General features: G+C 40.8%; 3 protein-coding genes across 3 annotated transcripts; 1 reads left to right on the top strand and 2 right to left on the bottom strand.

Moving 5' to 3' along the window:
* Nucleotides 1-50339: 50339 nt before the first annotated feature.
* zic2a (zic family member 2 (odd-paired homolog, Drosophila), a) lies at nt 50340-54384 on the bottom strand. The gene is made up of 3 exons (XM_031734610.2): nt 52885-54384; nt 51538-51701; nt 50340-51339 (listed from the first exon to the last, which is right to left on the bottom strand). The coding sequence occupies exons 1-3, from the start codon at nt 53855-53857 to the stop codon at nt 51145-51147; spliced, it is 1332 nt and encodes a 443-aa protein (XP_031590470.1). The 5' UTR covers nt 53858-54384; the 3' UTR covers nt 50340-51144.
* A 4327-nt stretch (nt 54385-58711) lies between these two features.
* On the top strand, nt 58712-62926 carry zic5 (zic family member 5 (odd-paired homolog, Drosophila)). The gene is made up of 2 exons (XM_031734613.2): nt 58712-59881; nt 61213-62926. The coding sequence occupies exons 1-2, from the start codon at nt 58840-58842 to the stop codon at nt 61650-61652; spliced, it is 1482 nt and encodes a 493-aa protein (XP_031590473.1). The 5' UTR covers nt 58712-58839; the 3' UTR covers nt 61653-62926.
* A 12762-nt stretch (nt 62927-75688) lies between these two features.
* clybl (citrate lyase beta like) lies at nt 75689-139630 on the bottom strand. The gene is made up of 8 exons (XM_031734453.2): nt 139552-139630; nt 103613-103826; nt 89709-89897; nt 85000-85101; nt 83513-83606; nt 82700-82867; nt 78786-78910; nt 75689-77638 (listed from the first exon to the last, which is right to left on the bottom strand). The coding sequence occupies exons 1-8, from the start codon at nt 139593-139595 to the stop codon at nt 77543-77545; spliced, it is 1032 nt and encodes a 343-aa protein (XP_031590313.2). The 5' UTR covers nt 139596-139630; the 3' UTR covers nt 75689-77542.
* Nucleotides 139631-144179: the final 4549 nt, after the last annotated feature.

The raw sequence follows: 144179 nt of genomic DNA, 5'->3' as shown, positions 1-144179 counted from the left end.
TCTAATTAGCATAACAAGTTAGAAAAACATTATGGCCTTAAAGTGCTTTCAGAGAAAACAACCATCAGTAGTGCACAGGATGCAGGACTGGGGTTTAAGGGGGGGCTATATAATTGAATAAAATGTTTGGAGAGGTGGGAAGATGGGCAAGCACAACTAAGGGTCTGAGTTCCACAACAACGACTCTATGTCAGAGGTATTAACACACATGCACGCAAAAAACAGCCACCAGTGAACAGAGCGGATCACCAAGATTGGAGTATTTGAGAGCAACTTAAACACCGAAAAACGTAACTTAATTTGAATAACTTGGACAACTTAGCTATATAAATATGGCAATATTTGTAAATCCAAAGTGCAGAAAATTCAGTGCGGTTACGGCACTGTCGGCTCACCATCCATCGACTCGTGCCAAAACCCACACTGCAGAGTCTGAGGGCAAAAAACAGTCATTTTCTAGCCAACCTGTTTAGCATGAGTCCCACCCAGTCGTCTGCTTTCACTAACCTGTCCTGACAAGTACCCAGATTAACGTAATCTTATATCAGTGCAGAGGAGCAGAAGAGAGCAGATGGACCCCCTGTGCCCCCCACCCCCAGCCCTCCACCCCCTTCACCCAGCACACACACACACACACACACTAGCAGGCGCACAAGCAAATGCAAACTCTCTCACTCATAAACACACATATTAGACTTAGCTGCAGAGTGCTTAGCATGCAAAACCTGGGCCCCAGCCACAGTAATTAATGTTCTCCCAGCAAATTGCCACAGCTTTGGATGATGCTGTTTGGGGAATGTTACCCTGTACATTCATATGCTGTGTCTCAGCGAACACTGCGGTCCTGCTGGTGTGTATGCGTGTGCCAGTTTGGTCATTTTAGCATAAGAAAAAAAAGAGCAAAAAAAAAAAAAGGAAGGATCTTTTCATTCATTTTTCATATAAATAAATAAATAAATGATCATACAAGTAATTGAATAAGACAGTCAACAAGAGGCTGCAGGCTGGGGAATTGAATTTGGGATTTTTAACACTTGTCATCTGCTGTGTTGAAGTGAGCTTGTCTTTTTACAGTTTCCGTGGTAAATCTCAACAACTTTGCTAAACTGAACAGATGGGCTTGCTAATTAGCGGCGCTCAGGCTGTAAGTTTGTTTATAAAGAGAGAAAGGGTTCCAGACATCTTGACACATTTTATTAACATATCATACCTTAAAGCTATGCTTCTTGGTACCCACCAAGCTCTTTAGCTAAATGCGCACACACACACATGCAGAACCACACTTTCACACATGCACGTGCACTTTTATATAAACATGCCCATGTGCTTCAGTGCGCACACATACACTGTACCCACCAGGGAAACAATAAAAGTCAGCCTTGCGAAACGGAACACCCTGTATGTATGCTCATGAATATGCACAATTAACTCCATGTGTGTATGTGAGTGTGTCCGTGCATGAGCGCATGTCTCTGCGGAAGTGTAATAGCACATTTTGCACATGAGTGTGTGTCCACTGTATAAATATGTGTGTATGTGACAGATAGTGTTTGTTTATGAGGGTGTCACTGTGTGTGTCATGCACATGTCCTTGCTGGAGCAATGGCATGCTTCTCTCTCCACCAGGCCCCCCTCCTAAATTCACCCCCTGTGGTTTTGTCAGCTTTCAGTATTGTGTGTCAGGACACTGACACTAGATGATGTCCCAAGCAGACAGGGTCGGTGAGCTCCCAGAGGGGCCCAGAGTATTCAGCAGCGGGATAGGATGGACCGAGGCTCTATCGGTGCCATTTAAACCTCCTGCCGGGCCCCACTTAGGACACGGGCGACATCGTGGCACCCACCCACCAGTATGAGGATGCAGTGAAATGTGAAAAACTTGCTTGAGAAGTACAATGACAGATAGACAGAGAAAATTTCATTTGCCAGTACCTTATGATATGGCTGATATCACTGTTACACACACACACACACATACCCCCAGACATACCGCAGCCTGGTGTTTCAGCAGGCACATATTGCCATGGTGATCTTGGTTAAGAGGCTTACATTCGGCCCATGCGGATGGTTGCTGGGGGACACTCCCATTGCCATGGTGATGGCTACTGGGAGGACACTCACATTGCCATGGTGATGATGGCAGGAGCCAGGCATGCCAACCAATGAGATGATGGATAGATGCCATGCAGGAGGCAAAGGGAAAACGTGACTAGAATGCCCGCTTGTTATGTCTACTGCCAAGGAGACTTTTCATAAATCGCATCTTCCTACGTGGTTGCATCCAATGGCGACCAGCAGCTTTTTTGATGTATGAAATAACAATTACATTTTTAAGAAACACAAAAAGTAATGTTTTAATCTATAAAGACACATGACAAATATAGGGGCTACCCTAAAAATATATATATATATACATATAAAACACTACATTACAAATTTAAGATTGGGGATAACATGAATTATGGATAGGAAAAATGCAAACAAGGGGTTTTAAATTCAAAGCATGAAGAAATGCAAAATACTTCAGAGAAAACATAAATTTAGTCCCGATGGATAAGTGTTGGAGACTATTTGTACTAGCATTTGTATGTGAAATATGCATACCAGCTAATTCTATATTCCACCAGTAATAACAACAATAAAGAAGCGGCAAAGGAAAATGGATGGCAATCTGGTAATTTAGCTCTGGATAATAGCTAAAGCCATTTCGCCTGGCTCCCAGCAGAGGGAGGCTGGGACTGGGTTTAGGGCCAGCGGGACAGAGCTGGGAATCAAGGGACTGGGGCTGCCTGAAGGCATGGCCCGGGTCCAAATCAGGCCTAGTGTAAGTGAGTACCAAGAATTATTGTACGTGTGTTTACATGAGTATGAGCAACAGAGGAGGCAGGATAAAGCAGGGGCCTCATGAGACTAAATCCATCCAGAACATAAAGTACACACATTTCTCAATTTCACCTGTCTCCTCTTTACTACTGAGATGTTTTTCTCTAGGATGGAGCGCCCTGCATGTCTTAAAATGCCTTCCCCAAGCGTACAGCAACCAGCCAGCACCTAAAAGGTCATTCACAACAGCCCATAGAAACATCTCATCCAGCTTTGCCACTAATGCCTTAAACCCGATCAAATGCTTGCACACACTTCCAAACGCACACCAGAATGCACAGATCGCTACATGTTGCTTGTCTTCTCTTTGTCACTACGGCTTCTCAGCCAATAAGAATCAGTGGCGAGAGTTATCGCCGACCCTCAGGCAATGGGGCTTCAAAATCGCTCACTGACTGGACAAATCGTGTGTGTGCATTTCTGAGTGTACGCTCATGCACGAGCAACCGGAACGCACAGCTCAAAAAGGGGAGCTGTACTTTTGACTGCCTTAAATATTGCCTGAGTTGACGGGTGAGCTAAGATAAAAGATTTGCTTTTTTTCCTTATAGAGTGACACACAATTCACCAAAGAAAGAAAGTGTTTATAATGCATTCAGAGTGTGTCATGTCAACAAATTTGTCTCTGCATGGGCAGGAGCACCTGCCGGATACTATCTTATGGTGCACACGAGGTGGAGAATAATAGTGTTCACACTCATCCTGACACAGTAACACAATCACACAAGTACATAGCGTACTGTTTTCTGTATGTTATGCAATACAAACCATAAGCTCTCTGTGGCTGAATATTATCATAAAGCTGAATCAGTTGCTAAAACATATTGCCTGTTACTCAAGCATGATCTATTCAATGATCCATACTCTGCAGACATAGTATAACACGTTGTAAATATATATGGGACACAGCGTGATAAAAATCATGTCAGCTTGGGTTCAATAAAACCATTCAGCAAGACAGGAATGTTTTCTTAATATTTCACCCAGATGGGAATTAACTCAAACGCTGCAGCCGGCAGCGAGGGATCTCATACAAAAGCTAATAGAAAAATGAGCTGTCAATATAATATGAATGAAAGACACAGATGATGTCTCAGAATTAAATAATAGACCCCTTGAGGTTTAATCTACAGCTCGTCATGATAATTGTGTGTAAGCAGGAGCGGACTAGCAATAACACGCAGCCCAGGAATTTGCTGTCAAGTCTCCCCACTTTGATTTAGCACAGTCAAACTGACACAACATGTTTGCTGATCAAAAAGAAAAACGATGGAAAGAAAGAGGAAAACATGTTAAAGTGTATTGTTTCATTAGCCAATATTTCAAGTGATGCAAAGACATTTTCCAAAGTCCCATCCCGCTATATGTTTATTTGCGCAGAAAGCAAAAACTCAAAGCAAAAATAATTAAATCATGTTATTGTGTGACAATAAATGAGAATTTTATTATAAATAGTGCCAGCCTGAAGTATGGAATCCACATGTTGTGTCTTCAAGGAAAATGCTTGTTTATTGCTGAGCTTGGAATCACTAATATGAAAATATTAAAATTGCAGTGTTATTTTTTTAAATGTAAATACTTTTTAAATTTGTGGAAAACCAAGACGGAAATCTTTTTTGTTTTAAAAAAAGGTAAGTTAGCATATGCTAGCTAGCTTGGTTCAGAAGCCACATCTGTAATTCACTGTGATATTAAATGAAATGCTAACATTTGCTAGGCTTAAAACAAAACGAGCTTAACCGAAAAACTGAATAGTAAAATCTTTAGCGTGTCTTTTAGGATAACAAATTACACCATTCAAACAGATGAGTTTTATTCCAATATGTAAACACTCCACGTCTCCATTGGTTATTTAGTTAATTTAAATTTTTAGCAATACATAGCATGCAAGCATAACATACCTGTTCTTCAGTGATCTTACCTCTTTGTTACTGTCTTCATAATCACCAGCAGACTCTTTACATTTGTTTATCTCCGTTCGATAGCAGCGTCAGCTAGCAAAACATGGTTCCCGATTACTTCTTGCATCATTGATACCTTCATCCTTCATATCTCAAGTTCTAATGGTGACTTACACCTGCTCTTACAGGTTGGAATAGAAATGAGTTATGTCATTCCTGGATCCAAAAAAAAGATCCAAACATCTTGATGTCCATTTCATGCATATGCAAAGTAAGCAACATCGTTAGGCCACAAGTGGCATATGATACAAAAACCACTAGCCAATTGGAACTGTACTATAATATGGGCAACAGTAATTGTGGGCACTACAACAGGTACACTATACACTGGAATGTTGTGGGAACAAATTTAAATTATAGTAAATTTGATCTTAGCCATGCAGCTAACAAATGACCAGTATTTTTCTATTTAATTTATTTACGGAAACTGTAAAGGGCATATATTTTTTTTTAGATCAGTGGCAAATTGCTGTGCAACAGCAACACAAGGCTTTGAGGAAATAAAACCACTTAGTAATGCCTTCGCTTCCTTATTTGACCTCTTCGAACATAAATAGAAGTAACTATGTGTGGTGCGTTATTGGTGGCATGAAAAGCGACCAACGTGGCCTTAAGGGATGATTCAGCGTTGCCTGACCCAGCATTAACTATAAGCTAAGTAAGCTGTAAGGTGATTTTGAACGTGAAAGAGCAAGATATTGTATCTTCTTTAACTAGAAACCTTTGAAGACTTTTTGATGCCTCACCACCAGCATAAAGACTGCAAATTGTTATTAACATAATGTGCTGTAAATATGGTCCTGGGCCCTTCCGAGTCCAAGCTTGGGGAATTTTTTTACAGTCCTATGATGATTATAATAGGTGGCTGTATAACGTTTTTATTCAGCTTCATAAATATGAAACCACGCCGGACATAATGTAACATTTGCAATTCTTTTGTGATTTTATTTTAGCTTTCCATATACAAAGCCTTAGGGAAGGAAATATGTGTGGATTACACCTTTAAAGACACCCCCAAACTTGCCCAGCCCCTGAGGAGACCAATAGAGAGCTGTGTTACCAAAGTCCCTGCAGAGACAACAAACCATGTGAAGTGTGAAACCCCTCGCCAACATGAATTTAAGTTTTCAGAAACGTACATCAGCAAGAATGGAAATATTCAGGGAGAAAGAAGAGAACGGAGGGAGAGAGAGAAAGAACGGACAGACCGCTGTTTGACAAATATTGTGAGACGCGGTGGAGGGATGGTGGTGTTTTCATTGCTGACATCAACATAAATTTTCCTGGCACGGCTCTCCTTGCCCAGCATGGGCTCAGCACTGGGAAACTGGAGAGGAAATTCTCCGAGCCGCAAGGGAGTGGAATCAAAGAGCCGGGACTCTGAGACCTCTGACACACTGAACTCCTTGCTGACCCCACAGCGCTCTACCTTACTCACACACACGTAACAGACACGTACAAATGAACTCACGTACCCAAAGCATCCAAGATCGACAGGGGGCTCAAGGTCAGATTGGCACAAACAAAACAGCACGTATGCACTGCTTTCAAGACGATTTGGAATCAGTGGTCACCATTTCGCGTCTTTAGTGCCTGATCTAGCTGAAGACAGGGCATCTGTTTCCACCATCTGATAAGCTGCGTTTGTCAACTCTGTGGCTCTTGGGGGTGGCGCACACTGGCCCGCACCGGAGCTGTGAGACGTTCAGTGGTGAACCAAAGGTTCAATGAGCCTTATCTGAGGAGCCTCATTAAAACTTGACAGACACACACTCATACACAGATCGGTGTGTGCCATACTGAGCGCATATGCACACGCACACACAGACACACAAGCAAACACGTGTGGCTTGAGATAATGATGATGTAATTAGCCCTGATATCCTTGAAATGCCGGGTGCCAGGAAGTGGGGATATGCTTCATGTCATCTGCAGCGTCTGAGTCTGAATATGTGCATGTGTGAGCACACTATGCCGTCAGAGTTGTTGGAGACTGTACAATGAACATGATGGCCGCTCTATTCATCGCCACAGTGAGTAGGCTTTCCGAGCCACCTCCTCCGAAAAGAAGCACATGCACAATGGTCAAAATAATGAGAAACTCTTCCACGCCATCGCACAAATACACAATCTGACAATTTGAGCAGGTGTGGTATAGGCAACTGCTTCACCAAAGGCATTTTTTGGAATTGGATTGCTGTCTGTGCCTGTTTGTGTGTGTGTATATACATATATATATATATTTATATATATGTTTGTGTGTGTGTGCATGTACACATACCTAAGACGTCCTTGAGTAGGTTCCATGGCTGCATCCAGGGACCATTCTTGATTGGGCATCAGGTGAAAAAGGGTACAGCTGTCTAGACCCAAATGAATGCTGCTCCCTCTAACCCTGTGTGTGAATGTATGGGGGAGTGTGCGCACATTTGTGTGTGGTTGTATAGCTGAAAAGTCCAGGGCATGGGAGGGCATGATGAGTGGACAAAGCCACTTTGTGAGATGCCACCATAAAAACACAGTCACTTTGAGAGGAAGGGCACAGAGGTGAAGGAAAAAAGGGGGTTTACAACACTGCTCAACCATGGCAAGTTGTTCAAGCCTTCTTTTTGTGTGTGTGTGTGTGTGTGTGTGTGTGTGTGTGTGTGTTTTAGTTTTGCCCTGTTACCCACTCATTATCAATGGGACACAGGCAACATTCTCAGGGAGCAAAGATGGCTTTAGTCCCAATGCACTATTCTGTTACGGGTGTAAATTGATTCCAAGGTTGTTGATAGATGTTGTTAAATGCATGATTTATTTATTTTTTGGCATTCCTTGCCTTATACGTGTCACCTTCTAGAGCAGCAACAAGGTCCCCAAACAGAGCTCAAAACAGACGCCGGGGCCCAACGAGGTCTGTCAAAGTGTGCAGGCTGTTTTAATCCACTCTGCTGGAAGTCGCCTCTGTAGGCGTGTGGGTATGTGTGTGCTGTGTGAATGTCTGGAACACTGGGCATGATAAGCCACAGCAAGATAAAAGGTGGCTTGAACAATGATGTCATGGATTTCCGCAGATTTTCTGTGAGGTTGCCAAAGTCGCACATGAATGAAGCTAAGGCCGCTGAAATGCTTTGGCCCTCCAAAGTCCCTGTGGTTTAATAATGCGACCGCAATAGCTACAAGATTAACCAGCAATAAGACTGAAGATTTCTCTTATCCAAACCATATTAAACACCCTGATATGTTAGCGTCCCCCCTCTGCCTCGGCATATCTTTCTGATCCTTACCTCTATATACTGGTAAACACTTGTTCTCTCCTTCCATCAAGGAGGAAAGAGGAGGGTGACTAGAGGACTCCAAATAATGCAATTAAACACTGACCGCAGGGTTCAGTGCTGCTTATCAATACACCCAGCAGGGGAGCAAAGACCAACTCAAACCAGGGCTTCAGCTGTCTGCTCTATGGAGGCAGGCATTTTTATTAGAGTACTGCTATATGCTGCTTCCTTTAAAACTTGTCTGACACCTCATTGCCTAAAATAAAACTGTAAAGCTACAATAAAAACTGAGATATTAAGAGAAGAAGAACAAGTTATCATTAAACGTCGGCCTAAACATTATCCATAGGTGTGCTGTGGGGCTGTACTCACCACTCAGTGCTAAGGACAGGTGTGCTGTTCAACAAGTATGTCCCCTCTCTGCTGTGTTTCGCCGATGGCACAGCTGACCTCCGCGGGAGGCTTGTCTGAAGCAGAGCCAAACTGAGATATAGCACATCAGACTGGGAGCCCACAGAGCACATGAACCAGGCCTGAACCAGGCCTCTGCCACACAGTCGCTCTCCCAGCCCCACCCGCCCCTTGGTCAGCCGCTGACAAACCCTGAGCCTCTCCCTGGTTTTCTGTTTTCCCCAACCTGGACGCCAGACACCTAGAGGATAAACCCACTCATACATAATAAACACTGGCCCCAGGGCCTGGTGTGTGATCTCATCATGCATGTGTCCTCTGTAGAAAGAAATGTGACAGACTGCAGCGAGGAAGTGTGTATCGGGGAGAGAGGCATGTGCGGATAGCTGCAAGGGTGCCAAACAGAGTGGTACACAACAGCAGCGTGCGTTCTCTGTTGCTCAGTATGCAATGATCTACTGGCCCTCAGTCATCTGCATAATGAAAATGTTCACTTTAAAGGCATGGTTAAACTGACATAAGGCCTAATCAGGAGAAATTACTATCTTTGGACTACAGGGTACCGTTGGTGGAAGAAAAAGCTCTGGGAAGATGGGAGATTCAGTTACAGAGCCAAAAGGGCAAGGCAATGGCAAGAATGCAGAGTTTCACATACTCTCTGAGAAAATATGCCAAAATAAAAAAAAGGGAGGATTGAGAAATTGATAAAAGGGGAGGATTTTTTTTCTCTACAAAGCCTGACTGGAGTGATGAGTGATTCTAGACAAACAGTGCTGGAGAGTTTAGTGAACAGAGCCAAGTACTTGGGGGACATGAAAAGCTGAAAAGCCCTGGCGAGGTGGTCCGGCTTTTTCATCTCTCCGCAGGCTGAGGAATCAATGGGAGCAGGGAGCGAGGGCAGCGCTGGATGACTGAATAACTGACACGCAGTGAGAGAGGTGGTGTGAAAGAAGAAGAGTCATCAAGTAGAAAGGGCTTAAGACTTTATTATTGCGTTGCGTTATCCTCTGCAAATTTTCCACTGCTGCGGTTACCACGATTTTCCTCCTGCCTCCAAATCGTCATTACCATCTCTGCTACGATGCATTGGCCTGGTGCCCCTGTGGAGTTCTGAGCATCCTAGTTAGCTCCAGGCTGTCCCACGCAGACCAGAGTGGGCCTCTCAGAGGGAAAATAAGCATTTCAACAGCAGCTGGACAAATGGACTATTGAGACAGGTGGACAGCATACGGATCATGAACACACACACTAATAGTATGGCAGGATTACCCAAATACACATTTATTAATTAGGTACACATGAGTTATTTTTCCACATGTGGCTGAAAAAGGCTTGCTCTTTCTGATACGATGTCTTAATAGTAATTTATATGCAGTCAGTGCCTTGCTTTTTAAGCCATTTCCAAATCAAATGTCTATTTAAATATAGTTCTGTAAAACTAAACACATATTTGTAAATTTAAAAAAATAGATATATTTTTTTTTAATTACAAATCCCACAGTCGGCCAACTGTAAAGGACACACAGAGCCTACTATACAGTGTATATCAGCCAAAGCAATTAGCCAAACAGGGGCTCACAGAGGTGAGCTTTGATCACAGAACTGTGAAATATTTATGAAGAGATGTGATACATGAAATGAGCTTCGAGAATGAGTATCTGTGGGGGTCCGAAAGAGTTCCCCTCAGAGGGACCTTCAGGGGAGGACAACTGCTTGGACACACAATGCACTTACTGGGTCTAGCTCCCCATTCAAAATGAAGGGCAGGAGAGTCCAGACAGGCCTAAAATGGCGGCCTAGTTTTTGAGGCACAGAGTGGAACAGACAGAGTTAATCCACGGTTTGGAACAGGAGCGGAGGCAGCCACGATGCTGGCAAGTGCCGTACCGGGGGGACGTTGAGCTGTGTTCTCCGCTGACATGCTCAGTTCCACTTGGTTCCACTCAGACAGAACACAAGAGTTTTAACACACTCAAGCATGCACTAATTAAAAATCTACACTCTACATCAGTGCTGCGGAATTCAATATGCTTAATTAACTCATCTATACATCACTTCAGCGTACGGCGGACCCTAATTTTTAGACACAGCCAGAACACATAGCGTTTGACTTGTAACTGTTGCATTCAATGTCAGTGCCAATTACACAAAATATTCATTTTTTTCCCAAGTCAGACTCAGCATCTAAGTCATTGTCAGTTCCTCCCAAATTATCACTGGGATCAAAATCATTACAGCTCATTTCATTTTTCTTCCTTTCAATCTGCAGCTCATCTTGCAGAGGGTTTTGTGTAAATTATACATTTCGCCCGCGATTAATGTTAACCAGGTTTGTAGAGAGCAGCCCATCACATCACACTTACACCTTTACTTAATTAATTCACCCTGAGAGACTTGGACAAGGAAATAGTTTTACCATCCAGCCCTGGTTCTAATCAAACTGCCCCTGGAATATTTTCACACTTCAGCATGGTGAGGAACTTGGGATTCTTAATGTAACCCTGCTTCTTTAGAGCGTGTTAGATCAGATGGGAAAGAAATATTAATCATTCCTGTGATTGTTCCTTCTGACATAAGTAGTCAAAAAGGACCAGCTCATACAGTTTTTGTTAAAAATCCAAAATACTGCAAATACTGCATACAGACATGGATCCATGTATACATGCAGATTTACATGATTTACAAAGAAATGAAAGAAGAAATACTCAAAGTATTTGCGTTTTTCCTTGTTTTCCTTCTTTTTCACTATGAACATACAGATTTTTTTTAATGGAATGAAAATGATTGCCATCCACTGATGAGCCATTGGTTTAGCTTGGTAAAAATAATAGGGAAAAATGGCATTAACACACATTCATAGAGTGATTTAAGCATGATGTAGCTTATCTTGTCTCTTGGTAATAAAGATCAAGTTAACAGAGATTTCAAGTACATATCTCTGTGTACTCTTATACATGTCTGCATACAGTTTTTATACATATTTCTGTACATTGTTACCTGTCATGAACTTCAGTTGATTATGTATATACGACCACTTTGTGTCTTCCTTCTATATTTTATATCCCCCTTGCTATAAGAGCTGTTTAACACCCAAATTTCTCATTCGTGGGATAATAAAGGTTTCTTCTATTCTATTCTATTCTATTCTATTCTATTCTATTCTATTCTATTCTAATTTGTTCTATTCTATTCTATTCTATTCTATTCTATTCTAAGTAATATAAATAGATAAACAACTTTTCAGGGCAAAAGAGTGGAGATTCAAACTGAAACCATCAACTTTTTTTCTCATTTCAGGCAAAAACACCTTTAAAAAAAGGGGGCACACAAAATGTTTGTGGATGCCCAAAAACTGTTTTAAATGTATCTGTTTTAGTGTGGACTTGCCCTCAGATGTCTCTCTCTCGCTCTCACTGTCTCTCTCTCTCTTATCTTTGGCTCAGCTTGGTGCAGAGGGCCCCAGCCCAGGCTTTCTGTGCCTCTGGCCAGGCCAGGTCCCCTTGAAGCAAGCCCACAGCATTTCTCTTCTGTTTGTTGAGAGAAAGTAGAAAGGAGAACCTTGTACATGACCCTCAAAAGGGCTTTTATTCTCCGTTCATGGAGCACAGTTCATGTGAACTCCCTCGCTTTATGTCACACTCTTTATTTAACCCTAACTATTTGCTGAGTTTCTGCTAAAAATCCAATTAGGTTAATTCGAAACAGTCCTGGTGTGAGAACTTTATCCTTTTGGTGCACAGATAACTAACCTAATTAGGACTAGACCTCTATCTCTGTCCTCTTTGAGCCTGCAAATTAAGGAAAGAAAAAGAAAACTTGTCAGAGATTAGGGTTGAGATTAGATTGCTAAAGCAAACACTGGAGGGAGAGGCTGCATCTTTGTATGCCCTTAAATTGTTTAGTACTCTTTCAACTCCAGGTTTTCACACCTTCAATTCCACTAGAGGGATATACGGGGAATGTAAATGTAATATAATTATTCTAAATGATAAAAAAAACACCACATATTTAGCATTTAGAACAGAGGGGTCACAAAGAGAGTGATACACTCGGACCACCTGTGAAAGTAGCCTGTGATTGATTGTGTTTTTATAGAAAGCCTTTAAAGTTGCTGGAACATGTGAGGCAACATAAGGGTGGTTTTATTCAGCTGAGTGAAACACACACACACACACACACACACACACACACACACACACACACACACACACAGAGTAAACACAAACAACAGGCCTGCTGAGTTTAGTTTACTCCTATCAGCTGGCTCTGACCAGCCACACAGACCACCCTGACTCCTCAACTCCTCACTCTCATTGGGACAGGAAGGGGGATGGGGGTGGGGATTTGGATTAAGGGGGGATGGGTGGAGCTCGGTGCATTGGTTGAAGAGGGCCCTCCACCAAATTAAAACCCAATCAATGTGAATCTCACTCGGCCTGGTCAAAGCCCCTTTCAAACTAAAGCTTTTCGTGGTGAGGGGGACCCCCTACTCACCACGTTTTCCAGTCACCCTCAGTGTAGCCCCCCCCCTTCCTGCCCAACCATCAGAGCATACACCCCCCCACACCCTGCTCCGACCCCACACTCAACCAGACTATCATGGAACACTGACTTGATGTACTGACCTTTATTTGTCTACTCCACACCAGGAAAAGCAACCACAGCAGACTTAACTTAGAATTACAACAGGGATTAAATCCTGCACTAAACCAACCTGATTACATTAATTAAAAGGGTGTTATAGTATTTCCTTTGAGAGATGTAAGGAAGCAGTGCAGAAAAAAAGGATTTTTTCTGTCAAGACAATTCACCAATTTAGAAAGCGGTGTGTTTTTTCATATACTTACCAATTTTTTATTAATGCTATTATTTTGTAAATTGTAGCTTAAAGCGATTTCATCTTTAAGAGTACACCTTGAATGAATGGGCACACTTCCCTTTTATAGCTCCGGGGTACCGCATATGAATAAGGGTAAATTCTCCACACTGTGAATTCAAAGTATGTATAAGCAGCTTTGATTTATTTATAACTCGTTGCATTGTTTCATTTATGGTCCGGCGTGCCAGAGCGAGAGCAAAACTGTCCTAATGCAAGTGCAACACATAACTTGCATCGTGGAATTAAGCTTCCACAACATGCTTTCACTCACACACTCACATGCATACTCACATGCACATACACACACCACCTGCTGAAGCAGAGATGGCGAGAGTCCTTACTGGCTGAAGCCTAACAGTGGGGAACAATTAAACCAAATCCCAGCCTTTGATCACTTGGTCATGTGAACATGACAGGTGACCATATGGCTGATAAAATGCAAATGATAATTGGTGCTTAAACTCTCTAGATGTATACTACAACAAGAAAAGGAAACGAAAATAAAGCATAGATGCCTTTTAATGACTCTAGGGTCGATCAATGCCCCAAGTGTTTATGAGGTTATATTTTTTTATATTGTTTTTGCTTTATAATCTGTTTTAATTCATATCTGGCTTTGTCAGTGTGTTCTTTATGTGGACAGATTCCAGAAATCTATATCCAGAATAGAGAGAAAGCACACAAAGACTCCATACAGTGATGCAAAGACAAAAAGCAGCACAAGATCATTAGACTTTTATAGCTGGACGGGCAGACGAGAAGGAAGAGGAACATTCAGCATCACAAACAATTGCTAGCAGATGCTGGGGCCGTTGTTACCGAACAGCACAGGGTTGAGAGAATAGGAGCTGAGGTCATGTATATATTTGTGGAAGGATGCAGCAGAACACATCTACTGTGCAAATGTAAGGGGACGGAGTGCTGGGTAACGCGCTCGCTCTGACTGCCACATGCAAAAACACCAGCAAATAAATACAAACTCACCCCTTGCAGTAACGCTCACGCAAACACACACACACAGAGTGAGAGTGAGAGAAAGAGCAGAGAGTGATAAAGGCCCAGAGGCAGTTTCCATCTAGTAGCAGCAGGGGGAGCAGCTCCACTATTGTTCTGACTGGATCCAGGCCCGGGGCACTGGGTTGGGAAATGTTTGTTCAAAAACTGCATTTGTATACACAAACTTACAAATATATTCAAGGGAAAGGAATGATGGGTGCAGGAATACAAAAAAGAAAAAAAGAAAAAACCAGCAGACTACAAAGTGACTTGGTCACACAGTGGTATTATTTCCCTCCCCGTCTTTCTATTCCTTATCTCTTTTGTCCCTTTGTGTGGCATCTAAAACTTAGTAAAAGGAGCACAAAGAAAAGTACAAATTGAAGTAAAGTGAATTTTGTTTGTTTGGGGTTTTTTTCCTGGCAGAAGACGTGCTTGGTAAATCAACAGACAAAAATATAAATGGAAGCCTCCAGAGGAAAAGAAAACTAACAATAAAGTTATCCGGTAATTTGGTGTTGAGCTTTTGTGCCACAGAACCCCACTGTCATTCAAAAATGATTAAAACACTACATTTCTATATTATAACTAGATAAGCTGCGTGAGGGGTACTGTCTTATTTGTTCGTGTTTTCAGATCTTTACAGCACAGCATGATAACATTTTAGTGAGACTGTTTCTTCAGTACTAGTTGAAAAAAACAAAAAAAACAAACTTTGACATGAAGGTTAAGATTGTTTAAAGTGAAAGTAAGATTTTTTTTTCAAAGTGAGGCCGACTTTTAAGAGTCCCCTTAGTTCTTTATTGTAAAAGTGAGAAATATGTTGTTTTCTAATTGCAGGTAAAACCACATGTTATTAGATTATGATCTGCTCTCTGAAGAACACAGAAACAATGGACATCCTGGCATCGCTTCAATACATGTTGGGCCATTTTATCTCTGTGCGTTGTTATAACTACCATGTTTGATTATCCTAGTTCCTGTTTGAACGTCTCGCTCAACAATTGTTGGTTTGGGTTCTCGTAGTGGCTTTGTCCCTCCTTCACAGTTGTGTGAGGACACTTGTGGTTAATGGCTGTTAACAGCACAAGTGTTAAAGCACCCAAATGTAGACAATTACAGAGGCGTTGTGCCAGGAAAGACGGATGACTGGTGTTGGTACAGAGAAGGGTGAGCCTTTATTCAGCGGCTCACACGTTTCTTTTCTTAAGCAATGTCTTGAGCTGAAAATAGAGTTTAACAGGCCACTTCACCTCAAGGGCCATTGTGCAGCAAATGCTCATGTGGACAAAAAAACCAAATCCTCTTAAAACTAAAGACATTCTTACCACAGTCTGAAAGGGCCTAAGAAGTGTACATCATGTTTTTACAATAGCCTTGATTTAGTATTCTTTTTTACTGTATACCTACTTGCTGAAGGTGATACGCACCAGTGAGAGAAAGTTGGAGCAAACAGTCTGAGTGAAGAATAGATGGCAGTTCAGCAGATGACATCACATAGAGCCTGATTGAAACATGCACATCCCCATCAATCTCCTCCTTCATTTTTGCCATCACTCTCCTCCCTGCTGCACAACAGACCTGAGTCATTTGACACTGGCCTTCTGTGTGTGTTTGTGTGTCCCCTTGCCTCCAACTGGACCTATCACCTTGACCACTACAGCAAACTAAAGCCAGGCTGACCTTGGTTTTTCCATTACCCATTAATTCAGTGTCTTTCTGTCTATCTCCTACTCAAAACCTTCATCTCTCAACCTTGTCTCCCATGGTTTAGGTTGTGGACACACACACACAGGCATGTGTGTGTGTGTTTGTGTGTGGTCTCCCATGGTTAGGGAAGCATGCACGTGTCAGGTCCAGTGAAGGTGACACCTTATGCCTCGTGCCGAGATAATGAAGGCTTTAACTTTACAACTCAAGCATATCAGATTGCTGCACCCCAGTCCCTCAGACATGCGCCCACTACATGAGTGATCTGAATGGGTCGCCACCCTCCATTTCATGTGCACTGAGCAGTGTGCACTGTAAAATCTGCCAAAAGGCCTCATCATCATAACCATCACTTATTTCGGAGTGGGCTTCAGGATCGGGTTTAGTGAGACATATCACAGCACACATGCCTGCAAAGATACACACACCCTTCGAGGAGGGCAGCTGAGGAGTTGCATACTGTTTACCAACTGTTACGGCAGCCTGAGGCAGGGGGAAAAAAAAAAAGCAATCCTGTGTGCATAACCTCAGAACATGTGAGAGTCAAGATGTCAAAAATCGTTCACATACTTCACTACTGGGCTAATGTGGTGAAGAGAGAGAGAAAAAACACCCCATCCCTAAAATTCCCTTACTACTTCTCTCTTCTCTCCTCAACTCACCTTTTCCTCCCCCGTCATTCAGAAAGGGTTCTTTCCATAATAAAAGGAACCTGTGGAACTAATCCTTGCAAATCTCCTGTGCTTTCTGTCCTATACCTCCAGGCAACACAGCACACTGAAATCCTCCATTTGCATGCCTAAACTGCACTAACTGTGAATAAACCCTTTTAGCTGCTAATGTAATAACATCTCCATTTCAGGAAAGGAGCAGGGGGTTAGCGGGCTCTCAGAGATTCAAGCAAACTCGCCCCTCTCCCTCCTCTCGCCTTCCCTCTCTCTTTTCCGCTCTCATCCCTTAGCCCCTGCAGTACAATAGGCCTGGCATACAGATGCAGCTAGCGGCCCGCCTTATCAGCCACATCTAGTTAGGGTCAGCCTTAAGGAAGGGGAGCCCTGATGACAAGCAGATAAGCAAGAGCACACAAGCCTCACTTCACCTTGGAATTGTAAATAAAAGTGTTGTTGAACACGATTTTGGCGGGTTACAGGTGCGTCTTGTTTAAAAGCAGCAGACAGATATCTAAACTGAATGATATTTACCGCTTATTATGGCTTAACGGGCAAAAGTGAACTTTCACTAAATGCAGTGGGTTACCCGGAGGTGTTTATCTGATCATGTTCAGGAGTTAATACACAAATAAATACCCAAACAATAGCAGTGTTGTATCTTTGTGTCACTGATAAAAGAAAAATAGATTAAAAAATACGTCCTACAGCACAGCGATTAATACAGAATAGAGAAATCCACTCAAACAGCGTTTCATGACATTTTACAGGATCTAATTGGCCACTTCCACTCCCCATTTCTCAGCAACAATAACCCACGGAGCCCCATCACTGCTTTTCATCTTTAACTGAATTATATTAACACTGTTAAGTAGCACAGAGGCCACTAAACACACTTGCTTCACCACACACAGACATGTAGAGATACATAGCATTATTTCCACAGTCATATCAAGATGAGGGTGAGAACACATTACAAGCTCCCGTTTTCTTTTTTTTCCCCCCTCAGAGCAGACAGCAGAGAGATGCCAAGATATGATTTTAATTGTCCAATTACATAGAATATAGCTGTTCCAGCCCACCCTGAACTAGGTACTCCTCCCAAAATTCTGTATTTTTTTTCCTTTTTTTTCGAAAGATCAGTTTGGTTGTAGCAATGATTTTTTTTTCTTCTATGAATTAGGGCTTACACAGTGGAGATAACTGAGACATCGCACACATTTCCTCCTCTGAGAGCTGGTGTTCACTACCTCACAGAGTTCACATGAATAATTTTAACATCAAAGAGAATTTCTTGGAAACCATCTGATCAAGCTGTATCATACATCGCAGTGACATGTCTATAACACATCTTGCTCTCTCTCTTTCACTCTCTCCCTTCATCCTCTCATCTCAATCTCCCACGCACGCGCACACACTCGCACACACACACACACACACACAGATGCAGCGACTTGCCTAACATACATTGGTATTCTACGAGTGTAAGGGGGAGATCCAGTTACTTCAAAGAACCCATTTCCACTACTACTACTACTACTACTACTAATACTCCTTACAGACATGGCAAGGCATCAGCCCTAACATGAGTGCTGCTGCCGGTGCCTCACTCAAAGTCTAAGGCATGCAGTACAGGAGAAACTGAGCACTATAACCCATTCATTGATACATCTGTTACACAAATTGTTTGCAGCCAATGCATTCTGCTGACCCATTTTCTTTTCATGCATCCAGCTGAGTGTTTTTTTTTTAAGTCATAAGCAGCCTTGCACTGCATCTACTCGTGATCCACCTGCCTCCTCATATTCCTCAGTATTCAACACTTTACCTATATGCATCCATGTTCACACGGGACAATAGACAAGGACAGAAACACACCTTTGTGATACAGGATGGAGAATGGTGATGCAAAACTGGTTCTTCTTGATGTTTGATGACTAAATAAATGAACACGCATGCATGCACGAGTGGAAGGGGGGGAAAAACCACTGAGGAGGAACAGCTTGTAGCTCTGCTACTCATTCAAACAACCAACCAACCAACCAACCAACCAAATGCCAAGCATGCACCAAAAAAAAAAAAAAAACACACATGAAAAAGATGAACTTATTGAGGTCTCTATTTCCATGGCAACACAGAATAGTTTTGATGATGTTCCTTCCCAGTCGGCAGGCAGGGCTTGGCCGAATCACGGCACAGATTGGTGCTCCGTGGCTTGTTACTAAGGGTGGGTTTAAAACGTACAGAGAGAGAGAGAGAGAGAGAGAGAGAGGCGCAGATGGTTGGAAGAATTGCCACTTTGAAGAAAACCCCAACCCACACTCACAACTGAGTTCTGCAATATTGATTTGAATGGATGGAAGGGAAGAAAACCTAGTGGCCTATGAATAAGTAAGTAATGGATAATATGGGCTAAATCAAAAGCCATTCAAACTGAATTGGATATGCGTTCTCAATGATGCAGAAGTCCAGTGTGTCTTTCTCTCTACATGAGGGCACAGCAAACTACAGTACTGAACTGTACTGTCAAGCCTCCTCATGTCATGTCGCTAATATTCTCCAACTAAAAAGCACAGAATAGAGACAGAACAGAAAAAGGGAAAATCAAAAAAGATGAAAACTCTTAGCTGAATGAGTCTCAGTCTCATTTAGATGAACTAAACCTCTTTGCTCAAATTGTGTAAAATATTAATCAATATTTTACATCAGAAATGCTAGTGATATGTATTAAAAATGAGATTTTGATCGACAGAACCACTAACCAATGTGAATATCACAGTAGTCGCACCACTACTACAACTTATTAGATTCCTGCAATGACTGTTGGCTATTTTGTTTGGCTTTTAAAATCTTAATTACAAATTTCTTCACAGCACTTGAGAGGCTTCAGCTCTTTTTGAATAAACATCACACAATCATCGGGGGTTTTAATTTACCCAGCAGGAGAACTTGTGCTAAATACCGTGTATTTGAAAAATGAAACTCCCCCAAACTTCTTAATCCCCCTCACTCTCTTTCTAGAATTTTGCCCCTCTTCTCTTTTGCCTCTGCAGAGAGGAGTACCACAGACTGCAGGAAACAGCGTAAGAGCGCAGGGCCCTGCCAGGCCCCGGCTAGCTGTGATTCGTGTTCGACATGATGACACTGCTGTTCAGACAGACACAGCTGAAGACGTCGGGTTGATAGCGTGGCACCATTTACACTAGCGCAAGCTCCCGCACGCCATCCCTCTGTCATCTCCCCTTCCCCTCACCTTTTCAGCTAGCCCCCTCTTTCACTTTGACCCCACAACCCTAAATCCCCCTAGCACACGGCAACATGGCAGACAGGCAGCCACGCAGACAGGTGACCGTAAACAATTAATCAACATTGTGACACCTCTACATCTGCCAGGCCCAACACGGGGAGGGGAGCTGTCAGCTAGCAAAACAAAGCAGCCCCCAACACACACACACACACACACACACACACACACACACACACACACACACACACACGAACACAATCATGTTGGTGAGTGACTCACTAGCACATAAAGAATGTCACTCACAAAACGGGGAAGCTTGTAGACATGAAATATTTACCACACACTGAAGAGGGAGTGACATGACATGCAGCGTTTAACAACTGATTTTTTTTTGCCTGCTACGTGTCAGTGGATGCCACTTGCAGCAAAATGTGTCAGAGTTAAATTTTTAACAAAAAATTATATAGATAATATTTTATGTATATACTACTACTGTCTCGTGGCTCGTGTGTAGGTAAAAAAACAGTGTTGAGGTTTTTTAGCTTCCAAATAATGATACTAAAGTCATTTTGAAAGAAAAACAAAATGTTAAAAGTCAACCAGCAGATATGCTTTTCATCCAAACACACCCAAGAAATAAAAATGATTTCCACGTATTTTATAGAAAACAGGTTAAGTGAATCAAGCTCACAAATGATAGCAGTTTTTTCTTATTTTGGTCGTTTTTGTTACCCGTAACCTTATCTGATTGTTTCCTTTTGCTTTTATTTATTTTTCTAATTATAAAATATAAAGGTCCTCAATTACATATTTATCCCTTTGCTCTCTACAAGGCACATTTTTATCCTTAAATGGTTCTTAAAGTAAAAATCGAAATAAAAAAAGTAGCTTGCTAATCAGTGTTAGCTTGAATTTTGAATGAAAAGCAAGCATGAAATGCAAAATTTCCACAAAAAGCTCTCCCTATTCAAACTGATATACTCAAGTTTTTGTTTTCACCTTCCACATGAACACCAATATGAATACAATCTGTTATCTTGCACAAATAATTGTTTGTCTTGCCAGTGTTTTTTCCTGATATGTCTCTATTGTCTTAATTAAACTCCCCCATGCCCTAAAGTTGTCCTGCAGGCTAAGGAATAGAAGTGGGTAGCATATTCATATGGATGAGTGTGGCTAACAGGTGATGAATGTCACAGCCACTGGTGGCCTATTGTCACCCAGGACAAGGACAATATGAGAGGAGATGGAGAGGTCAGAGCTGGGAAAGCTGGGAAAGTTGCTAAAGTTTTAAGCCACTGCTGACTTATGTCATCCATCAATACAAGGTAACAGCTCTGGTGCAATTCTGCATGGGAATATGTGCAAAACTGCTGTTCGGGATGATAATGAATAATTTCAGGAATGACATTTTAAAATGAAAATGTTCTGATATTTTTCCTATTGACATTGCTTTTGGTGTCATTTCACTGCATGTCTACACTGTGTATATGTTGGGTCTTGCTAACACCAAAATGCAGAGGGGTATGCCCCTGCACAAACACTCCTGGGGAATCTAATAACAATACTGTGGTCCTGGGGAGCCACAGAGCTGCTAGAGCTGTCAGGCCTTTTGTTTCAAGGGGCCACTCATTACATTACAATCCCAAAGATAAGAATCCTTTGGGGGGTACATAAGGCCGTGGAGGAAGAGGTATTGTTCTTCACAACATGCACACCTCTGTGCTTTTGCAAACCTACAGGAAATGCACTCTTATAAAAGGATAAATGGTAACAATACGGAGATGTAGGCAAGGGCACTGTGCACCTGGTGTGGGGAGTAAGGGAGGACAAAAAAAAGAGGAGGGGACTGAGGAGGAAAGAGAATGGAAAAAAAGCTAACTTGGATTTAGATTAACCTGCCATTTTCATAAAGGTAGTCATTATGCTGCCAGTAGGAAACTTGTGGGATGAGAGTTGAAAGCAGAGGAGGAGAACACAAAACTCTAATTTGATTTTTTTCTTCTTTTTTGTACAGAGTGGTTATCCATTTTTGCGAGGTAGGTGATGAACAGGTGTACAGTTGCGGAGGAGATGTTTACACTGGTTTTGGGTTTGGGGGACTTGTTTGGCGTTCGGGTTTTGACTGCATCTCACACATCAAATTGAAGCAAAGTGTAACATGTGAATGTTGTGACAAATGAGACACACATGACAGAAAGCAGAAGTAGGTGAGAATTGGGAAGCAAAGGGAAGGTTTCCCTGGGGAATGTGTGTGAGTGTGTGCTTATATATAAATAAAACCGTGTGTTCAGATCCTGCATGTATGTGGAAGTTGCTGGGGTTTTTTATAGCTGCTGAAAATGATAAAAGCAGCATTACATTTTGGGTCATCATTATGGAAGCATTTTTAGCATTTAAAAAGCCACAAAGGCGTGCTCCTGTAATCGTTTTAATGTGATGAAATCCTAAGTGTCCATAACTCTTTCACTATAGTCTGTCTCACATTCTCCATGGAGACAAGGGTGAAGTAAAGCAAAAAGCTTTTCAGGAGCTTTTAGAAGTGAAACACTAATCGCCTGACGATTATAATTACGTAAGGAAAACTACACTTATTCTCTTACTGGTGACTCTGCTGATAGCAACCTGGCTTTTACAAATTGCATTTAATCTATACAGTACTAAAGGAGTTTGGCAGAAATCACACATTTAGGAAGATAATAGTGGATTCAGAGAAAAGCTAATAATATTATGATCACTGCCTCAAGTCACTTCACTTTGATATATTTAAAGTGATGTAAGTCTAAAAACAGGACAGCCAAAGCATTAAAAAATTAGTAAAAAGTGGATATTTAACAAAAAAAACTAAATACCTGCTTGAATGAAGGAATTCAGTCAGAGCTTCGATATTTGAACTTGCACTTGTAGGCTCCATTTTTCCTTGACTAACTGCTACAGGTACCAAGAAAAAACACAATCTATTCATTCATTTACTTTTCATTTGCTTTTATTAATAAGTGGTGATGCTCTGCTACATTTCCATATCTGGCCAACTTGCTGGAAGTCAGTTCCTCAGAAAAACAGTTCAACCTGAAGCGGTTTCTCAATCTAGCACAAGTTTATTTGACACGGTGTGCAAAAACCAAAGATGCACGTTTTCTCTCATTTGGTGGGTGCGTCAAAAATCTTACTCAGTCAGCAGTCACGTGAATACACACCAAACCGTATTAAATGGGCATTACGCACAATGGATCTGCTTCGGTAGGTGCAACACTTGGGTAATATAACATGCACTACAGCTTTGCTAAGTTCATATTTTTGATTTGTTTCGTTGGAGCTGAATACAGCCCTACTGTATTTTTCATTGTGTTTGCCAATCACATTTGACGTGGTCCCCAAGCGGTACCTCACAGCCTCAAATGTAGTAGCGTTACATTTACCTGCAGGCGTATATTTGCTGCAATGTAGCCAAATGGATGTAACTCTTAACGTTGAGGTGAAACCACATTACTTTATCTTGAAAATTGAATTATTACTACATCGCAACTGTATCTCTGCCCTGTGAAATGTTTTTATTTGTTTGAACTAAGCTGAGGCGGCAGCTTAAAAATGTGGCAACCAGCATCCGACAAGATGTCAGTGTTTAAAATACTGTGGTCATTAAGGTCTAGAAGACCAGTCTGTAATGAAAGGGTGTGAAGGAAATAACACAGTGATCCCCCTTGCTCAAAAAAACCTGACGACACTTTCATCACCTCGCTGTCTCTTTCTTCCTGCAGCCCTTTAATGTTCCACAAATGCCACCAAGACCTTCTTTTAAGCAAAGATTAAAAGATGACCATGGATTTTTAGAAATATTTGATAGCTGGATCCATTTGTTTTGCATGTGTTTATAGAGCTCAGTGTGATAGCTTTCTTAGCCGGAATAAAGCAGCTATATAAATATGCAGGATTTAAACTACATTGGCGTGTTCATTACTTTTTTTTCATACAGGTCCTGTGCAGACCCGTTCTTGTTCTTATTCAATATCACTAATATACTGATACACTTTTGCAGTAGATGGGGCCGTTCTTAGTGTAGACACATTTAACTTAAGTTTGCATCTTTTCTTCAGAGGGCCCTGGAAAAGTGAAAGTTGATCTCAGAGCCTCTAGGCAGCTTCTGCTCTAACTAGGAGAAGCCTGAAGTCTCTCGTTCGAAGGATTCTACCTATGCAGAGCACTGTCACTGCCACTGTTAGCTCTTTTTGGAGATTGCATGCAACTATAAAACTCACACAAAGGTGTCTATTGAGGTGAGGGCTACCTTCCAGACTTTAATGTAGAAAATGTGGTGATTCATTGATAAACGTGTCAGCCTGCCACTTTCCTCTCCTGCCTGCCGTGTTCTGCTCAGACCATTTAAGTTGTCTAATTATCCATACAGAAATAATTGGTCCTCCTCTATGTACACTGACCCTTGTGTTTCGTGCATATGCGTGGGCAGGCACACGTGAATGCACGTACGTGTGCAAATCAAGTTTTCACCCTGACAATCACAGCTTTAATTAAATTATAGCAAAGGTGTTAAAGCCGCTGATTGTCACTGTGAACGGGCGAGGAGCACATAATACAATGCATATCAATGCAGCCATGAGTGACTGCAGTCCCCCAGGTGTCAGCCAAATGAGTGTGAATATTCAGCTTTTTCCCCTCCACTTAACTCTCATTTCACTCTGATGACATTTTATTAGCCTTGCCTTGGCAGCGCTGGTGGGTAAGCGTTCCGAAGAAAACTGCTTTTTTGTTCTGTTCAATCCAGCCAAATACAAAAAGATGCAAATAGAAACAAGCAAAACAAATATTTTGTCTGCCTAGCAGCAGAAGCCCGCTTACATGGGTTTTTTTATTTCATTCAAAGTTTCACAGTTTCATTTATTCTAGTTTAACTTTTTAACCAAGGATCTCATTAAACAGCATTTTCAGAAATGACAGCTATTATTAGTATTATTATTTTTATTTTATTGTTTTAAAGCCATTAATTTGAGGAGACACTTCTCCCCACTCCGCCTCCTCCAGGTGTGCATCGTCTGCCCGTGTTCTTCATGTCAAAGCAGATCTGCGCTCGCTCCTGATGGCCACTCCCATTCAAAGTCAACCTCCTCTTTCTTCTGCGCTGCATATCGATTCAAATGAAAACAAGTTGCCAATCCAAATAAACACCATGTCAAGGAGCCATCCAAGCAGACAGAAATATCTGCCCAGCATGATACCATAGGGCAGAAAACCACAGGGGCACTGGTGCTTCTGACCTCACAGGGGGTCCACAGAAGAAAGTGAGGTGTATGTGTGTGCAGACACATGCATACGCTCATATGTGCATGGGTGAACATATGAGTGGCTAATCATGTGTGTGGTTGCGACTCTATACAAGACATTTATCTGGTCAATAAGTGCTATCACTGGTATTACAGGAGCTGCACTGTATTATAAGCAATTCTGAAAGCGCTCTAATATAGATTTGCTCATATAGAAAGATCTGCTAATCGGCTTCTGGTAGTAGCATAATATGGCAAGAGTCTATAATGACTTCTCAATTGTCATTTTATTTATTTTTCTATTTTAATTTTTTGAAAGAAGCTACTTTTCCTGATAAGCACAATGCAATACGATTCACTAAAATGTAATTCAATCAAGACCACTACAGTCTTTGAGAGATTGTATTTTATCTGTGGTCATTTAGATTTGGCAAGCTGGCTCTGTTCTGAACCTTTATGTCTTTGCGAGTGTGTGAGTGGAAAGCCGGAGGCTGGGAATGAAACTACAAGACCCCCCTCACAAAACTGAGCAGGCATCAGTAACAACAGATCTGATACTTATGAAGCAATGGCATATAAACAGGATCTTGGGAGAAGGTGCACTGCAAAATGGCTTGCAGATGTATAGCAACTGTGCAAAGCCTAATGGTGAAATTATGGTTCAGGAATGGTAGTGCTTGAGCAGTCTGTTGGCAATCCGTTAGCAGCTCCAGACTGTCCGTCTATGTGTAAAGAGTGTCTTCTGTCAGAGGAGGGCAGTGTCAAAAATATGCTTGTTTGTGTCGTTGTTGGTCCATCAGCCAGCTGCAGAGAAGAGCGTTTATACAAAGATTTTCTGACTTTGACTGTTTTTTCGTGTCTCTACCATTACTGGTTATATCTGCTGTTGCTCACTTCCCAACCAGTCAGCATCTGACCAACACATTGTTATCCACATTATGCACTGTGCAGTTGGGATTTTGGAGTTGGTTAACAGTGGTTAACCCCTCTCCGCAGGCTCTCTGTAGTCAAATGCATCTGTAGATACAACAGCAGTAGTATAAAATAAGCTTAAAGCAGATTCAGTACTGTAATCTATATTCTATTTATCAAATGGAATTTTTAGAAGACACCCGACAATTTGCCAGAACTGCTTGGAACCCAATCAAAAGTGTTGTTCGATGGTCTCTTTTCCAGCCTGTTGATACATGTCACTTGCCAAGTCCTATAGGACTCCTCTTCTGCCTGACAGTTCCCTTCACAACTGGTCTCATTTTTATACATAGTCTCCCCATTTTCAGATGGTCAAAAACAAATGGACAGATTAACCAAATTTAAATGTAAGGATTGTTTTTAATTCATGGATGGAAAGCTATGCAGTCTAGAACTACAACCTAACTGAAGTCTTTAACCCATGGACATCACCACATGCTGTGTTTCTTCCCTGGAGATATTTTGCTAGGCCTTTAGTGCAGTCACTTTCAGTTGTTGATTATTTGTAGGTCTCTCTTTTGTCTTGAGTAAATATCTAAATGCTCGATTGGGTTGAGATCAGGTCACTGATCTGTCATTGAAGATTATTCTGTTTCTTTGCCTTGAGAAACTCATGGGTTGTTTTTGCTTTGGGTCATTATCCATTTGAACTGTGAAGTGCTGTCTGATTATTTTGGAGCATCTGGTTGAATCTGAGCAGGGAGTTCAGCCCTATACAGACACGATCATAATTCATACCATAACACTGCCTTCACCATGTTTGACAGAGGATGTGTTATGCTTCAGACTGTAACCTGTTCCTTTCCGTACTGATACTTTTCTTTTTCCATCCTTCAGGTACAAGGTCATTGTGGTTTCGTTTGTCCAAAGATATTTTTCCAGAGCTCTGCAAGGTCTTTCAGATGTTTTCTTGTAAAGTCTCACAGGTTTATTTTGTTTTTTCAACGTAATGGTTGCCTCTCTCACTGGCATCAACGTCACTTTGGACCTCATATTGAGAATTCCTTTGAATATTTACCAAATGCAAGTTCAGCACTTGGGACCTACTCCAGATCTTTTATCTTAATTTATCACAAGTGAACAGGCCTCATCTGTTTAGGATCCCCGACCCTTTGTTTTAAATCCAGAGCAATTCGTCTTTGGAAATTGTAGTGCCTAAACTTTGGAACACCCTTATTCAGCCTATTAGGTTGGATAAATCTATTGTTTGTTTTAAACGACGGCAAATTTTCACAGGTCAGCGTTTCCTTAATCTTTCTCACCTTATTTTTTTGCCATAGTTCACATCTGCATAAAAGGACGTGTTTATGATGGAATGAATGTAAGACTGTAGGTTTGATTGTGTGTCTGAATGCTGAAACATGTGACATGTCAGTCAGTTGTACAGTTGCTTTAGAGTCTCTGGAAATGGGCACTACATACAAAAGTGCCTATAATTCCCAAACACTTCAACCAATATTTTTTTTAAAGCTTTTGAATTAAAGCTAAAAGCTTTCACTTCAATGACATCTTGATTTTTGGATTTAAAATCCACAATGGTGGTATACAGAGGGAAAATTTAAAAAATGTATGTACGTAATTGGCCAAAAATTTGGACTTGATTGCATCTGTTATAAGCAGTGGTGGAGGGGCTTTGTAGAAATGGTATGATATGACTGACAAACATATTCTAAAAGTCTTTTTCTTGCACTTGAACAGTGGAAGTATCAATTTGTACACGTTTTTGAAAAGTAAGCAATCTCAGTGACAACAACAACTCTACAGACTTTATTTGTATCAGAAATTGTTAAAGACTTTGTGGCATCCATTTCTTCTGTGATACCCAAAACTCAAACTTTTCTTGTGTAGAAAATGCAATAAGCAATTCATTAAAATGTCTGAAAGTCATAGAAACAGATTTTTCTATTCCATTTTTGTGGTTTTCTGTCCTGATTTGCCCGTAACAGGGAAGTTACCAGTTTGTGTGTTTTTGATGTGTATAGAAGCATTTTCAAAAAAATTGGAAAAACCTGTGGTGGGCTCATTATATTGAGGTTGTGTTTTAAATTTAGCCAGAATAATTTAGACGTGCTTCTGCATATGGTTAGGTTTTAGCAACAAAAGGACATTTTTGTTAAAACTAAGTGAGGACTTTTAATGTGTTCTATCATAGTATTATGGGTACTTGTCATGGCCTCTGACTGCCAAAAAATACCAATAAAGTTTGGTTGTTCTTTAATTCTTGAAGTCAGGGCTGTGCTTCAAAAGCATATATTCAATTGAAAACAGTGAAACAAACGACATTGTTATTGAACATTTACTGCAATACTCATTTAGTTGATCAAAAATGTATTCCAAAGAGCACCTTGTTCATAAAACCTATCCGACATTGTAAATTAGCAGCACTGAGTTGTGACCTTTACAAACTATTTTAGGCTCCTATTAAATATCCTTTCGGTGTTTTTAGCTTGGCTTACTCTATTACACAAGTGCTGCTTCTTTCCTGAAGGCACAGTATACTATGAGCACGAACAGTCATTACAACCAAGTAATTTAAACAACATTTAAAGAAGCTGTGGAACCTTAATTGGCTATGTGGAAACTCAGAATGCCTTAGCATGACTCAAAGTAGAGACATCCTTAAGGGCAACAATTTAAATCCAACAACAGTCTATGCTGCTCATTTGAGTAATGATGATTTGGGGATAGGTGATGAAGAAGTATCCTCGAGGAACCTGGGGGACCTGTGACCCTACTTGTGTCCTAATGTGGTCCCTCAGGGCCCCATGAACTAGAGGGGCCACAGTAATCGACTGGATCCTACTGTGTGTGAGCACAGCTGCACCACAGTCGGGTCAAAAAGAAGGACAGGCAGAACTAGTGGTCTACAGGGCAAAGGAGAATGTGCTGGTGAGTGTCAAGGCTCTCATGGTGTTTTTAGGTCATGCTAATTGCCGTGGATTTACAGCATGAGCTCAGTTAGCTATACTTCTGCTGAGGAAGATGGGGGGTTGAGGAGGTGGTGGTACAGGTGTGGACCTTTAATTAAATACCACTGCAAAGGTTAATGCACAGAACCAAGAACTGCAGTCACTGTTAAGTGGAGGACATTTAAACAGGGCCAAGAATATGCCACACACTCTGTGTGTGTGTGTGTGTGTGTGTGTGTGTGTGTGAAGAGGAGGAGGTGATTTTTTTTTTTATAAAAAGAGTGAAATTTAATCAATTCTCTTTTGGAGGTGCAGGAGTCCGAGTAGATATTGCAGTGTAATGAAAAATGACAGTCATTGCACAGAAATAAGACTAAATCTATTAAAGGGATAGTAGTTGATGAAAAATGCAGTGCAGTAAAAATAATCTCTACACTCTGTACAACGTCATCAACTAATTTCATCCTCTGTTAAGTGCGGCATCTGTACGATTTCACAAAATATATTGCAAAGAAAAAGAAGACGCTAATTTAAGAGATATTATGACCCCATGAATAACCTTAAATAATATGCATGTGTGTGTTTGTGTGTGTGTGTGTGACCCTTGATAATTAGCACCATCTGCCATATCAGAACACCTCTGGAGAGACAGGTGAGCTTCACAAATGCAAAGACAGACAATTTGACATGAATTTCCCTGCGAATGAGACAACAAAGACTGTGCTGGTTAAACACACACGAACTGACAAATTGGCTCAATGAGACAGGAAACTGTCTTAATGAGAGACTAACAGAAGCGCTTGCGAAACATAGGCTTAGATACCATTTGCTCTGTTTCTTACTATTTCTTCTTCTCCACACCTAAAAGACCTTGTGATGCAGTTATGCAGTTGAAATACACAGTCCAGCTGTAGGTGGAATCCTCCAGTGTTCAACAAATAAATATACAATGAATAAATTAAACATGTCTGCCCCTATTACAGTTTTGGCTTGAGATCAGCAGCAGAATTAACACTTACACACATAAATGGCTACATACATGCATAACTTGCTCCTCAGACTCACCATCAGGGAACTGTGGACTGGAAAAAACGAGCTTAGGGATCATTTCAGCATAACAAAGACACTCACAAAGCCAAAGAATACACACAGTCCAAATCCACCAATTCTAATATGTCCTCCTGAGAAAGAGAGAAAACACTCTTTCATCTCCAAACTCAAATTAGTCAAAACACATAAGAGTGAGCTTGTGTAAAAACTAGAAAAAAAAAATCAATGCAAACCGCTCGTCATGGCGTTAAAGCTCTGCATCCGGAGAGTCACTATGTATTATGAACCGGTGAACCCATGGAGAATAGCCAGGCAGTGGTTTGGGTTACTCTAAACCTACCCAAGCATGCTATTAGGTCCTCACTCAAAGCACTAATTGGGTATTCATGTGGCGTTTTGTTTGTTTATCACCGTATTACCACTGCAAGTCTTCGTTCAGCTCATCTCATTTTCATCCACAACATGAAAGCTGGAGACAGTGGAATTTTTGCACTGTATTTCTGCCACAGAGCATAATCTCAGTTAACACAAGACGGTCCCAGTCGTCTTTTGGTCTGAATTACCTCCTGCAGTGGTTTTGTTGTCCCCCTCACACCCCCATCCCTGCATGTTTTGTTAAATAATTCAGTCTGCCTTTTAAAATTCTCCCATTATATATACCTTTTTGCATGCAGAGGGGTGAGGTGGAAGATGGCGAATATGCTTATGGGTCTTATTTAATGAGTAGGTGGCGGTGGTGGGCATGACGCATGGTTACATGGTGCATGGTGAAGAAAATGAATATAATGACCTGAATTATAATCTACATGGTTCCCCTTGTGTTACCACAATTCAAATGCTCAAGTAATACCACACTGGGTGCGCTAAATCAATACATCCATATGCAGTATTTTTTTTTCACGTTTTAACCACGTATCCTTTTCTTGCCACAAACGTGTTCGTGACTTTTTTCCCTTCTCATCCACACTCCAGAAAACTTGCCCATTTTTTGACCATGAACCCCTGTGACCCCAAAACCTATCCTAACATATGACATCCCACTTGCACCTCCCATTTGTCTTATTTCATTCAGTTTATTGGTCCTTCTCTTTCCACTGCTCCCTTTTTTTTTTTTTTTTTTAACCAAAGCCATGTATCTCAACTGTTTCCAGGGTTTTGAGTTTCGGGTATGTCTAAGCTGCTGTCCGGCTGAGAGCTGAATCTTGCCTCATTCAAACTCACAGCTTGTGCTTGCCTCTGTACTCCTCCTCCACCTCCTCCTTTGCCTCCAACTTCTCCTCCTTAGCTTCCATGTCGTGGCTGCTGCAATAGGCTTTTGGGAGAGGACCAATCCCAGCAACCACTGCCGCCATTTTCCCAGCTACCAGCATGTCCATCTTACATTGTGTGCATGTAAAAAAAATCTAAAAATGGACACTTCTTATATTCAGTCTTGACCAGCCGAGCTGCAGCTGTTGCAAATACCAGAATCCATCAGATATTTCATGTAAAAAAAAAGATTTACTCATCAAGTAAGAAGGCGGTTGCCTACAGTCATGGGCTCTTCTTACACAATCAGGATCACATTTGATTTAGGTTGTTTTTCTTCCACTGACAAGAGGCCATCTGATGTACAAAAAGTAGTGAAATTGCTAAACATCCTTTTTCATATCAACACTAAACAGCATTGATTGCTACTCTGTGTATTTTTGAAAAGAGAAACTGTTGTAATTTAACTTGTTTAGTTTTCAGTGCAGATAGTCTCAACTCTCATTGAGTAACCTATTTTTTTAATATTTGAGAATAAATGGTTGCCAAAAACAGGGTTGTCACAATATCATATTTTCACTCCACACTTATCGTGTACAAAACAATTCATGATACCAATATCTATTGAAAAAAGCGGTTATCAGTCACTGGGTGTTAGAAGCTCCTAATGCCTTGAATATAGTTTATAGCATAGCGGTGTACGTGAGTATGCTAGGGTCCATTCAGGCCCAAGATACGCCTGCCTGATTTTTGTTACCCCAGCTGACTCGTTCACAGAGAATTTACATTAAAATGCACCAACTACACATGCGCCCCAAGCAGCAGGCTGTTAACAAGAATGAGTGTGTCCATGTCCACAACAGAGTATAATCAAAGATTAACGCAGGATGTGATTTTTGGGTGTCAAAACCTGTTCCACCAAATCTTGTCAATCAACAGATGAAAAATAAAGTAACTAACAAACATAAAAAATATTTGTTTTTCTCAAAAACATAGTGCTAGGTCTGGGGTTTTATGTTGACGATGAGTGTTGAGGCAAAAATAGAGCAGTCGGTCACGTCAACCAGGTACCTGAGAGTCAAAGCAGAGTGCACAGTGGCACTTTGAAATGGTGCAGCTAGCATCCTCTAATGCTGCTTTACTATTTGCCTTGGATGCCAGATGTTGGAGCTGGGAGTGACATCACTCCTGAGTGGAGCTCCTTTTAGTAAAGTCAGAAAGGCAAAAACAGGAAAAACAGGAATTGCTTTACTCCTTAGAACGGTAGAGGCAGTCATGCAACACTACCAATAAAACTCTATGCCCCTTTGAAACACATGCAGCATGGATAGAGGCTAATGGATGCTCGTTGTATGGCTTATTTAGCCAGTAACAAATAAATAAGAGATTACAAGTTTCACAGTTTTACTAATGTTTACATGCACTTCCACCATTCTGGATTGTGAAGACAGGGTTGATGGGGCTGCTCCACCTTTCTGAGTTGGATGTTCAGATTCTAACTTGAGGCTGTATTTTAGTTGAAAATTCCAGGTAAGAACTCAGGAATTCCAACTTCTGGCTTAAATGGAACGCACTATGAAGCCAGGAGAAAGCTAGCATCCACTCCTCAAACACATGGCTCAACACAGGAGAGCCAACTCACCAGGACAAGACTCAGCTGTACACCTACATTTAAAGGAGAAGGGACACTCTTGCAAGGATGCCAGTGTTCTCATTTTGGACCGAGAAGACGGATGGTTTGACAGACGGGTAATGGAGGCCATCTTTGTCCACTGTGAATGACCATCATTAAACAAAGGCGGTGGCTTACGACACCAGCTATCAACCACCGACAGTCTTGAGAGCCCTTCCCAGGCGCTTGAACCCCCACTCACACTTTGCCTCAGGTGACCTCAGTCGGTCAAATGAAAGGGTGTGGCAAGGTCTCGCAGTGGTTTATCCCCTAACCCCCCCGGTAATGGTAATGACCCGCTCCTTTTTTTCACGCTCATGGCTCATGTAATGACTAACATGCTCAATAGCGGGTCATCAACCTTCAGGACCACCTCCAAACTGGATGGCCCCGACTAGTTAAATACCTGGGACTCTCCACCTTTTATTTTTAGAACTGAAGAAGCTTCTTGGATGAGGAGGTGAAACGGCTTCACAAACCTAAAGAAGGCCCCTTGCCTTTCGCTTTCAAGCTCTCAAGACTGCCATGATCTGGATGACTGACAGCCTACACAGACTTGAGGTCAGAACAATGTAGATTTTGTCATCAGACAGTGAGCACAACTGTCTGTGTGGACATTTGCATGCATCTCTGTTTTTTGTAACTGTGCAGACTTGTCAGCAGAGAGTTTACATTACACTGGACCAACTGCAGCTGGAATGACTACTTGGTCACCAGGTCTCCAGCTCTCTGTGTCCTTGTGTACAAAGCAGAGCACAGTCAAGGCTTTAGGGCACTTTGAAATCGGAGAAAAGAAAAAGAGCAGCAGTAAGTAAACAAATTAGTCACTTAATAATTAAATTCTTAGCAGCTCACCTGCCTCCAGTACTTCCAGTTTTCAGCCCATCTGCACTTGCTTGAGACTAAATCTAACTTGGCAAATTTGTTGTGGGTGGTAAATCTCTTGCAGTGTGTGAGAGAGAACTGCAGCCACGGAAGACTAAATGCAGTTTCCAGTAGTCAGCTTATATTTTAATCAGCCGTGAAGTGTGTACATACGCTGAAGCTCCAGTATAGTAGTCATTAAAATGAATGAACCTGCGATAAACTGGAAAGTGAGTCTGTAGCCTAAGTGACTCAGGTACATTTGCATATTTTTTTACATGATATCAAATTTTCATTTTAAATTGCCATGGTTATTGTCCATGGTTGCCTCTTTTTTTTTGCAGGACCTTGAAGCAGAGTAGAGAACTTGAACGTCCCCTTGGGCCTTATGTAAATAATTTAGCATTTTGACATGCTGATATGCTGTCTTAAAGCACCTCGGTCACTTTTATGTCAAAATCTTAACATCAGTCTCACTAGGCTGGACCTTGTAACATTTCCATGTTGCTTTCAAGTAGAGTTGTACAAGTCTGAGTTTAGTGCTGTCAGAAAAACGCCATGCCTTGCACGCTGTCAGACAATATAATAGTACAGGCAGCTCAATTTGTTCACTAATAACTTTGTATTATGATATTGAGGAGGGGGTGACTATCCCCGGGTCCCGAGACGATCGTTAATTAAGGCTTCGACAGCCAGTTCTAAAACCCATCAGTGATGCAGACCGCGAGAACAGAAGCAGTCCTCTTCTTTGCAGTCATGATAGTTTTTTTTAACTCTCCTTCACTCTCCTCCTGTGTCTCTACTCCCAGCTTTTTCTTGTACACTAAGTGCCAGAAATTACAAATGCATCCAGATTCTGTAAAAACACTCTTACGTCAAAATGAAGCCATAAAGAACATAAATGTCACCTTTTTTTTAAATGACAAAGTTATGTTATTTCACTGCATTTCAAGATTTGTGCCTGCAAGCAGAAAACGAACAACTTTTGATGACAAGCATGAACTCATTCCTTTTCACTCACTTAGCCACCTTGCTTCACATCAAACGTTTGGGTTGCTACTACCTGCTTGCACAAATTAGTGTCATGGCTGATTTCCTATTTTGAGTTTTTCCCCCCTAGAATTTATTTCAGTGTAGTTAAGCACACTTAAGCAACACAGTCTAGCAAGAGAAAAAAAGACTCTGTGATCTCACATATGCCACAAAACACCAGAAAAAAAAAACCTTGTCATTGATAAGTGTGAAAGCAATGTGTTTTACTACATCTAAAAAGAATGAGGGGAGCCTTTTAATGGTCACACGCTCATCTCCTCTCCACACTAATCTCAACTGCTGTTTCCTCCCAATTAACAGAGTTTGTGGTTCCTCTCATCATTTCCTCCCCTGATGGATCAGCTCATTCCTAAAAGAAACTCAGCTGCTTTTTCCACGGATGTCCATGCAAGTATATTTAATGTACCCGAAAGTGTCTGTTGGTCATCGTAGCTCCACCCGGCTGCCAACATTGTTTATACATGCAGATTGAAGAAGCAACATTCAGATGCTGCTCTGCACTGGCACCCTGGGCAGATTGGTATAATTAAATGATTCGACTAAAAGGGATGCAGTGAATATCCCAACACAGGGTCAGGTCAGTGTTGCTCGCAAATTAAAGCCAGGGGCCAAAAAGGGGTAAACACTAATTTATCTGAAGTGGCAAAGCAGAAGAATATGTTATCGGCTTAGCTTATGTTTAATTGTCTGTATTTAAGAAATTCATTTTTGCATTCTGTGGATGAACTTGATTTGATCTCTTTCTGAAACTGTATTTTTTTCAGCAGTATTCAGTAGTATAGATCTGTTTCAGGGGTGGCTCCATATTGCAATAGTTAACACATTTGCCTAACAAGTGAATCCCTGGTTCAAGACCGAGACAACACATAGATCCCAGATCAATTCGTGTTGACTAGCATAAGGCAGGGAGAACGCACCTCCAAGTTATATATGGAAATGGACAGATCATGAAAGTTGGAGGTGGGTTGCAAAGCAGCTTGCACTGGTACATCAATTAAAAGATGCATTTTTTTAGGTCTGGCTAAACTAGGTCAGCATGATAAAATGTTGGAAATAAAATGCAATCAACCAGCTCTCTCCCACAGAGCTCCCTCCTACAGGTCTGGGGAAAGCCCAAGGTAGCGACACCCGAAGATTATGATATGAAAAAGCATGCCTATGTCTACCGTTTACTCTCTGTATACTATCTTCTATTTCATGCACACATTAGGCTCTGCAAACATAAAAATAAACAAGGCAATTACAGTTTACAAAACAAATGACACATGCCTACTCTCCTCACAGCTGTATATGCATGCTAACACAAACAAATTTACCTGCAGCATGCGGTGCTAATTAAGAGACAGTGAACAGCAGGGGGTATAATTCCACGAAACCTATCTCCGACAGCAGCGGCATATAGTATGGAATCTGTACGTGCCATGGGCACTATTGTGCTCCTTTGGTTCTCCTCTGTTCTTCCTCATCCCTGTGTCTCCAGTGCTTCTGTTCTCTCTCCTCATTTCTCATGTACGCCCTCGATTGCTTTTCATGGTTGTGGATTGGCAGAGTCTTTGGACAGCCTTGGAGACTGTTGTCTGTTGCTGTAGCTGCTTCCTGTCACCAGGGGGCAGCTTCACAAACAACAGGTTTTCGGCTGCTTTTGCTTGCACTGTTGTTGGTCCTTCAACCAGGGGTGAAGACGAGTGAAAGTATAAGTAACAAAAAAAGCCAGAGGTAAAATGAGCGCTGAAAACAATTGTTTCCCTCTCTTCCGTGTTGTGGCCAACCTTTTAACCAGTCAGCAATGCACATCTTCAAGCTAAGTTCTGTTGGTGTTTTTGGAGGAGTGCACACAAGCACATCTTCTTAGGTTGCATTCTCAATCAAATATAGTATTATAAAATCTGCATTATACTTAATTTACACTTCATCCGTGCATCTATGTAGAGCCTACGATGTAGTCACTCAAATGATCATTGCTGTTGCTAGCATGCAGGGTGCATCAGCAAGGACATGTACTTCCTTTTTTAGGGAGGTGCGCAACAGAGGTGGCCGTTATGATATACCTGTACCATAGATTTAACACAGAAGTATAAATCCCCCATTAGTCCCTCCCACATGAAATACAAGACACCCAGGGAGAGAGAGAGGAGGCAAGTGGCATTTAACAAAATGAGGCATTGTTCCTTCAGAGCTGTCGTCACAGCTTTATCATCTGTCCATTCTTTCATTAAAGCCTACCGCTGCGTTTACTCATAGCTTCTTTGGTAAGCCTTTGTATTCAAGATGAATTTTAGGGTTTAAAACACCTTTCAAGATGGCCAACTGACATACAAGTCAGGAAGGTTTAGGAGCCTCATGTTTACACCAGCCTTTACATATTTGCTAGTAAGTTCGGGTTCCTGTAAATTTCCTTGTCCGAGGACGCGCATGAGGCCATGTGCAGACTTCTGCATATCCTGCAATTTGTTGCGACTGCACAGAGTTTTTTTTATGATATAATATTCATGTCTGAATATGGTATTTTGAATGGTAACTGTACTTAGATCAGTTCAAGAATTACCATAATTATCACACCACGGTAAACGAGCTCTGTATTGACCCTAGAAATGTCATCCACTGAGCCAGGCTGGAGTTGAAAAGGACAAAGACAGAAACAAGAAGCGAAGCATAATGTGACATGTCACTAAATGCTTGCTTGACTCTTTTGCTATCTGAAGAGTACCTAAATTCAATTCAGTCTAATTAATTCACTTCATTAAATCAAATATGGTCAAGTCAATACGAAGGGGTTTGCATGAAAAATGTGATTAGCTTGCAAATGACACCCTGATTCTTGACACCATGCCAACTGCACACTTCAGCCTTGTAGTGGCTGTAGCTGGGTAAAATGACCCGACACTACATGTTCTGGAGCCTGATTGATAATGACCCCTTCTGTGGGGGAAAACTGGTGCTCCATCTGTAGCTGCAGTTTCTGGAAAGTGGGATTGGGAGCTGGGAACAATAGCAGCGCAGCCAAACGTGGTCTAAAATACTTCCTGCTCCACAAGATAAGTTTGTTCATAACGTGGATGCAAATCAGAAAGGTAAAGTGTGTTTTTGCAAGGTTTGTTTTTTACAATTCAGAAACCATCCACATTACAAATGCTTTGGAGGGCTCAGATCAAGAAGAGTTCAAAGCACGTCTTGATTACGACCTATACTGATCTTCGCCCTGTGCTTGTGTTTAAAAAAAAAATGGAGCAGAAATGCAAATCTTCAATTTGCAAACAACCATACTGTAGTGTCCCACTATTAGCTTCTCTGGGGATGTGCAAAAGTGTTTTTGGTGTATGACATACACGTTTACTTTGAAGGTAGCAAAGCAATCAGAACAGTGAGGCATTTATGCATAAACTTAGAGAGTGGAAGAAAATACTTTGATTTTTTTAAAAAGATAAAAAAGAAAATATAAAAATATAACAAATAAACACATCATCTTTGTCCGAATCAAACTGAATGAGACATGATTTAAGAAAAAAATAATAATGAAACAATTTTTTAGCATGCACAGTTCCTATCAGAAGATTGTTGTTTATAATGTTAAACTGAAGAGGCTGGTAACAACTCTATTGTGCATCAGGCGTGCCTCTTATCGGTGCACAGAGCCTCTGCATGTCAAGCAGAGGTGGGGCACTGTCCCTAGAGTCCACTATCACAGCAGGTTAACCTGGCACTGCTTTTCTAAGGACTGATTGCCAGGCCCCCTGCAGCTCGAGGTAAACCGACAATTTTCCATCAGCAGGGAACGTGGCTTTATTAGCAAAAGTAGGGGGGATGGTGGGAGGTAAGGGAGAAAAGTGAAATCAAGTTCACATAGTAGCTGCGGTTGTTATGGAGGAGGGCAGCAAAATGTGTTGGCAAATCCAAATCTTACATTTGATCATGATATTAGTGTCTAATGTTCTAAGGCTGTTCCACAAACAAACAGCATTTAAACAACCTCCAAATGACAAAACAAAACACGCCCCGGCGATATGGCAACCGCTCCTGAGCTTAAACACAGATTTTATGGAGATTTTTTTGGTGGATTTTTTGCAAATTAGCTCTAGGGTATCTTTCACAGTAGTCAGATAACTGTAAAAGACTGTATCTAAAGACTTAATGTCAAACAGTATTTCATCTTGCAAAGACTTTTTGACAGGTGGGAAAACATTCACCTGACTAAAAAAAACAAAAACTGAAGCCCTTGTTTCTGAGATGAGACAAACTCTGCACAGCAAATCAATAGAATCCCCGGGCTGCATGTGAATTTGGAAGGGCCATCTCTGCAGAAGACTTTATATTTCTAAACCAAAACAGAGGTAAATCTACAAACAAACACAGACCATGAAGCTATCTGGGCAAAAAATAAAAATAATAAAAAAAGGTACAACTTAGAGGGCAAACAAGCAGTGCCTTATGGTTTTCAAGGTCTCTATTTGTTTTTCCATGTTCTACTGTCAGGTGCAGAGAGAGGAGAGAGCAGTGGAGAGAATGGCGAGCCATAGAGGGTTAAAAGGCCATGGCTGGGATTATAGCACAAGTAGGGACCCCATACTGTGGCTTGACATGCCTAGCAGCTTACAGTGCATTTTTCTCTGACAATGCAGGGTCATACACTGTCAGAAAGCATGAAATGTCTTCACACACATGTTGGAAGACAAGTGAGAAGCTCAACGTTGAAGAGTCTCCCCCTCAAAAGGTTATTTGCTTCGCATTATGCTTTTTAATGATAATGTCCCGTTCCAAAGTCAACATCCAATAGTTGAAAGGGCATTTTTAATTGTGACCCTGCAAGGGCAGCTCAACACGCTCCTGCGCACTTAGCGGCTGTGAGCCTCATTTCGTCTTTGCTAGTGCTCTCTCTGGACTGCGAGTGAAACAAGGACTTAGTTTCTCTTAAAATGATCTTCTGTAATAATCACCAAAATGTCAAAATGCCATTGCAAAAATGTTTCTCAGAGCTTATGACACTCTCTTCTGTCTCACGGTGACAGTGGCAGGGAGGAGGTAAAAGTCATCCAGAACAGGGCTTGGAAATAAATGCCATAAAAGCTATGGTGTAATCATATATACAATGATAAAGTGTTGTAGCTGAATAATTATATATAAGAACTCAATTCTGCAAAGTCATGAAACCACAGAGTTATTAGCTCATGAAAAAGCATCTAAAATATATATTTTTTAAAAGCTTGCCATATACTAAACAGCAATAATACACCATTTACTAATGACTCACTGAGTGCCTTTGAAATAATCACGCACATTTTGTTGCTAGGTTCTTCTGATCTGTTGCTGTTATCAAGAGGCCAATGTGAAAAAGGACATAGCGAGGCCTGCTCGGTAGTTAGCTGCTAATCAGCATGGGAGCTAGCTAATCCTGCCACCAATGAACTCATCTGTCTGGCCACTCCACCCTCAGACATGTGCTAACATGCCATAATAGTCATAATTCTACTCCTGCCCTGGGCTCTGCTACCTCAGCTACCTGATTAAGGCCCAAGTCCCAAAGGTATCGGTGTTAAAGCTTTACTAATTCCACCCTTAGCTTCACACCAGCCTGTCTATAGCCTTTCCATTAAATATGGAATATCTGAGTCAGTGAGGAAGACATGTAGACATGTGTATAGGGGAGGGGAGATGGGCTGTTATTTTCTGAGAAGCTTTCTGTGCATCTGACAAAAACAAGAATGCTTCTCAGTGTGTCATCTACATTGCTCCGTGATGCAGCATAGGATTGCCTTTTATCAACAACTAGCGATGACACTTTCCAAATATTTAATTCATGGGGGAATTTCTCACTCAATCCAAGTGTGTTTAAACTGAAAACTGTACTTCCTTCGGAAAAAAAAAGAAAAAATCCCCTCCTCCAAATCATGTTTTTTTTCCTCCAGCCACGAAAATATCATGTCATGAATACCACTCTTTTCATGTAATTCCCCATCCTCCTGCTTCACTGTAAGCACCTGTCAACAGTGTGTCTGATTTATTTCTTAAGTGTTGGCGGGACAGGGACTCCCACATGGCACTCCCGTACCACGCTTCGGGGGGTGGGTGTGAGGGGTGGGGGCCCAGAAGGGCAGGCAGAGCCTCATTTCCTGTGGCTCAGGAGACTCGTGGTGGGAAGTAAACTTAGCCAACGCTCCTGGAACAGGGCGCCACGCACCCATCAACGCCTCCTTAGCGGGTGAACGAGAAAAGCGGGAGGAAACGTCAGTCTGTGTGCGTTGAAAAGACTCTTGTGTGAGGTGGTTTTCGGAGTCATGTTTATATTCATGTTTTGCAAGACTAATATGGATCTCTCAAGAATATATCCATGCACCTGACACTGATAGGAGCGAAAACATACTGACAAATGTGCTGCCCTGACACTTTTGATCGCCTGTCGACAACACATGTAGACAACACAAACTACTATCCATCTGTGTCAAGCCAAACAGTGATGACCCAGCAGATAAAACTTCGGGAAAACAAATCCCAGCTCCTAATACAATTGTAAAATAATCATAATAATAATTTAGAAGGATTGCAGAAATTTAGCCAAATTCAATCATGGAGAGTTGAATTTATAAATGGCCTTGTATTTCTGTGCCCATGGGTTTAGTCAGAAAATGGCCACGGGTGGCCACAGTCATCGCTAACTAAAGGGCCCATTATGACCCCTGTTCTCACCTGTGCAAGCGCCAAAAGCAGTGTCACATCCGCTGGTGCAAGCTGTGCTTTGTGTTATTTTAGCTGGTGATGCACCTCTCAAATTTATTAACCGTGCGAGGTTGGCATTACAGAGGAACATAGCTGGTAAAACAAGCTCCTTTAATACAGCGCAGTGATGTATCCTATCTCTGAGTGACTCTACCCAGGAAGCATTGGGTTGTTTGGAGATTATTTAGGGGCGCGTGAGTAGTGTGGCTGGAAGGTGTACTGGGAGCAGAACTCTTTGGGGTTTAAATGCTGACCAGGGCAAGCATCCAGCAAGGGCTGCTACATTAGGTGTAATATTCCTTTATTTGTTGACTTAGTATTTAAGGAGTATTACCATGGATGCAAACAGTAGGATATATGAATACTTCTTGTATTTTAAAGCATATATTAGATCATGACTTGGGTGGGGAGATCAGTGTGTGGCTTATAAACATTGTATAGACAGCACTAAGAAGTCATTGAAGCAGCAGTACACTGCGTCAGTCCTTTCAATGAGAAAACAATGGCAGTGCTACCTAATGCCTCCTTAGTTGGATTGTGCAGACAGAGAAAAAGCAGGGTAAGCGACACTGCACGATTTTTTGCTGATGAGAAAGCTACATTAACGTTGCTCTGTGTTTGTTGTGCATAGAGAGTTGGAACCTTGGCAAAGCAGCTCTAAACAATGGAGAAACAACCTCTTCCCACTGCATAGCACCTACCACCACCCACATAACAGATATACGTCGGCGGTAAGTCACTGTCATTGTGGCTTTTACCACCATTTCGGTGTTAATATGATGCAGAACTTCAGCTATTCCCAGATTATACATAGGGAGGTGCTTAAACAGCTTGAAAAGATGAGACCTTCTGGAGGAAGGCTTTCTGCCACGTTCCAGGTACGGATGTTGGAACTCAGGAGTCATGTCGCTCCTGAATTAGTGCAATCCAGTAATAATATTGGAAAAGTGAGAAAAAACAGGATTGGTTTGATTCTTAATAACTGCTGATGTCTGTTTTGTTTTTTTGTTTTTACTTAAAAACGCTGTGCAGTTTTAATACTGCTTATATTTCCTGCCGCCATCTTGGATTGTTAACTCAGGGTTGGTGGGGTCGGAAGGTATGCATATACTCATTTATACACCTACATTATATAATTATTATCACTGTAGCAAACTTTTTTTGTTCAAACAATGCAAAATAAATATTTAAAAATGTTGAAACATCAGTGACTGTGCCATCCCAGTGTCCCGATGTAAATAACGACCTCGGCCTGGCGACCTTACCCAAAATAAGTTTATTCCTGGGTACAGATGCTTTGCACTGCGGTTAAATCTGCCATAATCTCCCAGACTGCTGTCAGATAAATCAGTTCTGCCAATGAGAAATATACACAAACACCCAGAATCTTAACAAGACCAAGACTGGACTGGACATTGACATGTCAAGTGCTAACTGACTGCCTGTCAATACACTCACTGACCAGAAAAGTCTTACTGTCAGGGGACTGTGGTGTACAAGGGAGAGAAAAGAAAAGGAGGTGAAAGTCAATGAAATTAGCTCCTTCCAGCTCACTAAACTCAAGAAGTAGAGGTAAGCAAGTGCACCCTCGTCTCAGAGAACAGACAATGTCTGAGTGGTACCCTGCTGAGAAAGCCCAGCACTGGAGAAAACTTGTCATACTTCTTAAAATTTCCAATAAAAGAAGAATATGCAAGAAATATAATCAATACCCTATATCATTCCTGTGACCAAATGGTGAATTTAATGGAAAAACAAAAGTTGAGGATTGCTGATTTGCATGTGACAAAGCCAACACGCGCGTGTTATTTGTTTGTCTCCTCTGGTGAGTGGAACCCTCTGGAGAGAAGCAGACTGTGAAAATGCTGTTAAGATCAGAGTGATAATGACTTTGTGAATAAGAGTCTGCGTCGCGACGGCCGCAACTGGTTTGATCTCTGTCCACTTTCATTTCTGTCTTATTAGTTAAACCTGTGGAAGTCAGACAGCCTTTTACCACTGATGTGCTTTAAGATATTAAACATTCAACACAGTCACGTCGCAACACATCAGAAATGAAATCATCTCAAAGTGAGGGGAAGATTTACTCCAAACTCTCCTCGCTGCTTTCCTTTAGATTAAGCTCATGTCAGGGGTTGTCTTGTATGATTTGAGAAGAAGATCAATAAACAAAATCTGAAAAGATGAGAAGACACACAAGTTGACAGAAGGTTTGTAGGCTTGCGTGTGTGTGTGTGTGTGTGTGTGTGTGTGTTGGGGGAATTAGTAGGGGGCATATTCAACTCATTCCTGTGTCATGTCATATAAAAATATTTGAATATGAGCAGTGACTTTTGTTTTCTGATCGTTCTTGATCTGAATGTGAGTGACAGCGGAGGGGGGCATGAGCACTGCGCTCGCACCTAGCTTCGCTGGCATGAATCGCTTTCCTAAAAGAAAAAAAAAGTAAAATAAAACAATAAAAAAAAGGTCCCTCAGAAACTTTTCTAATGTGTCACAGTGAATGTTCAAATGGGAAGATCAACCGGGAGAACGTGATTTGCAGTGACTTACAGATTGCGTTTTCATATTGCGATAACGTTTTAGCGGTGACCTTTTGAGTTTGCTGTCACTGTCGAGAGGAAACAAATCAAATGCTGCTCGCTACAACTTAAGTAGCAAAAATCCTCAATTTGCCCATTTCAAGTGCTATCACTGCAGTCTTTTTAAATAAAAATACAGACTAACACCTCATAAATGATCAGCTTAGACTGTTCACCATGATCGTATTTGCACAAGAGGTGAAATGACTCCCTTTGAAACCCTTCTACTCACTTTCTGACTCACTTAAAATGCTTTGTTCTTTCTTGCACAGGTACTATTATTTTAAAGTGTTACATTAAAAACATTTGGACCTAAAGAAACAGTTTTTACTTCAGCATTCAGGCTGCAGTCCTTGTTCTTGAACTTGACTCTGAGGTGATCGCTCTTCAGCTTCATCTGAGATGCTCCTCATTAGGAACCCACTACAACACGGGCTTAAAATATGAAATGCAAAATGGCCGTGAGGTATGCTCCATTACCGGCCAGCATTCCTATAAACCAGAAAACACACACCACCTAGTCACCCTTTCTGCACGGGGTCCCTCAGGGCACAGCTCTGGTCTGTTTGAAGATCAAAAGAGCTGAGGTAAAACAGCATGTTTACAGGTGTGAGGAAATTGAAAATTTCCTTGGCCCAGTCTGTGTGTGTGTATGTGTGTGTGTGTGTGTGTGTGTGTGTGTGTGTGTGTGTGTATAGGTGTGTGTGTGTCAGAGACAGAGACAGAGAGGAAGAGAGAGAGCAGGGAGTAGTGTACTTCTTGCAAATTTCTCAAAACATTCTGCAATGAACTTGTCACATGTTCCACATTCTGTGTGTATAAAAATGTGCAAACTGTGGATACATGAGAGAAAAAAAAATCAATAACATAATCTGGTTTCTGGTTGGCTTTGTGTTCAGCTTGCAGATAATTGGTCTTTGATGCTACACCTGCTCCTGTCTTGAAAAGTCTTGGCTTTGGCCAGAGAGAAAGAAAAAAAAGAGGAGTTACCTGAAAACGTCTCATATTAGCAGCACATTATCTATTGGTTAATAAACAGAACTGGCAAGGTGATGTGTAGGCACCGCTTCGAGAACTTCACTGCAAAAGCAACAGCAGGGGAGGATGCAGAGTTTTTTGAGGGATTAGTGGGTTTCTAACACTTTTCTGGGGGGACGACGACAACAATAAGCACACCTCAGTCCAGCTCGAGTATGTCATTTACTCTGCACCTCTCCACTTTGTGTTTCTCTGTGTGCATAAGAGGACCAGTCATGCCAAGCTTTCTGCATGAAAGGGAGAGTGTTTAGCTTTTAAGGCTATTTGTGCTTCTGACTCTGTAGTGTTTGTGTCCAATGGGAGGTGCCTGCGCCAAGCTTCCTTAAAGGAGTAGGGGGTTTTGTTTGTTTCTCCATCGTGCCAGGAGAAGTGACAGCCATTCCGGCTCTTTCACAGAAACACATTCATCTGTGTGAGAAAGGCGGCCGCTGAACTCAGATGAAAGGCCATGAGAGCTGCGTTGTACAGGAAGGCAGACTGTGCATCGACTTCAGTACAAAAACAACACAAGCCATGTCACAGACAGACAGACGGGCAGACAGACAGACAGAGAGGAAGAAAGAAAGAAAGAAAGACATTTTCTCCCCAGCGCTTCAGAGAATAGCAAATAAAAGATTAATTAATAATTAAATAACTTAATTTCTTACTTTTCTTTCTTTTTATCACTGTTGTATATATGAATTTTACACTTTCTCATAATACAAGGCCCTCTATCTATCTATCTACCTATCTATCTATCTATCTATCTATCTGGCATAGTGAATATGTTTATATTCTACTTAAGCGATTTATTGCTCTGGATATTTAGTGGACTGCACTTGTCTGCACACTGAAGTGACACCCCTATTAACTTTTACGAGGGGAGACCAGGAAGGCCTTGTCACACCTCCTCCTCCAAGTCTACATGCAAATCATAATATCAGCATTATACTAATCCTGTCATTCCAACTTTAATTCATATATAAAAAGATAGTAAAACATTTTTTCTTTACATGATGTGAGTAAAACTAACGTGAGCTGTGACTGTAAGTTTTTTTTTTTCGTTTTCTATACTGTTTCTCTTCCATTGTTGATCTTTCTTTAAGGAAATCCTACGTGACATTTACTACACGTATTAAAATTCTCTTTAAGGTGGGAACGCCCACTGTTTGAAGTGACAGAGCGGCTATAAATAACACGCGCAGGCGAACAGACGCGTTCATTCAAATTCAATTAAAGGATGTGACGTTTTTGCTTTAAAACTTTTCTGCCCAAACATGCTCACCCACCAACCGAAAAGCGCGCATGTTATTTCTACTGAGAACGGCCCGTTTGGGAAGTAGCCTGCCTGCATCGTGATATGACATTTCTTTCAACGCCAACTAAAACAGCAGAATTCACAGATTTGGTAACGAAGCAGGACCGCAGAGAAGAAAAGCTGGGTCTACATATATATATATATATATATATATATATATATATATATATATATATATATATATATATATATATGTATATTGTATTCATTCAGTGAGTTCATGTCTGACTTTGTAATCGTAAATTTGGCCTTCACAGACTTCACAAACTGGTAAGTTGGCTTTAAAAAAAAAAAAAAATCAAAGTCCATAAAAAAATACACATGGCATTGCTGAGGTGAAGATCTAAAGTAGTTCATTCATTCATTCATTCATTCCATCCTTATCGATGACTGTTAAACCTGTACAGGCTGAAACCTTTATTGTATAAGATTCTCTTATTATCTTTCGTCGGTCAGTGTGGGGAAAAAAACCCTCACTAAGCCACCCACTGTCCCTCAGTGCTCCGCATCATTACCGCGTTCATAATGTGCATCGTGACGTTTAATATCTCAAAGTAAACCGGGTCCCTTTTATTTACCCTCACGCTGGCTGCCTGTCTGATCAGGGGAAGGTAAAACAGGTGTAGCTCTGTCCGCAGCCTTCGTTACAAATACATGGACAAAATGCTCGACATTAAACAAAAACAAACAAACAAACAAAGGGTGCCATGAATATGAATTATGAATGACAAAGAGCAATAATTTATGCTGTGGTAATAGCCGATGGGCCTGCTGTTACTTTAATTTTTTATTTATTTATTTTTTTCCCCACAAGACCTCTAACCAGAAAAATACACACACACACACGTGTTAGAATAAAGCACCTTCACGTACATATTTGTACTGGCTAAAAGTAAACCGTGGACACTTGGCATGTATTAGAGAGCGAGCGAGCGAGAGAGAGAGAGAGAGCACCTGAAATCACCAATGAGCGACGCGTCTCATGTGTTGCTGTGGTTGCAAACCCAACAAACTACAGCATCTCAGGACACGTGCGTTACCGACTTGGTTTAATTCCCAGGAGGCCCACGGTCCCATCCAGAACTGCCTCCCTCTGTTACTCAAACTTCAAACCAGCTCCATTCAGCAGATTCCCTTTTAGCTCACATCTTGAACTGCAACTCCAGTGCAGCTGAATTTAGATATTCTCGAGTCAAATATCGAAACGCTGGACCTGATAGTTGTTTGCCGTAAACACGTCCCTAATTATGACCGAGGACATCATTCACAATTCCCTAACTGAGTGTAATACTATCCCCATTCTCCCTGAGAAATGACAAATAAAGTTGGGTGCAATAGTATCCTAAGTGGCATAATAAAGGCAAAAAAATACACTTGTCATTTTTTTTTCTATTTTGCTATCTACTGTAGTCTATAAATGCGCACTACGCTGTCTGTTAAAGAAGCCATTATTTAAAGCAGCCTATAATGTGAGTGAAAACCTGTTGTTTCCACGTTGATTTTATTTTACTGACATGTTGGTTGCAAAGGCGAAGATGGTCTAGCAATCAGGGTGCTGATTGTGTCTCAGTAGCAGTTTAATATCCAATTTATATTCTCCATCTCGTAAAACATCACCCCCAAATAGTCGTCCAATTTTTTTATTTTTTTTATTTTTTGCAAATTAAAAAATGCCCATTAACAGGTTTCACCTCTGCTATCCACGTGTAGCCTGGCCGCAAAAGTACCACTTTGTCAAAGTCAAAGTAAACTTTGTCATCTCTGCTATATACAGTACAGTAAGTATATAGAGAGACGAGACGACGCGCTATTGCGAAAAAGTTGCGAAGTGAAACACATCACAAGACTTTAACAGACCTATATATGTAGGGGCTCTAGTGAGGCAAGCTGAGTGTGCCTTTACAGTATACACTACAGTATTATCCTAACAGTACACAATGTAGCCTACAAAGAGATGTGAGAAGGAAAAAAACCCCGCTTCCTTCTCTGCGGATCAATATCAGCACAGCAGGAGCCGAACAGGAACCGACATCGACACACTGTGTGGAGCTGACCTTTCCCACTCCCCACAGGTCATACCTTCCTCATGCGAGGAGGTCACCGGGCCAGCCACTAAAAAGGCCATTAGGAGGTGATTTCACGTGCTAAATACTGTGAAAAAAAAAATCCACAACGAATAATTCTTTTCTCCATCTCTGCCACAACGATAAAACAGCACCAAATTCAAGTTTGCGCTCTTGATTGGCACATAAACCAAGTATGTGAGGCGGAAAGTAGTCTAACAAAACTCAGATGTATTAAAGAATTTTAAAAGGGAGAGAGAAAGAAAGAGAGAGAGGGGGGAGAAATAAAAACATATTTTTATAAGGTTCTAACAGCTTTTAGTTAATATTGTCTGGTCGTAATTAGCCTGACTTCCCGGAGGATCCACAATCTTTTCATTTACCACATCACTCTGAGAGCCAAGAAATGTGAGCACTAACTCAGTGTTTGCTAACAGCTCAAGAAGACAGAGTGCCACTTGCTGCTACAGCGGTCTGGAAAAGATAACGAGTCCCACTTCGCGTTTTTCTTTGCTCAACATCCATGAAGCACGACTCATGTAAAAATAATGACAGCAGCTCGTTCTGGCAAGCATGCGCAATACAGCAGAGGCCGGCGTCTCTCAAAGCGTCACGCAACTAGACAAGCACTTGTCGTGGCCTCACACGGTGACATTTAGCCCATCCGTGGGTGTAAACAGGCTGCAAGGTAACACTGATATTAATCTGAGTCGTTAAGTTTAACAGCAGCAACACAAACCGTCACATCCGAGCACTTAAAACCATCTATATTAATAGCAGGACTACGGAAACACATGGTCATCCCTCAAGAACAAGCTGAAACCAGAGCACCAAGATGGGCTCCAGAAAACAGAACTAAAGCTGTGTCAAGTTCAAGTTCACGGCTGTTTCACGGCTGCACTAAACTCCTGTCCGGTGAAGTGTCCAGCTTGGGGGGAGGGGAGGGGGGGGGGGTTATATTTACAGTTTCTGTTTTCAAATAAAAATCCCCGCACCTGGTTTGGGAAAATTTTAAAAAGGGATAAGACAATGATGTACGGAGAAGAAAAGCTTTGCTCCCCCCACACCCCCAAATGCCTGCGAGAACAGAGCAGCTTTCGCACGCATTTTGTTGCGTTCACGTGCTGATTGCGCAGAAGATAAACTGCCTAGTTTGCTGTGTTTTCCTCTTTAATTAAAATAAAACTAATAATATATTAATTGAATCATTCTTTTTAAAAAGTTAGAAATTAAATGTATTATTTCAAATAGTTTGGCTTTCAGAAAATTCAGACTGTGTGCGCACACAGGCCACACTTGTAATTCCCGGACTTCTTATTTATTTCCACAGCCCCATTGTCTTAAGGGCCTGACAGCATGACTTTCACGATGCTTTTTCCTCCTCGAAAGGAAAAGAGCTGATAGCATGGCCATTTAGAGAGTGAAGATAATGACTAGTTTAGAAAAAGAAACGAAAAGTGTGAAGTCATAAAACTTCTCTGACCGATTCCAAACCAGACTAAATCCCAAACTGCGTGTAACTCACTACAAACTGCACCAAGCACCCAGCAGCGTAAAAAGGAGGAAAAGGCAAAAGGGTATTTAGCACTTGCAACACCTTTTATTATATTTGTATGCAGTAAAATTCTTATCACAATAAGGAAGAAAACACCTCTTAAAACTTTGAACAAAAGCACATAACGAAACAACTGCCCATGTTTAGCTCGTAATTGTACATATTTATAGTAAAGAAACATTCTTTATAAATACTGTTTCATCTGTAGCAAGTAAATACCATAATTTAATTACAAATGGATAAATATGGCAGCTGATATTTACAAAAGGAAGGGTGTAGTTACAGGAAAGAAAAAAAAATCGAACGGCACAACGTTTATTGTCCTCACAATCTTCCAGATAGTGTTTCACAATTCCAATTTGCAAAGCACAAAACATCACAAGTTAAGCCCAGCAAACTAAAATATACATTCACAAGCATAATATTGTGGTCTGTTTGAGTTAAATGTTAACTTTGGCACTCTTTCCAGTTTATAGATGTTTAGTATAGTACAATCAATTTGCCTTAGGATCACAATATTCACCATTATAGTACAATTTTATTGTAATGTGTGCACTAAAAGGTCCAGTTAAGAGAAATAGCTACCATTGAAGGAACATCAACACACCAAAGACAGACGAACTATCACAACCAAATGGAATTTGGGCTTTTAGTGATTATTTACATTATATGAAATACACCTCAAATATTATACATATTTTTCCTCTGTTGGTAATCATCATCTTCCCTGGTAAATCCAAAATAATAAGATTAAAAAATAAAGAAGTGTTCGTGTGCCTCCTGTGTGCACATGTCCCAAAACTCAGTGAAACGAGTGTGTGTCGCTTCATTTCAGCGTAGTCCTAAACATACCATTCACTGAAATTGGAGGACAGGCCACTGTGGTTGGTGGTGTTGTGCACAGCTGAGGCTGGGGAAAGGGTGGTGTTGCTTTGAGTCTCCGTGGTGGGTGACACCAGTCCTGGAGGTGTGGATGATTCATAACCAGAGCTGGCTGCTGGTGATGAGTCTGACGCTGGTGGAGAGGATTCGTGGACCTAAAAAAGAAATAAGAAAAAAGAAAAGAAAAAAATACGTATTTATTCTCTGATTTACACGTTAAACAAACAAATAAACAAAAAAAACACTAAAGAACTGGATAAATTCTAAAATGCACCTGGTATTAGACTGTACAAAAATATAAATAATTAATACAAGAAGAGACACACACACACTTCCTGCAACGCCTTACTTACCTTCATGTGTTTTCGTAGAGAGCTGGGATGTGTGTAAGACTTGTCGCACATTTTGCAGAGATATGGCTTGTCCGACGTGTGAACGTGCATGTGTTTCTTTCGGTCGCTGCTGTTTGCAAATCTTCTGTCGCATCCCTCAAACTCACACTGGAACGGTTTCTCTCCTGCAAGAAAGAAATAAAGAAAAGAAAAGATTTTTTAAGACTGCCTCAGGCTGAAGTGTGTAACAACAAGAGCTTGTGGAGAACCAGTCTGTTGTAAAAGTTGAGTGCAGAGTATTGCTGATGCCATCCATTTCAAAAATGTAAATAAAATGCAGGGTTAAAAGCAACACGTTTAGTCGTAACAATTGTGACAAAGTTTCAAGCGTCTTTTAAAACGAAGTGGGGGTGCTGCGACGTCTTATTTAGCCTAAATAATGCGCATAGTGATTGGAAGGGGGTGGGAGAAAGGCGACGAGGCCGTCCTCAGTAGGCCTGCAGAAGGCATATCATTTGCCGGGAGACAATAAAAATCTAATTAGCACGTGGCCAATTTCATGGCACGGCACCGTAATGTATTTCCTAGAAAATAAGTCAAAATGTGAGAGGCTGGTAATGGCCCTGTCTAGCACCTCAACACATATGAGAGAGGCGCATGGGAAAACAAAAGGCATTCCTGGCGGCATTGCTGCTACTGTGCTCGGCTAAATCTACACACAACCCCCGAGCAAACACCAAGTGCAAATCGTTTCAGAGCTAAATACAAATATTTAATAAGGACACAAGGAGAAAAATCTATATGGAAAAAGGGGGTGGGTGGGGGTGAGGAGACGCGAAATACACACACACATACATACACGCAGAGAGTATCATGAATGAGCTGATGTGATTTTACTACGAGCCTGGCTGCTCTAGGACGCACGCAACGCGCTCTCTCTATTCCCTTTGACCCATTTCTAAAGTTTAGCCGGAACAATAAAGCTCCTAGAGAGCCAACTAAACTGCTTTCTGTGCGTTTTTAAAGCACCAGAAGAAGAGTTCGAACGGGCCCAGAGTAGCCGTGTAACGAAGAAATGAAGTATCCCCACCATTTTAAACGCATTTGTTCCCTCTCCTCTCTCTCTCTCTCTCTCTCTGTCTGTCCTGGATGTGATCCTGGAATACTACTTTAGCAGCCTAAAATACCCGCTGGTAATTAGATCTTAATGCGTGTTTGTCTTGGCAAGATACGCATTTACAACAGCGAAATAAATCCTCGGGCACGCTCGGTGACAACAACCACACCAGTCTTACTATTTAAATAAAACCAGTTTATATCAAATAAAGCTTGCGCGATCGTTATTATTTGTATTATTATTTTAATTACCTGTATGCGTCCTCTTGTGTATCTTCAAGTTTTCCGACCGTGCGAAGACCTTCCCGCAGCCAGGGAAGGGGCAGGGGAAAGGCTTTTCTCCAGTGTGCACCCGAATGTGGTTCACCAGTTTGTATTTTGCCTTGAACGGTTTGCTCTCCCGGGAGCAATCCTCCCAGAAGCAGACGTGGTTGGTCTGCTCCGGACCACCGACGTGCTCCACAGAGACGTGCGTGACCAACTCGTGCATGGTGCTAAAAGTTTTATTGCAACACTTTTTGGGGTTGCTGAGCTGCTCGGGGTCGATCCACTTGCAGATGAGCTCCTGCTTGATGCACTGCTGCCTCATGTAGCGGAAAAAGGCACCGGGGTGGTGGTGGGCTGCCATGTTCATCCCCATGTTCATATTCATGGAGCCGTACTGGTTGTGGAGCTGCGCGGCCGAGTACGGGTCGGTCCTCGGACTGGAAACCTGGTGGTATTGGTCGGAGCGTCCGAAAACTTCGCCGGGTAGTCCAAGCCTCATTTGCCCATTCAGGACGTTCGGGGATCCGTGGGACCCATGCTGGTCGTGGATCCCGGGGAACAGAATGTGGCCTTGAGTGTCTGTGTGGGAGTGATGAAGGGATCCCGCCGTGGGGCCAAAAATAGTGTGTTGGCTACTCGCCGGAGAGGATTCTCCGAAGCCGCGACTACGAAAGAGAAAGTCCCTGGTGGAGTTGAAAGGAGAGCTTGCATACGAGGTGACATGGGCGGCGTGAGCCCCCAGAGCCGCCGCGGGGTAGCCCGGCGCCTGGGTGGTGAAGGCAGAGCTCTGTCCCGGGGAGAGATCATGGTTCAGCTTAAACGCACCCATGTGTGCAGAGTCAACAAAGCTATTTTGTGCCAAACTCAAGTCTCTCTCCTGCATCTCGCTGGCTGAGTGATGCCTGGCAAACGAGCCCACTCCGAGTCCTGGGAACTGGTGACCAGCATCCAGTAGCATTATGTCTTCAAAGCGATTTCTTTTTTAAAAAATAAAACACCAGCGCAGAGCTCGAAGCTACAGCAAATAAGTAAAAGAAGAAGAAGGAAAAATCAAATCTCGATGCTGGCACGCGAGGATTGAACTTCCAGCCTTGGAAACAACATATCAGGCGTGTTTCAAAGCGCTGCTCCGCTCAAGAGTTGAAAAAAAGAAAAGAAAAGGAAAGAAAAAAAAAAAAGAAATATTAAAAAAATAAAAAAAATAAAAGAGGGAATCTCGGCTTATCGAACACTGAATTTACTTCTAGTTTACTTGTGACTTAAAAATCCAAGAGTTTCCTCGTGTCCTCTTCTCTTGATTACGGCAGTTTTTTTTGTTTTGTTTTGTTTTTTTGCCTTAAAATCGACTCGAAGAATTAAATAATTATCGTACTAGATGCATTCTGCGTACAGCAGAGCGACAGTAGCTGGGGCATCTCAAAAAACGCCGTTCCCAAACGCGCATGTATTTATTTCTCTGGCTTTGCCCGTGTTTATCGCGGAGGGTCCCTGTTTCTCCGTGGACTGGCTCTACCTCCTCTTCCGCCCCCTTTAACTGGAGAGCGTTCATTCATTCCTCGCAGTCTCATTGGCCGCCGCGCCTCATCAATCCCAGGTGCCCCTCCAATAGCAGGTAGCGCTTTGGCGACTTAATAGCACAACGCCATTTTCCACTAATAATTACCGCCTACTTTTAGGAGAAGATTTGGGAGGTGTGCGGACGAAGGGATCACGACAAGAGAGAGGAGAGAGCTGTTTTTTGTTGTTTATATTCTGAGGGTGCAAAGTTGTAGTATGAAGGATACAAACACAGCATTTGATGAGAAATAGTGAAGATTGTAAAAAGTAAAAGTTGACATATTAGATTAAGGTATTGATTAGGTAGTTTTGTAGATGTGACGTAACTGATCTGTGTATTTTACTGTATCCGTGTTTTTAAAAAGCGCTGATGTTGTATTTAATTTACAGGAACTGACATCAAAAATAAATTGTCAATTAACCACAATGCTATACAGTCATATCATCTCAGTAAAGGCAAAAAGCTATCTATCCATCTTTACCAGAAAAAAAAAAATAAAGTTTGAGTCACTTAATTCCTGACAGCTGAAAAAGCATGTGTGGCTCCATATGGAGTCCAGTGGTTTTCCACTGGTTGTACAACCACAACTGGGCCTTTAGTGGTGCTCCAGCTCTCACCCGGGCAGCCGTCAGTGGTGGCTGACGGTTTCTTTAGTGGTTGTATATGTCGCTAGTTCTGCTTCATTGGTGGTTCTCACTTTACCACACCAATTAAGTTACATGTTACAGCGGTGAACTGGGCTAAGGTGAAAGTTAACCCTTAGTGACCTATAAGGTAGAGGTTGTGTTGAACTGTCAGTGACGCATTTTCGGCCATAAAGTAGGATGTGGTGATAGTGACATATGGTGTGTTTTTGTAAGAAAAAAAAAGTCGATTTTTGCCCCTTCCACGTTAACACAGTAATGTCTACATTGGATTTCTTGTTCTTCTTTCATTTTCCCCCTTTTTGGTGTCCCATGCAGCCAGACAGATAGAAGTCAAATACTCCAAAATACTCATCTGAATTATTTACTGACAACTTCCCACAACAAACACACATTGAATCTGTAGCCACATAAATATACAGGCCGTGCACCAAAGCTGCTCATTCACATGCAAGTCAAAGGAAGTTTACTTACATTTTTACCCCCCAAAAAATCCCACAAGCTCTGCGGTTCCGTCACACAACACAGCTTTCTGCCTGTCTCAGCTTCTCCGGTGCACTCTAGACGACAAATAATGGTGAAGACCAGGGAAACGTTTTAAAAACTTTTTTTTTTTAATTGTGTCTCCTAGCTCTGAGTGGGACAGGCTGAGCGTTGTATGCCATTCTTCCAAGTCTATTTCAACTCGCACCACAGGAAACGCAGGAGCTGATCCAAGTTCAAAGTCACGTCTGCCGACCCCTATAAGAAGTTCTTTATTTCTCTGAAGAAAAAAAAAAACACAAAAACCTTCCCCAGATACGGGAAAGGAGAAAGAAAATTTTGAGAAAAAAAAAATCAATCATCAAGAGGCTGTGGGTTTTCCCTTCTGCCTGGAAAAGAAAAAGCCTCCAACCTATTCAAAATCCCCCACAGACTAGTATTTCAACAGGTTTTAGAAGTACCAATACTCACTGAGATATGCTCACACGCGTAACAAATAAATCACGTGAAATATTACACACAATCTAAAGTTACAGCTGACAAAAATACAAGAAAAAGAAAAAATAACATCTGACAGGTTTATAACATTAAACCCAACAATCCCGATCGCGCAAGGGGCGCTCTGCCTGTGTGTTATAATGGATGCCAAAGGCATATTTCTCCTCTCCGTTATCTGACAGTATCAATATGTTGGCACATTGCAAGGTTACTTGTGTGGCTGACGTGACCTTGTGTTTCATGGATGTTTGACCTCTGACCTGTTAAGACCACATATGTTGCCCTCTTGACTCCTTTTGGTAAAATAACCCTGTTTATGACAAAGCGTCTTTGTTTTAGAGGGAGCGAGAGAGAGGGAGCGAGCGAGAGAGAGAGAATAAGAGAGAGAGAGCTTTAAGACGCCCCCCTCTTCTGTCTGAGGCATCGACAGCTTTGGGTTATTTGGAAACTATAAGTAAATAAAAATTAACCCATTCCTATACCGATTCAACAAATCCCAAACTCCATTTATTTATTTATTTTTTAAATGTATTTCCTTTTTAATCATTTTATAATAGGATTCATGTTAGAAATGGGGAAACTACGTGCCAGTGACCAGGATATGTAATGTGCATAATATCCTTAAACTGCAACGATCAAAGCAAAAATATTTATAGCCAACTAGCAACCAGTGCTTTACCACCAAAATGAGACATTTGTTTTATGAATTTCTAAGTGTGTAAATTATATTAAACCCATTGTGCTGCTTAATGTGGTGAGCGTAAATCAGGGGCCCTTGGAGAAATCATAAACAATGCACTCACTGCTCTCCTGTGTTTTATGGGTTTCCAGAAGCTCTCTTTGGAGAAGGGAATAATTTATTTATTTAATAAATAGCATAATCGGTACACACACGTGGTCGTGGGTGGATTTGTGTGTGTGTTTGAATTTAAAATTTCCATAAAAATACATTTGACACAACAAGCGACAATAACATGGGTGCCTATAACTGCTAACCTTGAAAAGTCTCTCTCTCTCTCTCTCTCTCTCTCTCTCTCTCACACACACACACACACACACACACACACACACACATATATATATATATATATATATATATATATATATATATACTTACTGTCACTGCAGCGCCCCATTTGTACATATGAAAGGTCTTAAAGCAAAACCTCCAGTTGCTGATTATCAAGCTCATAAATCAGTTCAGCAGGGGGGCACGTGCAACAGGACCATAACGTGTAGAGGTTTTCCTCCAACATAATGAAAATCAATTACAAAACTTCAGTGTCCGTGGGGAAGAAAAAGCACTGCTTAATAAATATTTTAGCTTCTCCCTATTTTCAAAGTCGGCTTCTTTTTTGTTTTAGCTGTAAAATAAAACTCCTCACACAACTAGCTGACATGCTGATTTGCGGTTTGAGGCGAGACATCACAATTCGATTGGAAAGGTGAATTAAGACATATCAGTGATGGATACACGTACTGCTGTCAGCGGGGGTTACACCGTCACGCCATAATCTGTCATCTGAAGTAAACTTAAATACAGCTGAAGTGTCTGCCAACCTAAGTCATAACCAAGATTATTTTTAAAAAAGCAGGTAAAAAATAAAGAGCTGGTGAAATGAACTGAGGAGAAGGGTGTAAAAATAAATAAATTAAAAATAAGTGTTGTCTTTGCAATTCGCTAAAATAAAACGAAAGGTTAGGCTCTGCTACTCTTGTCCTAGTGTGCTGCTGGACCTTAATACCTCAAGCAAAAAAGAAAAAAAAAGAGCTAGCTTACATTTTCTATTCATAAAATTTTTATTTTTAATAATTGTAATAGTTTTTGCAGTTTTTTCCCATCTTTTGTGTGTGGGAGGTGGGGTAAAATGTGTGAACATAAATATATATATTTTTAATCTTCAACGTTAAAATTAAATGACTGCCTGGACGATCCAAAACTTAATTCCAAGCTTGTTTACATGTAAACACAAAGTTATTTCATATTAATCAATATATGGGGGAAATCGGTCATATCTATATACCACTGAGTACTTAAACAGTTTTATGCATTAATTTTTAATTGTATTTGTGTTTTACTTTAAATTAAGATTTGCATAACTTCCACTTATCAGGAACGTGGGGCGTGCACTCTTGTATTTTGTGACAAATTATACTACGTCTTTGTACGTATGAATAAAAAAAAACAGAACTCACTTCACATTTGAATATTTGTACATATCAATACTTGAAATATTTCACAACATCCACAAGCGCCCCCCGCCCAAATTAACAGAAAAAAATGTGGATAAACCAAACCCGGAGTAGACTAAGGTTGCACATGTCACACAAACTGTTATTTTGGTCATCCACATGCACCAGCAGCAGTAAACACAAAGCCGCCCAAACGGATCTGCTGGTAACTTTGAGTACAACTTTTTGGAGTCAACAGCAATAAAGAGAGTGAGGGGGCGGAACCCTGCTGAGCCCCTGCGCTGAACGACAGCCAATCGCTTCGTTCTCCTAACTGCCAGTCACCGAAATCCGTCCAATACCCGCAGTGCCATTTCTAAACTGTATTCCCCACTGTGTCCTCCAACTGTTGTATGTTCTGCCAATCGCTTGAGGACAGAGTGGGAAAAGGAGCAAGCAGAGTTAGAAGCCGGACAAAAGAACTTATAGACCCCTTATATACATATTTTCCTAATGTTTTAGAGAGCGTGGTGTGGTGAAAAAAAACCAGTTGCGGTGAGTGCGGATGGACTTGTCAGTGTAGTTATGGAACCCCCTTTAAGCAAGAGGAATCCGGCGATAAGATTAGCGGATTTGGCAGCGACTCAACCCCTTCCTCATCAGAATATGACAGGCTTCCCGGGGCTAGGGGGGCATCACCCTCTCTCCCACCATGCCCACCTCCACCCTGGGGAGCTGGGCAACGACCCCGGAGTGGCACTCACTCCATTTGGACCAGAGCACATGGCACAGACAAATGCTCTCAAACTTAGCCCATCTCAGCACATTCAGAGCCATCCCGAAGCCCAGACCGCGGCATCTTTCACTTCTGCTCAGACCACAGTTGGTTTCCCCGTGGCTCACCCCCACTCAGGCTACTCAAGCAGCAGGGACTTCATCCTCAGGAGAGAACTCTCAGCCTCTGCTATGCATGCACTTGGCGACCAGCATAGTTCCGCCTCCTCCCCTCATCACCATGGCATGTTCATCTCCCCAACAGGTGCTTATGGGCACACGGAAAGTGGGGCCCATTCACTTTTCACTGGACTTCACGACCAGGCGTCCCCAGGTGCCCACCACCATGCCCTCAACGGGCAGATGCGCCTGGGTATACCGGGGGACATCTATGGCAGGCCAGAGCACTTCGGGCACAGGCCAGAGCACTATGGACCGTCTTCTCTCCACAGCTACAACTCCATGAACCTCAATGTGAACATCGCTTCTGCTCCTCACGGAGCCGCGGGGGCGTTTTTAAGATACATGCGGCAGCCCATAAAGCAAGAGCTAATCTGCAAATGGATCGACCAGGAGCAAAGTCAAAAAAAGCCCTGCTCTAAAACTTACAGCACCATGCACGAACTGGTTAACCACGTCACGGTGGAACATGTCGGGGGACCGGAGCAGAGCACCCACGTCTGTTTCTGGGAGGAATGTCCACGAGAAGGAAAAGCTTTCAAAGCGAAGTACAAACTGATAAACCACATCCGAGTTCACACGGGAGAAAAGCCTTTCCCGTGTCCTTTCCCGGGATGTGGGAAAGTGTTCGCGCGATCGGAGAATCTAAAAATTCACAAGAGAACTCACACAGGTCAGTACTTCAAATTGAATAAAGCATACGCACCACAGTCTGAAAAAAACATGGCTTGGTTGCAGAGAATGAGACTATGTCTGAGGCGACCTTGTTTTACTGTTCACACTCGAAACGGACGTATGAAACGATCGTGCGTAATTGCGCGCAGAAGCGAGAAAAAAAAAGACTTTTACTGATTAAAGAATTCGCGTGGTGAGTTACTGTGTTCCGTGTACTTTCTTAAATATAAACTTTTGTTTCCCTTACTCGCCAAGACACCCGCAGTAGGCGTGAAAGAATTAGAGCATATGATTTGTAAAACGTGCTTACGTACCTACAGCACAGCGACAGAACACGCGTAAATGTAATTGTCTTCGGGAGTAGGATCCTTACGCAAAAGCACGGTTAATATATTGATGATGAGTGTATGCACATGGCAGATGGCATTTAAACAAAAAACACATGCTTTAGGCTTACACACAGATTTATTGGTAACCTATCGGGGGGTGCAAACTATTTACAACTACCTCTCTGAGAGTGCCTTCAGAGAAAGACAATTTGCTCTAATATTCTGTCTACTAAAGTCTGGCAGAGCTCCTGAGAGAAAAAGAAAGTGCATTTTAGCCGAAAAACTTCCTTAAATTGTAGTGTGTGCTCTTTCTGGGAGCTGTTTATGTTTTTTTAATAGACTGAAAGTCAAATTTTGACCAGTAAATAGCCCAGTTTTGGCTTTTTGCCACCAGTATAGATAGGCCTCTTCGCCTAACTGAATTATGTAAAATCCACAAGGGAAATAAATAATTCACTGAAGAAAAAACGTGGAAAACCCTTTGGAAATACTTTAACCAATTATTGCTATGAATATGCAGGATGCATTAGACTTCACATTCCATTCCGGGTTTTTGTTGTTGTTGTTGTTTGTTTGTTGTGCGTGACAGGGTTGTATGTATCTTTGTGTGTGCGTGTGTGGGAGAAAGAGACCAGTACGGCACATATAGGTCTCCTGGTGTTTTCCGAACTGCCCCCTTTTAAACTACATACACACATCCCCTGTAAACTAGAGGGGCCTAAAGGCATGTTACACGTGTTCACACGGGAATATAAAGTGGGTGTGTAGCAGTGGCTGTAACGGACGTTTAGTCAGCGGAGGCGTGCAGGCTTCTACACTGAACACTTGTATTTATTTAAGGTGGAATGCTGACAAGTTGTGGTATAATAGGTACAGAGCATTCATGTCCAGTTGTTATTCTGACTTATTAAAAAAATACAATAAAAGCAAAAGCCATAAAGCTTTAACTTAGTGATGTTATCCCTCGTAACAGTATCTCTGTGTGTCTCATTTCTTCAAGGAGAGAAACCTTTCAAGTGCGAGTTTGACGGCTGTGACCGAAAATTCGCCAACAGCAGCGACCGGAAGAAGCACTCTCACGTCCACACCAGCGACAAGCCTTACTACTGCAAAGTGCGCGGCTGTGACAAATCCTACACACACCCGAGCTCGCTGCGGAAACACATGAAAGTGCACTGCAAGTCCCCGCCGCCCCCTGCTACCAATGTCACCTATATTTCCTCCACAAACCCTCTCGGAGACCCTCTTTCGCCCACTTCTGAACCGCACAGGAACCGCTCCGCGAACCTCTCCCCTCAGGTCACCAACCTCAACGAGTGGTACGTGTGTCAGGGGAGCGGAGGGCCCAACCACCTTCACACCCCCTCCAGCGACGTGCCAACTACAGATTCAGACGACGAGGACTCTTTCAGAAATTCAGACCCGAGGACAATGCTCTGATACCTGCTATACATCCATGGGGACTTTCAAACTTGTCATTTAGTTGACCCGTTAAAGTGTGCATCTGTGTTGTCCCCCCACCCGGTTCACTTGAGATATTGATCAGTAGTGATACTAACTGACTGTCCTAAAAACCAGCAAAATTACATTCAGTGTGGATGCAATGTAGCTTCATCAAACAAGAAAGACTTTTTTGTCCCCCTTAACCCAGATGACCCCTGACCTTAACCTAACATGTAAATCATAACTGTCCAACAATCAGTTTAAAACGGAGATTTGACTTGAAAGAAAGAAGAAAATTTGCTTCCAATTTGAAAGAACCAAAAAAAAAAAAATTTTTTTTCTTTGAATCAGGTCGGACTAGAACTAGATTAATGTGTGTGTATTTTTTTTTCCACGAGATGAATGCAGGATTTAATTAACTGCATAACTCAAGACTCCACTGGTGTGCTGAAATGACATCTTTCACATCCTCTTGCAGTTAATAACTTCACTGCAATCAATCAGTGTCACATTAAAGAGAAGGTACTGCTTGTAGCTCCACAAGTAGAAGTAATGAATTTAAAAAAATCTAGAGGCTAGAGAGGAGGCCTTTTTTCTATTTCAGCTAATCTCTTTAAAATGTGGTACAAACTTTGAAAAAACTAATAAGGAAAAAAAAAAATACAGGAGAGGAGGGAAACATCTGAGTGTCTTAAGGGTTCGCATTTACCTTATCAGATTTATACATGTGTTTGGATGGAATTTTGTAATATTTAAGAACTATTTAAGACTATATTTTATGCAAAATACGCAAGTTTAACGCTTGTTAAAGAGTCCAGTAAGTCCCTTGAGACCCTAAATGTCTACACTGACAGGCTTTGATCCTGTAGGATTTGTACATATGTAATTGTGCTGATGCTTGTGAATGTTGTGTAGTTTTTAATTACAAGGAAAAAAAATGTTGTTTTGTACATTGTAATTTATTTGCTGGTTTCAATGTTGTACTGGAATTACAGAAACACCAAAGAATAATGATATCAGTTTTGGTGATGCATAGTACCCTGCTGATGGTTTTTGGTTTTTTTGCTGTTGTTTTTTTTTTTTCAGATTCACCTTTTAACTTTCTGAGTTTATATTTTTTATTTGTGCTCTGTAAAAGAAGAAACATTTACTTGAATAGGCTGTGTAATGTGAAAAGTCCCTCTCCCCCCCCGCATGCCTTTTGTAGTGATCTGTCTTTCATATTGAGGTGCATGGTGCCATTGGATAATAATGGATGGAGAAAAAAGAGAGAGAGAGATGAATCAGCTATGATTGTGCAGACCTTTGATGTTCAAGAATTAATTTACAATATAAAAAAAAATCATGCTAAAATTTAATAATAAAAACAGGACATATACAGTAAATAAGTGTCACATATCATTAACATGATTTACAGGTGAGTTTGATTAAAGGGGGTCATTTGTTTTGTCCTTAGAAGTTTTTATAGGAGGACTGTGCCTTTACTTCTTCTTGTTATTATTATTATTATTTTACGCTATGTAATTTAGCAGACGTCTTTCTAATGTGGACTACACACAGTGACTGCAAAACATCAACATCAGTCTCACCTCGAGTGAAAGAGCTGAAGCAGCTCTCTTCACCTGCCATACTGACGTTTCTATAAAATATCCAACTCTTCTCAGAAACAGGCCTAACGGGCCAAGGAGGCTGGTATAAACTAATCACTGAGCTAATGGGAAAACTTATAGCCCCCTGATGGCGCTACCTCTGAAAGGCGCGACGGCACAAAGCAGCCGAGGCATGAATCATTCATGGGAAAAATAAAAGATAAAAAGATATCCGACAATAAGCAGAGCCTTGTATAGAGTGTATAAAACAAGCTCCCCCTCTTATTTCCTCCATTAAAACGCGCAATCTCACTTTCAAAGAGTTGCCTGTCCAGTCTATAGAATTAAAATTGACCAACGCCAGTTCTGCACCACTTCAAAGGCTGCAGCCTCTGAGAGGAAGGCTGGCTGCTTTGACAGTCTTCATGGTGCGTTAGGATTTCTATGGCAATTGGGCAGTGAGACGCTCACATTTGAATATGTCCGGTTAAAAGGGGAGAAAAAAATGCTAACTGCCACTAAATGAACTATAATCAAAGCATAGGATGTACCCTCTCCAGAAATGTGTGTGCTGTCACAAATATACCTTTGGCAGGTTGATGGCACCTAAATTCCAACCAGTCTGTGAGCGTATGTGTGCAACTAGATTCCTGTGAACACAACAAACAAACAAAGTTGTTATCAACTAACACTTGCATATAAAAAAAGGGCAATGAGAAATTATTATGAGTTTTAACTGATAATACACCTGACTTGGATCAGCCTGGGAGGATTTGGGGACTGAGGCAATAAAAGGCGCACAAGGGAATCGTCACCGGCGCGTAAAACAACATTAATGAACCTAATTTTACAGCCAAAGAGGAAAAAATAATAATAATAATCACACCAGCACCGCAAAGCTTTAATAAAAGGGCAGGTTTGTATTACACAAGCTTGATCAATTTTACAGCTGCCTTCTCAAGAAAAAAAAGAAAGAAAAATGGGGGGAGAAAAGAGAACACTTTATCTGCCGCTTCATTCAAACTATACGCACTTGTGGGCCTCTTCTTGTTTTGTGCCTCGACTTTTTTCTTTTTTTATATATAGAAGGGGTAGGGGCCAAGAGAGTAGCGTGCTCTTGTATGTCCTGTTTGGAAACAAATGCTCAATGAATGTTACAAAATAAACACGATGAAAAATAACCAGAGACATTAAAAGGAGGGAGAGTTCATTTCAAGAAAAGGAGTGAAGCGGTCACCCTTCAGTGAGAAACGCTTTGAAGTAGAACTTATTATCTGAGAAATACTTTTTTGGTTGTCCTAACGACGCTGTTGAATTGGAAAGGCACTCCTTTGTCAACGATTTGTTCTCCTTTAGAGGGATGTCCGTGGAAATCACTTACATGGGCCACCTTAACATACTGCCTGCAAATCAGTAACCGGCAGAGTCAGACATGCAGACGCCACTTGGGAGAGGACAAAGCAAGAAGTCGCAGTGAGAGCGCCGCTGCTTCTCAATCGCGCCCCTTTAAAAGGGGGTTGAACGATAATTTCTCAGACGAGCGTGGAGGCAAAACAAACGCCGTCTTGTCAGAGTTTACAAGCATTATCCATCTCCTGAATACTACCGGCACAATGCTCGCCAAAAGTGCATGTGAAGTGATTTTTTTTTTTTTTGTCACAAAAGTTAAGAGTCTCGACTCAAGACTGCAAGTGATTTGATCAGAGCACCTGCGCCAGAAACTGTAGTGCGCATGGATCACCTTTACGGCAACAGAAAAGTGCTTTGGGGTTTGGAGGGGAATAAAGTACCAGAAGGAGAGACAGAAGAGGGGGGATAAAGAAGTTGAGTTTTAAAAAATATATATATTCTGTTAATTAACTTTACTTTTAATTTGGAGGAAGCAGAAATCAGGTGCGGAGACGCAAACAGCACCTCTTCACACTAACCCCCCTCTCACCCTCCCACCTCCCAGAATTCACATACAGCAGAACAGCAACACCTTGTGATACCTCTGGCCCGTTTTACCATCTCAGCTAAAAATAAATAAATCACACTTCTCCCGTTTCCTCAATATGAGAATGAAGACGACGGTGATAATCGTAAACCACGACCCCTGTAAATAACACACGGAATGCGGCTAAATAAATCTGACATGTCGAGATTCTGCAGGTATTTCACATCAAATGGATACCAGTTTATTAAAGTAAGTGCACAGTTCACCTACTCAGCTCAAACAAACGTCCTGATGGGTGGAAATGGTTTTATTATTTTTTAGTTTTAAATATTTCCTAGTAGTAAGTAAATCAACCTTATGAAATAGCAGCCAGTAAAAAGACAGTGTTAAAAGCGTTAAATTATCTGCCAGTTCTTGCTGTGGAGCCAAATCTTAATGGAGACTGATGTTTCTGAATGATGGTGGTAACTTATGAGCACGTTCAGTGTCTCTGCACTTACAGCGTTAAAGAGCGTCTTTGCCACAGGATTCCACCTGTTTGTGTGCATTACTTTCTGTGAGTGGGAACTTTGTTTTTACTGGCCTCATATTTGCAGTGCAGGCATTTTGCCATTTTTTAAAGCTCCCTACCTGGTTACTAGCTAGCTTAAGTTTCATGAGCATGTCAGAAAACAAGGCAGCTCAGTTTAAGTTGCACGGCTCCCGCTTAACTTCCACATTCGCAACTCCAAGGCTGCCTTTAGAGCCGATACCCCCCCGCCCCCCTTTTTTCTCTTCTTTTTCCTCCAACAGAATCAAAGTGCCCCTTCTCAGTTTGCTCTGCAGCCATTAAGTTTTATACTTTGCACTCCAACCTGCAGGAAAAAATGAGAATTCCAACTTAAAGGAAGCGATTTAAAACATTTTTTTTCTTTTTCTTCTTTTTTTGTTGTGGAGGGGAGAGGAATCTTTTTCCAGAAGCATGGATTGGGAACGCTGGGAGAAATGAAAATTCTTCGTCTGCTTTTACACTCGGTGCTCTCGGACTTCTGCAGGGGGAATGTCGCTCCTCTTCAGCCCGACATCAGCAGCTGTGGTTTCACCTATTAGCCCTGATGTCTTTCCCAAAGGAGTCCGGGACTTTAAACATCTGACAGTGGGCACGCAGGGGGGGTTACTCTACTGACCTGTAGCCTACTTGGTTTTAGTTTCATAGGAACTTCATTAAATCAATTACTGTGAGCACATCATCATGTTTATAGCGTTAATAGCAAAAATATGTTGTTGGTTTTTTTTCTCCCCATTATAATGTTTTGCCTGTTCTACAAAGACATGTAGGAGTTTTGCAGGTTTGGGCGCTTTTATCATTTTATATAAGCAGAACCTGAGTGATGAGGAAAATTATTCTTGCTCTGACATTTAGACTTTTTGTTAAGTGGTACCACTAATACAGGCAGAGTGTACACAAGAGCTTGCTCTTCTGTTTGAAAGTCATTGTTAAAAAGCTTTCCATGACTTAATTTTAAATACTTTTTTGGGTCAAAACATATCCAAAATTGTCCCCCATAAGGACTATATTTTTTATATATTACACTAATCAAATTAAGACTAATTATTGTGTTTTCAGCGTAAAAAATATTTTGGAGGGGCATGAGAAAAAAGAAACTCAAGCAAAAATGCACAAATGAAGTGTAAAAACCCTACTGACAGAACACATTTCTAACAAGTGCCAGGCGTCTTTGAAACACAATACACATGTGGATATTTGCAATGTTAGCACTGTGAAATTAAATTTGAAGAGCTAATATAATTCTATGTGAATGAATTGAAACAATTACATGTGGCATATTTTCAAGCCGAATAAATAATTTTTTATTGTAACGCTTAAACAAGAAACATTTGTGTATTGTTTTGTTTTAAATGTAAGCTCTACGTTAGTCATCCCTGATGATAAACACTTTGTTCTTTACCTTGTCCTTTAGGAGGTAGATAATCTCTGGGATGAACGATCAGTGCGTCACTGGTAGAGGCATAATTATAACATTTTAACTAAGTCTTTTAGGGACTGGGTTACTTAACTGATTTCCTATGTTGTCACATGTATCATGGGTACTTTGCAGATGCACTGCTACTCAGAAGAGTGTGATACATCACTCAGAAACTGACATAATATCTGGTGGCTCAGTAACATCTGTGGGGGTAGAGACTTGGTGCTGGTCCAAAGCCCCCATCCCAGGACTGGGAGCCACTCCAAGGCAGTAGGTGAGGAGAGCAAGGTCGTCCACGGACAACCGCATGAGCCAGGCCCTGCTACCTGGCCCTTATATTGCCCACCGGCCAGAAAGTAGAAACTAAAGTGCAGATAAGCGTGAGCATGCTGCCCCAGTAGTCTCTTATTGAATGACAGGGCTTTCCTAAAAGCCTCTAAATGCAGGATGTAGGCTTCATCGTACTTGGAAACTAGGGATGAGAGGGGTGGAGGGAAACGGTGAACTATATGCTCAATCAAAGCGAAGCAGATGGACTTTTTAAGTCAAGGATATTTTGATTCGTGCCCAGGGATGGAACTGCTTACAGGGTACTAGGTATATCTAAAAGAAACAGATTCATATCTGGCACATAAATGAGGGCTGCTTTCAGATACAAAAGCACAATCAAATTAAAAATGTTTTGATTTGAGCTCCAAAAAAAAGAAAAAAGGAAAAAGGCATGACACAAGCTCCATAATATAGCCAGTTTATATTCATGCACTGACCTAGGTCAAGTACACTGGAGGCCTCTCCATAAAATAGGGATTATGTTCACCACCTGAATCCCTGCTTATCAAATTCAAGTCCATATATGACCCTTCCTTTTCTCACTTTACATATCTTAAAACCCATCTTTGATTGCTAAGAATGATTTCAGAAGCATAGTGCCAGTCCACCAGTTTATTTCATTGCCTTTTTAAAAAAAGCTTTTTTCTTTCCGTCAGCTTCTCTTTTGCTTGCAGTGATTGATATCAGAACCAGATTTGTGGAGAACTATCATGCTTGCAACATCAGAAAGACGGCCCCTGAATGCATCTGGTTTATTGCAGAAAAGGTCAGCATTTAGAGAGTGAAAATCACTCTGTCGCAGCTGGGGAGAGGGAGGACGGGGCATATTTGGAAAGGAAAAGAAAAAAAAAGAGGGTTATGTCCAGATAAGGAGGAGCAAAGAGAGCTCAAGACACAGTCCTGTCAATAAAGAAAAGACAAGGAGCTATTTGTGCCAACACCAGATAAGAGTGTGACTGGCACTCTGCCTGCGAACATCTCGCTGTCTTTACATCGCTGAGGCACTATATGTTCATCATGGGCAAACTGGTGAAGTTGGCTACCAATCATCCTTAGCTTCGAGGTCACTGTAGGAGCTCTAATCCGATGTGATAAGGCAGTGCGCTAGCAGTAAAGCATCCAGTATGGAGGCGCCACTGCTTCCTCAACCATGCAGTGCCAATACCTCCCTCCGACTTCATGGAGATGTCTGCGTGGATCCCAAACATCATAAGCAGCCTGAAAACCCATTCCCTTCTTTTAAACATACTTGGGTTTGGCAGTGACCGATATGGCTCTGAATGAGCAGAAGAAAATGTGGAGTCTTGATGTTTCCAACTGGCCAGGGATAAGCCAGAAAGGAAATATGGCTGGATGGGCAATAAGATCGAGATATGGGGGTCTCAATGTGACCCGGGGCTTCAAAGAGATGTGGTTTGGGTCTGCTGAGGCGCCAGATGAGGCTTAAGACATGAACGATTGAATGCCAAGATGACCTATGGCAGTAATGGTGTCCTGACAGAGTTCCATCCGCCATACATTTTCCTTACACTTTGTACTTAAGGGCAAGTTTGGTTTTAACGCTGGCTAGAAATCACAACGCTCCACCTCCATCTAAGGACATAAACAGCACTCTTTTACTTGCTGTGAAGACACTGATGACAGCCATAATGTGTCTGCTTGTCCCACAGGACACTTAGCGCTGGACTGTCCCAATCACAAGACTAATTGTATAATTAGGCCAGCTCCACTGGGGACGGGGACCTTTCTGGCCCTTCACAGACATTCGCCATTGTAAATGACAGTATAGCTCACAAACCATCAACGCTTATCCATCTTAGTGACACAGGCCTTGAGAGATGGTGATATTTTATTAACATGACTGATAGTTCACCAAAAGGAAAAAAAGAAGTAAAACATAACCTGTAACTCTCACCTGGGGATTATTTATCACATAACCTAACGTAATTATGCAGGTGCAGTGTTCACTTCTAACAGCTCCAGCACTCACATTTCATAGGCATTTGAACGGAAGCGGATTGTGAGAAGACCAGCCTGCAGATTATGTATTCATCACTTCAGTGGGGAGGCTGCAGAGTGGTGCTTTTCTATCAGGAGTGTGTTGGTCCTGAGGAGGAATGCAAAGCCAGAATCACCCCCTCCCCTACACACACTACTACAGTTCTTATTTCCCTACTACAGCCAGCCCCTCCTTAGATTTTCAGCATCACCATGCGCGTCATTATCGTTGTCAAAAGTTGTACACAGAGTATGAACTCTCGGGGATGCGGGGCTGTGGCAGACCCTGCCGCAGATCCTGCCGGGGGGGAGCTAGAGGGGAGGAGCAGGAGGAGAAGAAGGAGGCGGAGGAGGAGGGTGACGCGCAGGTGTCGGTGCTTCAATTCTGACCGGCCGTGACGAGGTTAGGACACTTTTCTCCATCCAGGAGGGCCCCCATAGGCGCCCTCATTAAGCAGGCCCCTGTAGCACCGAGCGGCGTGAAGAGGCGAGGTCCGACTCCTTACTCTGAAAACCTACCTCTCTCACCTGGCCTCTGTCGGTCTCGTCACGCTTCCAATGGGGAGAGCTCCCAATATGAATGATAATAAGCATAATAACGACCATGCAGGTTGCTGGACGGTTGGAGTTGGTTAGGCAAGCGCCAATTTCGCGACACCGTCTGAGATGTCATTTAAAGCGGCGCAATGCGCTGAGTAATCACTTAAAGAGTAAGCTGCACCGAGTCGCTGGTGGCTTTTTGCTTCTTCTGCAACAGAATGCGCTCAAATGACACTCCGAAATTTTTCTCATTTGTTAATTTGCAGCGCAGTCCCACACCAGCCCTCTCCTGCGTCATTTTATTTATGACGCACGTCGGAAAAGTTAAACGAATGAAGTTTCTTCAAACTTCCCCGCCGCACACTGTGACCGAGATCCAAAGGGCAAGTGGTGCTTCATTAACCGTATCCCCATTTACTTTAGATCCCCCCTGAGTCTCAGAGCGAGCGGATTAATGTCAATTACCTGTCATTTTTGCAACATCCACAATATGTTATACCGGCCTGCTTAGACGAAGCCCTGAATAAAATCCCCAGCAACGCATTCCCGCGACTTTTAAAAGAACCCATTTAATTTGTGACGAGTTCATTTTGCAACTTTGATTTCGTTCATCTGAATTTTCCATTTTTATGATTATTTATTGTATTTTTATTAAGAATCCGTGGAAGTTTCTACTCCAGATGTGGCTTGATGAATACTGAGGAAAAAAGTAATTAATTCCAGAAGGTGCCGTAAAACCAGTCGTTTATTTGTGTTTGAGGTTTAAGGGGTTGGAGGCGGTGACGAAAAGCGAGGGCTGAATGTTATCTAGTTATTTTTTCATAACAGTCACAGGCCTAATCTGCTTAAACAAAAAAGGGCAAATTAGGCACACTTTAGACGTCGATTAATGTTTCCTAAATCCCAATTAGCGGGCTGTTTGGATTACAAGTTTTTCCCATTTAGCGAGATAATAAAGAGACTCTAGATGTTTGGAGATTTATTCATTTTGTTTCAATAAACTATTCTTCGCTGACGCAGACGAATAACTGCCACCGGCTCAATAAACGTGATTTCCCTTTAAAGACCTAAATTAAAGGGCTGCTATGCATGATGACCGTACCGAACAAAAAGCCACAGGACCGGACAAAGAACACACCATCCAGCTCGAGGACCAATAAGGGGTTTCTTTCACTTTTCAATCACTTCTAGTCGTGCCCGGGATTAAGAGAGGGCTCTTGACTCTCTCTTTCACACAAAACCAAGAGTGCTTGTCAGCAACTCGAAGGGAAAAAAGAGGAGAATAATAGTGAGTCCAGGGTTATCGTGTTTAATTGGATTAGATGGTGTCATGTTGAAGTCCGGAGCATGACAAACAAGAGATAGACGGCAACACGACCGGGATAAATACAGCATTATTCCCACTTAAGTTTTTGTTTTTTTTTTTAAAAAAAAGGAGAAGAATTTGTTGAAGGCATTTTATTTGCTTTCTAATTTGGATAGAAAATTGCTTATACGTATCCAGTTCCTGGAAAGAGAGCATGTTTTGGCGTCTCTCTATAAAATGAAGTGAAACATGCTGAGGCTAAGAACTGTGGCACTGGAGAGGTTTATATTGTCGGGACTGTGTTGTCGGGTTTGCGCTGTGCTCATCTGTGCGTCAAGCAGCGGCAGCAATAACAAGGTGCGCGCAGCTGTGTGCGCAGGTGCAGGTGCGAGGCCTCCACCTGCTCAAAGAGGAGAGAGGAGTGGGAGGAAGGTGCACATCAGTGCGTGCTTCCCCCCCTCCTCCTCCTTTTCTGTTTTTGTCGAGATTGTAAAAATAAATAAATAAATAAAAATAGTGCAAATAATGCCGAATTCACGTCGTTGCGTTTTGCTTTTATGACGCTTTTAAAACAGGGCAAAAAGGCAAAAACCCTTGTATTGTCGGCCCATGCAAATTGTGAGCGCAGCAGAGAAACACAACGCTTTCAACACCTTTTTAAACTTTTATCTCGGAAGGATGAAGTTGTTACAGCCTCTTATTCGTCAGTTATGCTCCGTTTTAACAGTTCCGACTGTCATTTTTGTTGTTGTGCGTTTGTGTGTGTCTGTTCTGCTCCAAACAGTCATGTGTGACTCGACAAATGAAGCCAGTGTGAAGGCGTTTTTATAGAGGATGAGCAGATATTGATATTGCTCAGGTAAACAGAACAAAGGGACGGCGTGTAGAGAGCAGGATCACAGGATGCGCATCAGTGCCCAACCACAGCAGATATTTTGCCAGGGAAAAAAAAGGAAAGAAAGAAAAGGTTAAAAAAAAAAGTTGCAAGGTTGTGAGGAAGCCGTAAATCTTTCTATAAATAAGTTTGTTTTTAACGTTTTTAATCGCTATCAAGTCATAAATATATAACCCATCACACAATTGGAGATGATACCGACTCTTAGAGGCAGGTGTGATATTTGATGTCTTGCCCTCCTCTTTAAAGACCATAGACCTTTATTTTATGAGGGACTGTTAACCCCCCTACAACACACACACACACACACACACACACACACACACACAGTCGCGTAAACTTTCCATTGGTCTATCTTGCTGATGCATTCAGGGACAATGCAATAAAGCAAACAAACGGCTTTTTTTTTTTTTTTTTTTAAACTAAGCAGAATCGGTTTCACAGTTTATTCAAGTAAAACAGTCAAATATGGAGGTGATGTCTCATTAAGCCCACAGATGTGATATGAAAAAATACATATATGCATTCTGACAGCACACGACAGCCTCCTGTTTGTACGCCTACTCTAAAACTGCTTTTTGTAATTCATCGGAAATGAAGTCGACTACAAAATAAGGAGCTATTGAAATTCATTATTCAGTAAAGTCAATAGACGAAATAAAAATAGAGTTACTAAAATGTGACGACAGATGGGCATTTGAGGGGGGGGGGATAACTTTTTGAGACTTTTTGAGCGTCTATAAGGAGTCTCATTACCATGCCACCCCTCTTCCCTCTCCTCCTCCTCCTCCCGGACACCCTTCCTCACTCCTGGCAACAGCAGACAAAGCGGGCCGATTTTACTGGTCTCCGTCGGGGCGGTCAGCCCCTTTGATCTGAGCCCGTTAAAAAGAAGTGAATCGAGGGGGAAGTTCGAGCAAGACAAAGCCTGGAGGAAGGTAAAGTCACCTAGATTTTTTTTTAAACTTACCTTTAAAAATGATAAAATCTGACCATAATTTAACTTTTGAGGGCATCATTCCTAATTTGCTCTGAAGGTAAAGGCAAGCTCTAACCCGTCCAAAGGTTAGATCTCACCAGCCTGAGATCTGTTAATAAACTGCACAATCTTCTTTCACTAAATGCAGATGACATTAAGCGGACACACCCCGGACATCCAGGACATCCAAAAGAACCACGAGGGCCTTCAGAGGCCTGCGCGGCTTTGGGGGCTTCAGCTCAGTAGATACAGTTAAATCCCGCCCATCATCTCAGGATGGGTCTTTAGCAGGTGGATAGAAACTAGAACAATATTTATACCCGTGAGGAGAATGACGTGTCGTCATTATTCGGCTTGCATTAGGAAGAAAAAAAAGGTCATGAAAATTATATAATTTATGGAATCGTTTTAGACACACTGCATTTTTGTTTTTAAAAAAGGAAAGATTTATGGCACAATTTAAAAGTGAGAGGAAACTTGGGGTTTGACATCTCTCCTTCTGATTTCCTCCCACGCCGTCCCATCCCCTCGGCCTTCACTCGGTGACGGGGACACTCAGACAAAAGGTCTCCTCAAATGAAGTTAGTAATGGTCCACATGTGCCAGATGAATCACGCAGCACAGACAGGGCCGCGATGAATTTCATATCACGCAAACGCACTGGTGGGAGAAAAGAAGAAGACGAAGAAGAGTGGACATGCCCCTGCCATCAGTGGGGGAAATTTAAAAGGTTCCGCCAAGAACGAGTTAGTGCAGATTGTGTGGACGCTGCCAAGCAGGCGTTTCCATTCAGAATACAGCAGCTAATATTAAAAGAAAAAAAGCCCTAAAAGGTAGATAGATCAAAGTAAAGGTAGAGCATTGTCACGGCCTACAGTTTAAACACACGTGCAAATTTTTACTATAAAAAAAAAAGAAAAGAAAAAAAACACCTGATATTGTATTTCTGCAAGGCCATGATGATATCTAAAAAGGAAGTGAATTCTTTTTATTTAGAGCCCTTTTTTAAAAAATTATAATTTATTTTTCGTATAAAGCAGTCCGTGATAAGGGCTAACATTTTTGGGGGGTTGTGCGCCTGAGGGCAGTGATATAATGAAAATTAACAAGCGACTGTAACAGTGCCGTCACAGTTTCGTAGAAACACGGCCCATCGCAGTCACTTTGAAAATGCCCTCATTTATTTAAAACAATATTACTAAATATTGAAACAGAGTTAATTATCGTAAACGAAATGTTTCTATATTGAGCAGCTGTGCACACCTTATTTTTAAGCCGTTTTTGCTAATAGCTTTACACTTCTCAAACTGTGCGCCAAGCGCAATAACGAGGTATTTTATTGCTTTAGAATAATCTTCTGCTGCAATTAGTTTGTCATATATTGTCATTACAAGTCTATTAAAACATCAAGTCATTATTTGGGCATCCCCGGGCGGGGGAATTAGAATAAAACTATCTTTGCCACACGGGTCCCATTTAGATTAATGGAAAAATATGTAAAACATTTCGTTTTAATTTTCTTCTGACAGTGTTTTGCATACATGCATTTTCTCCGCCTGCGCTGTCCCTCATTATTTATGAAAGCAATCTCGACCAACACATTACCGGGCTATGAAATACTGCTTGCAGCCTAATTGATTCCCGTCACAATTTTGTGAGGTTATAATCGTGTTAATTGTAATTTAATCTCTCTGGGAATACCGGAGAGATGTATTTAAATACAACAGTCGAGCGAGCTGAGAAGATTTTATCAGTTCCACACATAATAGAAATGTCATGTAGAATTACACAGGCAGACAGGGATGCATTCCTCTAATCTACAGAGATGTCACTGACATCGTTCACTTTGCCTGCCCCCCAACCCCCATTTCCAAATGTTACCGAATTGGAAAGTCGTCTAAGTAAGTGCAAAGATACCATTTGTTTCACCTTTCAGCAGACGGGGAGGGGAGGGCGGGTGGGGGATTAAAAAATACCCAATAATAACAAGATCATTGGGTGGAAGGTAAACATGATATTATATGTGGCTCATTAACCTTCAGAGGATGTTGTGCTTTTTTCTTTTTTTTTTTTCAAAACATAAAGTGACCAAATCATTTCCTGATCAGCCACAGAAGAGCTGCCCTTTTTGCTTTGTCTCTGCATGATGCCATGTGCTGCTTCCTCTGCTCTGAGATCTGCCTTCCTGTCTGTGGGGACACCTGTTGGCACAGAGCAACTTGGAAAAGCCAGCTTGTCTCATCAGAGTGGTCTCTCTGTCGTTGCTGGACTCTCATTCTACTGCGCTCTAAACAGTTATTTTATTAATGCAAAAAAAATTAGACTAATTAAAGTAATCAATGTATGTATTTAAAGTATACTAAATATTCCATCCATCTACATACTTGCACATTAAAGTAAGGTGCGTTGGTGCTGTATACATAATATAAAGTATATAGATGGAGGGAATATTTAGGACTCCGCATTAAATAAAGTGGGGACTGACGCTGTCTAGACAGTCAATCATTTTATTCATTTGCTTTATCTTTATTTCTGCAACTTTCTTAAAATTCTCACTCTGATCAAAAATGCATCAATAACAAACACCCAAAGGTTAAAAAGTTTGATCAAAGTCTCCACTGAGTGATTTTGAAACAGAGTTACACCATAATCAAAGCTCATAATGCAACTCAGAGGTAAAAGAACACATCTCTTTTAATTACCAAAGTTTTTGTCACAAGGATGAGCATAAAGTCGCCCGACATCTGTTCTGAATGACCTACAAAGCCTCGCAAAATAACTCTACCTAAGTAATATTTTGGGGAGGTTTATTTAGTGGAAGTCAAACAGCAGCAGTGTTTTCCACCAATCTCAGGGTATAATTTGGTTGACAACAAACAAATAAACACACACACGCACGCATGCACGCACACACATGCACACACACACACACACAAGCTGAAGGGGTGGGGGGAAAAATTATGTGGCCAAATGCCAAAGAGACAGCTTACTGTTAGGGTCTTTGGCTGGACCCAGGAGTGGCTTCGATCTTTTTGTCTGGGCCTGGCCTGGCACAGACACCAACCCTGCCCCAGACACAATAGATCATACAGTAAGAGATAGAGATAGAGAAAGAGAGATGGAGAGAGAGAGAGAGACAGAAAGTGGATGAGGTGGGGTAGAGGAGGTATGGCGCCTTTCATTACCATGGTCACCAATGGCACTATTAACCATTCAACACCCCCCCAATTATCCTCCTATCCACAGTCAGAGAGAGACAAAGCCTCAGTCCTGGTCTGCTGGAGCAACATGGCCACTAATCTGTCTCATTCTAACATCACACCCACTTCACTGTCTGTGCAAGTCAGACACGGACAAGCACTTCACAAAGCCCCTTTATGCTTCTGTTTGTGATGAGACAAACTTCTCTGCCTCGCTCGCTAACGAGTTCATCTTTATGTTTCACTGTTTATAAGATTAAAGTTCCTTAGATGCCAATTTAATATCGGGTCACCTTAATCTCAAGGTAAATGTTTCATATAAAGAATACTGCTACCAGCTTGTGTACTTTTTTTTTTGGTGGCTTTTTTCGTCCAAGTTAATGGTGAGCCTAACGCCACACGCCTTCTCCATCAACACACAATCAACCACAGGCTCACAGCTGTCACAGAGAGAGCTGCATGCCATTACTAAGGAGAATGATACCAAAAAAAAAGCTAAATTGTGAGTTTATTCGCTTCCATCTGGGTTTTTCTTTTCTTTTTCTTTTTTTTTAAAGCAAGTAGGACTTTGATGTTTGTGAGTCAGGCCCTGCGCAGGGGGCTGAGGCCTGACTTGAAGTCTGGGGCCCAATGAATAGATCCACAACAGTGGCTTGTTGTGTTTGTTTACCCTTTTGCCCAGCTGCCTGGACCGTGGAGATGGGAGAGCATTTATCATGACCTAGGAGAAAGGGGAGGCATGGGCACACACACAGACACACACACACACACACACTGCAGAGTATGCCAAGAAAGCTGCAAGGGCAATAGTCCTTGTAAGTGAGTTTTAAGAGGCAAATATTGTCGACACATGGTAGTTGCAGAGTTGGTATTGCTGAAAATGATGTGAATTGGACCTCAGCAGCAAAATTAACAACTTTTTTTTTTTAAAGGAAAAAAAAAGCTACATAAATCAACTTAATGACAACAAAAAGCACAAATGAAATCCACAGTTTCCACACTGCATTTTTGTGAAGCAATGAGATGATGGCTGAAAAGTTTTTGAAATGTCACTTTAGCCACAAGACCTGCAGCCTTTCCAGTTTCCTTTGACCTCCACGTCCCAGATTAGTCGTGTGGTTCCTGCCATTTCTTCTCACCAGTTGTGTTATTTCTGTGGCACCGCGGCAGAGAGTGTTATTATGTTCTGAGCTTGCTTCAGCGAGGGCATGTCTATCATGCTGCCGCGGAAGGTGAACGCACCCTGAACAGGTTTGCAACACAAGGGAGAACACAGAGAGAAACATGAGATCAGACGTGCCCAATAAAACGCATTTGATCCTGTTTTGCATGACGAATACTCGGAATGTCTGCCGTACAATATAACCCTCGAGTGTTATATAAACTGACATTTAGCAGCAGTCATATTAGTCAAAGAAAGAATATGCAGAAAAAAAACCTTTAGTCAAAATTGCTGTCAGTGGCTGGAGGTAAAGATTATGAAAGGCAAGCACTTGTCACATTGTAAGACAAAGGGACAAACCCTGCTCACCATTCAAACCATTACGTACACACTCCCCTCTCACACACAGAAAGACGCACGTACACATGCATACACAGCAGAGGGATGGGTAAGATATGAATCCCTCGGGCGATGCTTAGTAGGAGCAGCCCTGGCAGTGAGAGAGGTGTAGGCAGATTGTGTATTACCTCAGCAGATAGACCACAGAGCTCAGCACACAGGATCCAACCATGCACTAAATTAGGAACAATAATATTGTACACTTAATTGGCCCAGCTCCCCCCACCCCTCCACCCTCCTATGTTGTCTCTGAGAGTCACCCAGGGGTGTACAGTACGTATTCTCTGGAACTACGGAGGTGTGTGAGAGGATACACAAAAGATCGGTCTGAGTGGTAGAGCAGAGAAAGACCTCGGACAGTCGACACAGATATTTTACTGTCCTGCAGACGAACATTTAAGGGGGAGGGATCACTTGAAATACTCTTACATCATTTATAAAAAAGGTTTTCAGTCAGTGCATCTTCTGAATGATTCACAAAAAAATATTATTCTATGAAATAAAACTGGAATTCAATTGTTGCTGCAGCTTAATTGCTAAAAAAAAATCGATTAAGAGCCAATACTAACAAACTAATAAGCAAGAAGAATATACAGAGTCACTTTTTGTGTTAAAAAAATTGACATTTAAGGCAAATGACACACCCATCTATGGAGCTGATGAATTATAACAAATTAATAAAATCATCTTCACACTTACATTTTATCAGCTACGAGAAAAATTGTTAAGACATTTTAGACCAAAACACTGCCATCACCGAGAAACTCCACTGACTTTTCAAAGTCTGAAAAAAAATGTAGTTTTACTTTTCAAAGGATGTTAACATTACCTTTCCCTCCTTCTGATGTTGGTCAAAAGCAGCAATGAGCTCTTTGGCCCACTGGACCCTCTCCTGGCTGGGGGAGAACTCTTCTTGCACAGCTTGGACCTGCCCTGGGTGGATAACCTGCTTACCTACGGAGAAACACACACACACAAAGAAAATTAACTGTGCTAATTATAACAGCGGGGTTTCAGTGGCTTCAAATGAAACCAAAAAAAGAAGAAGAAGAATGTGTTCCAAAAACAATGCTTTTACTTGTTGATACAGAAGCCTCTGTAACACAATTCGTGCACGACTAAAACCAGATAAAATGCTTATTTTCATGTGAACTGCTGCACAAAGATGATAGAAAAAGAAAAGCAGGCTGAGAATTAGGAAGGACTGACGCCGAGGGGCAATGAGAGAGGAGAAGCAAGAGAGGATTGTATAAGTTTCAGAATGACGATAGTCAGGAAGCTGAACGGGGCCAGACGATGCTGTGCATTATGACAGATAAAACGTGTCTCCGCTCTGCTTGCAGCCCTGCTGTTAAGCAGAAATGTCACTAAATGCTTAGTTAGACTTCATTATGTTACAGAAGTCATCTAGAAAAACACACTTACTGATGAAAGAACAGTTTGTGAAAGCCTCCGTGGGCATACACGGGTAAGTAAATGACTGGAAATGGACAAGGAAAAAAAAGGCTAAATAAGACAGCGCAATGTGTATGAAGTGTTAATTTTATAACCACAGTGAAACAGTTAATAATCCAATGTCTGAAGTGACACAAAACATTCTTTTATATTTAATTTTAGTATGCCATATGATCAGCAACCCTGGCTGCACAATGACACTGATCTTAAACAGAATCCCAACATGGATTTTCTGGCTCCATCTGCCACAATCCCCCCACCTTCCCGCTCCCACTTCCTCTCAGTTAAATGTGGGTGAACGCCACAGACATAATCCCATGTACATTTGCAGATCAAACTTGTAGTGATAAGTTAAGGTTATGAAACGTCTGGGTGAGAACGGCGGCTCTGAGGCAGCCAGCAGGAACTCGACACTTTAGGGCTTAGCACTGTCGCCAACAACAAATCCTTCAAGGTGGCTGAGCGGGCGGGCGTGCTGCACGGGCTAAAAAAAAAAAAAAAAAAAAAAGGGGGGGGGGGGATTCGGCCCAGGAGAGAGGAGGAAAGGCAAGGAGGGGAGACGAGGAGAGAAAGAGAAACCCTCTCTTCATCCTGCTCCACTCACCCTGGTTAACCCTAGAAAAACCCGCAGCGCTCGCACAATCAACACGCCGTCGTTAAAGGCTTGAACAATTACTTATGAGCCCACATATTTCATAAACTGCCATTCGTAATAAATAGATACCTTTCAGGAAAGTGTGCATATGACAAAATATGTTCAAAAACCCATTCTGTGTGTTTGTGTGTGTGTTTGCGAACTGCCGGTGACTGCTGATGCGGGTTCAGTGTGTGAAGCAGAGACTGTGACAGCACATTTTCTGTTGAACAAACAGCCCGAGGACTCCCCAGGCCACTCTGGAGTTGTGTATGAATGTGTACTTGTATGTCTGCAGGCTTGTGCATGTGTGCATGTGTTTGTGCATATGCACACTGCAACAGTTAGTCTGATTCATTTCAACATAAAAAAAAATAGAAAGCAAATATTATGTGATAATATTTCAGTGGAACATTGAGCCTGTATGTTTACCTTCTATCAGAAGTGAGGGGAGACGAGTGTGTGTGTGTGTGTGTGTGTGTGTATACCCTTCTCTGCCACCTGTTTTACTTCTGGGCAGAAGACGGGGGCATGTTTCCACACAGAAAACCATCAGGTTTATAATACGGTAAGAGGGTGTCTATTTGTGTCAGTGTGAGGGTGCGTGTGGTTGTTTAGGACAAGGGGAGAATGACAGAGCGAAGAAGCAGACAAGGGTGACTCAGGTGCCCTCAGTTACAACCCATTGGTTCTCCTAAAATACATCAATCATGCCCTCCAGCCAATCCCGGCCTGCCATGTGGTGCTGGCATCTCATTGGAGGATTGCTATTTAGCAAAGTGCTCTCAAGCGAATGATGGGCAGGGTCCCAGAGATGGAAGTGAAATGTGGTCCCTAAGAGCAGAGAATTTGTGGAACAGTGCTGCTTCTGAGCGGCAAACATTTTCACAGGGATCACTGAGCCTTAACAGGAACCTGATTTATAGCGCATTAAAAAAAAAGTGCTAACAAAGTAAAGAGTGAACTAATAAAGAACTCAACGGATGATATTCCTCCCCAACATATATTTGCATAGGAGTTCGCCTTCATTTCTGCTAACCAGTAAACAGCAGCGAGTGTTTACGTTTGACCAGTGTGTTCCGTGCTCAGCACTAATGGGTGCTGTATGCGGCTTAGTTAGTGCCAAGGTCAATTACTGCACAGGTAGAAGCTTTTGGCCGCACCGCATTATTGCTTAAGCACACTCGGGCCAGTAATAGCTACTAACTAAGATTATACAGAGTGCCCATGGCTTGAAAGCCACTAATCCACTGCTTTAAACAGTTCTGCTCCATATCAAATCAAAAGCATTTATTTCTTCAAATGACTGTTTCTGTTAATTAGTTTTTAAAACGTTTGCTTCATGTAAACCACACTTCAGATTTCTTTTGATTCCCTGTTTGCTTGGAATCACGCCGAGTCCAACAACTAAACAAAAACAGGATATTACACATCTAATAATGGCATTAACATGAGGAACCCCTGTGCTAAACATAATATACATTCTGAGTAAAATTGCAGCTTAATTAAAAAAAAAAAAAAAAAAAAAAAAACAAGACAAATGTGAAATAAAACCCTTAAAAGAAATGGCACTTGGCTATAGTGCAATACAGAGTAATTCTGAGATAAACACACAAGCATGCACACAAACCTGCTGCACCAGAGAACAGAGGTGGCAAATGAGGTCACCTGGAATAGTTTCTGTATGAACAACCAAAACCAAAAAATCAAAAGCAACAAAAAAACTCAACCTCCAGACTGATTTACGCTTTTTGTGCCAGTGCTTATTTTTTCTCCATCTTTTCCCAGTGTGATTGGCGACTAATGTCCGATGCTGTTCTGTTAAAATGATCTGAAACTGGGGCAAAAAACCCAACAAAAACTAGCCATTACAAAACCATGAAATTCAGTCATGTGTTGCCTTAGTTTATATGGATCTACACCACAGGGGGGGGGAAAGCTACATATATTTTGGATTTTAAAATCTAAAAAATGGTACAAAAATATCAAAGAATTATTTGCAGGATTGCAAGAAGAGTGCCTGCAAAAACACACTGTGGGAACAGGTTGTCCTGCCTTCTGTGGTCTGTTGCAGGCAGTCTGCAGGGCTACACACACACACACACACACACACACACACACACACACACACACAAAAAGCATGACCTGGCTATAGACACACTATCACACACTAATAACTCCTTTTAATTATACATACTCAAGTGCACACACACCCATTTATACAGGCACAAAAGAAATGTGAGATCTTCATTACAGTGTGCAATACAAGTATATAAATAACAAATGAAAAGCCAAAGGATGCTCTGTCACCTCCCACAGTGTTTCAAGTAACATTTTAAAACATTTATCAGCTGATTCATTCCCCATTCTCATTTGGAAGGAGACACAGGCAAAAAAACAAAACAAAACAAAAACCCACATGTAACAGAGGGCAGAGGGAGTGAAAGCTGAACCGCCTGTATGCCGCTTGCAACAGGAAGTAAGGGATGCCTGTTGCCATGCTATATTCAGGAAGAGAAATTAAGAGCAACAGATGAGAACAATGTGAAGCAAATGCAGAAATCAGTGGTAAATCACAGTGACAGACGTGATGTTTCAAGTCAGGACTTGAAGGAATAAGGGCAGATTTCAGATAAAGAAACAAGAAACTTTACCTGTGAAGCCCATGAGAGCTCCTTCTCTGGCCTGCTGCCTCAGCCCCTCCACATCTTTGTAGTCGATGTAGACCAGGTCAATAGCCTGTAGCCCAAAGGCTTTGGCAGTCACAACCACCTTCTGCCTTGCATAAAGGAGCTCTCTGGCATCCTTGGTCCGTGTGGCACCTTATGAAAAAAGTCCAAGGACACATGCACAGCTTGTCACACAAGATCTCAAAGAGACGCTGTTGATCTGTAAGTAGGTGTAGGTTAGGTGAAACGGTGATGGGTGATGAGCAGCAGGTATTACATAAAGTATACTGACACATCCTTTTATGTAATAAAAAAAATACAAAGTTTATTCTGTCATTTCCGATTCTTGCTGCCAAATAGTCGATTGGGATTATTAACCACTGGTCTCCGTGCTTCATTACCCATTAACTCTGTCCTTTAAAACAAACCGACTCATTCGGTTTAATGACAAGAAACAAAAACCAAAGAATAATCATTTAGTCACAATGTCCTTTTTTACTCATGTGACCTCATTCAGTGAATTGGATCTTTTTAGTTCCAGCACATTTATAAGTTTGCAAAAATCACTTAGGTATCCCACATCTGCGAATCATCCTTTAATTCGATTGGAAAAAACAAATGTTCACACTTTTCCTGCAGTTCTGCAATTTTGTGTTCAAAATTGAGAAAATGTGACATGCATTTTAAAGACTAGCAACTAAGCTTGTGCATTTTACACAAATCGGTCTTCTCTGCCATGAATCCAGGAGGAGAATGAGAGAATTTGGGGTCAGCAGTGGCAGGATGTGAAATAGCTACCTATGCTTGCACAGAAGTCATCAGAACCAAACACCATGCCATCATGGTGCAGACCAACCTTAGGACCAAGCGAGTGAATTTCCTCACACACCGCCTGGAAAGAACAAACACCAGCCCGATTGAGATGGGTTAAAGTAAAACAGACGAAAACAGGCTAAACTGTAACAAATGCTCCTAATTTTACACTCATCATCACAAAACTATCCTAATTACTCTAATTACTCTCTGAAATCTTTAACATAAAGGTAATATAATAACACACATCATTTGTCTCTCCCAATTACACTTCAAGCTTTCTTTCCTCAAGGACTCATATTAGTATACCAGCCCACTAAAGGTGCCACCTGCAGGTATGTAAACAGACACCTGGCTCGAGGCTCTTAAGGAAAAGTTGCATATCAAGCCTCCCTGCTATTTTATACAAGGTTTAATTTGTTAAGACAGAAGCAGTAAAGTTTTTAAACCTGTGAAGTAACCTTAAATGTTTCCTGTTTTTTTATTTAAATGATTAAATGTTTACATTTTTGCATATAACAGAACAGTAGTTTGTGTTAAGAAAACACGAATCACTAACGCATGGTGGAGCTGCTTTATTTTACTGAAGGAAAACAAAAAGTTCCCACAGAATTTTTTTCCCACCATTTTTCAAAGATTTTTCAAATTATATTTCATTGCTCTTCAAAAAAGATTTGGAAAAAAAAAAGAATCAAACAACAACAACAAAAGCAAAGACTAATGGCTCCAGTTATTACGGGGGAAAGTAAAACTTTAAAAAAGAAACCCTCTTGAATGCGATCGTCTGTGGCGAAGGCTGTGAAACAATAAGAACATGTTTCGTGCTTTTGTTGGCCTCCAAATTAATTTCACCACTAGCTGTGCCGCAGCGAGTTTTTTTTTCATGCTTGTAACCCTGGGTTCAGTCTGGGCAAAAAAAAAAAAAAATTACAGGGTGTTCTCAAGACAGCACACAGAGCCACCCCCTGCCATCAAAACACACATACTTCCAACCACAGTCCCAGAATTAGGCTGAAGAACTAAAAGACAAATCAGAAGAAGCAATGACAGCTGGTTTCTCCCCAAATGCCCCAAACCGTGCCCTCTTTTCTCGTGTAGCTGAAGGTCGTGCTGTACTATTCCCAAAAAAAAAAATCACTTTGATGCCATCCGAAATATCATTAAGAACTTTTGCACTGTGACGATATTAAAATGGTTCTAATTAAAAAATGTCAGCGTGTCTGAAGAGGACAGACAGAGAGAGGGACACGCGACGGAGAGGTAGAAAAAAAAGCCTCAAAAGGCTCGTTTTGAGAGAGACAGTCTGAAAGCTTTGAATCCCTTTTATTTTAGACATGTGGAGTTCTCTGCTCACTGATGCAGTCTTTAATCTAAAGTGAACAATGGACAAACAGAAAAATGTCTTACGCATGCAGTTTTTTTCCTTTTTCTTTTTTTGTGTGTGGAGGGGGGAGATGTTGTTTGTAATTTACCTTAAAATTGAGCAGGCCCACAGCGGTTTCCACAAAGGTGACGAGGCGAATGGGTTCTGTCAGTGCCCATCCTTTCAAGTGGTGCTGAAACCTGTCAACAAACTAAGCACACGGGGACCATCTCATGCTCGTGCACTCATTAACAAAACCCACTGTTTCTGTGAAGCGAATGCAATAAACTCATTTGCTCTTGCTACCCTGTACAAGATAAAACACAGGATATTTCTGCTTATTTGGAGCATTCGATGCATGTCTTAACACTTACCATAGGAATATTGAATTTCCATATGTATAATCATCTTAAACCCAGTTACAATTCCTTAGATAATTTGTGAAGATTTTTTTTTATGGGAAGAGTAGATGAGTTCCTCATCTACTCTGCTGCCACCCTCAGTGGACTTATCAGCGCACTATTAGTTAAGCGAATGAGAAAACTCAACAGAAAGAGAAATCTGAGGCACAGAGCGATTGTGTGGTTGTGTGTGTGATTTTAAAAACTGGAAGGAAAAAAAATACTCAGCAGTAACAATCGTAAATGATTTGACACATCTTTCAAAAGTCACTGTGGGATAAGACAGAGACGGTGGAGAGAAAAAAAAATCTTAATGTGCAAAAACTCACTTTTGATACAAATCTTGACACCTTTATTACTTGCACTGTTCCCATTTCGGTCCTTATTCAGAGGCACATCTATGAGGGTTCAAATAGCGCAGAGAGCAAGCACAGGAGAGCGGCAACAAAAGCAAGTGAAATGAAATATTTTACATTATCACCGGGGTTCCCCCCTTCGTATGAAGTCTTCTGCTCTACCTTCTTTCAGAGGCTCTGCACAACTACAGAATGTGCTCCCCCGAGACTGTGTGCACACATGTAAATGTGCACACGCACGCCCCAGCACGTGCACACACACAGCAAAACCAAAGAAGAAACAAAATACGGAAAAGGGGAGAAGAAACAAGATTTAGGATGTCTTTGAGTGTGTTTTACTGCGACATTATTCTGTTTTGCGTCCCTCCTCCGTGGCAGGGAACAGGGAGACTGGAGCAACAATCAGAGTGTGATGTGACATTTTGGTGAGGCCTTTATCCTGCACGACTCCTGCTAATATGCAAGCTCACCTAAGTAGGGCTTTAAAACCAAGTTTAATTCTTTGAAGACCAAAGCATTCCAATTTTTTCCAACAGACCAGTTCACAGCTAGCCCTGGACTGCCAGTGGGGTAGCCCAAATTCCTAAATCTATCATCTGGAAACACACAAAAGCCCCCTCCGTCAGATATTTCCTTTCAAAGCCAGACAAAAAAAAAAAAAAAAAAACAAAAAGAAGAGAGTGCAAAAGCTCAGAGTAGAAATGTCTACCTCCATGCCCCCCCACCCTCCCCCCCATGCCTTTTTCTTCCTCTTTGGCACACCGGGGGAAAAAAAAAAGAAAAGACGGTTATAAATAACCTCAGGTACGGCGCTACTATTTTTCTAAACGAAGAGCAAAATAACCCCCACGCTCACACTCACCACTCTTGTTCTCAAAACTGAAAGAGTGGGCCTCCATTGAAGGATTTCAAAAAAATAGGGGCAATTTTAATCATCTCTCCATTCAATCTCAGTTGGATAAATCATATCTGAGAGATTTGCATAAATACAAACCATCAAAGTCTTTTCATCTTCAAAGAGGTTTTCAAGACCCAATAGGCTTTGTACTGTAATCATCTGAGGTCACAACCCTGTGGGAGCAAGGTTGCTATGGCAACATAAAAACTAACGCTGGGGGCTTAGCATAATATCCCCCCCCCCCTCCTTCACAAACACAGGAAGGGGTGCGGGGGTCCGAGAGGGAGTGTGAAAAGAGGGTGTAGATAAACCTATTTCTGTGACAGAGGAAACTAGATAGATATGGCCTGTTGTGGGGAAACCTATCTGATATTACACACGGAGATTACCACCAAAACGCTGCGCCATGCAAACCCTAACAAGGCTGAGTGGACTGTTTGGTTTCCACCAAAGGGAAACAAATGACAGCTCCACGCAGAACCGCTGACTGAAAAGCCTCCGAGCCTCTCTGATTACATGTTTCTGTCCTTCTGCTGTATTCTCCTCTTCAGCTATTATACACTTTGAGGGTCTGATTTACACTGCATACAAGAGGTACTACAGTCCTTGTTCACTGGTACTCGGATGGGTGCAGCAGCCATTAGCTATCAATGGCTCTCAAAACTAGGACCTGTTTAAAATGTTATTCCAAAAAAAAAGGAAAAAAGAAGAAACGTTAAAAGAAGAAATAACACCTCTTCTCTTCTTTCAAAGCCACGCTGCAAACAAGGCCTCTGATAATTTCGCCACCCAATCATGAAAAGAGAAGGAGGGGGAGATAGAGCTAGAGAAAGGAGGCTATAGTGGGACAAGTTTCAATTAATTTTCTTCAAAAGGGGGCCAGATTAAATGTTTCCGGCCAGCTGAAGTGTTCATTTCACAGAGGGGAAGCGGAGAAAGGGATGAGGGGAGGGGACAGGAGGAGGAGCAGAGGAGGAGGAGCGGGACAGGGTGCGATTCTTTTGGTCCCAGTGCACACCAAATAGTGTGGTGGGCAAAGAATGCACACGGCTCCGAAATCTTTGTGAGAATTGTATTCAAAGAAAGGAGGGAGTTACGCCTGTTACAGCCCAATAAGGCCTGTCAGTCACACAAGGGCCGGAGGAGAGGAGAAAGACAGAGGAAAAGATTTCCACACAAAGAGAAACAAGCAAGTCCATCTTTTAGCGACAAATCAGTCTGGAGGTTCCTGAGCTAATATCAATAAAAAGGGAGGCAAATAAACAAGTGAGGGGATTTACTGCGCTGCCTTACAAGAGTGGAGAAAATCAGACACTTGTTTACAACACAAGGAACACGAATGCGCACACAGACGCACGAGAAAAGTACAAAGCGGCGAGAGAGTGAGAAAGTTGGGAGGGATGGGATGAAGATAAGACTCAGGTCCTCATCGAGCGCCACTAAGTTCACTTTGTCTAAGGGTACATATGCACCAACTGATGCAAAAATCATACTGGCAAATAAATCAAATGCTTAAAACAAGCAAGCTACCTACAGGCTTTTCTCTTAAGGGATACAGTACCAACATAAAGGGCTGACTTCATTCAAGTTTTTTGCATTAATATTAAAAAAAACCACCACATAACATAAACAGGCAGTTATCCACAACTTAAAGCTTTCTAAGTGTTGGCTGAGTCACAGCATAACAACACCAGTGGATTTTTTTTAAAGTAAAGAAAAAAAAAAGACTTTCTTGAGTGAAGAAAAGCAGCCAAGGGAGAAAGGAGCTAGGGGAGAGAATTAGTGAACACCTGTCAGCAATTATACTTGCAAGAAAGAAAGGGCAGCAGGAAATAGACATGTTATAATTAAAGCCACTAGTTAAAAACTTCCTGCTCCTTCCCTCAGACCAAGTATGAGCATAAATGTGTGCGTGCGTGCATGTATGTAATAACACAGAGGCAAAAAGACAAAAAAAAAGCAGACTAGACATACACCTTTCACTACAGATTACCTCTCCTTTAAACATATCGCAACGTGTCGCGCTTGTTTAAGCAACTGTAACTGTTCTGAATACGTGTGGCTTGATATAGTAGAGACAAAAAATGTTACTTTAAAAGCTATATCCCCCACTTTGCATTGCTTGCTTGGGGTACTCGATGCAAAGTGACAGCAAGAAAAGCATTTAGACGTAGTTCGAGCACCGTGTCTTTTATATGAAAATGAAGGTCAGTAAATGATGTCGATGCAAACAGTATGTAGACTGGGAGTAAATCTTGTTTACCCTGGCATGTGACTGGAGCTGATCATACAGGTCTGCATTAATGATGTCAATGTCTGCTGACTTTTTAGGGCTTGACTTCTAAACATCTGTTTTCCTGGTCTTGGCCATCTTGGTTTATTTTCCTGGTAGTGGCCCTACCTCTCCTTTATGGAAAGCAGAGGTAGGGCCAATACCAGGAAAACATCTAACACTATTGCTTCAGATTAGATTTATCAAATCAGTTTAGCGACCTTTTTCAGAGAATCAACGTTTTTAATATCTGGCTTCAGTTTTTGATAGCCTAACCACGACTGCACTGCCTTTTTTTTTGCAAGTTTGCACATGTGTAAACATTTGCAACATGCTATATTTAAAGGTGTGTAGGAATAAGAGAAAGTAATGAATCTGAGGCATTCTGGTTTGGCTATGGGGTATTACATTTGATTAAATCAGTTCTTAGGCACAACAGGACACTGTTCACAGCAGTCCTCCGTGAGTTCACCAGAGGCAGAAGGCACCATTGCGCTGTTACAGAAAGTTATCAGGCTTCTGAAGTTAAACCGAAGAAATGTCATCTGTTTCTTGAGCAGCAGCCAAGAAAAACACTCCGTCTGTCCCTGACAGGGATCGATTCCCTCTTTTACTTGGAAACGGGAAAGCTTGTTATGACTGCTTTGAAGATTCCCGAGGTTTCTTCTTACTTCATGAGTTTGTGCAAGAGCACCAGTGCTTTTTAAAAGACTGTCAGAGTTCAAAGAAAGAAATGCAATGGGAACTTTAAGTGCAGCTATTTTTTTGCTGTTGTTTTTTTATTTATTTACGTTTTCATACATTTTTTATAGGCTCAGAAAAAAACTCAACCTATTTTGATTTTGAAAAACGACAGTTATTTAAACATGACGATGATGATTTTTCACTCACCCATTGTACCTCCTGTGTGTCCTCCACTTTGGGCAACATGATGGCACGAGGGAGAACCTTGGCCTTCAAAATTACCTCCAGGTCAGCCTCAGCCAAGCCACTAGACACCGAGTTAACTCTCACACACTTTTCTGTACGGCCCAGGTCCAATTCCGCTAACATCCTCGGAATAGTTTCTCTGGCTTCTGTCTGTGAAAGAAACCATGATTTTAATATGCAGCATATAGTTGTTTTAAAATAAACAATGAAAGTGTGTGACGTTGTTAGATTTAAAAATCTGCATGTTGAAAGCACGTACAGTTAGATTTCATCATTGCTATAGTAGTTATCAACTAAAACAAAATGCTTAAAAAGGACAAAAAACTCTCTGGTGCTGAAAACTACTTACTTTGATTCTACATGTACCAAAATGCATATTTTTAAAATTTGCAAAATCATTGGAAAAGTTCAGTTTTCATCAAGGAAACATCACTACAAAAGTGAATTTGGACACTGAGATGAGCATGAAAATAAACCTTGCATCATGAATACAAACTGTGTGATCAAAATGAGCAGCCGACAAAGCACACAAATCCGAAATGAATGACCTCAAAATGAAACATTAAACGTGCATTAAAACACAAAACTAGAATAACATAACATACATCTGCACTCTTTTTTCCTCTGTAGTGCATCTATATCCAGTTTGTCAGAACAGAAGCTGCACACTCAGCTTTGTTCTCTCAACGTAGGCATTGTAGGATCTGAGCAGGAAGAGAGATGAGGAGGATGGAAAATCAAAGAGAAGCCTACACTCCCTACTTCTATCGGTAACACAGTAGCACACACTGCAATATTCAAACCAGATGCTGGCTACAGGAACGGAGAGAAAGATGGATGGAATGGGGAGAGAAGCCAGACTAGGGAGAGGAGAGAGGCTCAGTGGGAGAAATGTGGTCTGAGTTAAGCAGCATGAGGAAACGGTGGCTTAGGAGTTGTCAGCTCAGATCAGAGGCTGGAGCCTTTGAGTGCTTGTGTATAAATGTGTGTGTGCGTGTGTGTGTTTGGGAATTCTCATATTGGGATTTTTCTCCTGATTCAAAGACTACCACTAACAAAATGTTAAGAAATGTACACTCAACCTGACGCTAATTGCTGGGTGAACCACAAAAATGTTCCAATAACTCGTGAAATAAATTTCAAGTAATTCAAATATTGCACCGAAAAATGGTGGCACATGTGGCACGATGCCATGTGATGGAACTCCCTGGATCACGCAGAGCATATAGTAGCGCATCTAAACAGGGTGATAATCAGCAGACAACAACTAAGTGTGTGCATAAAAGAGAACATATAGACAGACATAACATATTGAGCCCACATATCACAAGCGCTTGTAAAAACTCAAGCGGACAAGAGTCAACCTTGGTTCAGTTGTATGAGTTTAGGGGGTACTCTCAAGGGTCACAAGGACTAAACCAGTCCTAGCTCTGATCTCCTGGAATGCAGAACTGTATCTGATATTGTAAACACCCTCCCAGTATCAATAAAATGCGGTATCAGAGTACATATCAAAGATTTGCTCGGATTTAATAGGGTTCATGAACAGGCTGAGCTGCTGTGTGTCATCTTTGTCTCCTTTTTGCCTCACTGAAAGAGACAAGAGGGATTGTCACACCATATGATGAGAGCACTGTGATCTTTGACTCTTACTCAAATTTTGCTCTCTCCTCCTTTCTCAATGCCGCTCTCATAAGCCAACACAGACCCGCAACTCGATTGCAGTAACTTGAAACGGATGGAGGCGATTTACGCAGCCATAACTCAGTATTCATAAACCTGCTACTTGGTGGATAAAATTCTGTCTGTCCCTGCGTAGTTCATGGTGACTACAGAAAATTGATCTGTGAGAACTGCTGGCTGTTTTATGTGCCAGGAGTCACATTGATCCCTGACCAAATTAAATAAATAGATACCCAGAAACGATCAAAAAGCGTGCTTATAATGTTCTCAGATCAGAGACAGGAAAGCTCCCAACGTCTTTCTCAAGGCTCAACCTGATATACTGGCGGCCTGCGTGTATAAAACTCTTTTTATGTAAGCAGAAATCACTCATGAAAAGGACAGACGCCTCATCTTTTCTTCTCTTTTCCAAAGCCACGGCAGCAGAAGTGGTCAAGGAGACGGGCTGGGGTCTCACTTGAAAAACTCTTACAATCAATTTTCATCTTAAGAATGCTTAAAGATGGAAAACATAGAACACTATAACAGTGAGTTATTTTGTACTAGAAAATTTTAATTTTAAAGAAGTGATTATTCTGCTGGTTACCTAGAGGCACTCGGGCCTGTGGTGCCTCTGCATGTCCTTGTCAGAGTCACGGGAGGGCTGGAGGTGGCCAGCCTGATGCAGGCTAACACAAAGAGATAGACAACCACTCGCACTGACATTCACACCTATGGCCAATTTAACCACTAAGTGCATTTCTTTGGACCGTGGAAGGAAGCCAGAGTACACGGAAGGAGAGAACCACTCGAACACTGGGAGAACATGCAAACTCCACACTGAAAGGCCAAAGTGTTGCCTTTTACGAACATAACGATAAGATATCTTAGTGAAAGATGACAGGAAGTGTTTGTCACACCGAAGGCTTTCTTGTCCTTGAGTTATGGAAAGTTAGTTTGCAGAGGCTTGACAGACATTATTTGCACATAATTGCCTTGCTTTTCAAAATATCAGCATCTCTCTGTTTTTGTTACCCACTAAACTTTTTTTGTGTTTTCATTATAAAATAGGAAGCTGCAAGGCAGGTGCGGTCAGTTTGAGTTGTTTTGTGATCTGAAACAGAAAATGACATTCTCAGAGCCTGTTTAAGCACCTTTATTTAGTGCTCAGCATCTTTCATGAGTCGATTGTAAGCACACGATCTAGACATCTCAACACATGATCTTAAGACTAAGTTCAAGCACAGAACATTTTTATAAATGAGGCCCCAGGTCACTATTCACTATCCTTACTTTTATCTTCTTTTCCGCCTAAAGTGAGAGAAAGATTATTCTGCCAGACACCTTGACCCCTATGGGCTCCGCTACTCCGAGCTTGAATAAAGCCCTTTGAAAAGAAGATATTTTACATTAATGGACAGCCATCCAACAAGTTGCTTCAAAGCTCCCTCCCCAATCACCTGGTGTCCTACGGAGAGCTCGCCCCAACGTCAGCGCCATCTCCTCTTTGATTCCCTCCATCATCCTCATCATTAGAGGCTGACACACAGGCAGGCAAGCTTGCAAGCAGTCACCCAGGCAGGCAGGGCCGTCGAACGCATAGATGCACATGAGAAGCTTTTCAAGTGCAGAGAGGCTGACCTTCCAGGAGAGCGAGGGCAGCTTCTTAACACACAGCCTGAGCTCTGACACTCAGAATCCTACAGAGTGCTGTATATATGTGACACAGCATGGCTACCGCCTTGTAGACACCACATCAGACTACAGCATCCAAACTGGTATATGTGCAGTCCACAGCAGGACCAACTTCCTCTTCAGCATCAGATCATGGACTTCCAGCCCTTCTGCCATGCTGCTTGAAACAAGGAACGTCAAACACCCCCTCTGGATAGTCTATACATGTATACACACTTCATTCAGCTTGTTTTTTTCAGTAGAGGCATGATTATGGTTAATATACAGAGGATATATGACTTTTTTTTTTTAAAGGGCATAATTCGGGCTAGACTCATTTTTTCTGATAATATTTTCTCATACAATATTGTAATGGCAAATAGCAAAAACACTAAGATGTCATAAATTAGCATTATTTACAACATTAAAAAGTCAATGTCATTCTAAAAAAAAAATGCTCACAGCTGTGCGCCTGCATTCACAAGAACAGCTTATATGTTCATCCCACTTTTATCATTTACATTGTGCCTTCAAACAGTAGAGTGCTGTATCTTTAGCCTGAAAGTGGATATAGGGTTTCATGTCTAAAGAGTGGAAGATCATGAGTCACAATGCATGTAGTTGTTTTTCCTTTTTAAAATTTTTTTTTAATGCCTTTTAAGATGGGGTGTTTTGCACCCTGCTGTGTAACTCGTGATGCCATTTACAATGAGCTGTAGACTCTCGCAGGTGAAGGCTGCCAGCCTCAAGTGTAACTGTACGCACTTGTTCATCTGCCTTTGTTAGTGTGTGCCAGATTGTGTGTGCGTGTGTGTGTGTGTGTGTGTTTGTAGGCTTCAAGTTATCATGGATGCGTTTTGACAAGTGACATGCTGCACTCTATAAAGTGGGAGTGAGATGACTGACTAATTCAGGCTACGCAGATAACTGAGACGTAGCAGAAGGAGATTCAGGCCTTCACTCTGTCAGTCGGAGGCGCTCTGTGTTATCTGTTACACTGTCAGTGCAGACAACAAGACATAACTAGCAGGAAAGAGGAGGAGAAATTTGTAAATCATGAAACCTGCCTGTCATTGATGGTCAAAGCTGACAGCATGAGGCAAAAAACAGCTAGTTGTTACACACTTTAATTAGCCATGAAAAGAGCTCATTAAAAATCTTTGGTTACAGTTCATTACAAACTGAAATTCATGATACCATATCAATCCATGAAAAAAATACAGTATGTACGGCTTCTGTAAAATAAGAAAACTTCAGACTCCACCAATCTCCTCCAAACTAGTGCCAAACTAGTGATCTTTTGAATACTGCTGGTTTTCTATCATTTCATATTTGTAGTCTTTTAAAAATCTTTATTTGAAATCAACGTCAAATCTTTATTTGTAACCCCCTGATAGCTTTTGGGCCTCTAAAACCAAAGCAGGGTTCTCTGGTCTAATCGTTTACAATTTAAGGAAAAAAATGCTTCTGTCTTGATTTGATACCTCAAAACACATTTTTCTGAGTTTATGGCCAATACAAATCAGCATCCATGAGGTGTGCCAAAACAACCCTAATATATGACTCTGTATTAGGGTTGTATTAGGGCCCTATTACATGACTCTGTAATAGGGACCTATTGAGGACCACTCAACAGGTCAGAGTTGTTTTCAGGGTTGAGGGTGGCTATACAATATATTTATTTTTGTCTTGGATTGATGCAACATTCTGACTATTCTCTGATCAATACCATAGGCCAAACCAATGAGTTTAGTAATTTTACACAAGACAAGCAGTAGGACAGAAACTTCTGAAAAGCGTGGGCAGCTCCTCAATAAGTCACAAATGTAGTTCCATTTCATACATCCAAGACGCATTTTGTCTGTATTTCCTGGAATGCTGTCATGTTGAGTTGGGAGGCTGCCAAATTCATGGTGATCACAACAACTTCAGTGCCTGTTGCAACTACAGAAGAACCCAGCTCATTCAAAGACCTTCCTCCTAAACCAGCATCTTTTTCTGACGAAAAATCTCAGCAATGCCGGCAGTTCTTTGAGAGCTTTGGATCAATGTCTGTGGAATTAACTCCACTATGTTGTCAGATACAAAGAACATGGAACAGATCTGAATAACAACATGTATAAACAAATAAAACCCACTATAGTTTGATTACTGCTCTATAATATCAGAATTGTGTGCGTGTGTGTGTTTGTGTTTAGTTCTATTGGTATGTGTCCTTTCTATCTAAAAAACATTGACTGGAGGTTTGTCCTGTGCAGTGTGGACTAAGGATTATCTGCGGTACAGGAACAGAAATATGAGGGGTGACTGAAGGAAACACAATGATATACCTAAAAAGTATTTCTTTCTCCATGTTACAAAATATCCTTCACCATACATATATTTATATAATATTCACTGCATTTACAAGCTTTTTGAGTGATGCTTTTTGTCTTCTCACTATCCGCCCACCAATGAAGTCTGACCATTTTACTGCTTATCAGCTGATTTAAAGACTACAGACTTAAACCTCTCATCCATGGATTCATTACATCCAGACTCAATTTTGACATTATCATATTCATGGTATATCATCCAAAATCCTCAGTAAGCCCCGGTCTTCCCGAACCTTTAATGAGTCCCTGTCACAATGCATTTGATTCAAATTTATTATAATCACTCAAACTCCACCCTAAAGCACCTCCTACCTCACCAGTCTTCACAACCACACCCTTTACTACAGACTGCACCCCTTAAAACCACCCACTTATACAGAACCAAGCAATATACCTGGGACTTCTCCAATGGTGCCCTCACCTGCTGAAGCACTCTCCCAAAGTGCATTTAAAAGCAAAGCAAGAAGGTTTCGGGTTTGAATCCCCTTGCCAGTAGGGCCTTTATATGTGCAGTTTGCATGTTCTCCTGGTACTTGTGCGGCTTCTTTCTTTCCAGCTACTCTCGTTTCCTCCCACAGTCCAACGACATGCAGGTTAGGTTCATTAGTGTCTCCCTTGGTCTAAATTGACCATAGATGTGAATGTGAGTGTGAATGACTGTATTTCTTCCCATGTTTCTCCCTCTCACACCTCTGAATTGGATAAGAAGTTTAAAAAACATGGAATGGACGCATAGACAGTTAAAATTAGAGATATCAGAAAAAAACAAGGTAAGAAAATGTGGAAGGTATATTAAATGCATGAAGGTGAAATTTGTGTGCTGTACAGATGCTCTGAACATTACCGCAGAACTGTAATTAATTTCCTGCTGAGATTCAACCATGAATCAGACTTAAACACAATCATTTTAGGTTTCTGTTTTAAAGTAGGCACTCTTGAAGGCTGCACTATATAGTTACTGACCAAGTGAGCACAATCCCAATTAAAACATGTTAATTTACCTTCATGCTACTTATGTACAGGTTCACTAAAGCTCATTTGCAGTGTAACTACAGCTCAGTTCAATGAAACAAAGAAAACTCCAACAATCGTATCACCCTCTATGAGAAAGCAATTTGGAGACAGTGGGAAGGAAAAACTCCCTTTTAACAGGAAGAAACCTCCGGCAGAAATTGGATTGGGGAGGGATGGCCTTCTGCCATGACCGATTGGGAGTGAGGGGAGGAAGACAGGACAAAGACATGCTGTGGAAGAGAACCAGAGATTAACAATAACTAATGATTAAATGCAGAGTGTTGTATAAACACAGTGAGTGAAAAAGGTGAATGAAGAAGAAGCACATCGTGGGAAGCTCCCAACAACCTATTGCAGCTTAACTTAAGGGAGAATTCAGGGTCACCTGATCAAGCTTCAGCTATATGCTTTGTCAAAAAGCAAAGTTTTAAGCCTAATCCTAAAAGTAGAGAGGGTGTCTGTCTCCCAAATCCAAACTGGGAGCTGCTTCCACAGATGAGGGGCCTGAAAGCTGAAGGCTCTGCCTCCCATTCTACTTTTAAATATCCTAGAAAAAACGAGTAAGCCCGCAGTCTGAGAGCGAAGTGCTCTATTGTGTTGATATGGTACTATAAGGTCTTCAGAAAAAGATCAGGCCTAAATATTCAAGACCTCGTATATGATGACAAAGATTGTAAATTCGATTCTGGATTTAACAGGGAGCCAAAGAAGAGAAGCCAGTAAAGGACAAATATGCTCTCTTTTTCTACTGGATTTTCATTTACCTCTACTACAATTTAGTATCTGCCCCAAAATTGATGAAACAATTAAAGAACAAATAAGCAAAAAGAAAAAAAAAGAAAACAAGAACTGGTGAACTATATATTTTTTAAAAATAAGACATACATTTAAGAAGTGCAAAAAATGTTAATTATAAGTTAAACATACCAAACCAGCTCATCAAATAGAAACTTAATGCTTAATGACACTTTTTTAAGTGGGGGTTAAAAAACGACCAGACATATTGAACTTATATTGCCATTTTTTCACTGTTATATATACAAATGTTAAGTTCAAGTGATTATGATTTAGAGCAAGAAACTTTTTCACAGGTTTTGGTGTATGTTATTTATAGCACTAAGTAGTAATTCAAGTTCTTGTTCCCTTAATGCCCACCAATACTTAAACACAATATTAAATTTTACATTTAAATCTCTTGTGAAATAAGAGCTAAAGTATATTCCCATCTCATCCTCCCATCTGCTCCATTCCCTCTCTTCCTCCCATTCTTTAATGTTTTCATCGCCTTGTACTCCTCTCCATCAACACTACTCATACTGGGTTACTTTCTAAGCACTGGGTGGGTTGCGCAAGCCACGTAGCACAGAGTGGTGCAGGCCAGTGAAAACACAAGAGTGTAACAGGATAACGAGAGGCAGAGAGGACCTCTCTGTTCTCCATCTCGGCATTTTCCACTGCCTTGCTCAGGTTCATTCCTCGCGCTCAGTCCACTGAAGCTATAGCACAAATGAGTTTCAAAACACAACCAAAGGGGCCGAAAAAAGCTGTAAATAGCAAGTGTACAAAAAAAACAACAAAAAACAGACACACAAAAACACTGCTGCTAAAAAAAATTAATAAATTAAAAAAAATCAACAAATACATCAACATTTCGTCGCAAAGGATGCTAATCACAGGACTGTCATCCCTCCCCTGTGCACCCTGACCACTTGGTTTCTCTACCCATGGTACTCTCAACAAACAGACCAATTGATTCCTGACAAATGACACTTAAAACACGCATGCACTCTAAACAGTAAGGTTTGGACTGGATGATATTTCTCGTATGGCCAGGACAGGGTCTACTTTCTGGCGGAGTGCATTACATCTCAGTTGTGAGTTTTGGCAGACAGACTGGGAGTTTCTCTGGAGTCTCTGGGGTGTTCTGAGGTGTACAGCACATGCACAAGCACACGTACAAGGATGTAAATACATGTGCAGTCCCATCCTGTATAATACACACTAAATAGAAATGTTTAGCATTGATAATTGTACCGGCTACCATTATTCTCCAGGAGCACTTTCTGTCAAGAGTTTATTCATTTGAATCCACTTAAACAGGGAGCGGGCCTTTGAGTGTCCTCTGAAACAACACAGTGAGCAGTGAACTGAGGTCATGTATCAGTTGACAGTTGGCTGCATAATTTATGTTAAGTTGCAATTCTCTAGTGTCAGACACAGTTCATGCATAGACCATAGCTCATGCATTGACTGACAACGAGATAAAGTTAATATATACTATACTATACTATACTATACTATACTATAATGATGACATCCACTCCACAATGTGTCATTCAACTGCTACCATTGAAAGCACCAAGACCAGTGGATATTAGTGTTACTGTAAAAATAGAATTACAGAGAAAAGACAAAGGGAGAGAAAAGGTCTGGCTTAGCACTATGCATTATGAATTAGATGCTGTCATGTACACTTAACCATCACTTCCTAAGTCACTAAGTAAAGCACAAAGTAAAGTAAATGTAAAGTGCTGTAAATATAATTTGATTACTCATTTTGAGAATGTGAAATATGGTCAATTTGATCGAAAAATCATATCTTCTTAGACTACAGGGGGCGCATGACAACTGTATTATTATCCACTTACATATAACTGCCCTCCAACAAACATGACTTTTGTCAAGTTTTTTAATGTTTATTTTTGTCGTAAATATGTCACATTCAATATTCTGTTCATGCGTTAATGCTTTAGTTTGCCTTGCATTTTATTCTATGGACGCCTGAAGACTTTCTGCATCATGTATAACATGAAAATGCAAAAATCATTTGATAGTAATTTTGTATTTTTGCATCTTCTGTAAGAGGAAGCGTATTTATTATATATAAATGAGATTTAATAATGCAAAACCACAGGTACAGTGTATGGCTGTAATCACAACCTTCTATTCATTTAATCTTACAGTCTATTACTGACTGATTTCTGTCCATATTGGCCCTTTAAACACTGCTTCGGGCTCTGATTACTGTGTTTATTCACCGACTTTCTATTTAGTTGTATATACTACCTATACTTTAAAGTGAATTACCTCCTTTCAAGCCCTAACAACTGTTCCTGGTTCAGTAACATACTGAAATGAATGCAGGACACTGATGTACAGTGGGATACCAACTGTAACAATCTGTGTATGTGTTTATCTGTGTGTACTTGTGTGCGAATGTCCGTATGTGACTACACGTACACACTCATGCATGTGTGCATGTTTGTATTCTGCTGGTCTTGTGTGCATTTACAGGCGCGTGCGGGTGTGTGAGAGGTGCTCCCCGTTGTGCCGGCCGCGCCACTATGCCATCTGGAGAGGAAATCGAGTGTGAAGTACAGTATAGTTTGGGACCAAGCTCCGTGGCAGCGGCTCAGCAGTTAGTTCATTAGTTCCAAACTTCCAGGGATTAGGAGAGAATCTCTGCGGCAGGGAGGCAGGGGGGAGTCATGGAGGATGGAGGGACCCATGTGGGGAAAAGAGAGGCAGAAAGAGAAACACCAGGAGGAATACTGGACCAAAGGGCACCAAGAGACGGAGACAGAACATTGGGGGAGAGAGACATAAACAATCTTAACCCTGCGGACCCTGGAGAGGGGAGACGAGCGAGAGGGGGGGACGGTAAAGAACAAGACGGCGAGGGAATGAGGAGGAGAGAGGACAGGTGTAGCCGTCAGTTCCGCTCCGGGGTTTCAACCTGCCCTCCCTTTTCCTCCACCCCACTGATCATACAGATATGATGATATGTGTAAGAGTGTTAGAGCAGTCAGCCTTGTCTTCCCTCCCCTCTCACCACCTCCTTCTTTCCCCTCTGGGTCCGTGGCGACAGTTAGCAAGCTCTGGGTGGCTCCTACCCTTTACTCCCTTTCTTTTCTCCCTACCTCTTAAGCTGCCAGCATTACTGCCAAGATGGAGTGCAGACATTTTTAGAGTCAAAGTGGCAGGCAATTAAAGCCAGCGTTCCTGGATTTCAATTTAAAAGGGGAGGGGGCCAGAGTGACCTTCATCACGTACCTTTTTGTCATGAACATCCTTTCCTGTTTTAGGGTGAAGGTGAAAGATAATGAAAAGAATACATTAATGAACACATAATAGGAGTGTGGTGGTGTGCAGTAGCCTCATTTAAGGCCTACCCATGCATACTCAGTAACTGCACTCAACATTTCGCCATTGTTATATTCACCAAAACAGTGGTTCAGAATGGCATTTAGCAAGCTGGGTCATTGCTTTGCTCCCATTAGATATGCATTACGAGACTTTAGGACATTGTTGAGGCCTGGCATGCCTTGGCAAACCCACAGTGCAGACTGTGCAGTTGTCATGGTGAAGATAATCGTTTCTAGGCTATACGGTGTTGAAATTGTCAGCAGACACACACCCACATTGTAATAGCTAACTCTCATCCATTTATAGATCAGTTGGTCCCAACACAAAGCTCAAATTGAGTTAATAAAAGACAGGGTAAGGGTTATATTTTTGACAAGCAATTATGGGGTATGCTTCCAACGCTTCCTGCAAATTACCATTCAGTAGGTACACACAACTGTGTCAGTGCATTATTCAATCGAGCTTGGTATTTACTTGGGCAGTAAGATGCATGCGTGTCCAGCAACATCTGCATCTGATTTGCATAAAGTTACATTTACTCTGCAGATGCTTTTGGCAGAGCGACTTCCAACAAACACATCCAAACCTAAAACTAAGCAGAAGCCAAAACGCATCAAAAATTGGCTAAAATTTTAATGTAGGTACTTGAATAACCTTACTGTGAGCCACGAGCCGCAAGAAAAAGCACATAAAAACAGGAACACGTGGAAGAAAAAAGTAACAGGCAACGTTTTTTTGGCACTAAACGAAAAGTTCCTTTGAAGACATTTAATAATTTTTCTACTGTTGTGTTGGGTTTTCATTTCAATGAACTGTAAATAGTCTCTCAACCAACCTGTGTGCGCACATTAAACAGTGTCCACACAACGTCTGTCAAAAGAGCAGCATCAGTTCTCTTTCACTGACTCCAGGTGTGTTTATGTACAGAGCTGTCGGGTAATTCGTCTGTGTTTTAGCACCACCGAGAGCCTAATAAACAATTATTGGATTTATGCGTGCATAACTGAATAAAATAATCATAAAAGTATGTTTTTGGTGTAGGTATAACCATAAAGCATCAAATATGAGCCATTACACAGCCTCTGTAGGCAGCAGGCATCAATTAGAAGTGCATCATTAGAAGTGCATCTCCTCTGAAGCATGTAACACCTTTTGACAAGATTTTGCACCTCCTTTAACTAGTTGTTTAATTTCTCAAAAACAATAAATTTAAAAATTTGTATCAGCACCCGTTTCCTCACGTGTTTTGCTTCTCTCCACAAGAACTGCTGAAAATAATGCCAGACTTAAGACACAATATTTTGTCAGTCTGGCCTTGATGGTTTAAAGGGGTCAAAAAAAATCTCGATAAATATCCCCCCAGGCTATGTAATAAAAATAATTTGAAAAAGATTTATTTAAACACACAGTGAAAAGTAAAACAATTATTTCAGTCAACTCATTTCCACATAAAAATTTATAAATCCAAAACAAATGTTTGTGGTATTCCCAGAAACCCACACACACACACACACACACACACACACACACACACACACACACACACACACACACACACACACACACAAAGTACTGTTCATTGAAGAGGAAAAAATATCATCTTAAGGGAAGGTATAACTACACAACATCCCCCATGGATTTCCAATTGCCACAGTGGAGAAAGACGCCAAGAGTGTGGAAAGTGAAGAAAGGGTGCCAGTAGGGAAGGTGCATTTTGTTATTGAGTATATTACTAATTTTTATATTACACAGCATGACCTAGCAAACACATAATAGGCTACAAGACTTTTTGCACACTGTGCCGAAAGCCAACATGTCAAAAAGTGTCAAAAGCTCAAATCTGTTCTGACGCTATATTCTGCTTTGCAGTGTAGTGCAGACATAGCTAGATCAGAGAAGGAGAAAGTAATGGGATTATTAGGCTGGTGGACAATACTATTTTCCAGAATTTAATGTATTGGTGTTTTTATGTGAATTACTCAGAGAAGTAGTAGTGGAAGCTAGAGTGGTATGCCTGCTGAGGGACATTACTCTGCAGTTTGAATAAATGGGTATATCCTGTAGCTATGTACATTTTCACTTTATTTGTAAAAGCACATACTGGGGCTATAGGCACAACCCAGCAGTAGCTAACACAGAGGAGACCTTTTGAAAATGAGAAAAACAAAATTCAGAATTTGCAATTGTTGGCTACAAATTCAGCCCCCCCAAAATGGTCATGTTTCAGGTGAAATGAATATGTTGGTGTAAAGAATATGCTGGAGCAAAACACTTCTGCTTAAACACAAGGAAGATGAGGGACATGGACCTATGACATGCTGACAGTGCAACAGTCCAGCATCTGAGTACTTCTCAAGCCTGAATGGCTCCTTCAGTGCTGCATTCCTCTCCACATTCCCCTTTATCACACAATAAAGACAGAAGCTCTTACATCCCACCAACACCATCGTAGGGTCACAGTTTTAGCTGTCAGTCACACAGGCCATCATCTTATTGTCTTTGTCTACTACAGGAACAGCCTCCAGCCATATCAATCATCTTTATTATCATGACTTAAAAACCTTTGTTAGTTAACTTTTGCCCGGGCCCCTTCTTTATCCCACTCTCCAATCACAATTTCATGGGCAGTCCAGCAGGGCCAATGAGGAGGTAGCGTGGGCAGGAGGAGAATGCTTTTAACCTGCTGCATCTGGTGCTTTCCCACTGCTAACCCAGTGGGACATGGTCACCTTGTTTTAAATGACTCTAATGTGGTTGAGGGGGGGAGTGCTGCCTTTATACTATCATAATGGGGTGAAATGTGCTTGTTATAAACATCTCACTTAGGTAGTTTTCCTTTGAGTGATTAAGACCAAGCACCTGTCTGATAGAGAGATATGGGAATTAAAATATATCCAGGATCACACAGCTATGGGAGTGTTTGTGGCTTCCCCACTGTCCTATTAATACAAAGCTGAATTTCATTTACAAGCATGCATCTTAGTACTTATGTACCTTTTTGCTGAGGGCTACTCCATCTTCACAGTCCAGCACAGCACAGTCGACATCCAGCGAGGCTAGTTTCTTCAATTTTCGCTCATCATTGCCAGGGCAGTAGAGAACTGCCCTGCGGGGTATGTAGTGCAGAGAGGAGCCTGCAGAGTGATAGTGATGACGCCATGCTTCAGCATACAACTGCCAGACTGCGGCCCGGAGCCACCCGCCCTTTCTGTCAACAACAACATACACATACATAAGGACATGGTGGCGTAAGGACATAAACATACATGCTTTGGTGCACAGAGTACATACACAGAAATGGCAGGCAGGTGTACTATGAATGCACTAATTCATGTCTCTGGTGCATATATTACTCATGAGCACACACAGTATCAATAAGTAGCTAAGGGCGATGAATAATTAAAGGTTGTTGCTGCATTCATAATATATGTACAGTGTTTATAACACTCATGGAGATCCAGTGAGGAGGACTCACTCAGACTTGAGTGAAAGTCTGGATGCATTTCATTTTGGGAGTTCTGTTTGCCCTTCAGCTTTTCATTGAAGTGAATGAGAGACGCTGACCTGTGCTTTGGCAGTCTTTGTGAGAACAAACTCACCCAAACACTGAGCCACTCATATGCTAATTATTGCCACGCTGCTGAATATCTAGGCACGGCAGAAAGTGAATGAGTATCAGAGTCACTGTTGTTTAGTGCTGAGTCACAGAAAAACTTTAACTTGTCTTAAAAGTGTGGATCTTTATTCCTACCATGAGCTCTGAAGGTAAAAATCAATTTTACATAACAATGTGTTCTGTTAGTCACATAATTCCCAAATGACTAAGTATACATAAAGATATTGCAATTTAAAATGAAACTGCAAGTATGCCATGTTACGAAGTCACAAATTGCATTGTAATATATGGAATATGAGCACTTTTATTCATCATGGCCTTCAGGTAAATTATATATTATACACAGCATTCACCCACACACAAAGTAAACTAAAGCATTCAAGAAAAAATACAGCAGTGTAAATACAGTTATGACGATGCATATGTTAAAATTAAATATATTATATTCACACTAATAGAAATCTGAAGTGATGTAATAGTTAATAGCCAGTATTTGGTAATTCACATTGATCTTATTTTGTTGTAGTCAATGAATATTCTAAATACAATTTTGACTGTGAAAATGATGAGTTGAGGGGAAAAAGCAGCACAACGAGGAAAGTTGTTACAGCTGTTGATGTTAATGGAGTGTGTGCTTCTTCTTTACTTTTTCTAAAGCTTTTTCTCAGGTCTAGAATCCTTTTGAGCCTGTGTTATCTGGCTAAATAATGGTCAGTGGTAGTAGTAAGTCAATTATAGATATTATAGTCAGCTAACATTTGGTATCAAGCCTAAAAAAAATATATAAAAAAAATAAGAAATTCCCCGATACCTGCTGACCCTTTGCTCAAAGAAGGTGGGGTCACTTCAGGTCTGGAACATTTTAACAACAATTGTGTTGTAATGACAGCAGAGAGTTCAAAACCCAGCTGAGCTCCAGAGAGACTGACGGTATATGGTCCAAACTGGAACCTGATCTGTGCTGACTGAATAGATATTTATTAAACCTTATGAGAAGCTTGGGAGAAAACTTCATGAAGCACAAATCCATGAGGATTTGAGCACTTCCTGAGTATTTCCCATTTTGCATTGATGAAAAAATTGTTGTTTCATGTTTTCTTACAGCAGAGTTCTCTCAGGGCACCGGATGTCCATTCTGTATATATAAATATTTATGTCTCTCATTAATATGGTTTGCCCTCTTGTGGAGATAATGTGATATTCAAATAAATCGATTCTGTGTGAATGAAAACCCAGAAGTAATTGTGTGCACACAGGCACAAAGCCTGGGAGTCACTATCAGTTCATTTCTCTGTTGAGAGAGAAGTTGTTTACACTGTTTTTAATTGTAGTTGCCAATGCTGTATTTATATCTGTCCACATCATGGAAGCCTATGTCACTAAAAATTCCTCTTATAGCATGCCTGAGACACTGACAGCAGGAGCTACAAAAAAGACTTTAAAACAGAGTTCTAAAAACTACAATAGGACCTAGAATCTGCTGCAAAGACAGAGAAATAATGGGGTACTACCTTCATCAGATCCTACAACTATGGAAAAGTTCCTGAAAACACCTTTTAACATTGCTGTACTCTTTCTGGGTATCAGAAGTCTGAGGATCCTATTGGTAGATAGTGTCTTTCTTTGCCTGAGGAGGGCAAAAGAAAGAAAGAAAGCAAGTGAGGGGATATCCCTTCTGTAAAGAGGGGGCTGAGTTATTCTCTTTTCATGTCTCTCGCTCTCTAAAGGAGCTAAAGTGACTTCAATAGCCACTTAATCCTGTCAACTACGCTTCCACATGCCCTCCAGTCCCAATAAGGCCTAATCTACACTGAGATGTTGCAGTTGTAGCAGGCAGTTAAAACCAATTTAAAATGCTTCCAGCATTTTAGTGCTTCCAGGCATAGAGCCTGTTTACAAAAGGCTTGGGGACAAAGTTTGAAGGGAGAACTACGGCCAACCCCATGCAAATTATAGACCCGTTAAAATGGGTACAGCTCACAATACGTTTAGGAACTTAAATCTAAAGGATCAAAAACTGGTGAGAAAGAGATGAAAAACAGCAGCACTGAAACTAGAAAGAAAGACAGCGGGTCCGAGAATCCAGGCGGGTCTCAAAATGAAATTAGTCTATTCTGTGCACACTGCTCCGGGGAAACTGTTACAGCGCCATACTAAGTACCTACCTAGTGACCGATAAATCACCTTTTCATCGTCATCATGATGTGAACATGAGCAATATACACACTGAAAAAGACTGTGTGAAATGCAATGGATATGAAAAGTTCTTATATTTATATGTGGCATGTACTGACACTCAGCATGCAGAAATGGCACCTTGCACAATAAAATCATATTTGAGGTCATTTTGCATTGCAACACTTGAGTGGCTGGCTTTGTAATGCCAAAATGTGGCTCTGGAGACATACGGAAGTGGGAACTGCCACAAAGCTGATTCTCACAGGATACAAAGTGCATAACTAATTTATTAGACCACCACCCAGAGTAAGGTTTATGACACAGCCGCCCTAAATTAACAATATTGGTAACTAACAAATGTTTGTGTTTATGTTTCTGTAATGTGTGGAACCCTGTTTACTTGTTTTTCATGACAAATTTGTTAAGCATTGTATTTTACCAACATGTTAATGACACAGTCATGATAATTACAGTCTAGAAATTTTAAATTCATTTAGTTTCAATCAAACTGAAAGTCAAGATCAAAGTTAGATGCAGTCTGACATAGAGAAAAATACTCTTTCTGAAATAATTTCTGAATTGGCTACTGTACTTTTTCATTACAGTGGATACCTTAGGCCACACATGTACCCGGTCCACAGTTCCTCCAGTGCAGAAGTGGACAGCATACACCTACAGGTGTTGTAGTTTATATGATTAAGAATAAGAAGGACCCCCAGATGCAAAGGAAAATCTACATGTGGAAGATAGTGACTAGTGCAGCTACATCCATAGCTCTGCCCTGACTCATTGATTAGACAGGGTATTTACGCTTCTGTTTAATTTTAATGTGCTCATAACTCTCCGTATGATTTATACACATGGAGTTTAAAAATAATATTTTCATAATGGGTGTCGTCTGAGTGTTCACAAACGTTGCACTTATAGCGATCCCATTATGAGATGTTCTTGATAAAATTTACCAAAAAGCTCCCCAATCTCCTTCCAGCCAGGTGAAAAACATTCTCTATCTTTACCCTAAATTCAAAATGTACCAAAATGATGGGAAGAAGAAAACACATGCAGAAGATCTGTAAAAGGTCATCATTGAAGAATACAACATCATCTGTAAAACATGGTGGAGCCAGTGCAATGGCATGAGCGTCTATAGCACAAGTGTCGGACTCCAGGCCTCGAGAGCCGGTGTCCTGCAGGTTTTAGATGTGTCCTTGATCCAACACAGCTGATTTAAATGTCTAAATTACCTCCTCAACATATCTTGAAGTTCTCCAGAAGCCTGTTAATGAACTAATCATTTGATTCAGGTGTGTTGACTCAGGGTGAGATCTAAAACCTGCAGGACACCGACCCTCGAGGCCTGGAGTTCGACACCCCTGGTCTATAGCTTCCAGTGGCATCAGGTCACCATGTTTATAGATGATGTAGAAGAAGACAGAAGCAGCAGGTAGATTCTGTCACATATAATGATAAACTTTCTGCTCAGTTACAACCAAAAAGTTCATTTTTCACATTGTAACTGGTCATTGATGGAAAATGGTAAACTTAATTAAATTTGCTGTTTTGGCATTGGGATTAAAGATGGTGAGTGTGGTTGTCTGCATTAAACATGCATTTAACTTGCATTAAAGTTTTCATGAAAACCTAAAGGAACTGCTTATATAGTCAAGCAACCACATCAGCGAATGAAGGAGAGCTCCGACAAATGGGAATCTGAGCATCCTAACGAAATACACACATAACTTCTAGATTTCTGTTTACATCATCCAACATCTGTTTGATATTTCTGCATTATTAGATCAATGCATGATATATTTGCATTCTACATATTTAAAGAGTCCCTAGAGTGCTGTTTTCCCCTCTACTCCTTTTTTACTTTCTGTTTTTTTACATGAGGGGTTATGACAACTCAGGGCTATGTGACCATATAGCAGCTGTAAAGTGGTTGAGGCTTGGCTCATTGACTGTGTTTACTAGTCTTAGATCAGAGGTAGCGATATGTTAGTGGGTTATATGGTGCTGGGTGCGAGTGTTTCTTATTAGAGAGGCAGCAACAGACACAGGCCTGGTGGCACTAAAAGAGGTGGGGGTGGAGGGTAGAATGCAGTAAAAAGGGTGGTAAGCTCAGTGTCAGACTGTACATGGGTACAAACCCCGACTATGGTATACTATGCTTGGACCAGCCATCTAACAGTAACTTGTCAATTAGTATTTTACATGCAGATTTGTGTCTTTCGTCAACACCAGACAGTGTCTTGGACAAAGCTGTTCACAAGTACAGAACAACCAACTGATCTTCAATCCAAACAGACTAGCCTCTGATGATGTGACACTCACTGTCAGAATCTTTGTAGACTCCAACTACAATAAATCCACCTTGAACCACAAATCCTTGAACTACACATCTTATCTACCCCACTCTGACTACTGTACACGTTCACCATATTCATCTCCTTATCTCTGAAATCCCCTGTTATTTAATCCAGGCAGGTGCATCAATGTGTCTCTCAATCTCTCAAGGTAACAGGCATGTCACTAAGAAATGTCAAACTTTGTAAGGATTTCACACTTCCGCCGACTTGTTTAGACCGTTGAGTTGTTTGTGTTCTGTTTCAGATTATGCTTCTGGCGTTTGGGGGTCCTGTGAACACATGAAAGTTCACCACAGCTTTGGGTGGTATTGCATGTTTAAGTGACAAAGCCTGCTGCTGAATGATCACAGTTACTCAGAGAGAGAAGCAGTCAGGATATGGATACAAACATCTGCTGAGGTTGGGGAGAAGTGTAGACCCTACTGTCAAAGATGGCAATCTCAAGCTATACTACTAGTAGTAGTTAGTAATAGTTTCACTGAGCAGGAAAGGCCTTGTTTGTTAGAGGTGAGCTTATTGCTACATAATTTATATTTTAAATAAAAAAAATATCTTTCAATTCTATAAAACATTTCCCCCAAGAAAGTTGGAAAAAGTTGTGTAAAATATGAATACAATAAACCACAAACATTGTAAGAACAGCTTTCCACAAATATCCTCCCTGCTTGTTCTTTAGAATGGACAAAATTCTACCAATGAGCAAAAATTTGTAAGTCTGACAGACAACAAATGAAATGTTTATGGGAGAAATGTTGTTTCTTGGATAATATAGGCTTATTTTGAATTTGATCTCAGTGGCTCATTCCAGACAAAACTTAGAAAGACATGGAAAGCTTAAAAGAAAACTTTCTACTTATCATAATTAATTGGCAACAGGTCAATAACCTGTTTCGGTAAGTAACTTAGATAATAATAAATTAAGGAAAAAGTTTTTCACCCTTTAAAAAACAGCCTGGGCAAAAAGTTAAAAACATACAAATCTGGAAATCACTGCATGGGTCAAAAACACTTCTTGTCACATCATGACAAATTGTAAATTGTCAATGCATACATAAATATTGTTTAAAACTCTATAATGTGGGGGGGGGACAAACAGGATAGACAAATGACCCCAAACTCTTTTCAAAGGGACTGAGGTGAAGAATAAAACTGTGCTTTCAACCAATCAAAATGTGGAACTGCTTTTTGAAATGTGGGCTAAAGACAAGATGGACTTTTATCAGTGTATCTGTAATGGTATGGGGATGCACTATTGCAATGAAACTTGTACATGTATGAAAAAATATACACAAATACACAAATAGAAAAGTTTTGGAGTCATCGAGATCAAAAATCTCAATGCTTAGACACCTTATGTTAGTCTTTATAGTATTTACAATGAATACATTTGTTTTTAACAATACTAAAAATCCAGTATTTTAATTTCATTTAATTTAATTTTGCTTTAACCTTTTTTTATCTGTGTGTGTGTGTTTGTGGGTGTTGGTCAAACTTGGGACACAACATTGTTCTTTAGCTTCATCATTACAATTTTTTACTTTATGTTCTTGTTGGTGTAACTACATACTACAGTAGACCATGATAAATAATCAATTTGTCATAAGATATGTGTGTGACATAACAGTTTCAAAGCACTGTTTATTGTACTCTGGCATTCAATATTGTATTCCGGATACTCTGTAGTAATTGCTTCATTATCATGACATGATGATCACCGTTTCTTGTAACTCTACTGCCCTCCACATGGCAGCATAATAGCCTAATTCAGGTGGTCATATTCATCCAACTGCATGAATTACAGGAGATAACAAGAGGCCCACTCCAAAACAGACGCCAGTGACAGCCTCCCTCTCAATATGTAGATTTCTACAATTATCTCCAGCATGGTGGTGCAGCCAGAAGCTGTGTCTAAAATGCACAAAATTAAAGATCTGTGTTTCTACCCCACAATAATCAGCTACTTTTTAATATGCAAACTACATTCCGAGGTCTGTGGCGTTTAAGATTCAAGATTAAATTTGGTGAAACTAAAGATGAATAAAGAGTAGGGAGGAAATCAATGTTACTGAAGCATCAACAAGCCCTCTGTCTGCAGAAAGCTGTCTGCGGGTGGGAAATAAAATGGTCAAAAAGTCATCAATATTTACCTACCTTCATGTCCACCTGCCTGTCTGACACTTTTTGTTTTTTCAGAATAAAAGAGCTGAAGCATTCCCCGCACATGGTCCTCCTCTCAGCATGATGCTGTATGTGCATGGTTTTTTGTTTTCTGTTTTTCACACTGCCTCAGGACTGAGGACACAACTGGATGGCAGAGAAATGTTGAAAAATTAACCAGAGACACCCAAGACAGGGAGAGGAAAGAATCAAACACTTTTCTACTACTTTTGTGCCCCCTGCTTTCTTTGCTTGCCCTCTAGCAAGTTGGAGCTCAGGATGAGCAATCCGTTCCCCTCCAGATTAGATCAGCTGGGGGCTTCAGAATTTACTGGGGGCTAGTCTCTCTTTTACCAAGAGAAGCAGGAGAGACAATGGCTTACTGGCCACGCTAGCATTTTGTTGCTGATGTCTGTATTGACTGTACTTTGCAAGGGATTGGATTTTTTTTATTCATTTTGCTCTGAATAACCCACATCCCCTCAATAGAATCATGTGCTGTTCCACTGCCATCATAAAGATTTAATTATTTAATTTTACAAATCTAAAAAAAATTAAATAAAATGCACCCTTCTTTAACCCAAGTCTTCACTCATTCAACTAAAGAAACCTTCATGTGTTTGCAGCAGAGATTGAAAATGTCAGATTATAACATTGCTCATGCTACATCTTTCTTGCTTTTCTTTAAAAAGCTATTTCCAGTAAAAATGTCCCTCACCTTACACATCCTCCCGTTCACATCTTCTCCCCTTTCCAATCTCATTAGTTTGGGTTTTATGCCTTAATCTACACAATGAGGACAAAGTCATGGCAGTTATCTTCAGCAGCCAATGTCTGCCTACCTGTAATCCTTCTCAAAGTCCCCGGCTTTCTTCCAGCTCACAAATTGGCACACAATGCTTTTTATGCAAGGCCTCCATCGTAATGCTCACAGACGACAGCAGCCTTTTTTCTTCTTCTTTTTCATCCCTCATCCCTCCACATAAAACTGGTTGAATAGATACATCTTAATCTAGGTCTCAGGACAGCAAAAAGCCACGATGCAAAGGACACAGGTCTTATATTTTGCAGTCGCTTTCAATGTTACTTGATGATTGGCAGATATCACTCCAGCTTCCCCGCATTCTTTGTCTGTCACTGAAAAAACTCAAATCATCTCAAAACAGTATTCAACACTGTCATGCTGTATGCACACTATAAGTTTGATTAATTAGTTATACAGAATGTAAAAGAAAATGCAACATTAAACACATGCAGAATAATCCACTTGAAATGAGCGTTAAGACAAAAACTAAATCAATGAATTTATTATTAAAAGTTAATTGAGAGGGGGACTTAAAGGTCAAACAAGTCGGTCTATTGGAGGAGGGCATAAGGGGGTTAGCTTTTAACTTAGCATTTTTATTGACTCTGGCAAAACAAAATGAGCGGGCTCTGTAGGATTGTGCACTCTGCATTGGCCATTCAGGCCTTCAGAGCCCCATTGTAGTACTTTGAAGAGAATGAAAGGAAACCCCACTGGTGGAAATGCAGTGGAACAGCCCCACAACAGGCCACAACTGTTCCCTTATGCATGAAAGGCAGGGACATAAAAGACAAGATGGACTTCTGAGGTAGGGCCAAAAACAAAAGCAACAAAAGTGCTGATCACGAGGGGATGACACGACTCGTCTCAGCAGAAGGAGCAGGGAGAAAAGGGGCAGGGGACAATAGCACTCCCAGCCAAATGACATGTTGAAGAATTGAAAAATCCACACAAGAAGTGTCTTCTCAATTCACTAAACCCACAAGAGCTGGGTGACTGTCGGCTGGACCTTGGTCAGACTGAGTGTGTATGTGTGTGTGGGGGGGGAGCTGAAACAGCCCACGGCTTTTCTCTAACTTTCTTTCCCAAATCTTTTCCTGTTTTGGCAAACAACTTGGCAAGGGCAGAGACAGACTGGGGTGACGGCTTTAGTCTGTACACACCAAACCGAAACCAAACCTAATCAAAGCGTGGTGGATTCCTCTCCCACAGCTTCCGTTTTGATCTGTTGGCTGTCTGTGTGTCTGATCTGTTTCTGTTTGTGTCCTAAACACAATTATGCTACTGCCCAACCTCCATGGAAACAGTCAGACGAACACAAATGTTTGCTCGCGCTCAAAAGCATCCTTGTTTTTAGAGCAACAGTGTAATGGCTGATATTTGGGCCAGCATTTCATAAGTCATACTAAATAATGCTTCGTTAATAACAAAGCCAGCTGACGCTTTTCAGCCTGAATACATCTAAGCTGAAAAGAAAGCTGTTTTTCCCAGTACATGAAATACATTTTTTTTTTCATCAATATGATGAAACACAAAACAGCCATGTGTGCATGCATTTGTGTGTGACAATAGATGGGTCGGCTCAATTTAAAATAAAAACCATGATTAGTGCAAAATGAATGCAATTTTCATAATCCGCTCAAGTTTGCATAAATCATTAAATAGCTTTCAAATGTATAAACATTGACATGTCATCATTTGAATAAGAAATCTTGTGTATTAAGTCACATTTATCCTTTTAAATCAACGGTTGGCACCACTTGTTAAGCCAAACTCTAAACACTGTACTCCACAAATGAAGGCCCTCCTCCACGATAGCCTGAGGCCTATCCCACAATTCTTCACACATACCCATGGGCCCTTTCACTGGCCATCACCCTGTCTGATTAATGGATCGATGTGGTAATTGATTAGTGAAGAGGAGGTGGGAATAGTAACATAGGTCAAACGTCAATAATGTCCCCCTGACAAAAGATGGAAGACGTAAAATTTACCAGTGATAGCCTGCAGCCAGACCTCTACCCATCAAAAGCCCTGGCAGGGCTAACATAAAAGTCCCCAGCACATTCTCCAGTGAGCCCTGCCCTCCCTCCTCACAGCTCCTTTTCTCTTGGTAATGCTGTCTGTTAAAGTGGCAGGAACCATTCTGGGAGCTGCTTGTCAGCTCACCTTCATAAAACAAGCCGTAAAGCAGCAAATAACAGGCTTATATGGCTTCATTATAGTGGCTATGCAGGATCACAGCCCTGGGCTGAGGGGTGAGGGGTTTGTGCGGGTAGCGGAGAGGCGGGGACAATGTTGGCAGGACAGCATAGTTCTCGTGGAGATTTGTTGTCACATCGGCTGTCACCATGTCCGTGTTTGCTTGGGATAGGGGGAACACTTGACCCCTTTCAACCCTGTATTACCCAAAATCCCAAGCTAGACAAACAAAGAGGTATGACTCAATTTGGAAATGCTGTGACAGCTCTCTCTAACGGGACTTCTTTAATGTATCTTTTTTCACTCTAATACTAAAGTAGGAATATTCCATTTTAAGCATCTAACAAATATTATGCAAAATAATCACCAACCATGGTTGTGTACCTGAACAGTTAAAGAATGAAGATAAGGAGAGGGCCAGATGGAGCATGCATCTGCGACAGTAAACCTTTGGCCACACAGGGCTGGACATGAGAGACATTCTCATTTATTTAATGCAAATATCTAGAGGCTGTTTCACAACTTGACAGCGAGGGCTAAAATGCAATCGGTATCTTGTGTCGTGTTCCCAAAATATTTCTTCTTTTCTTCAGAATCAGCCATCAGAGGTCCATCTCAGTAGAAGCAACAGTGGATAGGTGTGCTTACCAGTATAACAGTTCAAAAGGAAATTTAGTTCCTTCCAAGAAAATCATTCCATGTAGATATATGATGTATATGTGTATGTATTAAGTTTCAAAGCAAAGGCAGAACTATAGATGCTCTGCTGATATTAGTAATTCAAATACGCATATGCAAAGGCTTGAAGAACATCTGGTGGACAAGCTTACACGACAGGCACCAAAGTGACTGCCTCGTTATGTCATCTTCCCAGTCACAGTCATATCGACATCAATTACTTAACATTTTAGCGATCAGCACTAAGAGTGAGCGGCATTACTTGTGATCACTCCATAGTTAATTGTCACCTCGATCAACATTAACACTTTCTAACATGCGAACCAGAAGGGGGAAAAGGGGGAGCTGACAGCACACTCTATTCTGAGGCTGACACTTGTTCTCTGAGGGGCGGTTTTTTAGTGTCAGGATTACAGTGCTCGGGAGAAAAGAGGCGGAGGAGAGGTGGGGAGCCTTCTCTGCAACTCATGTCACTAGGTTTGTGTCACAGTAGCACATGAAGAAAAGAGAGATATGGGGCAAGGTAGCACTGATTGGCATTTACTTTTTCGCTGCCTCTCAACCAATGGGAAATCAAGGAGGCTAGCATGCACGACATCATCTTCCCATGACAGCATCTCATGGGCCAAACTAATCCACCTCCCACCTCGTTTGGCTGCATGATAGATGCTGTGGCTATATGATCTCACAAGACCTAAATAGGCCTATCTGGAAGCAAACGCCACAAGGCAAGGTGAGGTAAAAGGTTCACCGTAAAGACAGTGACACATATACACACAAACACATCCACACACTGCACAGCATCATCTACACACATTTGGCACCAGGCCAGAAGGATTCAAATGTGTCACCGCCAAACCATATGGACACACATATCTGAGCTAATCTAACAAACACTGCAGCCCACAGACACATATTCTAACCAGCACATAGACACACATATCCGGACTGCTAAACAGCATTGCCATCTTGAGCCCTGTGGATCACTGGGGCCACGTGACACCGTGGAGCCTGAATGCATTAAGACGGGCAAGGTGGCTATACTTTCCATCTTAGCTAACACGGTTACATAACCCTCCATGATATGAATGCATTAAGGCTGCAATCAGTTGCTGCAGGTGAGAACACTTGTCCCTGCTCAGCAACACTAGCACCTCAAATTAACTTCAAAATAAAGCCGCACAATTTGAAGATGAAGTTGACGTGATACCTGGTCGACTTCACAGGTGGAAAAGCATTGGTTAAGTTTGCGACAGAACAGAGTGAATAACGCAGGAAAGCACTTATATGGGTTAGATTTAAAAAGAAAGCATGGTAGCAATAGACCTACTATACAAGCACCCAGGCTGGGGTGTGTCTGGGTGCATATGAACCTGGATATGGATATGACTGGGACAGTAGATCAGAAGGTAGATCAGAGCATTAGGATATTTGGCCTGTGATGTGATATGTGCGTCTGGTTCCTTGCCCCCACCCATTTACCCGCTCGAGCCCAGACACAACTACACCCCCGTACCCCTCCTCAGACCTCAAAAAAAAAAAAAAAAAAAAAGTCTGACAGATGGGTGTACTGGAAAGATCCACTCAGGAGACCAAAACATACTAAGGCGTTGTCTGTCTGACGTTTGGATTTGGAGGAAACTATAACCACAGAAAAACAGGAAAGAGAAAAAAGGGGACATCTGTGGTATTTGCCTTATTTTCTCTCTTGTGGGATATGATGTGTTATGAGAGAGCATCGAGTCTTTTGGATCATATTCCATTTAATTAATGAACCCCCCCATGTACAACATTCACACCCCATCTTCAAGCTCCATCCCTGTAAGTTGCCTGTGCCCCCAAGTGGTCTAATATAATAACTGCATCTTTTTTACTATTGCAGTAGTTTTTAGATGCAAATTAATCTGCTTCAGCAAACAAGACATCTTTTACTATAAATTGGACTTTTAGATTCAAGATCCTAACATATGTATACTCCAAAAAGCACTGAGAAAAGGACTACACATGAAGGGCTTTTAGATGGTGCACTATAAAGTACTTCTCACTGTGACAGAAACTGTAAGCAGTAACCAGAGCTGAATGAAGATTTCTCATAACAGAGTGAACATTGGTATTCTCTCATACTCAAATGTCCAAAACCAAAATCACACGATATGCATGAGAGGACATCCTCTTGTATACATGAAATTGGCTCAACCTGTCAATTTCAACAAGTCACAAGATGGCAGAATGATATCTGACTGTGCTATTTATGAGGCACTGCTATATTATAATTTCTGCACGTCAAAGCCTGAATGGTCAGTCTCTTTAAAGCGGAATTTTAAGTAATAAAGCTGATACTCCCCATAGTGTTGTAATGACAGACGATTCATTCTTTTAACCAACGGGGATGCCTTTTGCCCTCGACTTCTGCCCAGCCCCAAGCCTTTAATTAAGACTGGCTTAGGCCTGATTGATCCTGACACACCAGGAAGTTTCTTGAAAATCTGACTGCCAAAACCATGGAAGTATTATATAGGCCACAACCCCCCAAAGCATCCCAGAGCCCCTCCCTACACGCCACATAAAAAGGACTGTAAGCTGAAAGCCCTTCTAGTTGGTCCAGTGGGACCGTGCATTAATAAGGTATGCCTGTACATTTTGCATCAGCCCTCAACGACAACATCTGGATTCTCGCTTGTCTAAGTAAGTAATTAGAGTTTTTGGCAAGTATAAAAACAAGAAACAAAGTAAACAGGGGCCAGCAATACACTTCTTTCAATCATTTTTCTTAAGCATTGTTTGCACTGGATATCAAACTTGAGATTGCAAAATAGCTGCAAAACTATTATGAAATTATTTGCTAATGTAAAGCAAGTTGTATCCGAATTTAATACACACATTCATTTATAACCTTGTGAATTCCAGCAGTTTCTCCCGAACAACAGACCTAAAAACACCACCACATCATTAAATCAACAACACATTTCCTGTAGCAAAAGCCGTGATGCAAATAGGAAGCTGGGTAGTAAGATTGTCAGAGCTCTGTGTTCGGCGGGTGTTGCGCACCACATGGAGAGAATTCTTGTACCGGCTTTCACCGCAACACAGCCACTGATGAGTCAGTAAACCCCATGAAAGTGCAAGAGCTCTACAAACGCTGCCTTCATTTCATGGCGTTCCCATATTCCCCCACACCAGAACTGTTTGATAATGTAAATGTTACAAATAAAGTAGATTATATGCAGATTAAAAAACAAAAATAAATAAAAGCACAATACTAAAATGTCTAGTTGACAAAAGGATAAAAATGTAAATAAGGTTATAAAAAAACAAAACAATTACATCTTATATCCAATTTTTGTCTTTGCTGAATATCATCCAGATGAACTCCTTTACGCTTTTACTGTCTGACAGAGCCTCATGAAAATTCCTACAACATAGATGTGAGGATGGGACTGATGAATCAAGGACACTCTCCACCTGAGGACCTTCCGCATGTCTATTTAAGTCTGTGTTTGGCTTTCATAAAACCCAGTAGGTAGCGATTAACACACATTTCCCTGTGTACCATAATTGGGTGTGTTCGCTATTTACATATTGTGGCGATCTGACGCTAAACTGCGTTTTTGTTTTTCTTCGCCTTTTTTTAATCTTTAAATGAGTGTTCAGCTCACACCTACATTAAATCTTCCTATTTGCCATTGGGATTCCCTACTCCTTTTAAATGTGGCACTGCCAAAAGCCAAAATGGCAGCTTCCTTATAAAGAAGTGGCAGAGTAGGTCTCCCTGTGCTCTCAGTGCACCCGTTAGCTTAGCACCTATCTCTGGCTCTGCAGGTAGTCTCGGTCTTGTGGAAAATATGGGGAGTCATTTATCCCTCGCTGTGCAGACCTTAAACCACCTGGGAACTATGGCAAACACTGGGAGTCATATACACACTTCTTTTCCACATACCCAGAACCGATGCAGCTTATACTTCATCATTATTTTATCATATTTTTTAGATTTTCCCGAGAAAGTCTTTGGTTAGCCTGATTTTTGCATTGTGTTTGTAATGCACCGTTTATACTGCGGGATTCGCTGTGTGTGCTCCTGCTTTGTACCATGCTTGGTTGCCTAAATTATAGTGTTGGTTTGGTCTTTTAATGTAGGTTTCATGGTGGAGTGAAACTCTAAAATCTTCAACCCATTTGGGGGAATAACCTAGTGAAAGATCTAACTTTGTTAGCAATCACACCAACTGGTTCCACAAAATAAAAAAAATATTAAAAAAAAAAAAAAAAACCTAAGAAAACTGATACACTATAATAGGCAATACATATTGTCTATCTGTACCTAATAACAAAGACATTACTTTTTACATGCTCACTTCGCTCTCTACATGTCAAACAGCAGTTTGTAAGATAAAGAAACCATAGGAGTTTTGAAACTCACCAAATCTGTTATTATACATTCCCACCATGTTGAGTGCTGGTTAGCCTGTTAGCTTGAGGCCTATTTGTATATATTACTCCTGATTCTACCTGCTGAACCTTTAATGTCTGTAACTGTTTTGCATATTGATGTAAATATTTTACATTTTTTTCTCTAATTGTTACTGCCAAGATGCATACTTTTTGATATGTGTATAAGTTACAATTAAGATTTGTATTAGACAGTGTAATCTTATTTAAGAAATCACACTGTAGACACACAGCATGAATAGAATTGTCATAGTAAATTAAGTATAGCATACTGTGAATGTTCTTTAAGAGAATAAAGACATATGTCTAAATGTGGACTAAGACTATTGTTATACTTGCAATAACTGATGCAGTAGTAGTGTGTTAGTAGATGAAATGCTTTGGAAAAAAAAAACATTAACATAAGCCCAGTTTCAATGTTAAAGGTCACAGGGAAACATCAAGACCCAGCCTTGGACTATTTCTCCATTAAGGGTGTGGTGTGAGGGAGGGTGGGAAATAACCAGTGCCCCTTCCTTCCCTTACTGGGAGGATCATGGAAACTAAACTCAGAGTTACATTTTCACTTTGTTTATCATCAACTTTTGTCAGGACCACATTAAACATTATACAGGTTATAAACTCACTTAAAATATTAAATCAGGTCTTTTAGGCATTTTAATATAAAAGTGATCATTTTTTTTACTCAGGAAAAAACTATATTAGAACAGTATATAACAGAGCTGGTAGCACGTGGGTATCCCCTTTAAACTGAGTTGAGGACTTTAGGTTTAAACTATATTGTTACTAATAGTACATGCATTTATTGTTCTTGGTGTTAAGTTAGTTGATCAGATTTATCATGCTAGAAAGGCTAGCTTCTAAAAAAATGGCTGTGTGTTAATTCACACTGTACAGTAAGTTTTAGTTTTAAACTAGCCTTTATTTGCAGCAAGGACCATGACCAGTGACACTTTTGAAGCTGGACAAGTTGGATGAGTCACCAGTCACTGCTGCCCAGTTTCATATAAGCCAACAGTGACAAAAACATCTATGTTTGTAATGGATGCTGAGGCAACTGCGTGCTAATCTGCCATGTGTGGATTTTAGAAAGAAAAAAAGACAAAAACTTCCATGGAAATGTCCTATCATAATTTAACAAATACAGAGATCTGGTGATCACATCACATGAGTTCTAAATCCTGTTACATCTCCTGCCAAACTTCATTTCATTGAAAAAAATGTTTTTTAATTTTCTGCTAAAGGCCACAATTTTTTCCCTCATATTTCTAAAAGCTGACAAACTTGATCTCTGAGTGTGGCTCACAAAGGCCATCAGATAGATTCTTGACTTTGAGAAGTATTAATCACTCACAAACAACTGAAATGAGAGAAATCCAACAAGGAAATTATATCCTATTTCAACAACACAAAAATGTACAACTTGACTAATACTGCTACTGCAAAAATCAAAACTGCATGTGGCCAAAAAGCTGTATACCTTAACCACATGATGCTAATGCCTACTAGCACAGTAATAGGTCCCAGGACCAATCAACATCTCATTCCAATTTATTTGGTGTGACCATAACAACATATTTAATTGAAAGGTTTTTTTAAAAAAAAGCTCACGTTTTCCAGTTGTTTTTAGGAAATTCAATAGACCTTACCCAGGGCAACCTAATGAAAAAACTAATATTCTTTAGCTGCTTCATTTTATATATTCTACACTTACAATTACTGTTGGGTTTTTAGAGTTTGTTTTACAAATTAAAATGTATTTTAGTCACTGAATTATTAAAAAAACAAACTACTGAAATACATGCAATGTTTAGGACAGAAGTAGTGGTGGTATCCCAGTAACTGTGATGAATGCTCAACACCCAAAAGTCGCTTCTCCTTTTACCCAGCTGTAGCATATGAATGTGCCTAAAAGGGATATATATTAGGGATTTAACTTGCTTTTGCAATTAGAAGAAGTAATGCCAAACATATTAATATAAGATACCGAAATAAAAAAAATCACATAATTAGGACTTTTCTCATAACTAGTACATAATAGCTACAATGCATCATGATATTATCTTAGGATATCAATGACTATCCTGGGTAAACTTTCTGACTATGAAAGCAAATCTAGGACCCAGTGCTTCAGAAACGTAATGCCAAGCTTGAAAGTTGTGAGCATAGTAAAACTGATCCAATGCTGAAATCGAGCAATAGCAGGCGTCAGGTACAGGAAGCCATTAAGAAGATTCCATTTGGAGTTAGCAAAAGTTTCCTGATCAGTGCAGAATGGGTGTTGGCATGTTGTTACTGGAAATGTCTGTTGATTGACACAGGGCATGAGGACTGACGTGCTGTTTTGACTGGACTGCTGCCTAAAGATCAAAGTGTTCCACAAATGTTATGATATGGAAATCTTTATAAATCCACAGATATATGGTCATTTCACAAGTCTAAGTTAACTCTTATTATTTATCCAATTCCTGGTGAAGTTAAGATTCAGAAATGTATTTCAAAGATACAAAAATATTTTAATAGAAATTCTGACTTATGAAAAATTCTACTTTAAGCTCAGAAATCTGAAAAAAAAAAGCTGGCCGAGTATTCACTTCGGTATTGGTTTCTGGCTTTTTCCTTCCTTTATGTCCCAGTAAAACAGGATTTCAAAAGAGCCTTATCACCCTCATTCTCTTAGAAAAGAACACAGTAATGGAGACCGGATGTACAAGCTTACACTAGGTTAGGCTAACACAACGAGGAGTGAAGAAATGCTTTGAATGATACTTTGAAAAAGGAAGAGCTCCTGTATCGCCCCCCTGACCTCCCCACTCCACTTCCTTCCTGAGAAGTAAAAGAATGCTGTGTCAGGTTTTATGAATTAGTAAAGACGTGTATTTTAACTTCCCCATAGTAGATTCCACAATTAATTCCTACATGCTCCTGTGAATTGATTACAAATAACAAATATCTAATGAATAAATGGCACATTAAATTTAATGAGTTAACTGAAGCCTTCTTTAGACAACTATTGTAGGCAACATTTTTGAATATTTGCTTGCATTGGGCGATGGGTTCTATACTACAGCAGTTTTAAATCAGGCTAAGATCCCACACCATGTAAGACTTTGTGCACTGCTGAGAAATACAGCGTTTCTTCACATAAACTTCGAGCATCTACAGAAAAGTGAGAAACCTTGGTTTCTTTGGTATGGTTAAATTTATTAGGTTTAGTAAAATCTCATGGTTTGGGTTTCACAACTTTTAGCACTTGAGAAAGGTTTTCTGCCAGAAAGACAAATTTCTCCCATTTGCAACAAGCTTCTCCTCCATGTTCATGGTTTTCATGGTGTGGCCTATTTAAATCACAAACAGGTGGGTCCTATGTGCATTAACAGTTTTACTTTTGCTATTACATAGCCATGCTACAGTATTGTTTAGTCTGTCATTTAGTCCATTAGATGGTTGCTAGGCAACATGATGATCATAAAACATCATTCATAAGTCATGATTTGTGGATAAAAATTTGACGCCATTGTTGTCAAATTAAAATAATACAATACTTTTAGAAGTTGTTGTAGTTGCAAAAACACTTTGTTGGTCATTGGTTGCTAGGTAACATTATGGCATCTTACAGTGATACGGACAACCTTCAGGGGGCCTAAAGCTACACATATACTTGGAGGTGATTTGCAGCAACCGGTGAAAAGACACAACAGAAGGTCCATGAATTCAAGTGACTATGTGCACAATAACTGCTGGCGATGGGCGTGGTTAAGAAACGCTTTTCTCAACTTCGAGGCAAAAGACTGAAGTAACTACCAATGAGAGTCAGGAATACCGCTGACTGACATATAACCAGGTAGCCATATTTCATCCAACCAGAGCTTCTGGCACACATGATGACTCATTTCAGCACGATGACACACAGCTTGACTCATTCATTATTCTTGTTTTAGATTTCTTAAATTTTAGATATTCCAGGCAGCTGCCTGGAATATCTAAACTGACCAGCCATCAGCTTCAAAACAAAGTGCAATGACTAAACCTCTTCAGTGTGTATGCAGCCTATGATGTACCTGTGTGACAAATTTTGTTACTCACATCCTGATGATCTCAGAGATTTAATGTATTACAGCAAGATAAACCTCCGTGAATTTAAAATGTCTCGGGTAATTGATTTTTTGTCCTTTTAAGTAACGCTGCAAAATGACATGTCACCACCACTTGTGGTACTGCCGCTTCCACCTGAGAAACTTGGTGGCCTGGGTTTCAATAGTTTCTGTCTTCCCCAGGAACTAGAACAATATCATTCAGCAGGTTTGTGATCAATCTTTCTAAATCCTGTTGGTGGAATTCCATATTAAAATCATATTCTATGCCAAATCTTCACTATGGCAGTTTCAGTAAGAAAATGTGGAAATGACAAATGCCTATCGTCCTTATCCAAAAAAATAAAGCCAAGTCAGAGGTTATATTCTTCCTTTTCAAAATTTAGCATTTTAGTCAATAGCATAGTAACAAATATCAGTGACATCTATAGTTCAAACCTCCTAGTTGTGGAACAGAGAATTCACTTCAAATACTGTGTGTTAAATACTACAGCAAATATAGTATTTAACAAGGCCTCCTAAAGAAGGAACAGCAAGTATTCCTCCACTTTAAAGTGCAGTCTGGCTTCACAATCCAAAGAATAAAATCAAATTAATGTATTTCTTCCCATTTATATTTCCTTGTACATCTCTTTTGTTCCTTTCTCCTCCATCTTTGCAGTGGCTAACCCAGTCCAACACAAGGTCCCTACTTTGACTGTGGCTTCATCCTGTATTTTCCAATTATCACCTTTTAAAGGCCAGCTGGGTGCATTCCAAACCATCAGGGGGCAATTCCATTTGCATTGCTCTGAGACAAAGTCATGCACAAGTACTTTCATGCTTAAGTTCATAACAGACAACCCGAATGGAAGTTATAGGTGCAGCTTAAAGTCATCCCGATAGAATACCTTCAGCCAAATAAAATGCATTCATGTGCGAGAGCGGTGTGACTTTTAAACAAATGTTAGAAGTTAAAACATTTGCTTGGTATTAAAAATCCCCAAAAGTTTGCAATATAAACACAGCACGTAGCTTCTCCAAACTTTCTCATTTTACACTGATCAATGGAGCTCTCCTGTGAGTGAGACTCTGTTTACAATTTCAGCTCGTTATGCTGATTTTATTCTTCTTCTTCATTAACTTGATTTTTAAGCAGCTGGAGAAGTATTTTACATTTGTTTTATTTAGGTCAGTGTATCACACAAGTTGAAATTCCCCCAAATCAAACGGCTCTTCCCTCTTCCGAAATGACCATCGCACGTGCGTATATCCGTGTTTGCATGCGTGTGTTGTTTTGCGTGGTGACGGGTGGGGGAGTAAGGTTTCGTTTGCTTTGCACATTAATGAACACTGCCTTCTCTGCCTGCCTTTAGGCTCCTTAATGCTGAGGCTGTTCACTTGTGTAAACCTGTGTTTGATTTCTCCTTTTCCCCTCCCTCTCGGACTGCATATAGTAGCATTTAGCTGTGAATTAATTTTCATGTTTGGATATATCCTGCTGAGGTGTGATGCCAGTGGTGCATAATCAAAATCTGCAACACTACACATTGGTAGATAGGCCTTGTGGGTGTTTTCACTGTGCAGATCTGTAGCTGGGTGGGAGAAAGTAAAGGACAGAGTGCAGTCAATGGCCAACACACAGACACAACAGAAGTCAGCAACAGGACAATGGACATTTAACACAACTGAATAAATCTATTATTTTATGGTGGGATCGGGAGCAAAGGATAACTTTTGCAGTGTGGTGTGCAGCTGTGAGTGTGCCTGTGTGATAATGCACATGTCTCTGGCCGTGGGACAAGACAAGCACCCAAAGCCACAGCTCAAACACCAGCAGCCCTTAACATGGTGTGTCTAATGCTCCTATTTAGCGTTTGGGGTGCAGTGGCGCGTGGACTGAGGTTTTTGGGAGGGGAGCGTGGATAGCACCTAGCCTGACAGCTGTGCCCCAAACTGAAGACAAAAGCCTGAGGAAGTACCGCATCAGCGAAGATGGGACTAAAAGGCATGGCAATTTGCTCGTGGTCTGGCCTATACTGCCATTTAATTCGGTGCATCATCCACCATTCATGCAAAATATGGCCCAACAGCAAACACTTCTTTTGTACACCAGAGCTTAAGCTGGTAGGACATCTTTAACAAACTCTGTTATTTAAAGAACAGGCATCATGTGGTACATTTAGATCAAAAGTAGATACACAAACTACAAATTCATAACAGACTTTCTTTCAGACAAACACAAACAGACAGAACATAGGCCACCTTTTGTGCATCACGTTTTTTTTTTCTTCACTGGAGTTTGTAATCCTTTGATAGGAGGGAGTCTCTTTGTCAATCCATGCACTTCAAAGCTAAGCTAATATACCATGCTGCTTGTGTTTGTGTGTCTATGTGTGCAAGTCTGCATTCAAGTTTTTAACATTACACATCAAGGAGCGTTTTTTTGTTTTGTTTTGCTTTGTCTTTTGTTTTGTTTTTTTAAATCGACTGACTGATCGACTGATTGAATAACTGATCGACTGAGCAGAAACGAGGCTGTCTGTCAAGAACAATAAAATGCATTTTCATAAAAATGACATTTATGTATCACCATTTATTTTATATGAACAGCTGCACACATACACACACACACACAAAAACAAGACTGCAACTAAAATTGTGAGTTTGAGGGCAGAGTTATGCTAAAATCTGTTTAAAGCATTTAGCACCCAGGATTAAATTTCATACACATCAACCCTTTATTACCATACACAGAGGTACCTTCTTTTCTAGGTTAAACTACCAGAAGAAGAAGAGATAATTACTTGTTTGTTGTCACATCAGCTATTAGGTGATAATTAGGCTGGGCGAGAATTTTAACTCGCCTAAATGGTTTGTTTGATCTGAACACGTGTTCTCAGATGGATGTCTGAGTATCCTGCATTAATTATTGTAAATTGAAGTATAATCCAGCCTGTGCAAAGATGGATGATGCTGATGCCTCAGTATGCAGTTCTCCTCACTACGGGGTGAAAAACAAATATTTCTTTTGAACCCACATGTCTTACTGTAAGACAGTTTTGTAAGTAAGCATAGGTGGGTGTGCAGACTTTCTCTTATGTTTTTAATCACTGTGGTAGGTTTAGCTTTGGTGTGAATTGATACTAGCTGTGAACTTTACTTGGAGCTGAGCGAGGCAGATGAAACGTTCGTAAACGTGAAGTGTGGATTGAGAGGTGCTCGCAAAGGGGTGGTGCTGCTATTTCTGGCCGCTACATCAATAACTAGCCCTGCAATAAAATGGAAAACTAAATATTTAGAAATATGTCTTAACATCAAAACAGGAAACCTATCCATGCCTCGCATAAAGGAACTACCTTTATTATGCCCTTGTGTCAATCCACACAATTGCAGAGATGTCAGAGGATTGAAGCTGACTCAAAAATAACTACTGGTTTAAATTAGACCATCAAACAGCCAGCTGCTGATTTGTTTCCTGTGTGTGCGCGTGCACATGTTGGAGTGTGGATGTGGGTATGTTGTGGTTGGATGGTGCACTGAGGGAGAGGACCGAGCAGGTTTCTGACCTCTCACGGGTGCAGAAAAGTGATTGCAACGGAGTCAGTTGACTAAAACAACAATGTGTGCAATAGGCCATTTCGTGAAAAAGAAGCACAAGCAAACTTTAATACATACTGTAAGACCTTTTAGTCTTATGCGACAATATTAAGAAGGGTCTAAAACTGGAATTTTTATATCTAAACAGTAAACTATTACAAGTCATTTTTAAGGACAATTCCACAAGGCAGGGTCCTCCCACTCATCTTTTATAAGCAAGAACATCAAGAAGAAATGCTTATTTTCACTTAAATGAGAGGGGCATTGTTGATACTCCAAATTTAATCTGCGACAAGAGTGTTGTACCACAAGATAATTGTTTATTAGGTGAACTTGTGAATTTTCATGCAGTGATGAGCTCTGTAATGAGCATTTTAAAAAAAACTACATTTTTTTCCTGTCCATCAGATTAGTTGTGCCTCGTCTCAGGTTGTGGTTGATTTCTGTTTTAGCAAGAAGCAACACAGATTTTCTATTTGGGTGTTCCTAATAGACAAAAATTCTTTAAAAAAGGGTGGACTTCCACCAAATCCTACCCTTATGCCCAGCCTGAGGCCAGGTCACCTGGTACATGTTTAGTCATGATGACTTTTTATAGCAATAGTCAGAGATGCCATTATCCTGGGTTGTTTTATATAAAGCGTATTCAAATGATGTCACTGTAAACTTAGTCTCACCTGTTATGTAATCAAATGTCAGCATATGGAAAACTAAAATGGTAAAAAGCTGCGTGCAAGTAGGTCAGAGATTTCGAGAGAAAGCATTTTTATAGACAGCCGAAGGCTAAACAGATGAGAACATGCAGTAAGGCTTTCTAAGGAGCTGTTGAACTTTAAATAACAAAGCACATGTTTTTCAGAATCAACCAGAAAATGAAAAAATAAATAAATAAAAGCCAGTTTGTGATTCTGGTAAAATTTTCATAAAAATCCCTCCATAACATTAACTTTTTAAACAATCCTGCTAACAAATGAAAACAAAAAAGAAACGAATAAATAAATAATCAAAGTAACTTAATATATGGTACTTTGGATTGAAATCAGCGCTCTTTACATGTTGGTGCATTATTTTCTGATGCAAAAAAGCCATCACTTTATTCATTTGATCCAACAGTTTGTTTTCTTCTTAGTAGCTTCCATTTACAGCAGCCCAGATAGTTTGATCATATGTTTGAATAGCTGCCCCGCACCCTTTAAGTGGATAAGCAGAAGAAAAGGGATGGATGGATATTATTCACTCAATTAGGACATCTTGAATGGAAAATACTGCCGCTGCCAGTGTGATAAGACTGTTCCAACCTTGCCAAGTCAAAAGGTAGAAGGGTCTCTTCTGACTTTTTAAACATTGTTTATTTGTATAATTGTTTTGCCCACAATGTTTGTTTTTGCTCCACAACATGAGCATGTGCTAACTGTAAGGGTTCTGGTGTGCTGTAAAGCAAACCCTATGTGAGAGTGTCTGTGTCTTTAGAGGGCATTAGTAGAAGCATTATCTTGTTGAGCCAGACAGTTCAGTAGTAAACACTCTGGCAAAGGGCCTCGTAGTAAATTCTGATGGTACTGCACAGTAGAGCCGGAGTGTTGTAGCCTTCCTGGCACAGAGATATGGGTCATGCTAGACTGTCCTCTCCCTCACCCCAGCACCACAGCCCAAACCCTGATGAGATTAGCTGGCCAGCCAGGCGCTCAGTGGTGGTAAAACACAAACACCACTGATTATGTGAACATTAAAGTCGGATCCCCTCACACTTCAGCTCAGATCCCCTTGTGCAGGTCACAAGTGGGTCAGTAAAATGACTGTGCTGCCATTTGCAACCTACAGTATATGTCAGCGCTACTTCTACCTTGGCAGTCACCATGGACTTTGCTGATCGTAAACAAACGGAGGACTTATCCTGCGATTAGCGATTACATCATCAGAGACACGTGCTACCACTTTTAGTGGGTGAAGAATGGAACAGCAAAACAGCTGGCTTCCCAGAATCTGCCAAATAATGGTGTTTATTTCAGGAAATATGACTGCTTGCCCGACTTTCTTGACAATAGCCCAAAAAAATAACAGGCCAAAGATTTTTATATTTCCTCGCAGAGACAAGCTTTTGTGGGGTAGGTGAGTAAACACAATGCTTTGTCCATTTATACTCTGTTAAATCACTACTAGAAATGGGATTAGGCAGGTTGGTATGCCAAGGTAATCACCCATTCAGCAGCAGCCAGAAGAAAAGGCCTCCTTAAGGAGAAGGGGTGGGTTTTATATAGCAGAGAGCTTTGATTACTGCCCCGTCTTAAAACCGCATCCGATGAGTAAAGACATGCACTGGTCCTCCCCCACATTTACTGGGCAAGTTGCCCTCCTGGGTTCCTGTAAATAAGTGATGTCACAGCGCTTAATGATGCCCAGACTAGACTCAGCGAGGTCCTGGAAAAAGGAAAAAAAGAAAAAGAAAAAAAAAAAACACTATCAGCTTCATCACTATTATAAGCATGCTGCCCTACTCTCATTTTGTCCACTGTATCTAAACAACATCAAGTGTATTCTTTCTAATTTTATGACACTAGAAAAAAACCCAAAACATTGTCCTCATCTGACGTTCCATTGTTCTCCAGGTAATGAAGATGTTCCCATGATAAGCAAGAAAGTTTCTCCAGGCTTTCTCCCCATCTCCAACGACGTAGACTGGTAGTGACAGTTGTTTCCAGTTGCTACATATAAAAGGGCCCATCATAAAGCCTGGCTAGAGGAAACAGGATAAGCGCTTGAGCCAAGGCAGTAAAAAGCTCTCTGGGAACTTGAAAGCCACACAAATGAAGTCTGCGTCTGCCATCTGGAAACAATAAACAAACAAAACCCAGCAGCCAAACAAACACCACGAACGGCAGAGAGGGAGAGAGCGAGAGAGAGAAAGACACCAAGAGAGAAAAAGCGAGCCAAAAAGAGAGAAAAAGAGAACTGAAATCTGGCTTTAAGAGTTTGAGAGTGTAAAAAAGGAAGGTATCAATGTTTAAATGTGGGCAGCATGCATCATTAGCAGACAGTGATAGGAAGACAGACACAGAGACAAGCCTTTGTATAAAATATCCTTTGATGCTGGGGAGATGGTCCTGCTGTTTGAACGTGTGTGGTACCACTGAAACCTGGTTCTAATGAAGTGTAGTGCTAACAGGAGGCTGCCTGTCTGCAACCAGTGCTGGTGCCAGGGATTTGATGAGAAGTTATAAAACCAAAATTTCCAAGTTTGAAATTCTGCAAAATACCAAAAAGAGTCAGCTAACTCTTTGCTTCCCACCCAAATAAATCATATTTTTTCTTTCCTTATTTTTTAAATTCAGAAAGAAGAATAAGTTATCTACTCCTTTCACCCGAAGGCTTAGCTTTAAGTGTTGTTAAATTTTTAATTTTCTATAAATCATATAGAGTAGTACACCTTCTTGAGAATACACTCAGGAATACCAGAGTAAACTTCATTACATATGGTAGAAAAAAAAGGTTCAAACTCGACAAACTTATGATCAGATGAAAAACGTGTGGTCAAAGGTCACTGTGATGCTACTAAACATATTTATACCAAAACTCAATAATTCGTTTGTGACGTAGAGCAAAATATCACACATCTAAAGGTATTTGATGCCACAATGCTACATTCACACTTGATTGGGACACTGTTTTGTTGCAGACATGGATGTAAACTGCAACTTGACTGGTTGTTACAGGCATACAAAGCAGCTCTAGTTTGAACTCTAGTTACATAATTTAACTTTTTAAAATTCTGTCAACATGTCTGCTCAAGAAGTCAAAAATAAAAACAATCACTCTCTGTTCTGTATTTTTACATTCACTCAGCACACACAAGGGTAATGTGGTGACAGTCTTTTTTGATAGTTTAATTTTAGCTTCACTGTTACACCACTAATATCGCTTCTGGTTTTGATATTACTATTAGTACATAGTATTTATAATACTTGTTTTCATGGTAATCAGGTACTTTTTCATATGAGGAAAAGGGCCTCTGCCACAATTTTATCTCGAGACATAGTTGTTAATGTTCCAAATCAGGTTTGCTGGGCAGTCACTTAGTGACAGTGTGTGACTATTTAATGAGGGAAATTCATGAGATAAAGCTTCACCTTCTAATAGAGCAAAACTCAGAAGCTTCTCTAAAAGACTTTCTCATAAGAAGACCCACTGTCAACACTGACACCGAGGGGTTAATCAAAGAACTGCAGCCATGTGGCCACAACACTGACCCTTACAGATACTTTCACATATAGGCATACATACACATAAGCTTCCTAGGGCAAAATGATACAGGGAACAGCACAAACACATACACCACACACACTCAATCCCCCCCTGCTGTGCCCAGTTAGCAACACTTTGCTATAAAAGCAGGCCTCGTACTCATTAGTTTGCTGTGTATCAGACAGGAAATGCTGGGTAAATTACACCTCATCGCGCTGGAACTAGCCGACCATCACCATGGCAATGAGCCAACCTTGGTGCCGTGAGAAGACCTAAACATGATCGTGGCAGAGGAAGAGGTGATGAGACAAGATATATCATTCCCTGTTAATAACCGCTCAGTCCCAGTGACACAAATCTACTCCTACAGGTTTCTGAGTTGTTAACTGAATCCAAATCTCTATGAATTTAACAGGCCTCCAAAAAACTCTGGCCTTTTGACAGAGGAGCTAACTCCAAACCTGGAAGTAATATCCTGCCCACACACAACCTTGACTGCTACCCAATTAATGGTACATGGGCTAAACAGCAAGAACCAAACAGAGTCTGTGTGAGAAACTGTCAGTCATCTGTACAATATATGCTTCAGTAGAGTTAATGCAGTTATAAGTAGGTTAAAACGAGTCATGGCAATCAAAAGAGATTGAAATTACCTATAATTTGGCTTTTAATCAATCAAAAACATTCTGACCATGATTTACTAATACATTTAGTTTTTAACAGCTTCAACTATGCCACTGAAACCTATAAAATGCATGCATTATATCCATTTTCAGTGGTTAGAACTAAAATACCTGTACGTTATACTTTTCATCACAGCACTTGGATTGGCTCACATCTCTAAAAAGCAAAAACACAAGTTTCCCCACTTTTGTTATGATTAATAACAGAATATTTCCCCAGCTTCTCATTCAATTCGACCACCACGCTCAAATTCTTAACCACATAAACCACCCGCTAGCAAAGTCCACCGCATGTTTCTAGAACAAAATTCTTTTGTTGCATTGTTCACACATTCCTCCCTGGCCGTGTTTATACAGATGCAATTCCATGTGCGCACCGGGGTCGTAAGAAGTCCTACTCTGGAGCCGAAGATGTGCTATTGATCAAAGGCTTAAGCGCTGGAGCAGAGATACTTGTTTTGATTGGATTTTTTTTCCCTCCCCCTCTGTAGATACAGGTTAACATATCCATCTGTTGGCCGTATGGATCCACCTTGGTCAGTTAAGGGACAAGTGTAGGCCTCTCTACTCTGCCAGCTCTTCTCCCTCATCCCTGTTTACTCAGCTGGTCCCCACGCCAGTCGTCAGAGCTTTGTTTTCACACAGCAACATGTGTTAATGCTCTGTAACAGATTTCAAAGGCGAGCTTAGCTGGGTCAACAACAGGTAATAGAGCAATTTATTGATTCTGAGGCTAAAGTGAAAAGCCCCTACTTGATAGTCACTTTTAAATATAGACAGTAATGCTGTATCAGTACAGTTGGTATACTTAAGTCATATCCTGTATTTTGGGGATGTAGCATAATTCAGCTTGATAAAACACCAGCACAGCTGACATATAACATGAAAAGTTTAAAAAAAAAGTTAGATTTTAAAAAAAAAACCGATAAAGAAAGGAAGGGTTTGATGTTACTTGACCAACCTGCTCACTCAAGGTCCCCACGGTTGTTTTCTTGCTTGATTGGATTACGGCCACACACCTTAAGCTCGGCTTCCACCACCAATCAATGAGGAAATGAAGTGTCAACACTCTGGTGTTTATTTAACACTCATTTATTTTCCTACCGGAAGCCAAAGAAAGCTCAGCCACAGAGGACACCAGATGAGCAGTGGGATTTTCGTTAGCCATTTAGAATTATTGCATATAACTGTATACTTCTAAGAGCATTACAAACACGGCTTTCTGTGGCGTGCGACTGCTAATTGCTTTTTCAGTTAATAAAATGTTGGTTTTTATTTCATTTTCCTTAATTGCCTTGCATGAAAATTCCTGTGGCATTATATAGTTTTGAAATTAAATTAGCCAATTTAGTGTGAAATTACTAATGTATTCAGACTGAATAGCACTTTGCGCTACAATTAAGACATTGTAATATTAGACATGTATATTAAAATTCTGCATGTTTCTAATCTCTTTTATAACTTGGAATACGAAGCTTTTAAACTCCTGGCTGTGCATCCATATGACCAAGCTAAAAGAACTGGTAATGGGAAGACAACAGGAAGTCTGTAATGCTTCCAGTCAGCATGAAGTGCCATCGAAATAAAATTCTGCACAGTAGCTGCTGCTTAAAACAACTGGGGCAATTGAAAATTCCCCTCACAATTTATGCCAAATGCCACTTTATAAACATTCTAGCACAACTGCCAAGTGTCTGCGCTGCTTTATGCCCTTTCTCTTAATTGAAAACGTTATAGGGGTGCATTACACTTAGAGATTTTATAAGCTGTGCTATAAAGCCCTAGCAGGCCCTGAGAGGGGAAACTGCCCATTAACTTATAAGGTCCAGGCCTTGGCTCTCTTAATTGACAACCTCTAGGCTACTTTCATCACTTGTCGACTTCATAGCAGCAATCAATGTTTCCTCCAGGATGCTGTTGCATCTTTGACACGAGGGTGTTTGTGACAAAGAGCAGTCTGCCGCCAATGCCAGGGCGAGGGCTCTAGGCTGTCCATAAAACAAGCACACACATTCCTCTCCTAGCTCCAGCCATCTGAGAGGGCTCCATTTAACCATTCAGGTACTGCTTCCCAGAGACACCAGTGCAAATTCATTATGAAACCTATTAAAAATGTGGACTTTTTAATATGCCAGTGCAGTTCATATCAGCACAGATGAGAAAAACAATTTCTAAATGATCCACTAAAACAGTTTCTCTTATCAAAGTGGTATTAAATATGAGACATGCTAAGCTAATATTAGGTAAGATTAGGAAAGAAACTATTTTCTTTCAAACTTTTTCACGCTATCCCCACAAGCGAAAGAAGACAGACACACACACCAGACTGGCGTGACAGTCACTTCACACTCTAATGTGGCAGGATCATCAGCTTTGTGCCTCTGGAAATTCATATGCCTTGAATTAGAGCCACATGTCACGATGTTGTTGACCCGAACAGACACATTAATAGAACTAAAGTTCTTTGTGACAAACATGCAAACTGTTTGAAGTGTCTCATTATACTTCTTAAGAGACATGCATGACAATTTACAAAGGTACGAAAGCAATAAGCAGCTCTGACTGTTAACCACCTGTCAATGGATCTCATGAACCATCTAACAAAAACACACTCGAGTGTAGCAGCAGTATCCCAGCAATACAGTATTTGAATTCTATGAACTTATAAGAGTCATAAGCAAGAAAAGGGTTAAAATCAAAACAGCAGATTGGAAGACAGCACCGGTCTTTTTTTTGTTTGTTTGTTTTATGACAGTTTATTTTAAAATATGTTCATTCTTATGTTTTCCTACAGAAATTAACAAAAACTATTGTGCACCTTTTTCTTTAGTGGGGATAAATGACAGCAAATTTGAATTAGTTACATTTTTAACACATCACAAACAAACATTTAAATCCATTACTATGACAGATCCGCAGTTCACTTGTTAGCTGAAAAATCTGACTACACATGGGTATCATGATACGTGGAGATGGAAATATTGCTTACATTTGTGTCTTGATTTTGGAATCATTATACCCCTCTTAACTATCCCATGACAATCTTATAACATTGCCCTTGTGTGCCATGTTTTACAGCAATATTGGCACGTTTTGCTGTGCTAGCTCTCAGGAGAGATTTTCAGTCAACTATTCTTCACCAAACTGCTCTCAAATGACTACACATACCTGGCAGCTTACACATCGACTTCATTTTCATTTATTTTGGAAGGAATTCCACACAGGAGTTCTCCTGTTTATATAGTCACATCTAATCTCTTATATACTGTATATATACTGTTTGTTTATTTTGTTTTAAATAGCTTAATAATTCTTTGAAAATTAATACTATTCCTAGCCCCTAGTGATGTGGTAAGTAATTATCTTTATCAAAATTATTGAATGTGGTATTTGTATTAATTCATGGAAATTCTGATTTCCATGAATTAAGAGATGCACTGGCCAAATATCAGTATCAGCTGATACTGGCCGATACTGGCATACAACTAATGAGATTTACCCATGTCAGTGGCCAATGTTTATTAGTTGTTCCAATTTTTCCACTGGTTTAATGTTAAAAAGAGAACAAAATGGGAAATAACAAAAACAAAAAGAGCAAAAAGAAAATGAAAAGATAAAAAAAAAAAGATCTATACGGGCCATCAGCCAAAATATTACTTGGCGCATCCAAGTACTCAAAGACATTTATTGTTGCAGAGGATGAAGCCTAGTGACTTGGGACATCATCTTCTCTGTAGTACCACAAGCCTGACAAGTGCCACACAGGAAGAAGAGACTCCATTATTATTATTATTATTATTATTATTATTATTCAGTAACGAACAACTGAGCTGAAAAAGCTATATGAGTGAATCGTGTATTATTTCTTAATTTAATGAATACCAATTACAAACCCATAAAGGCATAACCATTAGCCTTAACTGGTTTTCGCCTCCTGTTAATTTGGCAATAATATCATGCTAGTAGACAATATTAAGAAGCGAAAAAGAAAAACATACCTGCCTAACAAAGTAACTGTCTCTGTAAGAATGTAAGTACACTAATGTGGTGTCAAACTTCTAGACAAACTCCAATCTTGATTTAGGATTTTATATGCTTTTATATGATGAAGCACTTTAATATGACTGGTATTTAAGTTGTTAAATTACTGACTGAAAATTGTCATTCTTAAACACAAAGTCATTATTAAAGTAATTTTCTACAGATCGCTGGTCACCAAAAAGAAATGACCTTCTTTTATTCTACTATCTGTAGTCTGGACATTTCCTCATCAATCTCAAACATTTGGGTAAAGTTGGTTGTTGTCATTTCCTACTCTGTGCTGTGCTTGTTGTTCAGGTACACACACCTGCCACTTCATTAGGTACAGCTGTTCAACTACTTGTTAGTCAGTCAATCACATGGCAGTAACCAAGAACATTTTAGGCACTTGGACATGGTCAAGACAACGTGCTGAAGAGCAAATCAAGCACCAGAATGAAGACGAAAGGTGATTTATGGTTGTTGGTGCCACATTGGCTTGCCTAGATATTTTTTTTAAAAAGCTGATGTACTGGAACTTTCCCACCAATCCCTAGGGTTTCCAGAGAACGATCCAAAAAGAGAAACTATCCAGCGAGTGGCAGTTCTCTGGGTGAAAATTCCTTGTTGATACCAGAGTAGAGATGCACTGATTTCAATATTTTGACTAATTGCAATTTCTGATTTTTTGGTAAGTGTGACCTGGCAATACCAATTTTTGTGGTTTAAAATTTTCTTACTAAGAACTAAAACTGACAGCATATACAGTGAACTTAAAGAGATTCTTAAACTTCACGATCTCCCCAAATGTGTATCAAGTAAACAACTGAAAATAAAGTGCTCTTCTACTGAAAAGACATACTAAAAAGATGAGCTGCTGTACACCCACGTTTACATGACAGGTTTTACTTACCAATCAACAGCAAGTTCACCAGAATTATAAAACAAATTTCAGGTACTTGCATCATTTTCTAGCATGTTTATAGCTTCAGCAGATAAACGGACATCAAACTTTTCTCTTTTTCACTCATCTCCATAATTTTCCTCAAAACCCCTTTGATCCTTTGCTCTTATTGAGCCTGCCGCTTTCTAACATGTTCTGTCCTCTGGTTAGCGTTATCTTTAGCCACTTTTCCTGTGTTAGTTCCTTTAAAATGACCATATGTAAGAGTCTCATTAGGTTTGTTGTAAGGAACATTTTCAGTTTCCCCCTGCAGTTTACTTCAGTGAACTTTTACACTAAAAACTTAGCAAAGATTGGAAAAAATATTAGTTGATCTGGCAAGGCTCAATTTCTGCTGTGACATTCAGATGGTAGGAGGAGATTTTGGTGTAAACAACATGAAAGCATGGACCCATCTTGAATTGTATCAACGGTTCAGGATACTGACAATGTAATAGTCTGGGGATATTTTCTTGGTACACTTTGGTACCAAATGAGCATCATTAAAACACCAGAGCCTACCCCGGCATTGTTGCTGGCTATGTCCATCCTTTTATGGCCACAGTGTCTTCTCATCTTCTGAAGGCTGCTTCCAACAAGATATCACACATTGTCACAAAGCATCTAAAACTCGTTTCTTGAACATGACAATAAATTCACTGTACTCTGATGGTCCTCACAGTCGCCATATCACAATTTAGCACCTTTGGGATGTGGTGGAATGGGAGACATGCATCACACATGTGCAGGTGACAAATCTGCAGCAACTGCGTGATGCTGTGATGTCAATATGGACCAAAATCTCTGAAGATTGTTTCCTGTACCTTGTTGAATATGTGTCACAAAGAATGAAGGTAGTTCTGAAGGCAAAAAAGTGGTCCAAAGATAATAACAAAAGAACTGTAAAGTGTGATAGGCATTTGATTCAATCAGACGCAATTCCATTAATGTAGTTTTATGACTGTAATGACCAGTTTATGTGCACTTTATTGGTGTACCAGTATTCCAGATACTAATATCAATTCAGCACTAATTTTCCACATTTAGAGGTTAAATTAAAAGAAATACCTCCACTCAGCATCACCACAAAGTACCACACCTAAAAAAACTGAGTAAACCCTTGAAGAAAGTCCAGTTTATTGCAGGGCTGGTATATTGTTCCCTTGATTTGATTATAGTTCTCAAAAGTCATTTGCAAAATGTCTGCATTTATCACAGCAACATAACTGGAAACTGGCAACTTCCTTGCAACTAGGAAGGGAGGGAAAAAAATCAGTGGTTGCACGATGACTGCACTGAATTTTTTGTAACATTTACTCACAAACTGCCCATTAGTTGAATGTGAAACAGCATCAGCACACAAGCTGAGCACAACTCATCTGCAGCACACCTCTTTGCAAGAGGAGACTCTATTCAACTGGTTGCCAACTGCTTGTATTCTGGTTATATTCCTATAATCAAACTAAGGTTGCTGAGCACTTAGAGTATGTCACTGATGTGAGTTCACCTAGTATTTTGCTTGTGTCAGTGAGCAGGTGAAGATTAGTACACTAGCCTCATTTGAGTATCATTAATAAGAATGGCTCTCTGAGGTTGCACAGAGCTCCTTTAACAGTGAGGATCATTTACTTTTCCTCCAATTATGACGTGATTTTGGTTTGATTTTCATATGAATATGCATCTTTTATTCATCACTCAACCACAGCATATCAAAGAAGTCTGCAGCAGTGTAAAGTGATAGAGTATCCCATGTTATGCGTAAGTGCACAGCATTTGATATCCAGCATTTCAACTGGCTCCAGCATTTCTAAAGTGAGCACTGCAGGACGAATGCTTTTCTAAAGCTGGGCTTTTATCCACTGTCTAAGGAGAAAGGAGGGAACGTTGTCATTATGGGACTGTGTTAAATGTCTATCAAACAGTGCACATTTAGAGCAAAGGTTGACCTGTCACCATCTTCTGCTGCCTATGGAGAAAATTGCAAGTCACCATGAAGTCACAATTTATGCAGAATATGACCGAAAGTACAGCAAAGAAAATGAAATGCAGCTACAGCAAAGCCCAGGTTACTACTTATAACCGGGTGAAGCCAAAGGAAGGCAACTTTTCCCCAGGTTGATTTTAAGGAGCAGAATGCAACCCTGTGATCTAATCTTGTAAATGTGAGTGACAAACATTAGACACAAACATAAGAAATGTCTGGCTTTGAAAAACAAAAACATAAAAAAGAGGTGTGGTGATATATGTGGATGAATTCCCATCAAAATCCAAAGATGACCACTAGAGAGAACAGCAGTAAAATAACTTTTTCTTTAAAAGTTACGGGGACAGAAAGGGGGAATAGTGGAGTGGAGGACGACTGTATTCATTTTCTATCTTATTATATTTTCTTTGCAAAGTCGTCGGGAAAGTTGCATTTAAAAAAAAAAAAAAAGCAAATCTCCCTCGCAAAAGCCAAACCTGCATAGCACACGGTCTGTGTTTAATGTTTCACTTAGTTATCAAATTACACACTACCTCTTGGCCCCAGTAACATTTTTACTTTGTTTCCCACCTCACATTAGATGTGCTGTAAAACTGTGACCCTAGGCAGAATGAGTCACACATTCTTACACTACATTACTAAACTCGTTCAACAAATAACAGCCACGTTGCTACAATAAAAATAAACAAAAACTGTGTATTCCGTTATTTTGGAAAACGCAAGGCTGTAAAAACATGTTGCTACAAACACAGCTGCTTCTCCACCGCCTACAAAACAAGTGACATTTGACCAGCAGCTGCTAGCTGCACGCTATGTGCAGGAAAACCTATTCATAAAAATTAGCGCCTAAATATTTACAGTGTGTTTTGTTTTTTCCTCCTCGGCCGACAGGTCAAATCATCATTTTCAATCGAGATAAACTGAAAATATATTGACTTACTGTGGGACAAGTTGTTTCACAGCTCTAGTAATGTGCGCCGCCATGTTTTCCGATGACGCGAAAAGAGCAAGCGGCGATTGGCTTCACAAGCAGCGCGTGTGTGCAGCTTGAATCATGTGATTGGCCACAGCCTGGAAAGGGGCGTGTCTGGACTGCTGTTAGCACATGGGGAGGTAAACAGAGAGTAACTGTCTGGGACTGCTGTCGAGGATAAAGTGCAGCGGATAAAATATGTTTCCAGTCCAACAGTTGTGATAAAGTAGCAGAAATAAAGAGTAATTCAACAAAATAAGAGCAGCTGCTTAAAAACTAAAGTCAAAGTTTCTGTGGATTACACATGATCTCAGAGTACTGTCTCTCTGAACTGGTCCTCAAATGAACTGTCTGCTCTTTGAAGGCAGAGACTGCCCGGAGCTTCAAATGGAAGGAAATGGGGGAAACAAAGTGAAAGTGAGATTTGAGCACAAGGCACGTCACCCCAGGAGTTGTCTCTCGCAGCAGTGGTGAATTACTACAGCTACCATCAGCCAGGTCCAAGTGTGGTGCACAAATGACACATAGTATTTGCCATGATTAAGTCAGCAGGAGATTTGCTCCAAATGTCAGCATTCAGAGGACAGCCTTTGGGCTGTGTTTGAATTTAAATGTGAATGTGCTGCTGGATTTATTGTAGGGCTTACTTCATGAGGGCTATAGAGCCAAATGTATCTGTTAGCTTAACTTGAGAAAAAGTCGAGAAAACGTCTCAAGTCTGAAATGTAAGAAATGAAAGAAAAAAATCTATCCACTACAGATCATACCAAACAAAATATTTTATTTTCTCATCATAATAAGAGAAGATAATTGCCCCAGTTTTACGTAAAGTAGAAAGTCTAAGTTAAACTGCTTTTTACTTAATGTATTTTTTTATTCTGCATTATTTCTTCAGTTTTTTTTATATTTTGAATTTCTTTTTTAAAAAATTAAATATACAGTACACTACACCCTGTGACACGGGGTTAAAGTATAGACACTGCATCACCTTCAACACTAAAAAGCCAAAAACGCCAGGGACAACTGAAAGAATGGATTGCCATTATTTACTTTATCTTTCTCATAGACTAATAATCCATGGAAAACATGACAAAAAATTAGGTTGGTTCTTCTTTGTCACTTGAAAAATCTGTAATCTTTTTTAGATAGGCTAACATACATTTTTAAAAACATCCAACTAAACAAAGAAAGGTCATTTCTACATGTGATAAAAATGTGATGGAGTTGGAAAATTCCATCCATGGGTTACTTGGAAACTACTTCTTTCCCTCCCCCTTCTCTTCATCGAACACAATTGTTGTCGACTAATCCAGTTTTGATAGCATTTGGCACACTTTCTTTGGATCACAGCAAGATGCTCAACTTCCATTCTGGTCTCCCCTAGGAACCTCTGAGCCCAAGAAAGCAGCCGACACCAGGTCGCGCCAGAGCAGGAGGGTTCTCCGTGTCCTCATGAAGCACAGAAAATTATTTTTTGATTCAAGTCACTCTTTTCCACATGCACGCACACACACAAACACACACACACCCATGCACAAGCTCATCAGTCTGGTATTAATTCCAGATATATGCAGAATATGTGTTTATTCTTGTCAATCTGTTATGTTGTTGAATGTTGCAATCACTTAATGACCCCCCTGTAAGGCAACAGAATATAAAATATTATGTCAAAAGAGAAAGCTTTTTGCCTTTGTCCCCCTCTGTACTCCCCCATCCAAATGGACAATGCATCACTAGGCCTTGATGCCTCAGAAGTCTGGGTTCATTAAAATCTTGAACGAGTGCCAAAGCTGTAGTCATAGATAAAAGGAATATGAAAGGATAACAAAATTTATGGATGGCAAGTCACCACCTCACCCTGGCATTTATAATAAACAAATGGTTTCTGTTTCCAATTTAAATTTCTCATTATACTGTGACTTTTGGAAAATGTGTTTTGATTTACCAACATTTTATCTGAAAAACTGTATAATTGATTAGATTTACATGGCTCTGATTTTAATGCTGATCGCCTGCCTTCCCCCAGTAGCACCCTCCCCTCCCCAAGCCCAACACTCACCAAAAAAAAAAAAAAAAAATGATCTGAACAGCTCCTGAGGCACATTAACATCATATAAAACAAACCTACATATCAAACAGGTTTTTTTCTGATAAAATAATTGGTTTAAACCAGCATAGAATCCAATTCATCCCTTTGAAAGAAACCTCTGTGAGTGCACCAGAAAGAGAAAATGGTGAGATAGACTTCACAGCCCAAGTGAGATGGACATCAATGCGGTGTGCCAGCAATGGCTATATTAACCCATGGCTAAATCCCATCACACAAATGTCAGTGTATCCGTTATGAAACCATGACATTTAGATCCAAGGTCTCCATTGTGGTTTTAGAGGGAGCTGATGTTTGTCCATTCTTTGCATCCATCAAACCCGCACACAGCCTCACAGCCAACTGTACTCTAAGCATAGAAAGGTTAAAGATCATAAAGGTTTACATATCTAGTGTTACTGCAAGCTGTTTTTAATACAACAAGTTTTTGTTTTGCTTTGATGATGTAGGGAAGAATATAATATTTCTTTAATTTAATCCTAAGAATGATCAAGGTAGTCTGTGCCAAGATTTTCATTATTATTAATGTCACGATTTGGCTAAGAGACGATTTATTGTAATTATATAAAAGAAAATATAAATAATACATGTATTATTTTTCTTTTGAAATGATTCATTTTGTTTGCAGCATTACCAGCGATCTGTAAAACATATACTTCAATTATATCTTTTTTTTCTGAAAGAAATAAGAAGCTGCACAAAATTTGAAACTAATATTTATTGAGTAGAAAAATCTGAATATCAGTCAATTTGTTGTAATTTTTCTAATATTTAGCCATATTTGCTACTAATTTAACCTAGATAAACTCTCCTAAAATCACCTCTAGCATTGCAACACACCAGGGCTGGCCTGGTCTGACACATCACGACCACTCATGAGTCATTTGTAATGAAGAGCAAAAACCATATTCAGGATGTGGACAATGTGTCATGAAGCTCTCATGTTACAAGCGAAACACCTATAAGCCACTTGGCTGAGAATCATGAGATGTTTAATTGTTGCCTCCTTACATTAGCTTGAATCTCCCCCCCCGAGGCATCAGTTTGGAGGTCAGGTTCTGGAGTGGTGTGTGGAAGAAGGGGGTGATACTGGTGGTGGTGGTGGTGGTGGTGATGGTACGGGGGAATAAAATCCCTTTATTATCAGATCTCTCTTACACTCTCTTTCTCTCTCTTCTACCAACGGCAGTCCAGATCAGGAATTACAAATGATATCATGACAATTTTCCATGCTCTTCAAACCAGTGATGTTTTACCGACTCATTTGCTATGATACCTTGTTACGGATCCAGCTGTGAATCAGGGACGTGTCATGGGGCTAGAAGCCCACCTCCCGCTGAGCCTGGCCAATGACCTGGAAGGCAATAGGGGATGCCAGTGCCTGCAGCATGTGCTGCACTGACAAAGCAGCAGGGCACCGTCAAAAACCCTCTCATACAAACTTTGCAGATCACTCCGTTTTTAACAGATGAGTAAGCACTGGTGCTGGCTTTTTTTTCTCCACACTAACACAAGGTTTATGGATTTCCCTTCACAAGTGTGTGGCTCTGGTTGACACAGAGCAAAACCCTTGCCCAGAAGGGAAATAGTGTAGTGGTGGATCTTGCGTAGAAGGGTGCAGATAGCATGTGGCAGGGTCACTGCGCAGGTTAAGCAACAATTCAGTTGAGTGCCCATAAAGGAAGTGGAGTGTGGTTGGAAAAGACCAGCACACCAGTTAAAGAGGCCATGCAATTCAGATTAAACTTTGGCCTTTTAACTGAAATCATAAAAAAAAAAACTCAACTCATACACACGAGCAAGGGTTTTAAAATCTTTCCTATTTAATCCTTAAAACCAGATCAGTTATTTAACCTTAGAGAGATTTCCTGAAAAGCAATCCCTTGGAATATGGTGTAATCCCAGGAGACAAAGTAGCAACTTAAACCAGTCATTAATTTTTGTATGCATCAACAGGAATTCAATGAGGTTAAGGTTGTTTGGGTTTCCAGATGAGAGCCCTCACGCAATCCTAGGCCCTGATGACTTCTGCATTACAAAAATGATGCTGCCAGGACTGATGGAGCTGAGAGTGTCAGGAGGCATTAGTCTTCACAGCCCAGAGCTGGTGGACAAAACCAGAGTGTGCCCCCTGACCCAATCCACCACCAAGTTACTGACCCAGCAATCATGAGAGGAACAAGGAGAGAGGGAAGGAACAGTAAAGGAAATGATTTAAGCATAAACCAATGTGAGATTAATACACTGAAAAAAGCTCAGGAACAAGAAAGGGAAAGACATATACTGACCCCTGGACTTTACCACATGCTAGCCAAATCATAGGAAATGGTCTTAAGGGCTTTTTTTCCCGTTCGGTTCACTCTGATTCTGCCTCTTTCACTTCATTTAACTGAATTAATGAGCAGGTTCAGCCAGACTTCAGAATATTAACTTCTTGGGTATTTTGTTGAGGGATTGAGCAATTATGCGAATAATTTCACAATAAGTA

This window comes from Oreochromis aureus, linkage group 16, assembly GCF_013358895.1.
Source record: "Oreochromis aureus strain Israel breed Guangdong linkage group 16, ZZ_aureus, whole genome shotgun sequence".
Taxonomy (NCBI): domain Eukaryota; kingdom Metazoa; phylum Chordata; class Actinopteri; order Cichliformes; family Cichlidae; genus Oreochromis; species Oreochromis aureus.
The sequence above is the reverse complement of the archived record's forward strand: the minus strand, read 5'-3'. Positions and strand labels throughout refer to the sequence as shown.

Excerpts from the sequence above, each read along its gene's own strand:
- zic2a (XM_031734610.2), bottom strand. The coding sequence starts at position 53,857 with ATGCTACTGGATGCTGGTCACCAGTTCCCAGGACTCGGAGTGGGCTCG. Across the intron at positions 51,702-52,884 it reads ACACAAGAGGACGCATACAG|GAGAGAAACCGTTCCAGTGT; the intron begins GTAATTAAAATA and ends TCTTTCTTGCAG. Across the intron at positions 51,340-51,537 it reads CTCTACGAAAACACATGAAG|GTCCACGAATCCTCTCCACC; the intron begins GTAAGTAAGGCG and ends TTTCTTTTTTAG.
- zic5 (XM_031734613.2), top strand. The coding sequence starts at position 58,840 with ATGGAACCCCCTTTAAGCAAGAGGAATCCGGCGATAAGATTAGCGGAT. Across the intron at positions 59,882-61,212 it reads TCACAAGAGAACTCACACAG|GAGAGAAACCTTTCAAGTGC; the intron begins GTCAGTACTTCA and ends CATTTCTTCAAG.
- clybl (XM_031734453.2), bottom strand. The coding sequence starts at position 139,595 with ATGGCGGCGCACATTACTAGAGCTGTGAAACAACTTGTCCCACA. Across the intron at positions 85,102-89,708 it reads ACACACAGGAGGTACAATGG|TTTGTTGACAGGTTTCAGCA; the intron begins GTGAGTGAAAAA and ends CCGTGTGCTTAG. Across the intron at positions 82,868-83,512 it reads TGACTTCTGTGCAAGCATAG|GTGCCACACGGACCAAGGAT; the intron begins GTAGCTATTTCA and ends TTTTTTCATAAG.